Raw genomic sequence first — 107,500 nt, 5'->3', positions numbered from 1 at the left:
CTCCCGCAGGTGAGAGCCCTGCTGACGGAGGGTTCCACTAGACGTTCCCAGCAGACCCTCACAACAAGTTTGGGTCTGCCAAATCTGTCCGGTTTCCTCCTCCGCCAGCGAATCCAACTCACCACCAGGTGGTGATCGGTCGACAGCTCTGTCCCTCTCTTCACCTGAGTGTCCAAGACATGCAGCCGGAGGTCAGATGACACGACAACAAAGTTGATCATTGACCTCCAACCTAGGGTGTCCTGGTGCCAAGTGCGCTTATGGACACCCCTGTGCTCGAACATGGTGTTCGTTATGGACAAACTGTGGCAAGCACAGAAGTCCAATAACAGACCACCACTCTGGTTCAGATCAGGGAGGCCATGTGTCCCAATCACTCCCCTTCAGGTCTCACTGTTGCTGCCCACATGGGTGTTGAAGTCCCCCAGTAGAACAATAGAGTCCCCAGTTTGAGCACTGTCCAGCACCCCTCCCAGGGACTCCAAGAAGGCTGGGTACTCTGCACTGCTGTTCGATCCCTAAGCCGAAACAACAGTGAGGCACCTGTCCCAGACCCGAAGGAGCAGAGATGAGATCTTCTCGTTCACTGGAGTGAACTAAAACACATGGTGGCTGAGCAGTGGGGCTATAAGCAAACCCACACCAGCAACACAAGAGAAGTGGAGAGTCCAGCCCTTCTCGAGATTTTGGGTTCCAGAGCCCAGGCTGTGTGTTGGGGTTAGCCCAACTATAGCTAGCCGGTATCTTTCAACCTCCCTCACAAGCTCAGACTCCTTCCCCTCCAATGAGGTGACATTCCATGTCCCGAGAGCTAGTCTCTGTGTCTGAGGATCGGGTCGCTGGGCACCCTGCATTTGGCTGCCATCCAATGCACAATGCACCTGACCCCTGCGGTTCCCTCGGCGGGTGGTAGGTCCGCTGGAGGGTGGGCCCACATCGGGCCAACCTTCAGCCAGTCCCTGTGGTAAAAAGGTCCGGCCGCAGACAGAGGATAGTGCAACTTTCTGAGGCCATACTAAACAGTTCTGCTGCACATGCTCAGTAGTTGGACAATAACAACATTTCCGTCCAGGGTGTCATGACTCCCAGTCCGATGCTTGTTCTGTGTGTGTGTGTGTGTGTGTGTGTGTGTGTGTGTGTGGAGATATATGAAATACAAGGACTCATCCATGCTGTCGGTTCAACCTGAATCACCCAACAACCCAGCTTCACAACCCTGAACCTAGACACAACACTTCCAGATGTTTTGCTCTTAACACACACAGGACTGAGGGCTGAATCCTTGGCCTGACCAATAGCTAGCAGGTATATGCTATATGTGGGGATCGCACAAAGAGGAGACGGACACAGGAATAGAGTCGAGTGGGGTTTATTATCCACACACAAGTGACAGCTGTCATTCCAGGAAGCAACCCCCTGACAAACCGCTTCCGCCCTTTTAACCCCCGCCATCAGCGTGCCACACCTAGCCACGTGACTAAACCCCGCCTCTTCTAATATGAGGCAAAATACTCTCCCAGCAGACACCACAAGTACATATATTTAATTATAATAACCAGTGCATATACGAGAGGGGACCGAAAAGAAACCAGACTGCAGTTATAAAAAAAAAAACAAGAATGATTTCAGACTTTTGGCCATTATATGTCACTATAGCATAGCCTTAAGCATAACTGTGAAAAATTTCACCTCCCAAAGACACACAGGCAGCTCACACGCAGTGTTTATGTTATTACAGTCCCGCTCCCTTCTTCAAAAAATCCCAAAATGGTCCTGCGCCTTTTAACCACGGAGCAGAAACAGACTCGCGTGGACATGTGCCAGGAGCTGAAAAGGCAGCTGGAGGACAATGGAGGGCTGTTTGGGAAGATCATCACTGCTGGGGCGGTTCCGGGAGGCGGTCAGGCTGAAGCGGCCGGCGCTGCCTCCCCAAAGTGCATGAATAGGAGGAGAAGGAGAGCGCGTCCACCAAGCGGCAGTTTGTTTGTTTCTTTTGTTTTCGTTGGCTCCATCGATCTCGAGAGATCATGGGGGGAGGTTTGTGCCGTGGGTTTTCAGTCAGGGAGCTGCAGCGCCGGGCGTGACTGTAGAGGCCAATACGGGATCCGCAAATCCTGCCACAGCCACTGCAGATGAACTCTTCGCAGTGTGGTTGAGATGTCAATGGTTTCCGTTGTCTGCTGAGTCTCTTCTCCCCCCAGCAGGTGTCTCTTCTCTCTTCTGCTTTTCTGATGACATCCTGGGTGGTGGTCCGCCAATCAGAGCGTTCGGACGCGGCTGACTCCAGGTCAGAGGGGTTGAAGCCTCCAGCTTTGAGGTCACGTTTGCAGACGTCCTTGAACCTGAGAGCTGGGCGTCCCTTTGACCTGTTTCCAGTAGCCAGTTCCCCGTACAATAGGTCTTTTGGGATGTGGCCTTTTTTTATTCGGGTGACGTGGCCAAGCCATCGCAAGCGTCTCTGGGTCAGGATGGCAAACATACTGGGAACTTCTGCTCTGGCCAGGACGTCAATATTGGAGACACGGTCTTGCCAGCTGATGCCCAGTAGCCTGCAAAGGCAGCGTTGGTGGAAAGCATTCAGCCAACGTTCCCGACAGGAGTAGAGGGTCCATGTTTCACTGCCGTATAGGAGGGTGCTCAGTACGCAGGCCTGGTAGACTCTTATCTTGGTGTTGGTGGTTAGCATGGAGTTGTCCCAGACACGCTTCGCCAGGCGGGCCATCACTGTCGATGCCTTGCCGATGCGCGTGTTCAGTTCGGCATCAAGGGAAAGGTTGCTAGAGATGATCGAACCGAGGTAGGTAAACTTGTCCACTATCTTAAGGGTGTGGTCACCGATGTTAATGCTGGGAGCACTGCTGACATCCTGGCCCATGACCTTGGTCTTTTTAAGGCTGATGGTGAGGCCAAACTCAGAGCAGGCATCAGCAAAGCAATTTATGAGACGCTGGAGCGCTTCCTCAGTGTGGGCGGCAAGACCAGCATCATCAGCGAAGAGCAGCTCCCTGATGAGAACGCTCCGTACCTTGGTCTTTGCTTTGAGGCGTGCCAGGTTAAAGAGGCCTCCGTCGCTCCTGGTGTGGAGAAAGACGCCGTCTTCAAAGTCCTTGAAGGCGTAGCACAGGAGCATGGAGAAAAAGATGCCAAAAAGGGTTGGAGCAAGGACACAGCCCTGCTTCACACCATTCTTGATCGGAAAAGGGTCTGAGGATGATCCCCCGAATTGGACGACGCCATTCATGTCCTGATGGAATGACTTGATCATGCGCAAAAGCTTGGGGGGGCATCCGGTTTGCTGGAGGAGAGCAAACAGTCCATCCCTGCTGACCAAGTCAAAAGCCTTGGTCAGGTCGATGAAGGCCAGATATAGGGATTGTCTCTGCTCCCGGCACTTCTCTTGCAACTGTCTCATAGAGAACACCATATCTACAGTTGACCTGGCTTCTCTGAATCCACACAGTGCCTCTGGGTATACGTGTTCAGCCAGTAGTTGTAATCTGTTGAAAACAACGCGGGCAAAGGCTTTGCTAACTGTGCTTAGGAGTGAGATGCCACGGTAGTTGTTACAATAGTTGGCGGTTTGTAATGTCCACTAATAATCCATGTGCACATAGGAAATCAGCCCCAAGGATTGAAACAGCTACATCAGCCATCACAAAGTCCCAGCCGAAGTGCCGACCGTCAAAACACACAGTCACATACCAGGTGCCGAATGTACGGATAGCAGTCCCGTTTGCGGCATCCAGCTGCGGACCATGTTCACCGCTGGCTCTATCAGTGCTGGAGGCCAGTAGAATGCTCTGTTGTGCACCCATGTCCACTAGAAAACGCCTCCTGGACACAGTGTCTTTAATAAACAGCAGTTTGTTGGTATCCTCAGCGCTCACAGCTGCCACCGAGCATGAGGCAGCATGCAGCACTTCCCCCGGGACCCGAAACGCCAGTGGAAAAAACACCGCGTCCTTATGCCACTTCCTCGCTGCAGCGACTGCAGCATGTATGTCCCCCTCCTGCTGGTGTTGCGGCTCCGGCGGGCAGGTAGCATGGACTCCAAGTGGTCGTGACGCGAGCAAGATCCTGTCAGCTTCCTCCGCCAGACCCCGGTAGTCCATAGTCCGCGCCAGCGACGAGGTAGCCAAGGCCGTGCGGACCAGAGGCGACATCTGGTGCAGGAACAGCTGTGTGAAGAGGAAGGACGCATCCCCGGATCCCAGCAGTGCCAGCATGTTCTCCATCAATTCTATGGGCGTGCTGTCTCCCAAGCCATGAAGGGACAGCAGCCGCTCTGCAAGCTCCGCGTCCGACAACTGAAAGAGCCGGAGGAGCTGCGCCATCAGGGGAGTGTGCCTGTCCTGCGTCAGCGGGTCACGCAGGAAACCCATGACACAGTGGGTGGTCGCTGAATCCAGAGCTGCCACCACATAGTAATACCGTGTCTCGTCCACCGTGATGCCTCTGAGCCGAAACTGCGCCTCGACGTGCTGGAACCAAGGCTCCGGATCCTTTTGCCAAAAGTCTGGCAGCTTGATCGCCGTGGCGTAAACAGCGAGGGCGCCCTGCGCTCCTACACCGTTGCTTGACTCCACAGACATGTAGTGTCAGGGTCACCAATGTGGCGGTCGCACAAGGAGGAGACGGACGAGAGAGTAGAGCTGGGTGTCGTTTATTAGCAGCACACAGGTGACGGCAGCCATTCCAGGAAGCAACAACCTGGCAGATCATTCCTGCCCTTTTAACCCCACCAACAGTGAACCACACCTCCTCAGGTGGCTAAACCCTGCCCCTTCTAATGTGAGGAAACACCCTCTCCCAGCAGACACCACAGCAGTAATATATTTTTTTTATCTTAAATCATGTGAAATATTATCTCTGTTGTGAGTTTTTGAGTTTAAATAAATGTACAATAAAAAGTTCTCTTATGAGTAACTTTATTGTCTTCAACATATCAGAGTCGTCTTATATTCGGGCCAACACTGTAATAATTAGATTATTAACAATTACCAAATTTTAACAGTAAAACCTGAAGGATTCTGGAGTTCTTGGACAGAAGAGATCGACATTCCACTCATAACTGTGAAATATTAACGACACAAATTATTCAAAAAATTATATTAAAGCTAGGGTTGGCGATCTTGGAAAACTAGCATGTAGCACGAATGTAGCATCTCCCAAGGCTCCGCCCAGCTCCCACCCCATTGGAGGAGCTCCGTTGGGAGCGGAGACGCAGAGACGTTCCGCGCGTGCGGTGCGCGCAGCACTTCCGCGTCCAGTGCGTTCCTGGCGTAACCTGTCCTCAGCGCTTCGTTTCTTCGTTTTTCTTTATTTGCACTATGCCAAGTATGGCGCACTCACCGGTAAGTAAAGCCCCAAACATTCTTCTCCGCCATTCTGCAACGACGTTCCGTCCTTCTACGCGCGCACTGAATCAGGGTCAGTGCACGCCATTGACATGTACGCGCAGGGGGCAGGTCGAACGGCGAAGGGATTTGATTGGTTTAAAAGAAGGTGTCCCGTCAAGACGATTGGTTGCTGTTTTTCCCGTTTTACTCCTGCTGTAGATAGCGGATATTTTCCAAACTACTTTAAGAACACGCTATGAATTGTTTCCCATCGGGTCATAAAGATCATTTTAACCAGTATTTAAAAAAATGTATCTCATTCAAATCGCCAACCCTAGCTTTAATTATACAGTACTTATTAACAATGAAGCAAAACCAAACACAATTCTATCAAGGGGTTTATACAACTCGTGTTTGTATGAGTGTGCGTGTGCATGCGTGTGTGTGTGTGTGTGTGTGTGTGTGTGTGTGTGTGTGTGTGTGTGTGTGTGTGTGTGTTTCACGGAGTTGGCGGGTGAATGTGTGAGTATCTGGATGGCGGAGTTAATCGCTCTCTGCCGAGTGAGAAGAGGAGCTATCTTGGGAGCATCACAACAGGAAGTGTCAGGTGTCTGTGGGAGTATCCGCATGTTTCCACGAGTGAGTCTGATCACCTGCACACACAGCCCTGCCTCCCCGACTCATGTATGTGCCGCACAACACGGCTAACGGGGGGATCGTCCTGTCGCGTGACATATAGCTTAAGGTCACTGTGATCAGAGTTAACAGGGACAGCCTGGTTAATTATGAAGCAGTCGCATCAATATCTAATGAATTCAAGGCAAAGCTGCCACATGTCCCTCAGACATTCAGATCACAGATTATAACTTCCTGCAACCCGACAGACTGAACCTACGGGTGGGATTACAAGAAATATGAAGTCCAGAGAACAGTGAAAAAATTAGTGTCGGATTCTGCTGGTGACCGTCTCTAGTCTATTCCAGTATATATGGGTGTGTGTGTGTTTCTCAAGTGAAAATTTGAATGAATGAAAGAATGAATAAATTAATGAATGAATGAAATCAAACTTTTCTGAAACAGAAACTTAAAAATGATGCGTCTTCTCTTAAAATGTGTAATCAGGGTCTCATAAGTTTGAGCTCAAAAGGTTTCTGTTGTCCGATAAACTCTGGATTGTTTTGTTGCTCTGGGAGAAACATGAAGAGAAAGTGTCTCAGTCTCAGTAATGTTTTATACAATAGGTTCAGAAATATAGAATTTCACATCGAAAGGAGATTAAATCATTTCACCACATAAAAGCCATACATTAATATGATGTTAGTTATTTCAAGCTTATTTCAATTCTCTTGATTAAAATCACAGCAAATCACTGAGTTTAGTAATCAACAAACTTCCGTAATACTTTAAAGAATTTTAAAGAAATGTGCTCAGTCACAGTTCGGCTGTGTGGGAGGGTGGATGACATTTTTGTTGCCTCATAATGACCCATCTTTGACATCTGCAGGAACTGATGTCTTCTCATTTTGCTTCTGTCTCCAGCCGTCACCGTGAAGCTCTTTCCCGTGCGTCAGGCCTCCGCTATCTCTTTACAGGCCTGCTGAATTATTCAGGGGTCTGGTCACGTTTCCGTGGGTGTTCCCCTCGTCTCGTGCCAGCATGGTGACCTATATCCAGCTCCCGGCCTCGATGTACAGACCCCTCTGAAAAGAAATCTGTCCGCATTGTTCGCATGCAGCACCGCGGCCGTATGTCTCAGATGGCAACAGCACACACACACGAACAAAGCAAATCGCAGTGCTTCGTCGTCACACTGACGTGTACACACATACCTACTTAGGCCACCTCTGGGGTCGCATGACAGAACACCCTACTTTAGGGAGCACCACTTTCTGAATGGGTTAGAGAGAAGCTGAAAACATTTTCAAAGGGTGGAGGATGTCCACGTTACCAGGATCACTTGATATTTTCAATTAAAGCTTATTTTGTCCACTGTGATTTTAAACCTGGACTCTGGGGACAAATATTATTTATGTTATAATTGGGGTTAGGTTATACACAAAGTCTGACGGAGATCACCTTTGGGATCCTATTTCAAACAAGAATGGTTTCAGCAACTTAAGAATCTTCTACCCCTTCTTCTGTTCCATATATGAAGTGTTTGCAGTTTGGGTTACCAAAAAGTATGTTCTGTTTAAACTTTCCCTGGGATATCCTAATAAAGAGATTAATAAACTCTTGAGTCTCCATTCATTACTTATCTTAAAAGTTACAAATTGCCAGTGGCATCTCAAGCACAGGAAGTCTGGTGGGGCACAATGCACACTAACATGCAAAGATTTCATCAGTGAATCTTAACTCAAAGTACCTCATTAATCAGATCATCAGCACACGTTAATGCAACAAGGGCATTAACGTAAGTTTAAGTTGCATTACCAGTGACAGCGTTTTAGTTCTCAGAAGTGGCTTATAACCCTGTTTTACCGCAACCAATTACAAATCCAAACCATCAAGCTGCAAGTTATACCGCCACTGCGACACAAAGCAAAATTTCAGAGCAGGAAACTGCTTTATGCTCTTTAAATCACAGTCAAGACAACCTCGCAAAAGTGTAAAATATGCTCACCAGTGACGTTTACAACTTGAAACGTCGATTATGATCTTTGATCTGGGCTAACGAGTCAATCATTTCTCTGTCTAAATCACACCAAGCTGTGAATAAACTGTTTTTATCGATAAGAGTTCTGTACCGCTCTAGACTGAAGAACTGGTTTCTGTACTATCCCACCTCAGTGATATTCAAATCTTCTGGCTTGTGAGCTCCCAATTATTTAACTTGAGCAATTCACACAATCACACAGCACAGGGAGCAAAGTTTGAAGAAAATGCAATGTATTACTGACTTTTGTTTGGCAAAAGGAACGATTACATTCTGGAAAAAGGAGCACAACATCACAACACCTCCAGTAAACAATTATTTGATGCATAATTGCTCTCAAAAAAAAAAAATCTTTTCAAGCTTGCTTTTCTATTATTTCAAGTCATCTCAGTTGAACTCTTTTCAAAATTTTTTGCTGTTCACTTTATAACATTTGAACTCTTTTCAAATTGCTTTGCTGTCTAATCAATTTAAACCATTTTTTATGTTTGACTCTGTCAAACTTTTAGCCGACAGGCATCGAGGACAAAAAAAAAAGTCTCTCTAGATGCTTGTCTGTCTCTTCAAAGCTGTGATTCTATTTCGCACATAATTTTTGACATCTGTCCATGTCCGGTTTTTTAAGGCCAGTGGTTCACTTTTCAAACAGATCATGCAGTTGTGTTTTGCTGGAACAGTGAAAGTTTCAATGAACTTCATCAGGTGTCTCTCAACCGCGTTCACTTCTTCTGCTTCCCATTTGCGTCTGGATTTTCTTGCTGGTTCTGAGAAGAAAGGAAGAAAATGCAGCCTTATATGTCAGTAGTTTGTGAGCCATGTGCACATAAGAAGGTATCATCCATATTATAAGACTCTAGTGCTTGATTTGCAACTTTTAGCAATTCAAGCTTTGTGCAAAAAACACCTACATTTGACTGGACAACACAAGGTGTTATGATCAATAAATACTGTTAAAGGTGTAATATAGGATGTTCTATTTGCTTTCAGTTCCGGGTGGATCATCAAAATAACTGGTGGGTCTGTTTGTCAGTCATTCTGACGAGCTGGTTTCGTAAGGCCGTTCTACGTGCTCGCTCCCAATAAGCTTCTCCCTTTTGCGCATTCAGAGTGTTTATGCAGCCGTGAGCTTCTGTTCCAGCCAGTACTTACCGATGGCGAGTCTGACATAATGAAACTGTAACTGTTTTGGAAAATAAGCTTTATGAACGAGGCCGATCGCAGAAACTGTAAACAGAGCCGTGCACGCCCAGAGAAGAGGAGATCGCGCTCGCACGCTTCTGCCATTATAGCCAACACTGTGACAGGCTCTTAAGAATTTTAAAAACAAAATCATTAAACATTCTAAAGATAAGAACGAACTATGTCTAATATATGCTAATCTTGGCTAGTGTATGGAGGTTAGCTTTGTAAGGTCATTCAGGACCTGGCCCAACCTCCATGGCTAATCAAGAACAAGTACAATATTTTGGACAGAAACAACACCATGAATTATTGTGTTTTGATGGCTGTGTGATGTAACTGTTCACCTTGTGTGGGAGGAGTAGCAGGTGCTGGTTCTGAAGATGATACATCGAAGCCAGGAGTTATGTGCTCCATGTCAGTGCTACTAAGCCCCTCTTCATCACTTGAATCATCCTCTTCTTCATGCGAGTGTGGTACTTTCTCTGAGGAAGCACAAGACCAATGGAAAAAAAGAAAAGCTAAATTAAATGGGCAGAATAACTGAATCTTAAAGGAAAAATTCAGTTTTACAAGCGCAGCAACATGATCGAGTTTTCATAAAGCAGGGCTTCTCAACTCTGGTACTCAAGGGCCAAAATCCTGCTTGTTTCAGGTCTCTCCCAATTGCAACGCTCCTGATTAAAATAAAGTTTTGATTCTGGGCTTCTTTGCAAGGTTAATGAAAACATCAACTTTAGCTTGAGGTGTGCTGAAGCAGGGAAAGAGCTAAAACATGCTGTTCACCAGATCCTGAGGACCAGAGTTGAGTAACCCTAGAGTGTAAGAGGCAATGTTTCAAAAGATAAACATATTTTGGCAATTGCCACCAACTCCTATATTAAAACCAAAGTATTAACCAACCTTCAGGGTCGATTTCAATGTCGTCCAGCTTCATCCCTTTGTACTGTGATACAGTGCCCTTCTCCATAGCCAGCAGCACTTTGCTCATCCGAGCGAGCTGCAGAGTTCCTTGAGGCAGACGGTAGTACTGTCTGTGTATCCGAATGTCATGGCCTAAGAAGTCAGCAAGTTGGTCACACTCATTTTCATCAAGGTTCAAGATCTGTGACATTGTTGCAATATGTTTTCTGAGCTTCGTTGAGGTCAGTGCTTCAGGATGTTTGGCACCACAGAGTTTGGCATATTTCTGAAGACATTCTCCCCCTCTGTAGGCTGACAAAGCTTCTGGTCTCCCAAACATGAATAAATTCTCACGGAGTACTCCACAGCTCTCCCTTTTCTCAGCAAGCAGCTCCATTGCAGATACCATTGATGGTTTCAGAAGGACAGGGACCATTCTCCCACGTTTCCCTCGGATCTCTACCCTCGCGAAAAAGTCACACATCTTCCTCTCAAATGTTGTCAGACATTCAGCCACGTCTTCATGCAACACTGATTTGTTCCGGGACCCAAAAGCAGCCAGTGACATGCGAGATACCTCTCCTGCTCTTCTCCTGTTGAATGTGATGGCTAAAGCAAGCGTTACTTTAGCCAGGGCGGCATAGTTTTGTGGAGTAGGGGAGATCCTTAGCATCCTCTCCAAAAGACATTGGTCATTTTCCATGTGAAAATTCAGTTGTTTCACATCTTCAGTGAATGGTAACACCGGTGGCACATTCCACTTGGCCTCTTTAAGAGTATTCAGTGCTCCTGAGGAGATGAACTCTTCCCATCTGGTGTCGTGTATAGCCCTGTAACTTTTAGCATGGTCTGCAGTGGTGTGATCATCAAGCATCATAGCATTGCTCTCAACAATACTAGAAATTTTCTTGAGACTGTGGCCAAGCTTGAGGGCTAAGGATGGAGTGCAATATGTATTGGTTTCAGCATTGTATCCCGCTGCCTCTTTCACTGCACGAATCACATGAGGAAAGTTTTTGGGGATGAAGAACTCTTCCATCTTCTTCAGAGGGGTAATCTTTTGAGCTACAAAGAGCAGTCTTCCTACTTCTCTCATCTTTTGCCTGATGTAGTCATCATTGTTGTTTCCTTTGTTCTTTAGTTTGTTGAACATGTATTGTCCCAGTTGGAGGATACATTTGTCATTCTGGACAACTTGTGACACGTCATCATAGTTCATGTGAGTGAGAATTTTCTGGAGTCCATCACTAACCTCAAGACTGACGGGTGTGGTAAGAGCACATAGGGATCGGACTCTCTTTCTTCCAACTTGGGGTGCATCCTCTCTGGTCTTCTCAGGACACACTTTGACATGTTTCCACAATGTTTTTTTTGAGTAAAGACCTTGGCAGTGAGCACAATGAATAAAATCTGTACCATTTCTTTTCTTCTGCGTACGGTAACGTGCAGCAAGATATCCAGTTCCATTTCTAACCACATTTATATTATGTGCAAAGTTTCCTCTGTTGCGTAGAATGGTTAGCCGAACTTGTCTTTCTTTGGATTGTTTTGGGTAGTAAAATGCTTTTGCAACGTCTGCTTTGTCAGCATGGACAGTCTGAAGATGTCGAGCAATTTTTGATGTTGCCTTGGAGCAATAAATGCAATAGTTCCTTTTGTCATACACTCTACGTCTTCCAGTATTTGAGGTAGACGCCACATGAATCGACCTTTCCTTCACTGGGCTGACTGCTGAGCTGCTTTCCGTTTCTGAGCTGAAGGTTGAGCTGCTATGTTTCGACGGACTGAATATTGATCGTCTCTTCTTCTTCTTTGAGCTGAATGTCGAGCTGCTTTCCTTCTCTGGGCTGAATGTCGAGTTGCTTTCCTTCTCTGGGATGAATCGCCTCTTCTTTTTTGAACTGATTTTCAAGCTGCTTTCCTTCTCTGGGCTGAATCGCCTCTTCTTCTTCTTTGAGCTGAATGTCGAGCTGCTTTCCTTCTCTGGGATGAATCGCCTCTTCTTTTTTGAACTGATTTGCGAGCTGCTTTCCTTCTCTGGGCTGAATGTCGAGCTGCTGTCCTTCTCTGGGCTGAATGTCGAGCTGCTTTCCTTCTCTGGGCTGAATGTCGAGCTGCTGTCCTTCTCTGGGCTGAATGTCGAGTTGCTTTCCTTCTCTGGGCTGAATGTCGAGCTGCTGTCCTTCTCTGGGCTGAATGTCGAGCTGCTGTCCTTCTCTGGGCTGAATGTCGAGCTGCTGTCCTTTTCTGGGCTGAATATCAAGTTGCTTTCCTTCTCTAGGCTGAATCGCCTCTTCTTCTTCCTTGAACTGATTTTCGAGCTGCTTTCTTTCTCTGGGCTAACTGTGCATCGCTTTTTCACATGTCGAATGGTCGTACTCTTTTTCCTTAGACTGTCCCATATTGTTGACGATAACAGAGGAATTTTTGAATTCAATGGTGTGCTTTGGGTGGACAAAGGAATGCTGTCATTGGAATCAGAGCCAGTTCCCTCAGTGTCAGGTATATAATCAACATCACTGCCATCTGTGTGACTGCTGTGATCAGTTGATTCACTTGAGCCAACTTGTTGGTCCTAAAGAAAGCGGAAAGTGGAGGTATAAAGGATTACTTGGAAGTTTTACAATCATACCTCATTTCAGCATGTTCACTGCTACTATCCAACAATCGCTAAAAACTTCATGCATTACTGCATCACTTTCCATCGCAAACTTGGTTCAGATCCAGAAAACCTCAATCACCACCAGCCCATTCCCAACCTCCCATTCATCTGTTAAATATGAGAAAGGACAACTGCAAACTCAGTTCTACACTGATTCACAAAACCTCTTCAAGTTATTGTAGTCTCTACTCAAAAAAGTACAGAAACAGCCCTTGTCAAAATCGCAAATGATCTCCTCATGGGAGCAGCATCTGACCTTTACACCATAGCACTGCACTGGCTAGCAGTTCAGATACGTTCACAATATAAAATTCTTCTGCTGACATCCAGATGACCAGTACCTCAGGTACAGAATGTTATCATTTGCATTGAATAACATAAAATGACCAATCCAAGTGTTGAGACATAACATTTGATCACTATGAATTATACTCACATTATCCAACTGTTGGAGCTGCTTATCAAGATGTGCACACTGATGCAAGAGGAGAGTACGCTGACTTTCAATTGCACCGCGTTTTTCCTCTGAAGACATGTAACGTTTCAAACATTGGTCATGGTGCAGTTTCAGTTTAGCAATCCTGGATTCGAATGCCTGAGAAAGATAAAAATTAAAAGAAAAAAGAGTTACTTTAACATGGAAATTTGAATCTACACTGGTTTAAATGGTATGTTCTGGTTTATAAAATTTATCTTACATAAACATGTATTATTTTGATATAGGCAAGCTCACAATGTCAACCAAATTGAGGATATCAGTAGATACACCTGAAATATTGTCCTTACAACTATACAAACTGGAAAATAACAATTGAACAACCAACGGGTTACAGATGTCTATAATAAGAAACTAGAATTTGGCACTCAGAGAGCACAGACCTCCGACACAGCTCAAATCAGTCACCAACAACAATAAGAACAACATATGTAAGGGATTGCCACATGGCGGCCCGCGGGCCGGATCCGGCCCACCGAACCGTCCAATCCAGCCCGCGAGAGGATTCCAACACACGCACGTGCACGCACAGACACGCATGCACGAACACAGGTACGCACGCATTACCCCGGGCCCTCGAGCAGATGCACCCACCCCGAACTGACGGTTCTCTCCCCTGGTGTGCGGGCGCATGCCTCCGTCGCCGCAGCCCCCCTTGCCCCGCGGCGCGTGCGTGCCGCATAGGCCCCCTGTCGGCGGGCCTGGCCAGCCAACTATGTGAAAGGTCTCGTTATCTCTCAATGATAAAGAATCCTTTAAAAAATTCTTGGAACCAGACAGTGATCCGGATCATCACCAAAACAATGGATTCCAAGTTAGCCCAAGACCCACCTTTCCACAAAGTTTCATTGCAATCTGTCCATTACTTTTTCCTTAATGTTGCTAAAAAACCAACCAACCAACAAACCAACAAACCGACGTGATTCCATAACCTCCTGGCGGAGGTAATAATAAAGAAAAGAATAGTCATTGAAGACCACAGCTGCGTGGGCATGACACAAGATGTCATCTTTGAAACAAGCTTTGTGCTGTGGGAAGACACTTTTAAAGTCAAAACTAAAACATGGTATCACAGTACCGAATATAAATATTACTTGAACTGTCTCGTTTGTAGAGTCACATACCTTGTTAACCCAGGAAGAGGATGTCTCCACATGCTCGACAGGAACCGATGACCTATGTTTGCTGATCATGCAGTCATCCATGACTGACGTTGCCACAGGAGAGGGGGGTATCTGAAGCTGAAAAAAAAAAAAATCCACAAAGTAAGTTGTGTTAAGCAGACACAAAGACAAGACATGCAGCACAGGGACTCTCCAGAAACAGGGTTTGGCACCTCTGGGATGTACAGTGTTGGAAGATGCATGCTGTTGTGTTTTCTAACAATTGTAACAGATTCCATTACAGCTAAATTGAAGACCGCTCACCAACTGTGGACACACAAAACCTGAACCTAAAATGGGGGACATTGCTAGTTTTGTCTCTCTTTCAACCTCAATATAAAACCATCCACATGATTGGGGACACTTGACACACAAAACCTGAACCTAAAATGGGGGACATTGCTAGTTTTTTCTCTCTTTCAACCTCAATACAAAACCATCCACATGATTGGGGACACTTGACACACAAAACCTGAACCTAAAATGGGGGACAATGCTAGTTTTGTCTCTCTTTCAACCTTAATACAAAACCATCCACATGATTGGGGACACTTGACACACAAAACCTGAACCTAAAATGGGGGACATTGCTCGGTTCGTCTGTATTTCAACCTCAATACTAAACCATCCATATGATTGGGGACACTTGACACACAAAACCTGAACCTAAAATGGGGGACAATGCTAGTTTTGTCTCTCTTTCAACCTTAATACAAAACCATCCACATGATTGGGGACACTTGACACACAAAACCTGAACCTAAAATGGGGGACATTGCTCGGTTCGTCTGTATTTCAACCTCAATACAAAACCATCCACATGATTGGGGACACTTGACACACAAAACCTGAACCTAAAATGGGGGACATTGCTAGTTTTGTCTCTCTTTCAACCTCAATACAAAACCATCCACATGATTGGCGACACTTGACACACAAAACCTGAACCAAAATCTAGGGAAACTATCGTAAAAGTTGACGTTTTACCACCAATATGCAAGTCTATCATGAATACTGTCTCATCAACAAACATACACAGATTATAGAAAGCACACTGAAGACTTACAGACAAGATACATTACAGTTACAGACCACTGCTATGTGAAGGGAAAAGAGAAGTAGACTAGATTACAGTCTGTACTCACACCTATTGATCAGATAGTGAGTTGAGTGTGTCAATGGATTATCTCTGTTATGAAATGCAGCTGTATGAGTTTGCGGCAAAGACTGCAGAAAGGTGATTGTGGGTATTTTGGCCACCTGTGTTGAGGTATGCTAAAGCATTACATCTTGTGTGTGCGCTGTCTGTCCAAGTTTAAGCACTGTGGGATGAGACTCTTAAAGCCAAAAATGATGAATCGGTGTTTTAAGAGATGGTATCACAGTACTACATACTGTATTAATATGACTTGAATTCTGTGATTGTCTGTAGAGTCACATACCATGTTAGCACAGGAAGAGGATGTCTCCACATGCTCAACAGGAGCCGCTGACAAATGTTTGCTGGTCATGTCGTCATCCATGAACGCCGTGGCCACAGAAGAAGGGGGTATCTGAATCTGAAATAAAAAAATCCACAAAGTAAGTTGTGTTAAGCAGGCACAAAGACAAGACATGCAGGACAGGGACTCTCCAGAAACAGGGTTTGGCACCTCTGGGATGTACAGTGTTGGAAGATGCATGCTGTTGTGTTTTCTAACAATTGTAACAGATTCCATTACAGCTAAATTGAAGACCGCTCACCAACTGTGGACACACAAAACCTGAACCTAAAATGGGGGACATTGCTAGTTTTGTCTCTCTTTCAACCTCAATACAAAACTATCCACATGATTGGGGACACTTGACACACAAAACCTGAACCTAAAATGGGGGACATTGCTCGGTTCGTCTGTATTTCAACCTAAAAAAAAACCATCCACATGATTGGGGACACTTGACACACAAAACCTGAACCTAAAATGGGGGACAATGCCAGGTTCGTCTGTATTTCAACCTCAATACAAAATCATCCACATGATTGGGGACACTTGCCACACAAAACCTGAACCTAAAATGGGGGACATTGCTAGGTTCGTCTGTATTTCAACCTCAATACTAAACCATCCATATGATTGGCGACACTTGACACACACAAACTGAACCAAAATCTAGGGAAACTATCGTAAAAGTTGACGTTTTACCACCAATATGCAAGTCTATCATGAGTACTGTCTCATCAACAAACATACACAGATTATAGAAAGCACACTGAAGAATTACAGACAAGATACATTACAGTTACAGACCACTGCTATGTGAAGGGAAAAGAGAAGTAGACTAGATTACAGTCTGTACTCACACCTATTGATCAGATAGTGAGTTGAATGTGTCAATGGATTATCTCTGTTATGAAATGCAGCTGTATGAGTTTGAGGCAAAGACTGCAGAAAGGTGATTGTGGGTATTTTGGCTCCCTGTGTTGAGGTATGCTGAAGCATTACATCTTGTGTGTGCGCTGTCTGTCCAAGTTTAAGCACTGTGGGATGAGACTCTTAAAGCCAAAAATGATGAATCGGTGTTTTAAGAGATGGTATCACAGTACTACATACTGTATTAATATGACTTGAATTCTGTGATTGTCTGTAGAGTCACATACCATGTTAGCACAGGAAGAGGATGTCTCCACATGCTCAACAGGAGCCGCTGACAAATGTTTGCTGGTCATGTCGTCATCCATGAACGCCGTGGCCACAGAAGAAGGGGGTATCTGAATCTGAAATAAAAAAATCCACAAAGTAAGTTGTGTTAAGCAGGCACAAAGACAAGACATGCAGGACAGGGACTCTCCAGAAACAGGGTTTGGCACCTCTGGGATGTACAGTGTTGGAAGATGCATGCTGTTGTGTTTTCTAACAATTGTAACAGATTCCATTACAGCTAAATTGAAGACCGCTCACCAACTGTGGACACACAAAACCTGAACCTAAAATGGGGGACATTGCTAGTTTTGTCTCTCTTTCAACCTCAATACAAAACTATCCACATGATTGGGGACACTTGACACACAAAACCTGAACCTAAAATGGGGGACATTGCTCGGTTCGTCTGTATTTCAACCTAAAAAAAAACCATCCACATGATTGGGGACACTTGACACACAAAACCTGAACCTAAAATGGGGGACAATGCCAGGTTCGTCTGTATTTCAACCTCAATACAAAATCATCCACATGATTGGGGACACTTGCCACACAAAACCTGAACCTAAAATGGGGGACATTGCTAGGTTCGTCTGTATTTCAACCTCAATACTAAACCATCCATATGACTGGCGACACTTGACACACACAAACTGAACCAAAATCTAGGGAAACTATCGTAAAAGTTGACGTTTTACCACCAATATGCAAGTCTATCATGAGTACTGTCTCATCAACAAACATACACAGATTATAGAAAGCACACTGAAGAATTACAGACAAGATACATTACAGTTACAGACCACTGCTACGTGAAGGGAAAAGAGAAGTAGACTAGATTACAGTCTGTACTCACACCTATTGATCAGATAGTGAGTTGAGTGTGTCAATGGATTATCTCTTATGAAATGCAGCTGTATGAGTTTGAGGCAAAGACTGCAGAAAGGTGATTGTGGGTATTTTGGCCACCTGTGTTGAGGTATGCTAAAGCATTACATCTCGTGTGTGCGCTGTCTGTCCAAGTTTAAGCACTGTGGGATGAGACTCTTAAAGCCAAAAATGATGAATCGGTGTTTTAAGAGATGGTATCACAGTACTACATACTGTATTAATATGACTTGAATTCTGTGATTGTCTGTAGAGTCACATACCATGTTAGCACAGGAAGAGGATGTCTCCACATGCTCAACAGAATCCGCTGACAAATGTTTGCTGGTCAAGTCTTCATCCACTGATGACGTGGCCACAGGAGAGGGGGGTATCTGAAGTTTCAATAAAACATAGAATTAATACACCACTTCCATCAAATACATTGTGGTGATTAAAGCCCTTTTATCTGTTTGCAACGCCAGAAGTTGTAATCAGATTAAATGAAGCTGTCGTGTGAAAAATGTATTTTCTAAGATTTCGATATCAAGGAAAGAATGGTGCATCATGATTTCAGCATCATGAGAGCTTTTTGTTCAACATTAGTCATGGCTGACTTGTTCTATTCCTCTTCATATTACACAAGATCATAGTAATGTGATGAGATGTCATACCTGTCTGCGCCAAGGCCAATCTGAATCACCATAATCATATGCAAGTTCTTCCCCTGGTACAATATCTCTGTTTGCAAATAGGCAGAGGTGAGGTATCCCATCCGCTTGGACTGTCCGCATTTTGCAGTTTGGATTCTTGTGCTCATCATTGACTAGTCTCCCAAGTGAGTGGTCCTCCAGAGATGCATCAAGGCTATTGAAAGGACAAAAATTAAAATGATCAGATCGTGGTGACACCTTTTGCTTGGATCAAAATTAGCTGTATATGTAATTAAATAGGAAAAACTGAAACACAAATAAACTATTTTGTCACTTTTAGAGCCTGGGGTACAAAATATAAATGAAAAACACAATAGAACAGCTTAGGTGCAGGGAATAATATCTTAATGTACTGTTAGAACTATTCAACTGCTGTGCATGTGCAGTGTTCAACTGTATTTGCTGGAAAAATAGAAGTTTTGGGCCAGGACTCGGCATCAGCAGATATTCAACAATAAGTGACTTGGATCAGGATCAGGAAAAAAGTTGATTGGGACAGTCCAATATTTAATGATTCCTTCGTGTAAACTATAGCTGCAACAATGTCATACTTAACATTACTTACCACCACATTTTCCCATTCCATTGAAAATCAAAGAGGTATGCTGCTTGGGTCTCACTGTAGGTCTCAATGACTGAAAGACTGTCTTGACTAAGAAGTTTCCCTCTGTACTCCACGATGAAATCTCCTTTGCTAAAAGGTTTTGAAGCAAAAACACCTCGCCCTTTAAGAGGAAATAAATGCATACATGTTAAAAAAGTTTGTATCTGCCAGATCAGTCTACCACATTTCACGTTAGAGATAATTCATATGCAAGCTTGTAGGTGAGACCTGTTGAAACATTCACACTGCTGCAGAATATACCAGCACATTAAGTTAACTTTATTGTATTTATCACTTATTTTATATAGCATTTTTCACCACTACACTAGTATGAAGTACATAACTTCCTGTTGCTCCACTGTAGTTATCCTTATGATCCTTTTGACACTGAAAATGCTGGCAAAATAATTTGGATTCAAGCCGAAGGAGAGGACTGGGAAGGTGACAGTTTTGATTAAATGTGAAAATAAAAAAATAAAAAGTTATAACCACAGTCCAGTTTCTTTTGGGTCCCCCCTCGTATAACATGTTCCCTACATTGAAGCTGCTGTGACAACCCTTTTTTGTGTAAAAAGAAAAAGTTAAGATTTTACCATCTGAGGTTGAGAGATGTCCACATATGGGCATGCAGCCATCAGAATAAGAATTTATAATGTCAAACTTAGAAAGTTCCAACACACTATGTGTTGAAAAAGCAATGATGCCTTAATATTTAGGTGAAGCTCACAAAAAGACAGTCCATGCAGCTTCCCAATCAGAGGATTATTTGAAATGGAGACAAAGTGCTCAAAGCCAGGCTTTTCATTTGTATTATTTACTTTGAAAACCAAATTTTATACAGTATGTGTATGAAAAACATTTGAGGCAGGTAAAGACTGACCTTTGTGAGAGTTCACAAATGCCTCTCTGAGACCAGGCTTGTCAGCTTGAAGTTGTATATATTTCTCTGCATCATGTTGGGGAATGATTCGCAGCTTCCTTCTGGATGACTCCTTTGAGCAGCAGCCACCATCAGCCATCTCTGAATCTGTTTAGCTGAGAAGAATATATGCATCATTAACATCTATTTGAAACCAAACTTAAAATGTTATTTCACCAATATAGAACATTATTATATTGCTTAATCACAATACTGCATAAGCATGATTCTATGGGCAGGAAACCTCTGAGCAGAGCTGCTCACCTCTTTTGCATACTGTATTGTGTCAACAGAACAAGAAAGTAATTCAAAATAAAAGCTATCATTGTATACTTCTCACTCCAGCTGAACCTGAATATTCAGCATGCCTGTTGCAGGGTTACTTCTTAATTGTAGCCCATCATGCACTTGTCTGCAGTAGTGCACATGTACATTGTGCACCTCTGCAGACAGCTCCACCCCAGTAACTCCTAGTACTAACAGTATAAAACTACATAAAAGCCCTGCATTGAAACGCCTTTAGTACGAAGTCAAAGTGAAGCTGACTTATCCATGTTTAAAGTGCTAACTGTGCAGTAATATGGTCCTTGGCTGTGTTTTATGCTACCTTATCTATAAAAACATGTTTTTAAGTTAATATCACTTCCTAATATAATGTGAAAACATGTTGTATTGATATTCTGCAATCACCATGTTTGCACCACTGCTGTCACAGACACACACATGACCAGCAGGCCAATATTGCTCCTCACAGCATGACAATATTAAAAGAGGTAGCAGGTTCAGTCCAGTTGCAAACTTAAAGATGGTCAGAATCAAATACTGGTTTCCGCCAGACCTTTTCAGTCCGGGCACCCCGCCCACACTAAATTCTGCAGCACCCGGACAACGGACAAGAAAAAAAAAATAGCGTTGTGTTAGAGTCAGCAATTAGCAGTGCAGTGCGGAGCAGCAGCCGCACTCTGCGCCGCTTCGACGCTCCATGTGAGCAGCAGGCACTGCTCGGCTTCGCTCCGCCCCAGCAACTCTCGTGGATTTCACTCCCACCCCCCCACCCCCCCACCCCAGCCAAACTTTAATCCTGCAGGAAACACTGAGTTTGCTGCAGTGACTTGCTTAGCTAATAAAAGTTCCAGTCAGCCCTCCATGAACAAGCTGTCCTCTCAGAAAAACTGAAATAGTGGACAACGAGCCACCTTCCCTCCCCCGCCTCAATTGCAAGCTTAGCTTCTGGAAGTTAGCATACTGTTTGCTAGCTGAGTTCAGCTCATCAGTCACAGCCACAGATCCTTAGTTCCATGATTTACTCTTATCCTCTTGCCCTCAAACCACATGCCTGACACAGTGTCATTTATCAAGCAAAGTAGAAAGCTAATCATGTTACTTACCATCAGCCATGTACTCCTTGCCTGGGTCCTGTCTGACTGTGTCGTCCGACTGTGGCAGGATTCCCGCGAGTAATGGAGATGTGGGCGGGGCAATGTTAAAGTTTCGCGCGCTGCTGTGAAAAAAAAATCTACAAGATCTTTAAAGTGGAGGCCGACAGAATGGCTGAAAATAAAATGGAGAAAAACACTAATCGACTAATATAAGCCTAATGACCAGATATTACATGGAGGATATAGATATTTGAGAAAGAAGAAAAATAACATTAAAAAAGAGATTATTTTTTTTTAAGTATAATTATTACATATTAACAAAAAAAAACCTGGAATAATTTGAAAATTAAATTGACAATAATAAATATAGTAAAACTGAACTAAGGTTCTGCATTGAGAAGCTTACAATATAAAGGCAAAGTAACACTTAAATTATCCAAGTTAAAAGTATTCACTGGCTGCATTTTACATAATTTTGCTGATACATAATGTTTTTAATTTTTTTTTTTTTTTCATAATATTACCTGGTAGTTAAATCTACATGAATACTTCATATTTATATTCTATGAGATCTCCATATGTTTCTACCATCGCTGTCATGTGTAACCTATGTATGCCCTCATGCCTCCCCAAAAACTCCACCAATGAGGGCTAATGCTTTTTTTTTTAAACAAATTTCTTCAGTTCAAAAATCACAAAACAACATCTTCAGAGGTCAGACGACAACGCTGTCAGACACATCCCACTCAGGGAGAGATAAACTATAAAATCACCCAGCCAGGACCCATGGCCTCACCGTGGAGGTGTTCTGATGAGGTTGACCTTTGACCTGTGACCTCAGCATCACTCTGGGGTGTCCTGGGGAGCTGAAATTTCACACGGAGGATGTACCAGCAGCCCCGAAACATAATCTAGAGTTTTATCTTTGTATCTCAAAGCGTGGAGGAATTCTCCTGTGATCAGACTGCAGCATCAACAGGGGTCCCTCAGGGGTCCGTGCTTGGTCCCTTACTCTTCTCTCTGTACACCACCTCACTTGGTGCAATGATTCGCTCCCATGGCTTCTCCTACCACTGTTATGCTGACGACACTCAGCTCTTCCTCTCTTTTCCACCTGACGACACAACAGTCTCAGCTCGGATATCAGCATGTCTGGCTGATATCTCCACCTGGATGAAGGAATGCCACCTTCAGCTAAATCTGTCTAAAACTGAACTCATGGTCTGTCCAGCTTGTCCATCTGTCCAGCCTCAGATCAGTGTCCAGCTTCATTCGAGCCTACTTTTCCCCCCACCTCAACCAGAAACCTGGGTGTCATGATTGATGACCAGCTGACCTTTAAGGTTCATGTGGCCTCAGTTTCTCGGTCTTGTCGTTATGCCCTCGACAACATCAGGAAGATCAGACCCTTCCTGACCCAACAGGCCACACAGCTTCTGGTTCAGGGTCTCGTGATATCACGCACTGACTACTGCAACTCTCTCCTGGCGGGTCTCCCTGCATGTACAGTCAAACTTCTTCAGATGATCCAGAATACAGCAGCACGTCTGGTCTTCAACCAGCCCAAAAGAGCTCATGTCACTCCCCTGTTCATCTCCCTTCATTGGCTTCCAGTTGCAGGCAGGGCTTTCCAGCGAGCAGCCCCTCTCGGCAGTGCGTCGCTCCATCTCCGAGTTAGCCCGGGACGGTTGACGCGACCCCGCAGCGCCCTTGGGGTTCCCGTTCAGAGAGTTTTAGCGCATGCCAGTGGTGGGGTCGGGTGGGGCATGCCCCTGCGATGAACCCGTCCTGGTTCGAGCCCTCTAAGTCAATTGCTTGACGAAATGCGGGTAAAAAGCCACTGTTAGCCAAGAAACCCCGATACCCAGGATTAGGGTTGAGGTTGGGGTCTCTCCAGGTCTGAGAGCTCTGAAATGGCTCACTGGGGTTCGTAACGTCACCACAAACAACCCCTTAAGTTTTGAGCCCGTCAGTTACCCCCGTTTTAGCACCATTCACTGTCAAAAGTGGGCATTAGCAGCTAACGGCTAATAAAAGCACCCTTTCACTGTTTGAAGTATTTCTACAAGTTGGTGAGGGCTGACCCTATCCCGAAGGTGTGTAAGGTCATGACAAACAAGGTGTGAAAGTTTGAGATGGATAGCTATCACCGTTTGGGTGCTATGAATGTAAACAGCTGATTTTAGCTTTTTGTTTAGCCTAAAATGGTACATTTAGCCCCATTTACATATTTCTACAGATGCTGGAGAGCTGAAAGCTGGCACGCTGGTGTATGAGGTCACTACAAACAAGCTGTGAGAGTTTGAGCCAGCCAGCTCTCACCGTTTTGGATTTATTAATAAAATTATGAAAATGGAAAATGAAGAAATTTGCATTTTTTCGCTATTTCCTTTTGTCCTACAGCCACCACACCTTACACACACAAATAGGGTGTAGAGATGGTTATTTCCATTCTACTTTGAGCTCGTTTGGTGCAGTATTTCAAAAGTTGTGAGCAAAAGATGCTCCGTTAAGCGATTTTTGGAATTTCCTGTGAGAACGGGCTCACAAGACCCCCTGAAACAGTTCCGCTGGGGCTAGAGGGAGGAAATCTTACAGGCACGCCAGGGATCCCCTAGGAGAGATATATTGAAGCCTCATCCTCCTAGCTCCAATTGTTTCAGAGTTATTCAGTGAAACGTGTGCTTGACCTCTTGACCTCTCGAACTCTGCCCCGACAGTTGGCCATTCCCTCCCGTGCCGAATTCTCCCCAACCTCTCCGGACAGCCCGGACCAAGATGAAGCGGAAAATGTGGGCCGGGGTGTTCAGCAACCCCGGCAAGGCCAGGAGAGCGACTTCGGCAAAAAAAAAAAAAACACATCTCGATTTTCTCCTCACGCATAGGAGTCAAAGGTCAGACGACAATGCCGTCAGACACATCCCGCCCAGGAAGAATGTCAACTATAATATCACCAAGCTGGGACCAACGACCTCAGCGTGGGGGAGTCTTGTTGAGGTTGACCTTTGACCCATGGCCTTGGCATGACTGTGTTGGAGAGGTAGGGAGTGGAAAGGTGTGTGGAGTGTTCTCAGTTGTGGCAACACTACAGTTTGCAACATTATACAGAAATATGAGAACAAGTTTCAAATTGACAGAGACACCACTGTGAGCACACAGATGTGCTTAAAAAAAGCAGGAAAATGCTTTGGAGCCACTTCTGTTTATAACTTTGTCCAAATAGTCAACGCAAGTAACTCTGATGTTTACTCCAACATCAGCAAGGTGCTGAAACTGTCTCTCACTGGCTTTTAAGCAGTGCAAGTTGAGAGAGGGGATTCTCACATCTCAACATCATCAAAACCAAGTACAGAGCTCATCTGTGTCATTCATCTCTCAGCCCTGGTAAACATTCACATATCAGAGAAGACCACGGAAACATCTGAACCGAAGCAAGCTGAATGCTCAACCAGGGACATCCAGATGCATATGCAGCATCCTCATCATCGACCATGCAGGAAGCTGAACTAAAGGACAGTTAGAGGAACACTGAGGAGAACCATGAGGAAGACTGCACTTACAAAGACCATGTTACATGTAGGATGAGTACCACACTCCATCTCCTCTTATCACCTGAGTAATTTACTGAAAAAAGCTACATACATCCTTGCCATTCCACATGAGTAAAGTGGAATATTGGATCCAAACTCCTCAATTTAAATTCATTAAAATATTATAGCAATATTTGGAGGTCTGGGCACTGGGCCCAGCAGAGCTGTCAGCTGACCTGAATCTGGACATCAACCTGATAAATAGTCAACCACAAATTTTTAATTATTTTCACTTTTTAAGATATTTTCCGATGAGTGGTCTTCGGAAATAGCTTCGGCTGGATGATTATGACATATCTCTATTTTGCTCAACAGTTAGCATGGTATTTACAGTATCTTTGCTTTGATTCAAATATGCTGCACTCTTGACAGTAAAATGCACAATGGAATTCATGTACACAATCATAACATTGTAAAACATCAACTTAATCTCTACCTAAAAACTACTGTTCCATCAGTGGTATTGATCTATATTCCTAATGCAAATTTTAAAAACACTTCCTGTTTGTGCCTCTCGTTCTGTATGGCCCTAATATGTAGCTGTCATCGTGTCCGATTCTACTTCTTTGCATACTGTCTTCTGTGAGGAAGTGTCTGCAGCTTTTGAAGAGTAAAAGATGTCTGAATGATGTTTTGATTTCCTCGTTGCCGTTTCGCAGCTCATCGTGGCCTCATAGGTTTTGTTTTGCCTCAATTACCAAAGTTTGGAATGTACCATCCATGACTTCGATTAACTTCATTCTGCACTGATCAGCTCCTTCATTTTTAAATAACTGAAATCCTCAAAATGATGGGAAAAAAAGGTATCTGACCAGAAGAAGGTTTCCCTTCCTAAGTTTTGGCACCGAAGGCCCTGAAAAAAAAAGGCTTTTTAGCTGGGCCAATTTTTTTGTTTTTGTTTGTTTGTTTGTTTGTTTGTTTGTTTTTTGGTAAAAAATCAGTAATCCTAGGGTAATTCTGGTAGTTGTTAGGAAATGTATTCAATAAAAAATGTCTACTGGCAAAAATTAATAGGAGTGACATCAACAACCATAGATCTGTAATGAAACTAAAATGGCATTTTGCTTGGTTGACAAGTTAAAAGACATCATAGTTATTTACTAAACCAGCTAGCACTTCTTTTTCCCTCCAGGAGTTTACACTTTCTGGTGTTCGCCATCAAAATGGGGACATACGTATTATGTAGTTCCTTACACTTCCACCAGGGGCAGATCCAAATTATACACAGATTGAGTGGGTGGTGGTGGGGGGGGCACACACACTCATACACAAAATCAAAGAAAACACATTTTTGGGGTCAGTGATGATTTTAAGATAGAAATGCATGTTGGAGTCTGTAGAATACAAATATAATGAAATCTAATTGGGGACGGTAAATTTTGTCCCCAATTGCAAAGCCGACCCCAAACAACTGGTGTGTATTCTGAAAATTGTCCCCAATTTTAACTTAAGTCAACGCATACACACACACACACACACACACACACACACACACACACACACACACACACACACACACACACAGATGCACCTGAGGCCTTTTCATGAGGATGGTGGTGTTTTTCAGTGGGGAAGTCTCAGACTGACAGTTGGCGTTGAAGCTTTTTGTTTCTCAAATTGTTTCTCTAAATGTCAGCAAAGAAAGCCAGGATTGGAGAAGACGCCTCCATCTTTCTGGATTAACTCCGAGGCGCTGCGGTTTGTGTGCAGCAGAAAAAAAGTCAGGAATGTTAAAGATTGAGAGCTTCGGTTAGCGGATGAGAATGGAAATGCTTGTTTTGACTATAGTTTGCATTTATTTGTAAAGTCTAACTTCTTGAGGGAAAAAAAAGAGATTGTGTTAAATAAACCACAAATTGCACAGTCAGATCTTCCTCAGATTATTTGCAAGAAATGAGTATAAAAAGGTTTGCCCCATAGAAATTTGTATTTCAGAGTCAGAAACTCATTGCACAAAATCACCATCAAATTTAGACCTAGTAAAGTGATCTGTGCAGAACTGACCGGGTGTCAAACTTCAGGTAAACACGATGAACTGAGACTTTGATCATATCACAATGAGAGTCCATGCTTTATTGAGCAACTGTTCTAACTCCAGAAATATCAAACACGAGTCTGGTTTTTCCTCTATTTCAGTTTCTCCTCATGCACTGATGGAATGTGGAGCTCGCTGTAGTCTCCACTGAGCTTTAAGCTTTAACAATGGAAACTGACAGCACTGACTGAAAGGTCCTTTTAAACAAGACGCAGATGTTGTTACTCTGTAACCGAACAGAATGGCGGAAAAAAGGCCGATTGGAGGTTTTGTTCACTGCCTTCAGATTTTGGAGAGTGAAGGATCCATTTGATGACATTTGAATGAAATAAATCCAAACAGACACAGCTGCTGCGGAGACAGTTCACAGCTTGATGAGCGCACACAGGATCCAATGACTCACAGAGGAAACATGAAATAAACGTTGATTTTACATGGTGAGCATCACATCGCCACAATTATTTTCTAATCAGTGATAATCAGCTTGATTCAATAAATCGTAGATCCAGATCTCTTCAGTCAAACACAGACAGACAGGGGCATGTGGTTGCCATTGACTGAGAGGGAAAATCAACTGCTTTTTCTTCATTTCTAGGATGAATCATGGCATAAAAATCATTTTTTAAACATCCCAGAAATCAGGATGACCCAAATGCCAGGCGCCACTGCAGTTAAAGTCAAAACTCAGACTATCCATTGGAACTGATAAAGCTCAACAGTTCACAAAAGGAGCAAAGTCCACAAAGAAAACCTGCAGAACGGGGAGCAGGGAATCACAACAGATGCTGCAGCACCGAACGACAGAGACACAAGTGACTTAGACACACAGTAAATGTAGACAGATCGGCAACCAGAACACACAGGCACAGAACATTATAAACTCAACGCACCAGGCAGCGACGATCACACACTGAGACACGGATGAAAGAGATCAGGACAGGGAGCAGCAATCAGACATGAGGAGGGGAACCCAGGGAGTCAGAGTTCAAATAAAACACAAAACTCAAACCCTGACAACAAAAGAAGGAAGGTTCAGGCATGTTTGAGGTTAGAGGGAAGGCTGAAACAACAACTTGGCAAATACAGACATTATCCTGTGGTGTCTGGCAGAGATGACACCAATTACATGTAATTTGCAGTATTTTAATGAACATCTTCGTGCTGCAGGAACACAGAGACATTAGCATTTTTTTGTAAGACTCCTCCTGAGTATTAGCAGTGGTTAACTAAAGTCGTGTTTTTATGTAACAACTTGACACTGGCAGTCCAATAAAGAAAAGAGAGAATCACCAACATAAAGTTGTCCTATCAGTGAGAGAGGAGGTGATCTGGTGATCTGATATGTTCCCACCTGCTGACTCTTCTTATCCTCATGTTTACAGGTAACTCTGGTCTCTCTCTCTCTCATCATGTAGAATGTTTTTGCAGGTTAGTGAAGAATCGAAACTGGCTTCAATTCCTACCAACAGTTTATGGAATTGACATTTTTTCATTCTTTTAACAACAGTTAGACAAGCAGACGACAAACTCTGCACTCAGATCTACCAGGCTCCTCTTATGGAGGCAGTTCAGTCGGACTCAGGCTTCGTTGGAGTGTTTTCTGAGTTGAGCTGCTGCAGGTTTAAACCTCTGACAGACCTCATTCTATCCAATGGGCTTCTCTTCTCTCACAGTTCATGTGAGAGCTTTGCACAGACATAATGGGTCCCATTGAAAAACTGTGTCATGTGCATTGGTGGTTGTACATTACTTTTGGTTTCAGAAGTCAGTTCATTACTGACGTTCAGCTGTGAGCAACTGCAATCTCAGTCTAAACCCAGACGTTCTGGGAAGACCTCGGATGCTCACCAGGAGGTCTAGACAATCTGGGTTCAGACCGAGGACAGGACCAAGGGTCACACTGATCAGTCAGGGAGAGGGCTGTGCAGAAGTTTAAAAGCAGGACCAAGTTATTAAAAAAAATTAAATCTGAGGGAGCGCCTTGTAATCCAGCATCCAAAAAAATGGAAAGAGAACAACACAACTGCAAACCAACCACGACACGGCAAGTCCACTAATCAGAGACACAGCCCAGAGGATCATGGGAACTCTGAAGAAGCTGCAGAGAAGCACATTTTCCTCTCTTCTTCCTCTGCTCACCCTCTCATCGCCCTTCTCCAACCTTAACGTTTGTTTCTAAACTCTGCTTGTTGGTCTGTTGCTCTCTGTCGTGTCCAAAATCACAGCAGTGCTCCAGATGTTTTCCTCCTCTCATCCCAGCTCCGCTTTATTCCCATCACTGCTTCTGTCTTTATAGAATTTGTCATGTTGTACCCTGCTGTAATCATCCCCATCACAATGGAACTAAACTGAAATGAACTTCTTTCTAATTTGAAGCACTTGCGTTTAAGTTTTTTGTGCATTTTTCCATTCGATGCTCTCCTTTACCCCCACATTCAAGAAGGATCATGTCTTTCCTGGGGGTAGAACTGCAGAATGTTTTCTTCAGCCCACACACAGAAGAAGTTAATTTTCACACAGGGAAACATTTCTAACATTTCCAACATGAAATATCTTGTCCAGGCGCTCTGACGGGTGACACAGTTCATGGTGGGACGATTCAGTTCATCAAGCTGTTCTGGGATAACATCTCAAACACATCTGTTCACTGGGGCTTATTTCCATCCATCTTGGCAGGAGTACGATCAGAAGGAGGAACCAGCACAGCAGCTGACAGAGAGAAGTCACCACCAGGGAAAAAAACCGAGGAAAGACTTCATTTGAAAAGATTTAGGATATCATCACAAAGGAAGGGAAATTTATTTGCATAGGAGGTTTTAACAACAATCCCAAGTATTTTTTCATGACATAAGAGGAAACAAAGCCAAGAAATAAATACGTAAAACATCATTTCAAAGACTGTGGGCCCCCTGATGATAAATCAGAGACTGATTTAACTTCAACAGCAGATTGGACAAATTACTGAATCTAAATGTCACATAAATCAATTTAAAAGTAAAAGTAATGTGAGAACCTCAGCTCACACATATTCTGGCCCTGTTTATATATTTTCAAGAGAAAATATATACATTAAATGGGCGTTTGGAGTCCATGAATGAAATTAATTGAAGTCACTTTTTCTGTAATGCTGGTGAAATTCTAGACTTCTTGTGAAGCTTTACATTGAAACTGAATAATTACTGTGGAGATTTGCAGTTTTTGAATTAGCTGATGAGCTATGAAAAGTACGGAGGGTCTTTCCATCCACACACTTTAACTTTGCATTAGTATTTAAGGAAAGCTGATTCTTTTAACTCCTTTCAGACTCCACTTCCTGCTCCATCTTGTGGTTCTTCCTTTATTTTTGATGAACAGGGAGGTGGATAAACAGCGGGGTCTCTGGTTTGAGTGCGAGTTGGTTTTAACTTGTCTTTCTGTGTTGGAATTTAAAGAAATGTGACTTTAGTTGGTGTGTGTGTGACAGATTTCTTCTGGTATATAACACTGAATTTTAAAAGAAACTTTAGAAATCAGGCTTTCGGGTTCACTTTCTGCTCCTTCTTGTCATTTGAGGCACCGGACACAGTTGTTTTCTCTACACTTTTGACTCCTCCGTAAACCCAAACCGCCTCTCTAATTGCAGGCAAGCAGACAGTTTGTCGACATTGTCAACAAAGCCAGAGCTGACAGGCACCGGGTCAGGACACATGAGACGCTGGAGTTTACTGTCTGTCTTCATTTGATGGAAAACAGGGATTTTTTTTTTTATTGTTCTGAAATCAAAGGCAAGTTCTCAGCTGAGTGTGTCTCCACAGCGGGACGGCTGTCGTGATCTGATCGCATTCAGGTTTCATTTCATGTTGCTGTTTGTTGTGGTGTGTTTACACCCTGAGTGAACTTGGATTTTCTTCTACTGAAAAAGGAAAAAAAAGGTGATTTATATCACTTTAGACTGACAACGCGAAGATAAGAATCATTTCAAAAGGGGGAATGCAGCTGATTTTATCCGTGAGGATGGTTTTCCTGTCATTGGGAGCTTTTTTCAGCCTCTGGCAACAAGAATCTACAGCTCTTAGAAAATAAGTTCTAATGAGCGAGGGGGTGTCTGTGTTTCATCTTTGAACTTAAAGACATATTTTAATAAAAATCCTGAGTGAAGAGAGGTTCACCTGGACAGGTCAACTCTTCATGAACCAAAGACAAATTCAGAACTTTAGTCATTTTATCTCAGACGTGTGTGTTTGGACTTCACCCATGATACAGACTTAAGATCCTCCCTGAAGACCTTTTTACTTTCAGTTGCATCTCTTCCATGTTTGTTTACACACCATGGAGCGAGAGGATCCTGAGTACCTGTGAGGCATTAACATGGAGTTGGACGTGTTGGTGGAGAAAGTTGCTAAATCGATCGGGAACGGTAAAACAAACAAATCTGAAATGAGAAGAAAAAAAAAACAATATTGGAGATGATGTCCCAGAACACATGTTGAGATTCTGTATCTGGTTCCAGAATCCTTGACTTCTCCTCATGTCATCGCTGCTTATTGAAATGTTTCACCGTTAAGAGTGTGATCCACTTCACCTGGTGGTTGGTTCTGTGTTTCTTTCTAGTGTCTCAGTGTTCGATTCTGTGATCTGCAAGATTTTTTTTTTATTGTTTATTTTTTTAATATATGAATTAAATGTGCTTCTGTTTCACCCTCTACTTCAAATGATCCATCCATACAAAAAACTCTTCTTTTTTTGAACATCTTTTTATTCCAAAATCCAAATTATATACAACTTTTTCTATACTTAACTTATGTATGTATATATAACGCGCCTTCCGCCACATGTTTGAACATTTCAAGCAAAGTAGTGGGTCTGGAATAAAAATAAAACAAAGAACACGGTCCAAGATTTTACACAGAAACCAGATCGCAGCATCATCGACTCCCGCAGGTACAGCAGACATTAAAATAGGACACTAAAAGTTGTGAAATGCACCCTATACACCTCAATATTTCTTTTTACTTAATTTGCTTAAATTAAAATTGAAAAGAGGAAAAAAAAAATCCTTCAATTTTCATCATGTCAGTTTGAAATATGATGATGAAATAATGAATAATGAAATAATCATAATGCCGTGGATCAATGACTAAATCAAGCCCCTGAATTGCTCTTATTTCTGCTTGAATTCCCTCCCAGAATGTTTGTGTGTGTGGTCCACAGTTCCTCCAACACAAACTGGTGTTTTTCTCATCATGTGTTGATTCCACGGAAGTTGTTTTAAAGTATCTCATCTCAAAAACTCTTTTCGAACAAAATTCACACACAAAAGTTCTGGAGAGCCAGGTGATGAAATGTCTTTCATTAATTAGCAGCAGCTGAAGACTGAGCTGGTTTGAACCTTTAATCTAACCGTTAATCTGGTGGACGAGGCTGATGTGGCGTCAAAAGAATTCTGCTTCACCGTTTCAGCATTAAAGTGAAGCCAAACACTGGCAAACAAATACAGAAGCATTTCAGATATGTAAGTTCATCTGGCAGGTTTTCAGGTCGGCTCCACAGAAAGATTTTCTTTGTCGTGTGCAAATCAGATTTTAACAGCTGGACGAGTCACAGCCTGGAGCCATACCTGAGATCTGTGATCTACTTCTTTTTTTGGACCAATTTCAGACTGTGGAGACTCTGATGTTTCATGTTAATCAGCATCTTTATTCAGTGATTTTTTTCCTCTTCTTTCATTCAGTTTAATGCTGCATTCTTCCTGATAATGTTTGTGCGCAGTCAGCCGTGCTTGTGGAACATGGATGTGAGCAGAATGGGTTTTTAGAATTGGCCTAATATACTGTAAAACATGAAATAACATAAATTACACAACATCAACATCATCTGGAATCACTGTCAAAAAATACCTCAAAACAGGACATGAATAAACATGTGCTGCTTTCACACACACACACACACACACACACACACACACACACAAAAGTCTTTATTGACGACTGTGTTTGTGTTCCTTCAGTTTTCACCTGGATTTCATTTTGTCTTCTTCCATAAAGAAGTTCCTCCAGAGAGTTTTCTTACCATCTCACTGTGCTGAGCTCTCTTTAATCCCCACCCAAATATGTGTCCAAACACAGCAGCCGAGAGTCTCACTGCTTTTCTGCGTTTGCTCTCTCTCTCTCTCTCACACACACACACACACACACACACACACACACACACACACACTGCACCTCTGAGTGCTCCTGGTCTGTAAAAACACAAAGACACCGAGGTGAATTTATGAAGTTTTCTAGTGAAAGCCGTGAAATCCAAACAAGCCGAGACAGACGGCGTGTTTATCTTCATCTTTCTTGTCATGTTCCAGCGGTTCACTTCACGTCACTGAAGAGTAAGCTGTGCGTAACGTTCCCTCAAACTCAGGACTGTATAAGGAAGGAGGAGAGGCGACACACAAGCATCACCTCAAGCAGAAGCTTTGTTGAATAAATGATGTCAAGTCTCACCGTGCCGGAAGATTATAGAAGGTATTTACTGTCGATGCTTCTCAGAGACATTGTGTACAATTGAGTGGTTCATGTAAGGTGAAAAACACTGATAACTCACTGTAAATGGGCACATTAAATATCTCATTTTCTCCTCATCAAACTAGATCTTCAAAGTGTTTAAATCTATGAGGATTGTTGATAACTACAGTAATGAGATCAATGCTCAGAATATTAAATAAATGAATATCAAGCCTTCCTGTTTCTAGTTAAAAAAGAAAACTATTCCTATAATTAATGTGTCAAAGTCATTTTAGTTCCCATGTGGCCCGGTTCCATCTTGAGTGAGCTCGACTGGTAAAACTGTGCCATAATAACCTTTAAATCTAAATTTTAGAGTTTTTCTTTGTTGCGACACAAAGTACAGGTGATGAAAATGACTAAAATCTCAGCCTATAGTCAGTTTTAACTGAACTTTCTGTTGCAAAATACAGTGTAATGTCAAAAAATGTCTTCTAGCTACTGTGTTATTCAAGTACGAGAGCGCCAACACGTATTAAAAATCAGCTTCACTCTTCAAAACATCTACTTTCTTTACTCTCAGTAAAAAAGTTTATCAGGACTTTGTTGTAGTGCACACCTGAGAGCAAGCTGGCATCTTCTCCTTGTGCGTGTGTGTGTGTGTGTGTGTGCCATTTTGCCCGTGAACTCTTGTATTCCCGCTGCTGTGTGCAAAATGCTTGCATCTCTCCGTGTTTGTCCTGTCGACCTTTGACCTCTGTCTCGTCAGCTGGAGCCATCCCTTTGAACTAAGTGGTGGAGAAGACGACAGGCAGATGATTCCAAAGGTTTTACGGGAGATATTTGGTTTGGAAAAGGCGGCGAGGAGCCGAGCGTCTAACCTCCAGTCACCCCCTCGCTGTCGTTTCTGTTTATCCTGCCAGCTGAAAAATAATGTGATGTGAACATGACAGCTTCAACAAGCAATTACACCTCTGCCCGAGGCGGCGAGCCTCACCCTTCGCCCCGCCGCCGTCACCTGGGAGGAATTATCCTCTCACACCTGCCCGACACATGCCTGCACTAATGTTTTTCTGCCTGTCCCCACACACACTCCACACACACACACACACACACACACATTTCACTGCCCACAGAATCAACACGGCTAATCTGAGCACACAGGAAAATGCTGCTTTCGCTCATTTATTCACGGATTTGCAAACAATCTGCTGGGGAAACAGTAAAACACTGTTTAGCGTCCCGTCATTACCAGTGATTGCTAACCCGCTGTGTGTATGCACATGTGTTACAGAATACGCAGCGATCATTATGGTGAGAGTGGTTTGTACTGTCACCTCACAAGAGAAGGTGACGTCTCTCCTGTCCAGGTGGAATCTGCCTTGGATCCTTGAAACCTCAAGTAAAATATGTGAAATATGAAAACAAAAAATGCAATTTTTAAATACTTTCATTAAAATTTTGTGCAATTTGAACCTGAGAATGACTAAGCCAAACTTTTTAAAAACACACTCAAATATGATTTCATGCATAAATTTGAAAAAAGCTTGTTCGCTCATTAAATGTAGTTTTTAAATGTCTTCAGGTTTTGATGACTCTGTGTCTTCTCGAGCCGCCATCCCACCAGACAAACACATGTTTTCATCATCTATAGGTTTTCTTCTGCAGGGAGAGATGTTATTATCACCGGGAGTGTTATTAGACGAGGCTACGTTGTTTTTATTTTTTAATTTGAACTTGTTTTATGGCTCATGACTCACTGACAATGTTCCGGTGGCCCCATTTTTTTCTCACCAGTTGAAAATCAGCAGTACAGATGTTTGTCTTTGACACAGAATTTTGAAGAGAATTTCCATTTTTTCCTAAATGGATTTCAGTCATTTGGTCTGGATACAGGAAAGCAGGTGCTTTTATTCACATTTCCCAGCAGTTTGGGATTTCTGCATTGCGTGTGGAAGGCAGTGAGGAGAAATGTGGGAAACGTGGGACAGGTTTCCTCCAGAGGTGGAAGAGCTCGGGGTGTGTAGTTAAACCGTCTAAAGTGTGTGTTTTCTCAGCTGTGATCAGCTCACACTCATTTTTACACCATCAGACTGTCTCTGGTTTTCTGGCAGGTGCAGCACCAACATATATAATCAAGCTGGAAGGTTTCCTGTGTGTTTTAGTTACAGACTATATTTAAACAATGAGACGGTCAGTCTGGCTACTAACACACAAACACACACACTCTCTCTCTCTCTCTCTATCTTCAACCCTTCTTCTGCCACGTTTGACTTTAAACACAAACTGATGTTTTTTTTGTCTGTCTGACGGTTCTTTGATCACTCTGAGGATTTATTTTTTAAGTAGATTATCAACTCAAGTCAACACTTGTTTGGTGAATTATTTGGTGAAGTTGCAGAGATGCAGTGGTTGAGGACAAACAGACGTCCAGCTGATTCTCTGTCACCGCGGCTCGGATTAGACTGGATTAGACAGTTCACCGGCGTCTTTCATCCTGCGATCAAACGGGCGCGTCCTGAATGGGACACGCACGTTCTGCAGTCCACCACAGTCCTGAGAGAACAATCGACGCTTCATGTCGGAGGAAGAGGCGGCGAAAAGGTCGTTTCAGGTAAAATCATTGTTCATTGACACACTGTTCAGTCTGTGTACACGTATAATTTCACTACACACACACACACACACACACACACACACACACACACACACAGGAGGCTTGTAGACAGACGGACGTCTCAGGGCCGCAGCTTTGAATGATGACAGGAGCTGGTTGCATCAGTGTTTGAGGCACACACACACACACACACACACACACACACACACACACACACACACACACACACACACACGCACACACGCACGCACACACACAGAGCGATGATGAATGCTGTTTAATCCAGAGCGTCCCCGGTGGGGGGGGTCGGACCCTCTTCTCAGGGCTATCTCTTACAGGCCAAAGGTTCATCCTGACACAATGACGCCATTTATTCATAAGCAGCGGATGGAGGAGGGCTTCAAGTGCATTTTCATCACGCCGCGGTTGACTTTAAATGATCCGAATGTAAGTGGCGGACAATCAAATGAGAGCAGTGACAGTGGAGCTGAAACTGCTGGACTTCACTCAGTAAATAAATGACTGAATCTTTATTCATTCTGTTGCTGTGTTGGAAAATTAACCAGGTGAATTTACAAGCTGGTTACTTTTAAAGCTAAGCTTCGCCTTTTGCTGATTCATGAAGTGACGAACAAGAACAATAGTCTCTATACTAAATGTTCCCGGCACTGAATGTACTGCATAAAATGCTCATATCGTCACTATTTAACTGTTTCTGCTGGAAATTCCTTTGCTGTAATAGGGTTAGGGTTATGTGGATCAACAGTAATGTTTTCCTCCGAAATACCATGACTTCCAGTCCAGATCCTCCTGGGCTTGGTAGTTTTGGAGTTGACAGTCACCGTAATAACAGTCCAACTTGTCGTCTGTCCATACGAATGTCTGTTCTCCCGTTGTCAATATTAGGCTGGATTGTTCTTCGCTGGTTTCATTACAGAAACAGCCAACAGCACCCACTAGTGGCCCAAAATGCTGAACACTTCGTTTTCATTATTTCTAAAATTTTGCGTAAACGATGTTGTTTTGAAAAGTTAAGTGTAAACGCAAAGTTTTCCTGAAACAAAAACTCCAAAATGATGTGTTTTCATTTGAAACATCTGGTAAATGGAGTCTTAATCTGCTCAGGTCTCTAAGGAATTACTCACTGACCGCACCAAGCAAGCAGATGTTGAAGAAAACACGTTCATGTTTTAACTGCGGAACAGAGATAATTCCAGAGAGAGGACAGCCTTCAGGTTTATTTTTTATTTATTATATTTATTCTTATTTCATTTATTAAAAAAAAACTCCAATTAATGCACAATTAGAATGTTAAATTACTTTCTTAAACTAAGTCAGATTTCATCTCATATCTATTTGAGGGCAAAGGGTTTCTCTCTTTTTTTTTTTCTTGCGCTTTTTGTCCATATGCTCCAAATGCTTCTGCAGACGTCTTCCCGCCTTGGTCTTGGTGCGCAGTGTGAGTGTTTAGTGGTTTTCCCCTTCCTCCCTCTCTGACCGTGTTGTCCACTTCTCCCTCACAGGCCACAAGTGTTTGATTCGCTGTCTGGACACGAATATTAATGAGAAGGGCAAGGAAAAAAGAAAAGAGGAGAGAGAGAGAGAGAGAGAGAGAGAGGAGAGAGAGAGAGAGAGAGAGAGAGAGAGAGAGAGAGAGAGAGAGAGAGAGAGAGAGAGAGAGAGAGAGAGAGAGAGAGAGAGGGAGAGAGAGAGAGAGAGAGAGAGAGAGGCTGATCAGACCGAGTTGCACAATCAGCGCTCCAAAAAGCAGAAAACACTCTGCGCTCCTTCATTTCTGCCATCCTTCAGCCTGACAGCCAGCTGGATACTATCTCCACGCCTACAAGACGTTTCCTTGATTATTATTTTTTTCTCCTTCCGAATTGACCTGAACACTTTGACTTGGGAGGTTTTCTTATTTTATTTGAAAGGACTTCTTTTGAGCCAAACATCTCTCTCTTTTTTTTTCTTCTTTTTACTTTTAAAACATGCAGCGGTGCACAGCGGTGGCTCTCGTCTTATTGGTGGCCTTTTTCTTCCTGAGCGCAGAAGGTAAACACATTTTTCTTTTGATCTGTCAAGTTATTTTTAAAATCAGCGGTTTTGCACGTAAGCTGTGGTGATGTAACTCAAAAACAATAGATGGAGGATAAAGAGGGGGTTCCTCGTTTGCTTCCTTTTGTGTGCCTAAAGAAAAAGATGATGGAATTAAAAAAAAAAAACATGTAATCATTAATTCTACTTTAATTAATTGGGTGAAGTTAGTTTCCAAGGTCGCTACATCTTCATCGAGAGTGTGTTTGTTTGCATGTCTGCTGAAGGATTTTGTTTACACCACCTGCTGCACGCATCTTACTTCCAATGTGATCACAGAAGATCACGTCCAGTACTCTGCTGTTCTGTGAATAAATACTGACAATATCCAATATGTAACGGTGAAAGCAGTTTAGGTTCCAAGCCTGGAGAACTCAGTGGACTCAGCATGTTTTCAAGAGAAGCTGCCATATGTAACTTTTCTTTTTGAACATAGTTGCTGGTTGAAGCTCATCTACAGGACACATTTTATTCAATATGTTACATGAGGACTGAAATAAAGGGAAACATGGAACCTTGAATGATTTTGATACACTATTGCAGCATGCCAAAAGAAAACGGATTTTCTTTACTCGCCTCAAACAAAAAATTGCAGAGTTTTACCATCATTTTCATGTCCTTTCTTAACATATGTATACTCACACAGCATCATATTTGTTAGCAGAGCAACAGGAAGCTTAGAATGATCAACTCATGAGCCATGAAGCTTTTGTATATCTTAACCTAGTTTTCAAGGTTTGGTATTCTGCACACCATCACATAAATGCCACCTGTATAAGAGCGGAGAAGCGTTTAATCCCTGGATGAAAAGTCAACAGGCCGCTTGTGTTCAGCCGGGACGTCTCTCCTGTTTTATTGGCCTTTGTTGTGCAGGGTGAGTCTCTGCTGGGCGGCTGCTGACAGCTTTAGTGGCCGCTGCTCCGGACAAACGGCAGGTGATGGATGAGGGGAACCTTGGGCCGAGCATGTTGTCTCTTCATCATGTCACCGATGTACAGCCCCGGCAAAAAAACTCATTTCCGTTTATTCAGCCGGCTCAGAAGCAACAACAGCTGGAAAATCTGCAACCGGAGGAAATGATTGACAGAAATGAAGGGATTAGTGGACACTGAGACAGACCTGAAGTCTCTGCAGTGCATTGTAATGGAATTAAGATGGAGTTGGATCTGTTGAATCCACATGTTCTACTATCTCAACTGGAACTTCTTCAACCTTTATTCATCCATACAAGCCAAGTTAAACCTGCTCAAAGTTTCTCTAAGCTTTGACGTCTGACAGTGTGTGAGCAAATGTACAGATGAGGATAGATTCATGAAACTATGAGAAGATCGATGAGAAAAACAGAGCGTAACACGTGTGACATCTCTGTCTGCAGCCTACAAGTGCAGGTGCACCAGAAAAGGACCGAAAATCAGGTACAAGGACGTCCAGAAGCTGGAGATCAAGCCCAAGCACCCCTACTGCCAAGAGAAAATGATATTGTGAGTCACTTTCATTGTCTCTGTGTTTCATTCCTTGTCTTATTTCAGCTGCTGATCCTTCATTTCTCCTCCAGTTTTCTCTCCTCGTCTCCTCCCCGCTGCCTTTATCCGAGCAGCATGCTGTATGTACTCAGTGCATGCGCCGAATACCAGTCATACCATCATCGGCCGATGATCTACAGATTTACAGCTGTTCCTTCATCGCAACTGTCCTCCAAACAGCCATAAAAATGCTCAGCAGCTGTTTGGGTATTATCAAAACACTCCATCGCCTGTGCTCTTTCAAGGATTTACAGAGTGGCAATAAACCAGTGATTTAATTACTCCCAGCAGCCTCCGGGCGGGATGATTTATTAGCTGGAAAAGTGGGGAAGGAAGGAGTTGTCCTGAATTTTTCCAAAATATGAAGTCCATCACATGAGAAGTCCCTTTACAGACTCTTATCTAACTCAGTTTGATGGAATGAAGCTGCATTATTCCACGTGTGAAGCGTGACAGACGTGAGAAAACCTGAGCAAACTGACGTTTGTCCAGCATGAGGAATGTGTGTGTAGATAATGTGGGTTCATGCAACTTCTCCACAGCTCATTTCTCCTGTTCCTCGGGAGAGCCCAGCTCTGGACTTCTCTCACAGATCTCTGTGGTTCTTCCACTGCCTCTAACCTCCAACACATTCAGTCACACCTCCGACTCGCAGCCGTGTTTGATCCACCGTGATGAGGAGGCCTCCTGTTTGCAAAAGACGTCCAAACAGTCTGGAGGTAGCCTGTGGTGCTCCGAGACTGTCCAAACTTCAATAAACACACTTACGTAATGAGGCACGCGACCGCGGTGTGTGCCGTGTGTGCCGTGTATTTCTCGTCGTTTTTGGATTCAAGTGTTGCAGATAAAATCTGACTTGTAACCAGAAATGTGGGCTGTGAATTGGGAGTGGGATTTATTTGAAGAGTCATGTCAGAGCTGCAGCATGAAGGCACAACAGATGGAGATGTTATGTCAGCCTCCTGGGAGAGGCTCCTGCCCCAGAGTCAGGCTCTGCTGCCCCCTGCCGGCCAGATGGGATATCACAGAGAGCCACAGTGTGTGTGTGCGTGTGTGTGTGTGTGTGTGTGTGTGTGTGTGTGTGTGTGTGTGTGTGTGTGTGTGTGTGTGTGTGTGTGTATTTACTCAATTACTGTCAAACCACGTGACTTGATAGGAAGAAACAGGTTATGTGGATTCTGTGACGTAAAAGATTAAAGTTAGAAAACGAAGAAGAAAACATTGGAGAAATCTATTTTAATAATATACATTAAAATTTGATCCACAAAAATGTGTGTGATGGTCTAGAAAGTTGGTGCAGAACAGCGATGACTGACGTGGTATCATGGGGTGTGTTGGCTGTTTTTGGTAGAGCAGTCGTCTTACAGTTGGGTGGTTGTTGGTTTGATTTGTCTTCTTCCCCATCTATATGCTGATGTGTCCTTGGGCCAGACACTGAACCCCTAACTGCTCCCAGTGGACGGATTGAGCGCCTTGCATAGCAGTGTGAATGGGTGAATGCGATAAAGTAGTGTAAAGCGCTTTGGGCTGTGTTCACGCAGTGTTTAAACCTCGATATAAGTGTTATTTACCATTTCATCGGCGGGTGTTTGCTGTATTGACTGGGTGTGTGTGAGATGTGTTGATCGTGTGTGCGTTTGGTGTGTTGCTCTGCTGTTTGGGAGTTTTTCCTCTGGGAATCTGTAACTGACGGTCGTCTGTGCAGACCAGACCACACGGTGAGGTCAGAGGTCACGCCCATAACGCTCCACCCACCCATCCATCCATCTTCTGCACCTCTTCATCCTGGTCAGGTCTCCTCATTGAACCGGAGCTGATCCCAGGGAACAACGGCTGAAGGTCGAGAGGTCAAAGTTCACCACAGAGCCAAATGACACAAAGCAACACATCTATTGGCGTCGTTCATTTTCATTTCCTGATGGAAATATCTATTATTAATTAAAAAAATAGAGTTAATGAAATCTCAGGATTTATATTTACAGTTTTAGTTTGTTTATAACAGCTACTCCAGTGTGCAAATTCAGTTTTACCTTTAGTGATATTCTTCAATGAAAGGGGTTTTGTGTAGTTTTTTAAATGTTTTTCAAAGCATTAATCTAAACATTCCTATCAGGAAATGACTTTCATTAATCAAACCATGAAAAAAACAACTTTTCATTAAGATTAAAATTGCTTAATTTACAGACTAAATGTTTGATCATTTTATAAAAGCTCAGCAAAGCTGATCTGAATTTTTAAGCAATCTCTGTCAAAACTCCAGTTTACCGATACTCACTATTTGAGGAGTTAATCATTCAAGATTCCAATAAAGTTTGTTATCTCTTACTTTGCATGGGACCAAGCGAGGATTTATGGGGGCTCCCGAGTGTGTGTGTGTGTGTGTGTGTGTGTGTGTGTGTGTGTGTGTGTGTTAGCGCAGTCATCACTCAGGGCAGCTTTATTAGCATGAGATGGGGGCCACCAGCCGTTGGTGCCCTGTGAAAAATGAGTCTCAGCAGGCTCCGGAAAGCCACAGAAAGAGAGTGAGGGGGGAGAAATCTCTCTCTGCTGGTTTGGCTCACAGCTCCCGCTTTGGCATTCGGAACGGCCGCAAACACACACACACACACACACACAAGCTGGGAGCCCCAAATGTCCCTGTTTCTCCTCATCTCTGCCTGTTCCCTCCTTTTGTCTTCCCCCTGTCTTCATATCAATCTCTCCCACTTTATTCTCTTTGTGCGAGCGAGATTTCCCCTCCGTCCTCGGCCATTATGGCTCAGGAACGCCTTTTCAGAGCGAGCCGCTCTGCCCTCGGCCGAGCAGGTGAATGACAATGAGCAGCAGCCAGAGCTCACATGAACGCAGTAAAATTAGGTTGACTTTCACTCCTGCTGAGCGGCTTCACAGATAGGAGACTGTGGGCATGCAAAGACACACACACACGCTTATTTATTCTCCAACAAAGCTCCTTCTAATCTGGAACTTCAGTCGCCAAACAAGCTGACAACTGAATGGGCGGGCAAATCAATGCATAGCTCCATAATCTAATCTTCATCACTCCTCAATGCTGCGTTTTCGTCAAACGCCGGGTCCTTTCTGCTGCAGCCGGGTCATTTAGCATTCATGGCTGGGTGAGACTTTGAGTGTGTCGGTGGAAAGAGGCCCCCGTGGCGCTGGGGGTGTTTTCTTCCTCCTGCGGTGTCTTGTGTGGCCTGAATGTGCCACATGCGGGCAGACTGTCTCTGCCGCCGCCCTGAAAGCCAAGCGGCTCGGGCACAGCCGCCGATTCAATGAGCCTGGATGTCACATTTCTAAGTGGCAGCTCCATAATATTGCTCCGGAGCCAGGAAGCCAGGCCGAGCTGTGCCAGCTGATCTTATGAACTGGGAAGGCGATGAAGTGTGGAAGCGGGAGAAATTCAGGGCGAAAACATGTCAGCCATGAAACAACTTGACCAGTGTCTATTCACGAAGCTCAGCCCAACTTTTAGATGCTTTGAAATCGTGTTTTTTACACCATTCAGCCCCACTGGAGGCAAAATCCAGGAACACATCATGCTGCTGGCTTTTTCTTCTACCAAACACTCTACAGAAGTGTCGAATTAAGCATCATTTATGACCAATTTAATAATCAGAAACTCGATAGAACTGTGATAAAAATGACCAAGATTGACCAAGATTTTTCCTGATTTCTGGATTCACAGTATGTCTAAAGGAAAATTACGTGTGAAATGGTTTATCTCGTGTTCTGTCTGTGTGTGGAAAATGGAGGATTTACATGCGGTTTCCTGTCTGCTGCCTCCCACAGTGTGACGATGGAGAACGTGTCTCGGTTCAAGGGGCAGGAGTACTGCCTGCACCCCAAACTGCAGAGCACCAAGAACCTGGTCAAATGGTTCCGCATCTGGAAGGACAAACACAGGTACTGGACAAAAAGAGCGAAGCCGCACTTTAATATGTGGTCTGTAAAAACTTTACAGTGAAGACAAACACAGAACGATCAGAGTTAAAAATCACTGGTGAATTAACCGAGTGTTTTCTGCTTTCCCTGCAGGGTGTACGAAGCTTAAACCTTCAGCTGGATCCACTGAAACGTGAAAAAGAAGACGATAACACCACCAACAGGACTGTTTTGTATGAAGTACACAATGTAATCTGTACTTCTCTCTCTTCTGCCTGAGATCAGTCAATCAAGCACATTTAAAAAAGAAAAGATATATATATAGTTTGTATATAAGCTGGTGGGCTCGTTTTAGTCGACCGTCACTCTAGTTCCGCTCACTCACCGCTCCAGACTTCACGAGTCCAGTTCCATTTGTCAAAAAGAGGACGAGACGCCTCTTTTCCCGAGGAAGCTGTAAGGACAGGCCAATCAATAGAAACAGGAGAAACTTTCATTTCATTTATGTCGGTCTTTCAGTTTTCACCCCTGGTGTTTACAGACAGTACTGGTTACACAGGAGGCGGAGTTCTGCTATGGGTCCAGGATTATCCCTGCGTCTGTGCGTACATCATATGTGTCAAACACAACTTTAATTCTGATCAAAGTTGATTTTAGAGACATCTGTGGTAATAAAAGTGTAATTACAGTTGGATGAATACCTGAAAGTCAAGTTTAACGTTAATCTACTGTACTGTCATTCACCCCTGAAGTGTGGGACCCTGATTCAAATCTTGACTGCAGCTGGAAGGGGATGAAATCATGAAAAGCCACTGAAATATTTGCAAAAAAACAAAACGATTTTCCTGACCTGCTCATAAAAAGTACACAACAGCCATGAGGAGCAACTGTGACAGCGTGTCTTTCTTTTTCTATAGCGCCCTGACTATTTTATGCCTGTTAAAGACATCAGGAACAGACACTTTGCCATTTTAAAGGCCTTAAAATTTCATTTCTGTAACTGTAAATTGTGCATTAGCTGGAGATGATTTAGCTGCAGATCGATGTAATTGGAGCTGTACTAAATATTCAAGACATCATGGACATGCCTCACAGTACTGTGACGGTCATGCAACGCCATCACGTGCCCCGCTCATGTCTTCTTAGCAACAAAGTGGTGTGAATAAAGAAAAAAATCCTCTAATATAGGCTTAGGCTACAAAGGAAATATGTAGGGTTGGGTTTAAATATTAAATATTGTCTGAATTATCTGTGGCAATGGGGTGAGTTTTAGCAAAATGAGCTTTTAACTGGAGCTCAATAAAGGACGTGATTTGTCTTGTTGTTTCTTCTTTATTTTTACAATTAAAAGAGAATAACTTTGCAGTGAATTCCAACAGTTTATATCTAAATCAAAACCCAAAATGAATAGTGGTCGATCATTTCACTGTCTCAATGATCTCTCCTTGAGTAAAACAATACTGTCACCTCTGTTATTTGTATGATTTCTCTACATTTCAAATCATTGACTGTTGGGTGTGGATTTGTTAGCGCCACATCGGACTCATAAAACTCATTTATACGAGACCTTCACATTTTCTTTACCTTCTCAAGAATGTGCATTACTCTTGTTTTATATAAATAAATATATATGATAAAGCATTTTGTAAATTGGCCAGTGTAGCCTATATGTTATTAGATGTTTATTGTATTTACTGCAGCATAGTTGTTGGGGGGTTTTTTTTGTTTCGTTTTTTTTTTTTTTTTTTTTTTTTGCTTCTTTTATTTTTGCTATTTAAATTTTGGGTTGGTAACAGATTTTTTTGAGGATGCGTGTGTGTGCGTGCGTGTGTGTGCGAGTGTGTTTGTTAGGAGGGGTGTACACCATACACACAGACATTTAATTGAGTGTATGACAATAAACACAGCAATAAAGTGTCTATAGAGCAGCTTCTGTGTGTACTCCCATCATTACCAACAGCAAGATGCAAACCGCACAGATACTGAGGAGAGTCGAACAAGGAAACATTCTCACTGTGAGGAAAGAGTGCTAACCACTGCACCGCCATGGGGCCGAACGTACACTTAAATCAATAGAAAATTATTTTAAAAAGTGTAAAAAAGAAAAAAATGTAAAAAAAAAATGGCATCTGGCTTCAAACTGTAGTGCAATGACACACAGTATCCACCAGGTGGCACCAGCTAGCTTCATAAGGACTTTAAATACAAAGTAATCCATTACAAATGCTCGGAATAGTTGTAGTTATCAGTAGTGGGTTTAACTGATTACAAATGCTCAAATGACAGTTATCAAGTCCAATTTTCTTTTGCTTTTATTGCTTTTATGAAAACATATTTAGAAAATAGTACTCAAGTACTCAACATGCCCGGTAATACTCCTTTATTACAGTGATATGTTTGTAATAAATCACTCTAACCCATTCTGGTTGCGCTTGTACTTTTATGAGTATTATTTCAAACATGTAATTTCACTCAGTAATCCTGAATGATTCTAAACTATAGCAATGAAGTGATAAAAAAAAAATAGAATGTTTATTTGTTGTGTTAATGTTTCGGTCCATAGAATTCTTTAATCATAAACATTTTGAACATAAAGCATTTAATTTAATGCCTGCTGCTAACAATTTAATGTAATGCAATACATTATTAAACCGCACAGTTCACTCTAATTTTTATATATGAAAAATAATTCAATTAAAAAAAAATTCTAATGTAATTTGTAATTCTGTAGATGGTCCCATACATATCCCGAAACTTAATAATTAAAATTGATCTGAATATAAAAGAGGATCAAATGAGTATTAAAAAGAAGTATAATTGACTTAAAATAATCTCCATTAGTGCTTTTTAAATCATCAGTAACTACCACCGTTTATAATTTATATTCAAAACCAAAGTATTTTGAACCCATTGCCGATATTTCACAAAGAAATGAAACATGGCTGAAGACTTTTCCTAAATTATTTCTGTGTAAGATTGTATGTGTATGTGTGCGTGCGTGATTTTTCGCTAGTGCGTGTGTGCACGGAGAGAGAGAGAGAGAGAGAGAGAGAGAGAGAGAGAGAGAGAGAGAGAGAGAGAGAGAGAGAGAGAGAGAGAGAGAGAGAGAGAGCAATGTATGCGTGTACGCGCGCGCGTGAAGTTCCTCTGCTGCTGTCTGAAAGGCGGAGTCAGTATTTGGCAGCTGTCTCCCGCTGTGTCTCACAGTGAGAGAGGCGGGGTCAGTATTTGGCAGGTTCGTCCCTGGAGGGTGTGTGCGAGTGTGTGTGTATTAGTGTGCGTTTGTGTGTATGTGTGTGTGAACGTGAGTCTCGCTCTCTAAGCAACGAACGACTGCAATCCGAAAAAGACACCAGGAGCCACATTAGTTTTTTTTTCTTTGCAATGCTCCGGCCGCTGTGTTCCCGCTGCGTGCTTTGATCCGGTGGAAGTTGTCGCCTGTCCGGGCGACCTCCTCAAATCGAGCCGGAAATTGATGCCTGTGGCGCGGCGTCGCTGCGTGTTTTGACCGGGTAAGGTACCGGAGCGGCTCGTTAGCTCCCCGGCTAACAGCATCTCAGACGCTAAGAAATGCTAGCCCGCTATGCTAACTCTGTCTGACGCTTTTTATTGTGTGTTTTCATTGTTTTCGCTTCACGGGTACTCCGTCAGTATGTTTACCGAGCTCACACACTTGTTTTTCCACTGATTTTGACACGCTTGCTGGTTCAAATCCGTCTCTGAAGCCCGTTTGTGTTCACTGCGAGCTAGCGGCTAACAGTTAGCATCGGAGGCAGTTTTATCACATCTGTGGCTCCTCTGCAGGCGCAGCGATGCAACTCGGAGACAGAAATAGATGAAAACTGCAATAAATTATTCACATTTAGAGGGAAAATGACTCACAACAAGCAAATCTACCCGATGACATTTGTTTCAGGTTGTGTTGACGTTATATGTCATAATAAAGTCTTAACAGCGGGTTTATTATCGATTATCTTGAATGTGGGACGATTGACCTGGCTCTGATACTCATTGTGCAGCAATAATCAGACACACTAATGAACACATCATCAATAATGTGCGTTATCTTCTAGTTGGACTTGTTCAGTTGATCTGTGAGCCAGTAGTTTCGTTTTCTGTCCAGTTTGTGTTTGAAAGCTTCCTCTCTGGACTGCAGGAATGTTCTGGTATGTCTGTCTGCTGCCTTCAGCCTTTGACATTAATCTGTTGTGTCTGCACTGAGTCACACTCAGGTTATGTTACCCGAAGCCTTGTTTCATCAAAGTAAAAGGCTGATTTTCATTTCTGTGTGAATGGGAATCTTTTTGCATATTGCATAATCATGTCCGGCCATTGCCCTGAATTAGTCTCAGCCTCTTATGATGCTCAGTCTGCACGAATAGGGGGATGTGTCATAATTGTGATGTGCACCTCTGAAACCATCATTCTACCAGGATTAGTTCAGTATATTTTAGTAAATTTACTATTTTAATAGCTTGCATCTTGAAGGTTTTTAACAAAAAGTTCTTTCTCTTCAGTTTCTTTGTGCTCCATTCATACAGCAATTGGGAAAATCCCATTTACCAGTTAATAATGATAACAATCAAGCAAGAGGCTGTAGCAGTGCTGCTTTATTTTACTGTAGGAGGAAACAGTCAGTTACATTTATGTTCACGCTGCTTTCATGCACATTAACTGCACAGCCGTTTTTTTTTTTTTTAATTGCTATAGAGAGAAGCTAGCTTCACTGTAGTGGGGAGAGATGTGAGTCATGCTCATGAGTATATATAATTCAATGAAAATAATTACGCACAGACTGGCTACTTTTATTTAACTGCCCAAAATCACTACCATATTGAGTGACCCAGTTCTAATAGCTCTCTGAAACAGTTTCCCAGTGGGAAATTCCCAGTTCGCATTTTTTTTTCTAGGTATTGGGAACTTCTCTTTTGGAAAAGCCCAGTTGTTTAAAATATAGCTAAAGAGGAACAAAACTGAGACAGTTGTCCTCATTTTCAACTGGGAAAAGATGAATTAGACAATGGTAATTGCATGTAACTGCAGTGGGTGACGTGTTCATCACTGTCACCTCACGACTTCAAAGTCTTGAGTTAAGAAGCTGTGGTCTTTGCGGACTATTCCAGGTTCCCAGAGTGCCTGTGTGACTCTGAACCTAGGATGAGCATGGAGGATTACTTGTGTTAGCCCTGTTTACATCTGCGTAACTGAACCGTTGTGATCATGTGTTTGAGTGTCTTAAGCTCTTACTTCACTGGTCTTTGTTCTGAAGTTTAGTTCCTGACAGCACAGTTGTAATACGTAAGCAGTTCGCACTCTCTCTTAGGGTCATGTACGGCTCAGTAATGTTCAGCTCACCACCTAAACAAGACTGCTGAGTCATAAAGCCAAAGCAAGTCTATAGACAGCGAGAGTAAAGGTCAACTGTGCAGGTCTGCTGATGGTACGAGAACTTTTTAAACAGTCGGCCTCTGTATCATGCTTTGGCTCGAAGCTAAGATTTTTGTGGAACTCTGAGTCTCTGACCCTCTTTGCACCCACACACAGTAAATTGATATATTTCCAACCAGTTGTGAAGGTTTTAAAGTTTAGTGTTTGAGTCTTGGTTCAACTTCTTCAAGCGTCAGTTTGGATTGCTCTCAAAATGACCAAAAAACAAAGAATTTACTTCGGCGCAATGATCATTTCACCTCTAATAGGTGACAAATTTCAAACACGTCCTTTTGATTGGTTCTCTCATCCAGGTCTAAAACCTTGAAATATTGTGGTAGACTATAAAGAGCTGTGATTGCTGCTGTCAATAAACTTCAGTGATGGTATGAAGAAAATGCAAAGTTGCTGAAACATTGCAATGATTAACATTCATGCCAGTTCATTGTGTCAGAGCTCTTTGTGGGGGCTCCGGTAAGTGAACCATGTCACGTATGCACATACCGACAGCGTTGGCGCTCTCCAGCCTCCTGCGGTGTGAGATAAGACACGCACGTAAGATGACCCATAGTTTTTATATGGAAGGAAAACGGCCGCCTGCAGTGTGGGGCGGTTTGTTGCCAGGTCACCCAGTGGTTGTTTTAGACTTTGTGGGATGGGGGCCAAGCTAAGCCCAACGTGGTCTAAATCTCTTAAAGCTGAACCCACGCTGCCAAAAACTCACCAGATTTAATCCTGGTCTCCTCAGGTTCACATCTGTCTGGGAAATGTATTCATAACTTCAGCTCAACTGGTTCAAACAAATGACTTCACGATTAAACATGTAACAGTTGCTTGCAGGTTAAAAGCGATGAGCTGATACTCCTCTGATAATCATTACAAGGTGGATTCAGGATTAGAGGGACCACGGTGTGAACTTCTGAGGGACGGAGGTATCACAGTACCAAGACTGTGTGAAAACCCACAGCTCTCTCCTGCTGTATGTTAAGCCAAAGCTGGCCGAAGGCGGTTTCCCGCAGCGTGGCACCACCCGGGCCCAAAGGCTCTGTAAATGGAGACGGTCCGTTAGGCGGCTGGAATAACAAAGGCGTCTACGGGAAAAAGCGTCTTAAGAATATCAGGGAAGAGCCCTTTGGGATCATTTTACTCAGAAACATTGAAAATTAACAGTTAAAAAACAAAAACATTTTGAACTCAGTCTGTCCTGTGATTTTTTTTTTTTTTTAAACGTGCATCTTAGTATTTTGACAGCAGAGTAATTTGTACAAAAATTTGCATTATTTATGTTTCACACACATGAAAGATTGGGGGGGAAAACTTTTGAGTTACTGATAATAAGAATGAAATTTTTTGTCCATCTTGAATGCACCATTATCTGTGTGGAAATAAATACCATGATTTGAAGTATCCCTGTCCTGCTTGTGTTGGATGTCTTCTGAATCTAATGAGGGTCTCATCGCCAAGCTCCTAAAAGCCCAATAATGAGCCCCTCGCTGTAACCAGGTGTGTCTCAGCCTCAAGCAGAACCATGAGAAACCACGGTATGAAATCTTTGTTGCTGGTGTTTTCAGGGTTTAAGAGTTCACAATTTGTCATCGGTCTAATCCTGGATAAGTCGGGTATTTATTCCAGCGGATTCCCCCAAAACAGACATTAACATCTAGCTATTTTTCTTGCCTCTCTCTCACTTGTGAAAAGCAATAATACAGCTGATCAGACGGTTAAATAACAGCGGACATTTCTTTATCACTGTATTATAAATATATTGGGCAGCATGGGAACATTTTGTCCTTGAAGTTGATGGAAAAGCGGCGAAGCAGTGACGGAGGCTTCATGTTGGGAGTGGAGGCTGGAACATGTGGTTCGAGCCAATAGATGTCTGATTGAAACTCACACTGCAGCAGAAGTCCATGCAGATTGTGGTACAAACACAGTGCATATACAGGACGAAGCTTCACAACGTCTGACAGACGCACACCTGAAGTACGCCGGTGAGCAGATGGCTGGGTTGAAGTAATCTGTGGGTGACAACATGTTCTCAGCGCGTTTTAGAGCAGCGTCTCTGTACTGCATCTGCTGAGCGCCTCGGGCCTCAAGAGAGACTGTACAGCCACCAAGGTCACATGACTGGAAGTACAGGATCCCTAACGGAGATGCTTCATTTTGTTAAACAGTTTCAACTCTACTTTTTTTTTTTTTTATTACCACTATGTTGCAGGGACATTGTATTGCATTACAGCTGTGGTTTACTGTTTCCAGGTAATTCAAAAGCCCCAGGTGCCAAATGTCTCATAGCACACTGATCTAAACATATTTATTTTAGGGTTTGGTACATTTTGGTGTGTTTTTTTTTGTTGTTGTTCACTGCCTTTCTGTGCAGAGCCCAGTAGCCACTTTGTCCAGGCAGATATCAGTGGATTAATGTCTGTTAATCCCCGGTCAGCCTGTGTTGGTAGGTTTGCTGCATTATTTCGACCCGTTCTTCCTGTGAGAGGAGCTTCCCTGGCAGGTGTACAGCTTGGCTACCGTTCCACTTTAACGTAACGGAGTGTGTTTTCTGGCGGCAGACTCGCTGATCAAAGCAGCCAGGGCTGCCGTGGAGCCATTTAGGTCAGGTCATCCCTCACCTGTCCTTACCTGTGACACTGTTTTAGCAGAATGCTAGTTTAGTGAATAGTGTGCAATCAATTTAAAAACAGTATGCTGCTCAAATAATTATATTGCTTTTGCCCAAAAAGATGTAGAGCAGCTCTGTCAAACCCATTTCAGATCCGAGGCCACATTCAACCCAATTTCACATCCTGAGTGGGCTGGGTTTCCAAAGTAGTGTCATAATAACCTTTAATTCAAAATTGAAGTTTTCTTTGTTTCACAGAATGTAATTGAAAGAAAAGTCTATTTTCACAAAGCCAATCAATTACCAAGAAAATATGGTAAAATCTCAATATAAAGTCAAAATACAGTGAAATGTTCTAAAGACTTGTGACTGGACCTGAACATCTGGTTGTTGTGATGGCATCCAGATATTAATTTGGATATCTGAATAACGCCCCCTTCTGAAAGCTCCAAAAAGCCTCTGGTGATGTGTGACTTCCTGTATCCTGTGCGAGGAAGTTCTTTGAAATGTGATGTAATTTTGCTCGGTCACTGTTGTCATGATTTTCTGTCTGCTCATGTGTCACATCACACACACAGCTGGTGTTTTCATCTATTGTTTACACACACACACACAGATGGGAATGAGGAGAATTGGACTATCCTGCGTGAGCCATTACCTCCGTGTTCTCCGAGTCTCATTCTGTCCTCATACATCAACCCAAATGCTGTTTGTACAGGGATATTGCATTAAGTTGAGTTGGGGGATTTCTCTCTGAGGTTTCACATCCTCATTTCTCTGTTCCCGCTTGCGCAGAGCTGCCAGGTACATAAAGAAAACAGATGAGGAGCGATGCAGTCAAAGCAAAATATTGTCTGCCGCTAGTTCCAATCAATATGAGAAGAAGCAGAAGAGGGAGGCGATTCACATCGATGCTAAATCTATGAGGCTCGGCGTCTTCGTCTGGCGGGCCTGGAAAACCCGACTGCACCTGCTCTGAATCACTGATGCACCCATCTATCTCTAACACTTTTCTAACCTTTACTACCCCAAGAAAAGAAACTATATAACCACAGACATCAAGTCTGGCTCAATAATAATGATTTACTAGGTGAATACAGATGCTTTCATTCAGGAATCTTTATCTGCACTCGTTCTGCAGCTTTAAATACTTTGTGCCCTTTTCCTCTACAACCTTGATTTTCTTTTTTTGTTTGTTTATGTTTTTACCAAAGAGCCAAATTCTGATCTTAAAGATTTTCTCAGTAGCGTACTTCATCGCTACGTGTATGAAAACCTTAAAAGCTTCATCATTTGACATAATCTAAGACGGAAATGACACTGGAGAGCGTATTTCTTATTTCCACACCAAATTTATGCAGTGATTTTGTATCCGACACATTCAGTGTGAATCGAGCCCGAGTGTTAATGAAAACCACAGTTTCTCCCCAACAGCAGGAGGCATAATACCCAACATTCAGTAATTAGACGGACTGGCAAGACCGTCAAACTCACAGTATTTCTGTTGGAAAAAGAAGTGCTTTAAAAACAAAAATCATCTAACAAGTTAATTTCTATAGCACCATTCAGGCATGGAGTAATTTAAAATGATTTATGAGAACCGTGGAAACGCATTAAAATGAAACATTGAGGCAACTGCGCCAGTTGAAGGAAACATTCCAGAAGTACATTGAAAAATCAAACAGAAGGTAAAAACAATAAAATAAATAGTTGCATATATAAAGTTCAACGGCATTTCTGACCTGGCAGAAATGTGGACACGGACCCACAGTGCAGTTTTTAAACAGACTGTGCAGTGTTAAAAAAGGTTGTCTGTCTAAAAAAGTGTCTTGTCAGGAATGATTAACCTGGGTGATCATTCAATATTCACCCAGATGGTAACCAGGCAAAGTTTATGCAAATGTTCTGGAGAAATGCAGCTTTCCTTCACTCCCACAGCTCGGGCACAGAGACGCTCTTGTGTTTCCACTGTAGGCGGTGCAGCCGTTTTTTGTTTTTTTTCTCTCTCTCTCTCTCTCTCTCTCTCTCTCATGGTCTCAAACCCCTGAGGAGGAGAAGAATAGATGGTATTTTACTGTTTCCTGATTTGGCACCGATCTGCTCCTTTGTGACATTAGGTGACGTGACTCGGATTAAAAATATTTTTACCTTGAATGTTCAGGGAAACTCCTTCCTCTGCTCACCTTTAACATGTAAAGCACAAGTTGTGTTGGTGTACTGAAGCTTTAATCAACATTATGTTGCTTTTTTCTTTAACAGGGTGATAAAGTTTAAAAAAAAAAATCCCCTGGCAACGTTAATAGAAGTGCACAATGACAATTTATGTGGTAATTAATCTCAGATTATAATTTCTTTGTATCCAGATGTAATCTGAAGAAAATTCATGAGGTTTTTTTTTTTTTTAATTATTATTTGTTTTATGCCAAAATAGACAAAGCCTCTTAAATTAAAAACCAATATTAAAAAACAGTTATCCATTAGGTGACTCAGTTCTGATTGAAACAAGCCAGGGAAAGATGGCGCTTGTTTGGAGATGGGAGCGATAGCAGGGCTAGAAAAAGCAGATGTCCCCTAAAGACATGTGCTTATTAATTTATCACTGACAGTGCTGGTCTGGGACCAGCAGCTAAACTAGGCTAAAGCTGATTCAAGGGCAAACACTCCCTTCACCGACTTCCTCCTCATCTTTTCTTTCTTTCTTTTTTTTTTTTTTACGTTGCTCTCCTTTATGTATGACACCTCTTTCTATTTCCTCATTCTTCTGATGCCTCCTGTAACAAATAAAGCTACAACTTTCACCCTCAAAGTTAATATCTTACCTGGTCCTTCTGCGAAAAAGACATTTTAAATGACAATTGTTCCATATTTATTGACGGTCCTCTGTTGTAAGCTATAAGCTCTAATCCATTGTAACCTATAAAAAGGTCAGTTACATTTATCTTCAGGAAGGTGGAGTTGTCATTCTCACAGACTGAAGCAGGTTTATGTACACCCTTTTTTTGTTTGCATGACATTTTCAAGTGAAAGCGGAAAACCTCTGTTCGGTTTTGGAGGTTGCTTTACATGAGAACATTGCTCAGACTCACTGGAAACGCAACTTGTCGCAAACCAAAATGCAAAAACAACCCCTTTTTCATGAAAAACTTCGTTTTAACGCGCCATAATTTTCTTAATGCTATTCACTTATTGTGACAGACTTCAATGATGGAGGACATTTTAAGTTTCCTTATATGAAATTTTGGCCTTTAGGGCCGTGTGGACACATGGATGTTGTCAGAAATGGAGTCAAACCACCACCAGCTGAGCCACAGCCGTCCCGAATATTCATATAGACGGAATAGTTTGAACATTAAACCATCAGCAGGTGAATTCAGTCAACTGCCAACAAAACAGAATGTACAGGTTGGCTCTCAAAGCGTCTTATTTATAATTTTACTTAGCAGACGCTTTTGTCCAAAGCGATGTACAACACTGGGGGCAATTTAGGGTTCAGTGTCTTCCCCAAGGACCCTTCGACATGCAGACAGTGGGAGACAGGGATCGAACTCACAACCTCCAGATTGTGGGACGACTGCTCTCCCCACTGAGCCACCGCCGGCTTATACTGAGCTTTGTTTGGTTTGAGGGTTTTGATCTTCCTGATGAGAAACTTTACACTCACTGCAGTTTCTTTTGAACTCTTATCTGCTGTGTGTTTAGTCAGAGCCTGGCTGGAATAACGGTAACCTGTAGCTCACTCTTAACTTTGGTTTTGTGTTTGAATTCCGTCCTGTTATACAGGTTCTTGTGATACCGTGAACATCCTGGAAAAAGCCATAATTATAATAGTGTGACACCCTGGAGGTCCACATGACTGAATCAGCAGAATTAGCATTGTGAGTTTGTGCAGAATAACTTATTCTTTTACATATTTCAACAATAAGTTTTTATTAATAGTGTTATAATGCCACAGACTGTCACACTTGTCCATCTGGAGAAGTTTCCCTGCCATATGTTTTGTGTTCGATGAGTGATACTTGAATTAATTCCACTGAGGCTGAAATAAATCCTGCTCTGATGCTTGCTCATCATTTGCCGGTGCTCTCTGAGCATCTTTTTCTGGAGTGGCTTTCATTTCTGCCTGCTTGGTCCACACTACAGTCCGTCTCAGCAGAAGTCATTTACAGTCATTGTGAATTTATTCCCTTTGGTGGCAGGAAAACACATCACCCACAGTTTGAGGAGCTCCTGCAGGTTTCTGGAGCTAACAGAGCACTTTGAGGATCATTAACTTTAAAATGCTTTCGGTACCGCACACAGCATTTAGGCTACAGACACGAGGAGGTGGTATTTCACTCACTTTATCCATTTAAAGGCGCCATCTGTTGCATTAACCTGCTTTTGTCACATTTCCAAACTTACGAAGAGACATATTTTCAGGCCAGTAAGATATTTGCCAGATTTTCTTGAAGTCTGACAGGTACAGAGACGGTAGGAATCCTCTTCAGAGTTTACACATCAGAATGAAAACGGCTAAAACTAAATCCAATAACACTGTTTTAAATTTATCTGTGCTAATCTATGCTAATCCTGAGATGGTGTCATGACTTAAGTTCACAAAAGGTGATACACCCCCTCAGATCCAATAAACTCCCCGGGCCAGTCTTCATTATTGAACCATCAGGACTACAATGACTCGGGCGTGCTCGCCATTCTTTCACAGACGCTTGTGCTAACTGTGATGCGGCGCCTAACTTCCTTTTCTTTTGCTGTGTAAGCATGACTTTTCACATCCAAGCAGGCTCACACCCAACACGGACAAACAGTACACATAAATGCAAATCTCCACAATCAGTCACGACTTTCTGACTGTTGTCCTTTGATTGTGTTTAATAAGAGTAATGGGTTAATGGTCTAACTTTCAATAGTGGCGTTTTACAAGACATTCTTTTCAAGTGAAAATGTAGAACTTTAATTGCGTTTTTTTTTTTTGGCGCGTGCTCAGAGCCATTGAAACACAACTTTTTGATAAACTTTTCGAAAATGCCCTGTCTCCGTCGCCGTATCAAGAAATGTAAACAACACTTTGTGAAAACGCTCGGGCTCAGTCTCCACGTAGACGGCAGAGATGTTACTATGACTGCCTCCTCACTGAAAGGGCTTCACGCTGTTTGGCTTACTCCTGGTTTCTCTCTCGTGTGCATTACCTTCATCAGTCAGCTGGCTGCTCTCCGTCCTGCGCCTGGTGGCTCCTTTATTCTCTTACCTCTCAGGATCTGCTCTAACTCTCGCGGTTTTCTTTCAACAGTGTCCCTCATTGTGGAGCTAGAAGTTGTGGAGCATGATATCTGGGACGAGGAGACACACACACACACACTCACACACACAGCAGCTCTTCATTATGGACTCAGGCCTGGCCGTGGAGGCCTTTTAGGGTCAGTTTTCACGGCAGACGCGGTCCCGATGTGCGAACACCGAGTTCTTTAAGCTGTGAGTGTCATTGTCCTCACCTGTGTGTACTTCCTGCCTGATAAAGCTGGAGTGTGTTGAGCCTGTTAGTGCCAGGCTCTGGTCCCGCGCTATTCAGGCCCTCAGCCCGTGGAGAATGGGGATCATTACACAGCACTCAACAATACGCGCTAGTTACGCTTTTTAAATCGACTTAGTTTGCTAAGAACAAAAGCATCTGGCTTGTGGTACCGCTTTTGGTTTCAATAGTACCGGCTTTGACCCAGTACAAGAATTTCAGCTGTAACGCTGGGATTTCCTCTAGCTTTTTAAGAAGCTTCCAGCCCAGCAGTGCCAGCGCAGTTGGTTTTGGAAAGAATGGAAGCCGAAGAATGTCTTCAACTGAGCTATAATTATGAGCTGATGTAATTGCCCCCCAAACCTCCCTTCAGTACGCTTAATTTAAAACAATCGGCCACTCAAAACTCAAGTCTCCATGTTGGATTCCATCCCTTTTTTCCAACTCCTGGTGACTGTTGAAGAATTCATGGTCAGTGGCCTTTTTCTGTCCTGTGGCTCCCTGAGAGGGAGATGCAAAATAATTTAAAATGAGTTCCTGGACGAAAGAACAAGTTTTTTCTGACCTGGTTCTGAAGCGTTAGAGACATTAAAACATTAGTGGAAGTGGAAAACTGTACGTTGTAGCTCATCTTAGTATGTTACATAAAGCTCTTAAAAACAGTCTGAATCGGTCCAATAAAACCTAATGAAAACGCTTCACGTAGGTTATGACATAGAGTTGGATTTCATATTAGCCGGCTTGTTTCAGGACAGGTTTGAGTCGGTCCATCTGTTCTCACCGTCTTCATTTCATCGCTTTTAATCTTCCGTCTGTCCCCAACGATCACACCAACTCCAGTTCCATCTTTCTGGATTGTGGCATGTGCTCATTTCCAAAAGTCGGGATCGGATTGTTATTTTTTACTTTTGTACCATCTTTTACTTGGTTATGATATCGACGAACTTGGGGAACTTTTCTATTTTTGCAATAGTGGATTAAAAATATTTTTTTCTCTGCTTTCTGTCTTTTGAATCCGTCTGTCTTAAGGCCAAGAAGAAAAATGGCAGATTGAACAGTAAACAGACTGGAGATCTTGGTTAAAAAAAATAATAATAAAATAAAAAAAACTTCAGTGACTCTTTCTGCCAAGTAATTTGTACTTCTGTCATGAGTTACATCTGATATACTGTACCTCAATTTATACTTTTATATACAGCTCAACATTTCACGGCATCTCTCACTGCTAAATGTGGACATGAAATTATTCTGCCAAAGATGGAACTTACAGTTTTTATAGTATGAGCAGACACGGACACACACACACACACACACACACACACTCTGACAGTTTGTGGGTTTGGACTTGCAGAGACATGTCGGACTCTGGCTCTGCCTCCTCGCTCGCTGTGCATGCATTTGTCCTCTGAGCTGCCCGACAGCCTGACAGGTCAAATCTGAGCAGATGAAATACGAAGTGAAGGAGGAACTAAAACTTTATAGAAATGAAGAACGGTGAGAACCAGGGAAACGTTAAAGAGTTTTGGGAACAGGTGGGTTAGAAACACAGGTTTGAGACTCTTTAAATCCCGGGTTTAAAAAAAAAAAACGTCATGATGCTCGAATTTTACTTGTCAAATGTCAAGCATTTCGATTGATTTCTACCTGCGATGAATCGGGTCCATGAGGAAGTAAATACCAGAATAATTATTCTGGTATTGTCTCTGTTTTCATCAGAGTGTGTTTCATAAGTGAAGTGAACTTACAGGTGCTTCAAGGTGTGTGTTCCACACAACTGGTTTTCTATTGAATGTTTGAGCTCTTCTCACGAACTGGATTCAAAGGTGCTCTGTGGGAATTCTCAACATGCTTAAGGTATTTCTCCTTTGTCTCCCTCCCTGTCTTTTCTGTTGTCCCTCCATCCTCCGTCCTGTCCTCTGTCCCTCTGTCTCTCCTCAGTGTAGCTAGAAAGGAATCCTGCAAGAGGGATTAGCGGTCCGTCAATGAGGAACTACCGGCTCATCTTCTGCCACAACCTGAAGCAGCCATAGATGGTTCAGTGGTTTACTGGCCAGGGGAGGAGAGGATAGGACACACTTTCACTGCTACACGGTGAGTTGTCTCACACACACACACACACACACACACACACCGGTCAAAGTACACTCACCCCAACACACTGCACAACGTGGTAACAGCAGCGGGTGTCAGGTACAGACTGAGGATCTACAAACGTGCAAATTTACAGATGATAAAACCCCTTCTCCATTGTTTTCAAGTGAAATCCCCCTCCTGTTATATCATGTGATATCCCACTTAGATTGGGAGCTGAAATTTGAACTGTTTCTAGAATTTAGTCATCAATAAAAAGACACGAGTTACTCAAAACACTTTGAACAAGTCTTGTGTCTTTGGTCACGTTTGGTTGCGTTTTCCTGTCAGTTGTTAGGAGCCGCCGCTGCTGACAACAGTCAGTTTCACGCCGTGCACGCCGATCTGTAAACCCGTCTCACTGTAGCACAGAAGATCAAAGTTTTCACTGTTATTGTCTTCCCTCTAAAATGACACGGTGTAAAGCCGCCTAAAAGGCTGTGATTAACTGCTGCTGTTCAACAATCACAGCTTAGGAACCTGTTGTGGTGAGCCGTCTCCCTGAGAAAGTAACTTCCTGTGTCTCACCTCCATCATCAGCAGCCTCACTACTCTTGACTGTAAGAGCTCATAATTGGTAGTTCTACCAAAAAACACCATTTTCACTTCCATCGAGGCTTATATTAAAGTGTGTGTGTGTTTTATCCAAATTGTATGGAAGTGGCTCATTGATATATATTTTTTTTAATTTAAAGCCAGTGTGATTCAGTTGCATTCAAGAGCCACTGAGTTAGCTGCTAATTAACAGTGTGAAGGTTATGCAATGCAATTAGCTGGAGTGTTTACTGGGAAACATATTCTTTCACTGGTGGCCTTTCTTTAAAAACAAACAGCCATTTTCTGAATGATGCCTCGTGTTCATGGCTTCACGTCTGATGTGGAGTTTTGTTTTCTTTAATGATCTTCAGCAGTCGAAATGTTAAAAAAATGAGTGCATGGGAGATTTTACTGATAAAGTAGAGGCAGATAAAGGTGGTACCTGTACATCTTTAATGATCACCTTTGTAATTTGGACTTCATGACCCTCTGTTTTAAAGAGTGGATCCTCACGGTGAACCCTTTGTTCATGACTCGAGTTATGTCTGTGCTGCTTAATTTCACAGAGCAGCCTCATTTGATGCTGTGAGATTAAGTGATTTGGAACAAACTGAGATTACTTTTCTGATAAGCATTTGGTGATGTTCTTCCTCCTGCGATGAGTGGTCCGGACACCATCTGCCACTGTTTGCATTAAGATTACTCACCAGCCGACCATCGTCAGAGTCGGCCTGTGAAAACGAAGCCACTCCTGCTGTAACTTCCCCCTCTCTGGCATGTTCTCCTTTCTTTTCCAGTCTCTTCTCCACTGCATCCACTTTGCAGGGGAACAAAGAAGCGCTGTGAGCAGGACTGAACAAACAATGGGAGATATTGCATGTTCTTTATTTTCATGTCATTTTTAACACCACTCTGGGTCACAAATCCTTCTCATATCAGTGCCCACAGAGTGGAATTAAACAGTTAGTTTAGCCACAGGAAGGAGGGACTCTAATAAATTCCTCTGGTCTGCATTGCAGCCACATACTTTAAATATTCAGTTTAACTGGCGACTTTAAAGGTGTGTGTTGGATGTTGATTTGGTTACTGCCTGTCAGGAAAAGCACAGCTGCTGGGTTTGAAGTTCAGGAACACCTCAGGTTCCTGCTCCCTTTCTCCAAACGAGCGAATTGTGATGCTTCATCCGCTATTAAAGCCTTTCGGCTCACTTGTTGTGTCATCTCCCTCTTTTCCCTTCTTCTGGAAGACGTGAGGTCTTGGCGGGGTTGTGGTGAGGAGGAGGAGGAGGAGGAGGAGGCGGCCATGAGGAAGAGCGTGTCTCCGTTGCCAGGCAATGAGGGCGGGAGCTCGGCCGGCACCACACGAGTTTTTGGCGTTCCTCTGGAGGAAGTGACACGCACTCACACCATCAGCGGCCATGAGGTTCCTGCGCTGGTGAAGCACATTGTGGAGTACATCGAGGAGCACGGTGAGTGACGACGGCCTCGGAAACCGGCTCCCGGTGACCGACGCAGGCTCACATGAACATTTCTATGGCTCACATCGGGACTTTGGTTGCTCTGACTGCATGAGTTTTTTCTTTCTTTGTTTTTTGGAAGAGATGCAAGATAATTTGGAAGAAAAACTGTTGGATTGAGCAGAACTGACCAAAATGATGCCATATTACACAACTTGTAGTTTAAAGAAAAACTGTCCCGGTGTGCTCAAAAAGCTCCTGAATTACCACTGTGATTCAGAAAATGGCATTTTATTAAAAATTCTTCTGTATGTGACACTCCAGGAACAAATGTCAATGTGACTCTTCCAGTGATAGAGATTTTCTTTTTACCAGAGTAGCTGTGCTTCCACTTGGATGAAGATAACAACAGCTCTTCTTTTCTCTGACCAAACAGTCACTAGGGAAGAATCATATAGCACATAAAACATCAGTTTATTCACACTGTTATGCATATGACGCATTATTTAGCTTTCAACTAAGTATTTTTATATTAAATGGACCCTTTCCAATGGAAATGAAGTGGCGATACTCTGAAGAGAAAAGCTAAAATCATCCAAGTGCATAAACTCTAAATCTCCTTTGTAAATCGTTTGTGATTAGATTTTATATCCTGCCTTCAGGCCTGCAGATTTCTCTCTTTGCATGGGACTAAAGCAGCTCTTTCACCTCTCTTGATTGCTTTTTTTTTTTTTTTTGGTTTGTACTCACTACTTGTTCATCAGATGCACCGACATTCATTCACTCAGGACTGCACAGAAAACTGAAACCCTCTGCTGTCCATCAGAAAGCATCAAAGACATTCTCACCGTCACACCTACAAGGTGTTTTGCATCACAGATCTTACAAACATGGAATAATATTTGGGGAAGAAAGCCGAAATACCAGAAAAAAGGCGTCTCACGGGTGCTGAAATAATGCAGATTGACTCAGATTGGACTGGGCTCTGCAGACTGTGGATTTGTTATACAACGCCTCATTCTGGATTTAATTAGAAATGCCTCTCTGGGCATCCCACTGTGTAATATTCTCATTTCAGCTGATAATAGAAGATACCGTGTTAACACAGTATCTTAAGGCTTTCATGTGTAAATGTACTTATTTGATGAAATATGCAGTGTTAGAGTAGAGTCCACTGAAGCTGAAATTCCTCTTCCAATACATCTGATTGGTTTGCGTGAGACTCGATGTTTGGGCTGCAGCTGGCCTGCAGTGGTTTTTCCTTACTTGAAGTGTGAAGGCTTCCCGCTGACAGCTCCCTCCCCGGCTTTCGCCTCCGTTACGTAACGGCTCTGTCAGAGGAGAGAGACCCACCCAAGCCTTTCCCTTCAAGCTTCACAGAGCACAGACTGAAGTCAGGAACATTCTTTTAAGAACAGGTTGACAAGTCTGACATCTTCCTCTGAAAGATAACAGGGATAAGATGTGTGACAGAATGAGAGCTTCGGCAGAGAACAGGAAGATATGGTCTAAAACCCAGGTGACAGAGAGACATGATGGTCTTTATTAAATGACAGAAAATACAGCATAAAGCTGTATTTAAGGTAGTAAAACAACACTTTACACACACTTCACACCTTTCAGAATTATGAAGCTAAAGCAGAGTTCACAAAGCCTCATAAATTAAAGTAGTAATCTGAAAAATATTTTTAGGTAATAATGTGTGATGACTGATGAGTCGATGTGATCTTGTGACAGCAGTCCAGAGACCAAGAAGAGACTTTTCCTGGATGTTTTTTGTTTTAACTGCAGTTCTGAATCGTTTAATTATTTCATGAGTTTTATTACATAAAAGCTTTAAACTTTGTAATTTGGATATTTTGAATTCTAGACATTTCTTAAACAAGCAGCCTTTTTTAATTTATTTTGAAGAAGTCAGTAAAAACTGCTTATGGTGTGATTTACCCCCTAGTTTACACACCAAGCTCTGTTTTCATGTAAATTGACCCTCAGAATGCAATTTGAAGGCATTGTTGTGTAAACGTGGCTGTGTACAGAAGATGTGACGTTCGTTTTTGTTCAACCTGTCGACCCAACCCTCGACATATCTGTGTTTTGAAGAAAAGAAACATTAGGTGTGAGTTATATTTGGATTTGACATTTTCAAGCCTAATCTGCACATCTATGAAGAATGCCAAACACAGAGCAGCGGGGAGAAACTGAACAATAGAAGAAGCTTCCTTTTCTAATTTCCCCGCTGGACCTCACATTCGGTGAGTCGGTTCAAAACAAGGGATGATTCTGGTGAGCTCCGTCAGGTTGATGGTTGTCTCACCTCGTCTCACCCCCAGCGTGGAGCGAGGCGGGCTGCTCGGTGACCCGGAGGGGGGCGTCCAACCACAGGAGGTTATGTAACGGCGGTAATCCTCCAGGGTCTCTGCTGGAGCATTAATTAGAGCGGAGGCAGGAAGTTATTCCTGAAAGACAGCTTAATCCCTCTCAGTTCATGGGCAGTGTGAAGCTTTTTGTAGATACTGGTTGTTCTTGGAAGGCACGCCAGCCCCGAACAGGAAGAGGAACCAGCAGCCTTTGTAGATCCTCAGATTAGATGTTTGTGTCAGCTTCAGCAGCACGAGGGAGGCGGCTTCTTCATTTCATCTTCAAGCCACAGTCGGCTTGATTGTAACCATTTAACCATTTCACTCCTAACCATGCCTGGAAAATGTAGAAAACCACCAGAATCAGTGCGACCGTTCGCTCAATGTCACACATTCACAACCATCAAAAACGCGGTAATACTGAACAACTGCCGCATATCAAAGGTCGAACTCTTCATGGAAGAAGCAGTAGAGACTAATAAATCACAGTAGATCCAGTCTTGCAGTGCAGGGTTGATCATCTGTTTCTTCTTTGTGGTGTTCTGCATGTAGATTTGTAACTGAAGCTTTAAAAGAGGAACAGGTCCCACAGGATGTTCGCCAAACATTTGGATTTTATTGGTGTTCAGTTGGCTTGTTAAACGTGACAACCAGGGAGTATTCAGGAATTAGCCGCAGCGTCTTCCAGTCACCAGTCTTTAGGCAAATTCAAGGTTGCTTGCATCGGCGGCAAAACGGTCTTACGTGCAAACCGTCGGCGTGAGAGCGCGCCTGACTGGCTGAATGTTTGAACCAACCAGCACTGCTGAACGTGCTGCGAGCTGAATCCATTTACCATCTCCAGTCAGATCAGCCGTCTCATAATCCACAAGTTGCACCACTTAGACGTCTTGAAGCAACGCTGCTGTAACTGAAACCTTAGTAACAGAGGATAAAGTCACTCTGAAGAGTCAAGCTTGCCTCTGATGTTCTGACGCTGTGTTTTTTAAGACGAGTTAATGATCTGGTGACGTCGGTGGTTTATTTGCATAAAGCACACAAGTGGTTGGTACAGTGGCAACAAATGGCAGCAGCTCCAAGTACACAAAAATCAAGATGTGTGACGGCGACGCAGCAGCGACCTGATAATGATGCCACGTCATGCGGAGCAGGAGAATAGAGGCTTTAATGACGCAGTGAGGAGCCTGGTAATGGTTCCCATCACACTCGATGCTGTCACAGAGGAATGATAGCAGTCAGTGTGGTCGTTGACACACACACACACACACACACACGCGCAAACACTCGTATCTTTGTACTCCTGTTCTCATGGTGATCTTACATAAGCCGTTTGGCAGCACGGAATCCGGATCTTTGTATTTCTACTGTTGAAGACGGAATTATTTGAGAGGAGTAGCGGAACTGATTCGTCCAACTGATATTTATCCACTCCTAAGATAAATTTTTATCTGATCAAGATTTTATTTAAAATCTTTATGCACTCTATCAGGACCTGAACAGGTCACCAGTCTGTCACTGGAAAGACACTCAAATTTACACCTATGAACATGTTTGTCTTCAGACAAACCTGGACTCGGAGTGCTCTCCACTGCTCCACTGTTTGGCCCGTGAGGTGTGGGCACCTGGCGATGGATCCGTTTCTCGCTCCTCTTTGAAGGCTCTGTTCTTGTGGGTGGCATCCTGGAGTTGATCCCCCTTCAGCTTCTGAATACGGTTATTACCAACGTTTACTGGCACTGGGATGAATCCAGACAAGAGACCGCAGCCTGTAATTTAGTGGTTCTCGGTGTCTTAGCGGCTCAGGACTCTTTACACCACAAAAGATTAATTGCAGAGCAGCGAGTTTCTGCCCGTTACCGCTCAGCGGGCTGCAGATAACGGCCTGTTTCAGGAGAATCTTCTGAAGCATCACATTTTTAAAGTCCACTGACCGCTGCAGGATTAAAGAGTGCGATGATTGTAAGGAGGTCAAATGCAGTAAAGACCAACTTCCATTCATTCATAAGTTCAGGTGACTGGCATAGGTTTTGAGCTACGGTGAGCTTTCCACTTCACTGAGCTTCAGCTGGTTTAAAGACAAACCTCCGATGAGGCTGCGCTTTCTATTTGGAGCTGGCAGCATGTAAGCAGCTGGTTTCTGAGCTGAATGGCTGCGCTGCGAGGTTATCTCAGTGATTATGTAAATACGAAGTCCTGTTTGTTTGTTGACTCAGACGAGCAGAGTTAAGACAAGTGTTCTCCTTTTAAAGACTTTGTTCCAAGTGGATGATTCAGGAGCTTCAGCAAATAAACTCAAATTCACTCCTCCTCAAACATGCAAGGATAAAATCGTGTCCACAACGAATGAGGTTGGAAATGTACTGAAATACAGAAAACCCGTTAAATATATGGGATTTTTGTTTTCCCCTCAGAATCAGACTGATTTTAAATTGTTAGTTAAGACTGACGGTGTTTACAGGACCTGTTTTGAACTGGATTTGGTGGGTTTTTCAGACAGACCTGGTCAGTAACCCCTCCGGTCTGCACCCTCAGGTCATCTGGACTTGGAGGGGCTCTTCCTGGTGAACGGCAACGCGGAGCGCGTGGATTGGCTGCGTCAGCGCTATGACAGCGGCGAGGAGGTGGAGCTGGAGAAGGAGGCCGACCTGGCGTCGGCGGTCAGCTTGCTGCGGCTCTTCCTGCAGGAGCTTCCCGAGCCCGTCATCCCCACGGCAATTCAAGGACACATCCTGCAGCTTCATCAAGGTGTGTGACGGCGCCCGCTTCTCCCTCTGGTCTCGCCTACCTGAAGACCAGAAGCATGAGAATGAGTCTGAATGGGAGTTTTCTGAGGAGAGGGCTCCCTGCATTACCTGAAACATGCAGAATGTTCCTCATCGTCACAGCCTTGGTTGAAAGAAAAGGCTGCTTTTTAACATAAAACATACAACAAAATAAATATGGTTGTGAGTCAGAATCCAAATTTTCCATTTAGTGAAAAACATTACATAAAAAATTACATTAAAATGTGTCGGTAAATGTTCCTCTCAGCTGCTTTTCTTCTTCCACTCTTCCTCTGATTTGTCCTCATAGGGGTTAAAATAAAAGACAAGATGGTTTTAAGACAGATATCCCAACAGCTCACTACCTCTTTTAATGACTTCCACTAATCTCCCATGTCCACATTTGCCCTGTTTCCATTTTTGCCTCACCTCTTCGCCCCGTCGTCTCTCCCCTCTGTTTCCCTCTCTGATAATCTCTTCTAATCCCCCTGTCGTGATGATGGTTGCTCTGGTTGCTTTCATACAGATTACAGAATAAAGCTGTTGGGGGGGGGGGGTTAATGTGTGCTCACTGTGTACGCTCATGTCATTCCTTCCTTATCTTTTCTCATTTTATGTGACCCCTCAGTCCCAATAGGTATTATCTGTTTTGAACATTTTCCTCCCTCATGAATTCTCCTGTCTGACCACATTTCACTCCTCCCACAAGAATGTGTGTAGTTTTATCTCCGTGCATATTTTCCTGATAAGAAATGTTGAGTGAAAAAGGCGATAAGCTCTAATTCCCTCCACAGTATCTCAATAGTATCTCAGCTTTGAGTCAATACTGAATGAGGCATTTATTAGAATTTCTAATGGAGATTTTCTAGTAAAGGCAATTAAACCTCCAAAGCATTGATTCATGTAACAATACTAACCTCCTCTCTGCTCCTGAATGTTTCCAGATTACAGCAATGAAGAGGATGTGTGCAGAAATCTGAAGTACCTGCTGCAGCAGCTTCCCGCACTGAACTACGGCCTGCTGCGTTTCCTCTGCCGCTTCCTGTCCAGCGTGGCGTCCCTTCAGCAGGAGAGCTGGAACATCGGGGCGCTGGCCGCCGTCTTCGGACCCGACATCTTCCAGTGAGCCTTCAGCTTCTACCATCCACCATCCGTCCGTCCACTCACACACTGAAATCCTCACCACTGACTGCTCTGTCCTCGCCTCGCCTGCCGGCAGTCTGTCCACAGAGGGAGAGGACCTCCGGGACCAGGAGTCGGTCAGCAGGGTCCTGGCAGAGCTGCTGGACAACCAGGACGGCCTGTTCGACTCGGAGGACGACGACGTCTCCACCACCAACGACTACAGCTCCATCAACGAACAGGTAGAGCTCGCCGCCTGACTTCGCACGTCTCAATGTCTTCGCTTTGATCATCAAATATTTGAGGAAAAGAGTTCGTTCAAAGCTTCATTTGTGACAGGAGATGGATTACACCAGTACTGAAGTCAGCTGTTTTTCCCTTTAATGTTTACACAATCGTGGTGAACACATGATCACCTGTGATTTATAATCTGACAGGCTTGATAAACACATTGCAAGACAACAATCCACACATTGTTGTCATGTTGTCTGCCAGAAGAATTCTCTGTCAACATTCTCCACATAACGAAGACGGACGATTACAAAAGCCATCAAAATCCTCTTTGTCTTTCCCACGGTTCCCTTTGTTGGCCTGTTTAGTGGCGCTCGGTAGGCAGAATGTGGCATTTAACTCTGCCAAGGGGTGATGGGTCGAATGCTTTCGTGGCACACACACACACACACACACACACACACACACACACACACACACACACACACACACACGACCGCAAACAAATGCCTCTTTGAAATCTGACAGATCACGATCTTTAAATGCCTCCAAAATCTTTTTAGGAAACAAAACACCAGGCCGTGTGGACTATGTGGTGCAAATTGCTTAGAATGCTAAGAATGACTCTTTATAAAATGTTTTTCATTCACAGTGTTAACACTCAAATTTTGTTCTTTTTGGAGAATTTATTTCAGCCTAATATAATAAATTGAGATGAACTTTATTGCAGCCCATGAATTATTGGCACCACAACCAGGGTTAAGTAGTTCTAATCATCCACTGAAGCAGTCCTGCTTCTCCAGGACCTCCTGCTCCGAATAATTAACATTGAAAACTGTTTTAAGGCCATTTTAATCTGGAAAGACATAAAATACTCCCAGAAAAATGTCAAGAATCAAAATGGGAATAATATCAAATACAGTGCAAAAAGCTGCAACAAACAGTTTTTAAACTCCAGCCAGGGTAGAGAGAGCTCAGAGGCACGAGTTAACCGGGAGAGAAGATGCAAACTCCTCACACACCAGCCTGGAACCAAACTGGAATCATCTTGCTGTGAGGTGACAGTCCATGCCGCTATTTGTCTTGGATATCCAGCCGTGGATTTTTTTTTTTTGCATGATTTTGAGGATCTTGAAGTTCTTCTGGTGTTGGATGCTTCTCTTCTCAAACATCCTGCTGTAACGTTTTTATTCCAATAAGTGTGATGGAGCTGACAGACAGGAGAAACAAACAGGACGTTTGACTCATTGGATGAGTGGTTTGTTGTCCACCTGTGTCCACACAAAATAGTCTGACAGGCTTCAGACGATTCTTTTTTTTTTTTTTTTCAGTTCTCACACCAAGAAGACGCCGGTTAACGTTTAACTTGACAGTGGCCTGTTTATTTTGCGTTTATCGGGGAATAAAACTGAGATTATCATCCTGCACCTGATGGCCGCCTCACACGCTACGCCACATTCCACGGTGCGTTGTACAACACAGCAGGAGGCTGTAAAGATAACAGAACGGACAGCGTGGCCGAAAGAGAAGAGAGGCTGCTCCATCGATCTGCCCACTGTAGGTCACTCCGTCAGTTTTCTGGAGAGCCTTCAGCTGCACAAAACATTTGCAGCGTTGTAAGATTTAGTCCTTGAAGGTGTTATCTGACACATCCTGCTTTTATTCAAGAGAATCAGTCTACTGAAATCTACAAACTTTTACAATATAAAGAAAAAATGTATTACAAAAACACAAACGTATAGAAAAAAGGTTCAAATAACAAAGGAGAGATTAAACCGGTGTTTGACGTGCAGGATAAACCACGAGGACGAGGCAGAGAGACACCGAGACAAATCGGCGATGACATATCTTCTGCGCACCGATGCGTGTGTGTTATGTAAGAGAGGGCAAAAAAAAAAAAAGTGGGTGGTTTCAGAAGGAGGGGAGAGAGGAAGCAGCCACAGGAAGATCGGGGCGAAAAGCAAGAGAGCAGATGAAGAGATGGTGTTCGAGGTGGAAGCGAGAAGAAGCAGGTGGTGATGTAACCGCCAAACCCACATCTCCAGCCCCTGCACCACGCTGGGGATGTCTGCGAACACACACACACACACACACACACACACACACACACACACAGAAGCCTCAATGAGGTTACTAACGGCTCAAATAAACATTTTCAGAAAAAGCGAGGGAAGCTGTTAAAAAAAAAAAAAAAGAAACATTTGCATAACTGAGAAGAAGATCATGTTTGTTGTGTCAGGCTCGGTAGAGCCGGTGTGGGTCTGACGATGAGAGGTGTGCAGCTTGATTCGAGCTTGTCAGTTGGCCCAAATGGGTGTGAGTGTCTTCATTGTTCAGGTGAGAGTCAGACTGCGTTCAGGCTTGTCGATATGATGAAACCTCGGCTGTGTTTGTTTTGATCCGTCACTTAGAAAAGGATTTCTGTGCCGATTATAGACGCAGAACACAAATCCAGTCATTTATTACATAAGAGTTCTGTTGCCTAACCTGCGTGTTGAATACCAATGAAATGATTTCACCTTTTTAAAGTGAAGTTCCAATCGTCTGTAAAGGAAACTCATCCAAGCCGTGACATTTGAACCCACAGCGCATGATTAGAAATACTGAGGCATTGTGTAATTATTCAGCTAAATGATTAACTGTGGCTTTCCTTGCTAATCATCACCAGAAATATTAGTAGGTTAATGTTTACTTGGAGGATTAGGTTGCTTAGCTGTTATGCAGCTGCTTTCCTTTAGTTGGAGCTACAGAGCTTCTGCAGGTCTGAGCAGTTCACCGAGACAACAGCGTTTAAAGATCTGCTTCTGCTTCATGTTGAGGAAGTGAAGACATCAGAGTGGCTCAGTCTGAATACACAGCTCTACATTGTGACTGTTTTTGCTGCTCGTCCTCTTTTAAAACTAATTGGCTCGTATTAATGAAAATTTGAACTCTTGTTTTCAGTTGTCCCCTGACAAGTATCACGTTAATCATGGCTGTATAATATAAATGTAATACAACAGTATTTTCACCAGAATTTGTCCTGAAATGCATCTTTTAGAAATAAACACATCTGATGGATGCATCTCAGATTGCCTGTGATCACAGCAAAAAAGGAGGAAAATTATGAAGCTTTTTTGAGGCTTCTGTGATCATGGACCTACAGATCCAACGATTTTGTATCATAAAAATGAAATACAGTTGGGTCTTGTATTTTAGCAACTGTTGATGGATTTGGGTGTGTGAATGTGAATGTGAGTGTGAATGGGTGAATGTGATGTTGCAGTGTAAAGCGCTTTGGGCTCTGTCAGTACATTGTAAAAACCGCTATATAAGTGTAGTCCATTTACCATTTGGGGGTCGGTAGTGGGCGGGCACATGGCCCCAACTCCTCGCGCTACTTCTCCTCCTAATCCTCCTTCCACCTCGTCCTCCTCCATCTCCTGGTCTGACTCCATGTTGGGGAGTCCATAAACCTCACAGCAGCTCACTGCGCTGCATGAGACGTGCAAATAGCCGACATCAGACCACAGATTCAGCATTGGATGAAAGAGCTCCTCAGCATCGATAGTACGAAAGCTGTTGAAGCCCCCATCCACAGAGACGAAACTTTGATGCTGAAGTTGCTGCGCTTGGTTATCATGGAGAGCAAGGCGCTCCAGGTGTTGGTCCATGGATCATGGATCTCAGCACTGCACAGACCGTCGTCGCCATCAAAGCCATCAGCCCTCTGAAAGATGAAGGAATAATGTATTTGAAAAAGTTTTAATTATCTAAATAAATGGATATTTTTTTTAAATAATTGTTTTTCTTCATCTGTGGTCAGGATAAATCATATTACTGACTCAGATTCAAACTCCAGCTCATCCAGAGTTTCACGCTTTCTATGAGTGACTTACAAGTTTCCTGAGTACTTACCTGAATGTCAGCCCGGTTTGGTAAACTTGCATCATGTCATTGTTGAGCTCCAGTGTCATGGTAATCATTGATAGTATTCTAAACAAGCCAAAATAAAACAAAAAAATGAAGAAGTTAGTTATTTTGCCACTAGAGGTCGCTATAAATCTCATCTCCTGTCAGGTACAAATAGACACGGTCAAACTTTCAATTCAGTTCTGCTCTTTGGAGTCACTCTTCTGCTCATGGAGGACAGTGCAACTTGCGTTACTCTTCCTTTCATGCATTGGCGCTATGAGGGTCCACTGGTGGTTCGTGACAGGATTAAATCTCCGCACACGGTTGAAAATGTTGCGTTGTCCGCTGTAGCCTCCATTAGCCAGCAGAATTTCATTTGGTAGGCGCAGTAGGCACATTATAACAAAGCTGATGCAGGGGGGGAGCATTACGTGGGTGAAAGTACATGAGGCAGAAAGCAGCATAGTGCTAACAAACCCAGTGCAGCGCTACATATTGTCTCAGACCTCTCTGAAATGAAGTAACGATTCAGTAGCACCACCAGAGCTGGAGCAGTGCGCACATTGTCCCCACTTAATAAGCTTGTATTGCCGCGTTGCCCTGAGCCACTGCCGGAGAAAGTGGAGTTCCTCGGCATGATTTAATTTGACCTCTGAATCCGTGACCCTGTGCTTTTTTTTTTTTCCTTGTTACGTAAATGTTGGTGCCTGTGTCCTTTCTGAATGCTTAAACCATATCCTTTGTGAAAGGCGTCAGTTAAGCGGCCTGTGACTAAAACAATAATCAGAAGTAATTTAATCAACCCTCGACTCAATGTTTTGTTGTCAGGTGGCACCGGATCTGGCACTGGCCAGATACTGCCATAGTTGTCTTCCATAGTTGATAGATGTCTGCTATCCAATAGGATGGAATCCATATTTAAATGCAGATATATTAAAACATCAAGTGTGGCATTTGTCACCCCAAACTGCATGACAGTAGCCTCTTTTAAAGATGGAATACTTTGCCAGGAATGAGGAATAACTTGTAGTTTTGGAGCATTAATCAGCAGTAAGCCGTCGGTATAGATTGCAGCATATACCCTTACATCTCTTACGACACAAGTGATAAGCTGTTGAGTAATAACCTATTTTACTTGGAACATGGAGTTATTTAGGGAGGAGGTGGTGGCCTAGTTGGACAGCACAGGAGGTGTAAAATATCTTCAGCATGGATTCATGCAGTGGGAACACACAAACACTTCAACAGATTTTCTCATTAACTGGTCGCACGCCACCCCACCACTGATTTATTTCCCAAACTGCCTCTGCGAGCAGACTGAGGGAGAGAAACAAATGTTTTTAAATCAGCTCCCACCACGTTCGGAGGTGGCGATGCTTTCCACCGCACAGCTCACTGGCTGCAGGGACGTTAGGCCAGAGGTCGTTTTTCAGAGGAGGTGGAAGTGGAATTCTCATCACTCAAACTGAGCCACTCTGCACAGGCATGCACTGCTTCTTCCATCCTGAACTGGGTAGCATGCTCTTTCTGTGTATGTGCGGCCTTCCTTTTGCACTCAGTGTCTGGGAGGTGGTGTTTGTGTGACAGTGCACATGGAGGCAGCAGCTCTTTGCTCCCTCAGGTTGCAGAAAGCCCGCAGACGAGCCCGGAGTTGCCCTCAGACTGCGGCCCGCGCCGTCACTCAGTCATTCAGCGCCGTGTTCTTGGCCCACGGACAGTCCAGCAGCTCAGCTCATGTCAACAGGACTGAGTGTTTTCTCGGTTTTTGTTCCCGAAAGTTGGGAGCAGACTGCTAAACCAGGGCCAGAGTCGAGGCCTTTTGTTCCAGTGTTTTCTCAAATGGAACTCTCACCCACTCTCACCCGCTTCACACAGAGATTCGTTTGTCTCGTTCATGCACAGCAACTCCGATACGTGATCTCGGTCCACAATGCAAACAGCAGATTCTTTCTTTAAACTCTGCTTTGAGAGCTAACGTGATTAACATTTTCCACAGTCCAAAATAAGGGGATAATATCTCCCGGCCTGTGAATGACCATGCAAGGTCGTCCTCACGGGGGATTTAACTGCTCTTATCCTCTAATGTTGTTACGTCACCTCAAAGGCTTCCTGATGCCTTACTCAGCACAACCACGGTCATATTCATAGCTCTGTTTATGCCACATGAATGAACACAATCGAGCTTTAGCGTTGATTATGTCAGCTGCTGCACGTTGATGTCTCTAAGTCACTCACCACGCTGCCTCTGAATGCTGAACAATCCAAGGTCATCATCGTACTGCTCTCTGTTACAGCTCGATGACTTTGAATGAGTTTACGCCACTATGGAGTAGACACAGTCGATCAGCCTTTCAGATCTAGTCAGGTTCGAGAGTGTAAAACCGTCGTGTGTGTCGACAGCAGGATTCTGTTTGCTGAAGGACTGATTTTGGATTTATTGTGTTTGATGGAGAGACTCCTGCCCCAGCTGTTTGCGGGGAACATTTTAATGCCTTTTCATTTATTTCAGCATTGTAGCAGTGGCATTGTTGTTATATGAAACTGGTTTATCTGCAGTTGCACGCCATTATAACTCACTTATGATCTTTTTTTATTTTTTTTTTAATAATTCATCTCCCATTTCTCACACCTGCGGTCCTGTATCACATCCAACATGTTCCCTCTGTTTGTGAGCCACCTGTAAGACTGTGATGCAAAGCTCAGCATAGCAGGAGCTGGATGTTAGACCCTGTAAGGAAGAGGACACTTTCACACCTATTCCCAGCAACAACAAGCTTTTATTCAGACCAATACGGTAGAAATCCAACCAAGAGAAAACCTGTGTGTATATACACACACACACACACACACACACACACACACACACACACACACACACACTTGTGAGTCATCCTTTCAGCTCTGCACATGTGACTTTGCAAAAAAAAAAATCCTGGACAGCCAATCAGGGCCTTCTAAAGGGAGGAGTTTCCATGGCGACGGCAGGGTGACAGCAGCAGATGGTTTCTGCTGAGACGAGTTGAAGGAGAGAGGAGACGGATGAGAGGGCGATCCCTGCAGAAGCACCAAGATGACAAATCTAGCTTTATCTGTTTAAACCCGATGAGGGTAAAGTAAGGCAGGCGATGCACAGAACAGCTGAGAAAAATGCACACGTCACTATTGAACCCTTTTTTTCTGCAGCATTTCTAGCCTAAAGAATGAATTAGATTCATTTCCAGCTGGTAGAAAGACAAATGCTTTGGTTTTGTTTTTTTTTTCCAAGTAAAAAACTGCCCTGCTAATAAAATATTTGGCTTGTGCTCAGGATCTCACAAGTTTTCAGGTTTTCTGCTTTGTCAGCGTAACAATCTAATCTTGAGTTTCATTGCCATTAAAGTATAACTGTTAGTTTGAAAGCAATGTGAAGAAAATAAGAAGTGAGATCAATGTGACCACTTAACCAATAAAGAGTTAAAGTCACGTAACGGAATTTGGCTGAAAACCAAGAAATCTGAGCTGAATATCAAGCTCCAGGGTTTCTTGTTCACATGCTATCGGCTGTCTGTACGACCATCAGTTATTTCTGTCAGCATGTTTACTCCTCTTTCTCCTTCTCGCTCCCCCCCTTCTTATTTAACAGACGATTCATTCTCACTTCCTGCTTTTAACTCCCTCAACCTTTACTCAACATGTTCACGTTATCACCTAAAACTCTGCCTGCAAACTCATTCGTTTTGAAGCGAATTGTCCTCATTTCACCAGATAAATCCAGCGTGTCTCACCCTCGCAGGGACTGTCTACCATGGTAGTGATTGTGAATGAAGTGTGACAAAATGATATTAGGCCAAATCTGATTTGATATCGCACAGCAGGAAGGTTTCTGTGGTGTCTCTAATTTTCCCCTTTTAGTAATCTGTAATGTGGCTATCACTGCGGGGACATTGCGAAGTCAACATGAAAACGATATATCGCCATCTCCCCCCACTCTCTGCTCGGACCACTGCACAACACCACTTGTCCATCTGTCCTTCTCAGAAATGGAAAAAAGAAATTAATGAAGACTATATCTGTGATGACAGCAAGCGCCGAAGCTCGATATCTTCAGGAACAACCTGTACCCCGAGTCCGTCCAAACATTTCTGTATTTGAATTTGTCTGACCTGAAATGTTTTCTTTTCTGATTATTTATATGGATCACAACTTATTCCAAAAGAAGAAAGTGGGGAGAAGTATTGATGCCAAATGAACAGGTGCATGATTTGAAGTGAAGTTGAGGCTGCTTTGGTGCATCACTTGTGTCTCTGTGACAGCCTTCTGTGTTTCTGTTGGACGTTAGCAGCCTTGTAGCTGCTGTGCAGTGAGATTTTCTGAAGCTGTCAGAAGATGATCTGTGGTCACACAACCGTGACAGCAGCCATCTGTGAAGGACTCCCGCCGTCAGACTCCAGACCTGGGATTTTTCATCATGATGCCCAGTTTTGTTTTGGTTTGGTTTATTTTAACTGCATCTCAAAGGACAATTATGAACAAACACAAACATAACGTGCGTTTTTATGGTTTTACATTGTTCCTTTTTAAGCATTGTATACATCATATAAGTGCAGATGCTGCTATTTTTACTTCAGTGTTTCTGTCAGTTAATTGTGAAGCACTGAAGAGTCTCATGCTGTTAAGCACTTAATCCTTTACAGTCTCATTTGCTCAAAACAAGTCCAGCTTTTTATTGGCTCCACCTTTTGTTTTTTTATCCCAGAAGATGACAGTATTCAATATTTTGTGTGCTTCTGTCTTTCAGATCACTGAGCTGCTGGATGATGAGAAGTGTGAGGCGGAGTGCGAGGAGCTGCCTCAGGACGGGGAGGAAGGTCCCGCCTCCTCCGAATCACCCCAACACACACACAGTGAAGACGAAACCACAGCCAGGTGAGACAGACCTCAATCCATACCATGGATGTTAAAATAACCACACCATCCACTGGTTATTACCAGCTGACCTGGCAGATGAAGAAAACCACCTTCAGGATGTTTTCACACCTGTCACTGCAAAACGAAATGTGAATTTCATACATTATTTTATTTATGTTCGCACATTTTTGCATTTACATGGAAACCTCGTGTTTCTACGACGACTGAGTGTAATGATACGAGGGGTGTCTTGTTTCTATGACGACAGGAAGAGTCCAGTGTCATGTTTCCATGACTACATCCCAACTACAGCTGATCTATGTTTACTGAATGTGAGGACGTGAGCATCATGTTTCCATGAATCCGTGAGCGTCATGTTTTCATCACATGAGGAGCCTCTCAGAGTGTCTCTGTGATGACTGAACCTGACAACATGAGGAGTATCATGTCTCCATGACGACATAGCAAATACAACTACTCTGCATGCTGAGTGTGAAAACATGAGCGTCATGTTTCCATGACAGTTAATAATGATAGCAGTGTATTGTCAAATGAAGATAATTAATTATAAATTATTTATATCACTTCACCACACTTTAACACAGGACTATTACATCATTTTCAAGTTTTCCTAAGACATCTTCTGAACCCATTTCTGAAACTTATGGTGGCTATTTTATTGAATATCTTGAATTTTTAGTTTTTTAGTTTTGAGCTTGAAATAAACTCAGTAATCTAGAAAATTGAAGCTTGGTTGCATCAGTTGATGCTTGCTTCAGATTGTGCAGAAAATGTTTTAATATCTGAGTGTTTAAGGTTTTATTTTCACCTGATTCAGTTCTTTAGTGATCTTTGAATGTTTTTGCATGCACTCGTGCACACACGCTGAGTTCAGCCCTCCTGCTGGAACACGCAGATCTTCTCAGGTTCCACTGATCTATTGATCTCCTTTAAGTTGATTATTGGCTGCCGCATTCACACGACTGCACGGCGACGCCTACACATTTCACACCGTGTACTTTTGTTACGTTGTAGTACTTTGTCGTGCGCAGTGTTCATGTTGGTGAGAAAGCACACATTTTTATTACCTACGTTTATTAGGAAAGCACAAACTCTTCTTTGTGAGGAAATCAGCTCCTATTCTGATAATTATTTTACACTTCCTGCTAGTTAATCAAACCTTCTCTTAGTTTTATGTTTTCCATTTCTCTGTTTTCTCTTCACTTTCTACATATCAGGCAAGGTGTTATAGTGAGGAAAGTACACCACCCAAAGACACCTTTTGTTTTGAATGAAGTAAAAAATACAGCATTTGTTTTTGTCGGCAAATTGATCAACAGTATTCCTCCAATTACAGTTTTATTTTCAATGTTTTACTCATTACTGTAGATTTCCAGTTTGTCATCTGAATGAGTATCGAAAGTTTTCTCCACATCCCACATTTTATTTATTTATTTATTACTCGTTTATTAGAGATTGGATCCCCATTACTTGTCACCAGGGTGACAGCTAGTCTTCCTGGGGTCTGTGACTACTTAAACAATCATAAAATGTAAAATTACACCAGAATGAAATACAAGATTGATCTGCTCCTTTTTTCTGCTGGGCTGCTGCGCTCCTTTACCGTCCCGTTATTGCCAGTTTTGCCTGAAATGAGACAGTTTGATGTGATTGATGTGACTCAGACCGACGTTCTTGTGACTTTGGACTCATTGGCTGCTTTTAGTCACAGTTCCTTTATGCACTGCCCGTCTGGTTCGGATTACGTTCAAAAGTAATGTTGGACAATATAGCATTGAGCCGTAATTTGATGTAACACTGCCGAAGCTGTGTGTCTGTGGGTCAGGCTCAAGGTGCAAGTCATGCTCTACTGGCCTCCAACATGACCGCAGTAATCCTTAAGCCATAATCCATGGGGTTTACTAAACTACTCGCATTCTTTCCAGTAGCAGTGCAGATACTTGTGTGAAGAAACTGGTAAAAGTTTTAGTTCAATAAGTTTTTCTGAAGACATCGTGACCCTTGTGTGGCTGTGTTGTGCACACACCACAGAGTTTCAATTCAGGACCGACGCCTGTGTGTTTCATTTCTGCCAACTGTGCCTGGTTCAGTTCATCCGGCTACAGCAGGCTGTGTCTTTGGTATTTTTGTGGTGGAAACACAAAAGGATTCCTCCGTATGCTTTTGGACACATTTCAGTGAGAACGGCTGGAGCTGGACGCATCTTCTGATTTTAACATTCCTCGCTCATCACTGATGAGGATTAATCCCGTAAACTATTTAAGTGAAAGAAGAAGAAGAAGAGAAAAAAGCAGGCCGAACGAACAGTTCTCATCTTTAAATCTCATGTGATTGTTTTAGTTGGTATTAATTGCGCATTTGGAGATTTGAGCCTGCGGCCGTTATCCCTCTGACCCCGTGGAACCTTTTGTCTGGTCTGGGGGATTATGGTGGTATTTGTAGGCCCTTGATTCTACATCCTGCACCACAAAGTCTTTTAAATAACGCAGATTTAGAGAATGTGTGTGTTAATACTGCTGAGGATATTCAGTGCCAACTCATTTACCCCCTTTGTTCTTCCTCACATGTAACAGCTACAGGAGTGTGAAGTTCACTGCTTCCAGCAGCTGCAGAGACACACAGTTACTGAACACATGAAGCAAACCTGAGCATGAAAAAAATACCTGATGTCAAATTTCAGAGTTATCCTAATATTGCTCTTTCAGTTTGACGCAGTACGAGTTTTTTTTGAGAGTATATTTTTGTGTCTGTTCAGACTCTGCACTAGCAGGTCATCGTTGCTGGGTCAGTCTGATTGAGGTGGGTCACTGGGGTTTTTCCATTCAGGAATTAATTTGAGAAGTAGGATGGAAGAGTGCATCCAGCGGCAGGCTCTACTCAAACATACACTGGAAATCCAGTGAAGTTAATTAATTTTAAATAGATCTCAGTCTATTCTAAATGCAGAAAGAAGAGAAATTCTCAACTTTGTGTGAAAAACACTTTAACAGTAACAGTTTTATTGTAGCGTGCCTAAAGCAGAAATTTCACTACATGCATATTTTTAAAATGGATCATATCAAAACTTTAAAGTGAGTTTTTTTTTTTTGTCCTCACTGCTTCATGTGTCGATTCAGAACTCGCAGTATACAGTAGAGTCTCTGTGACTCAACATTTATTACAGCAGCTCAGCTGTTTGTCTCACATATGATAGACAGAGAAGACTGCCCCCCCCCCCCCCCCCCCCCACACACACACACACACACACACACACACACACACACACACACACACAGCCTCTGCTCATTTCCAATCTATATATAATCCCTGGTATTTTCTCCCCTGATGTCTCTCTTCACCTCCTCATGGCTCATACTCTGCTTCTATGTGTGGAAAGTATTCTCCATCAGGCCAGTGAAATGCCCTGGCAGCCCGAGGAGCGGGGCTCTCGGGGGGCTTTCGGGGGAGCACTGGCAGTTCCACTGAGGAGGAGGGGGAGGGGAGGGGATTAGATTAATGGGGGGGAGCCGGCAGCGGTGTGGGAGAAGTGGAAAGTGTCCCTACTTGTGAGCGATTATTGATCTGCACTGTGTGTGAAAATGCAGCAGCAGACCTGCAGAGAGAGGAGGTCAACTCAGACAAGAGAATCTAAACATATTACCAAGCATTCGTCTTCAGCTTCTCCTTGAAAAGGAGTCGTCCGGTCTCCATCCTCACTTCTCCTTCTGCAGTAGCCAACCGTCCCTCCAGCCTGGCTGTATATTTATATCTTCTGTGGCTGCTCGGCATGCTGGAGGCTTCTGTTTCTCACTTTGTGTCTGTGCACTCACCTTTTTATGGAAACTGAATCATGATAACTCCACATCCTCGTGAACTTTGGAAATGAGTCGTCTGCAGTTACTGTATGCCGTGCTGTGTCACTGTGGCCTGATTAAAAAACAACCTCACAGTGTGTAGCAAATCCGAATGACGTTAATAAAAAATAGGATAGAGAAAAATCAAAGTGAAACAAGAGGTACATTTGCGTTACAGTTGCGCGAGCAACAGGTTGATGAAAACCTTCATAAGTCAGTGGATTTCACATGAGAGGTGGTTATAATGTTGTGGCTGGTTGTTTTGTTTGTGTATACAAATGGACTCATGTATGAAAATGTATTTTGCGTTCTTAATTTTAAAGCGCATTAGGTCTGATGAGCAGGTTTTCTTCCTCACTGGGCTCTGAGTAAAGCAGCTTCGGGGCTCCTCGCACTTCATCAGCTCAATAGAAAGCTTATTTTTATCTCCTCATTACAGCCGCCGTGCACGCCTTTGACCTTGCTCGTGTGAGGCAGCAAAGTCAAACCTGTCGCACAACTTTGTTCAGGAAATTCTGCCCCTAAAGCTGAAATGAGATTCTCGATTTACGTCTTCAGTCTTATTACAACTTCCTCCTCGTCGCTGATTACCTTGGGTGAAAGTGTTGAGTGTTATTTAAACTTACCTTAAGGTTTCTGTGTTTGACAACATTCGTCTTCTAACAGACTTTGCTCATCGCTGTCTTCTGCTTGTGTGTTGGTTGTGGCTCTGTCCGTGAAGGAGAAAGTTACAGGTTTGATTCCCATCTCACCCACTCATGTGTGGAAGTGTTCATGTGGCTAACACGGTTCTGCGTTGTGCACATCCATTACTTGTGTTGGATTTGATGTGCGTCTTTGAGCAGGACGTGGTCATAAATCCAGTGAAACGGACGCTTCTGATGGTCTGACCCACTTCAGGCTTCTGACTCTGTGATTGACACTAACGGAAACAACTAGTTTTGCGTTCGTGCTTTCTTGTTCTGCGTACGAAAGTCTTGGCGAATGGACTTAGAAGTAATTAAAGTCACTGGATCTTTTCCTCCGCTTCACTTCTGGGCCGTGTCGCGGCCGTAGCAGCGACACTGGCCGCAGTGTGTAACAGGATACCGTAGCTGACCTAGATAGCGCCACTTGTCAGGCCCTATCAGTTCTCACCCACAGTCCTGGTACATCCGATTTCTGGAGAGCACTCACGTTCTCCGGAGGAGGAAAACAAGCGTGCTGATTGCTGCTGAAGCCTCCGATTTTATCAGTGTCAGCGACACCAGATAAAATTAAAGTTCTAGCGGTTGAGCAATAACGCCTGATAATAGAACTGTCAATGATTCGTGAACCGAGCTGGTTTCACTCAGTCCCCCCCCCCCCCCCCCCCCCCCCCCCCCCCCGTCGTCCTCTTTCCAGAGGAATTCCTGGAAAGCTGACAAGTTCAGGCGGGTGTGTCTCATGTGGGTGTGTCTGAGGTGGGTGTCTCTCGAGAAGATGTGTATCTCAGATGGGTGTGTGTCTGGGAAAGGTGTGTCTCGAGCAGGTGTGTATCTGAGGAGTGTGTGTGTCTGAGATGGGTAGATCCTGGACAAACGGGTGTATCAGGCAGGTGCAGTGTGGCCGGTGTGTGTGGAGTTTCCCACGTGGGATTGGTGGATTTGTCTCTGTGAAAGTAACATTACATTTTACTGTTACTTTTTAAACTCAGAATTAGTTCTGCCAATTGATTAAAAGTTTTTAACTCATTAACTGCAACTCTGACCACAATTAATCGCATCATTCTTCAACTTGAAATCAACACGCAAATTCACCAGTTTAATGCACAAAAATGGCTTTATATGAATCTTTTGACTGAAGTGGAGCAGTTTCACACCAGAAACCATTCACAAATGTGGAATTTTAACCATCCAACATCTTAAAGTTGTTGAGATGCTGAAGGGAAGGCCAGTCCCATTTTCTCTTTCGGTGTTGAACAGTCCAAATCATTCACGGCCACAGGAAGATAACTGGAACATTTTCAAGCTTCAAATGAAGAATCTAATCCTCATAATGCAGCTGTACTGCACAGGGATGAAAAAAACAACGTCCCAATAAGAGTAAAATAAGTTTTCTCTCCCATTTCTTTTCTCTGAGCCAGTTGCTAACCCTAACCCTGCAATTAATCACAATTAAAATAATAATGAAAATAATTGTTGACAGCCTTTTTATTAATTAATCACGATTAATGTGATTAAAACTGACAGCACTACTCTGAATATCTTTTTCCAGCTGTGATCTGGTTTGTGCCCTCTGTGTTTTATTGTTATACTGTAACTTCTCAAGGAAACATCGGAGTGGTGAAGGCTAAAGTTTCACACAAACATCGTGTTGCTTTCACTGACTGATCTAAAGTCTCATCTCGTCAGAGACACTCAGGCCGATGTGGAGGATTGTCCAAAACAGCCGACCTCGTTTGAGTGTTGGGATTGTTATTGTGAGCGCTCAACGCAAGAACTGTTGAGTTTATTGTCTCTGCTGCGTGGACAAAATTAAAAAAAATGCCCCATTCCCAAGTTCTGCCCCAGGTTTGTCCGCATGTGACTTGTTGCATCCTTTCTATTGGCTCCCCCCTCCTGCTCCTCCCGTCCCATTGGCTCCCCCCTCCTGCTCCTCGCGTCCTATTGGCTCCCCCCTCTTGCTCCTCCCGTCCCATTGGCTCCCCCCTCCTGCTCCTCCCGTCCCATTGGCTCCCCCCTCCCGCTCCTCGCGTCCCATTGGCTCCCCCCTCCCGCTCCTCCCGTCCCATTGGCTCCCCCCTCCTGCTCCTCGCGTCCTATTGGCTCTCACAGGGTTGTTGCCTGGTTACATCAGAAGCTGGTATATTTGAGCAGAGCTGTGGATGTTTACTGCAGCACTTTCTCAGACAGTGCAGAGTGAGACAGCCTCACTCATACACACACGCACGCACACACACACACACAAACACACACACACATGCACTCTCTCACACATATGCACACACACACACAGCAGTTTAGAGGACTCCACAGTATGCACCATAGCGATAAAACGGCTCTGCTGCTCGACCTGCTCGTCCTGACTCTCCCGCCTCAGAGCGCTCAGCTGGGGTAACTTGCCCCCTGAATACAAGGCTGACACACACACACACACACACGCACGCACACATACTCAAACACACACTCACACAGAGGATCCGGCTCCTCCAGGAGATGTGTCAAGGAGTTAACAAGAAGAGAAGGACAGAATCTGTGCGGAGTTCGACTAAAAGTCAAACTCTCTCCGTTCCCGGACGTTCACAAAACCCAGACGGCTTCAGTAACCTCGCGCTCGCTCACTGAAGAGGAAGAAGATCCGCCGCAGAGCAAACAGCCCTCCAGAGATCCTCCGTCAGGATAAAACCACCAGACAAAAGAAAGAGGACCATCGCAGCTGGAAAAATGAGAATGGCTTGTGACATTCTGCTGCAGAGGTAAACATCAGGGTTATGTAACTTCTGTGGTCCGACTGCAAGTCATCACTTCATGAGTGAATGAATGGATGAATCAGTGATATGGTTTATTGTAAGATTTTTAAAACTGACTGAGAAAATGCATGAAGAAATGAGAAATGGTCAAAAAGAAATGAAAGCATTACAGGGATAATTGAATCAGGTGGTGAAATGAATCAATGTGGGGAGTGAAATCTCATTATGTGGAGATTAATGGAGGGAAATGAGCTTGCATCGTGTTTGCTGTGGCGTTGAGTTATGAGCGATGGTGAAAGTGAAGAGAAAGCCGATGTTATACAATCTGAGTCAGCAGGAGACCTGAACACGTCAGCCACATGGTGACCAGAGAGAATCCACATGTGGTCCGGTGGTCCGCAGCTCCTCGTTCCACTGTGATGAAGTTGATATGACCTTTTACTGAATATGCAGTGATATTCCCAAATTCTGTGGCAGAGTTTCTCCATGAGTGTGTGTGTGTATACACGTTCAGTGACTGCTTTGAAAACAGTGTTTCATATGCAGAAGATGCTGAACCCTGTCCCAGCTCCCCTCACTCTGCACGAGCAGCGACAGCCTCCAGGGGAGCCGATCAGGACTCTCCCGGTCAGGCTGACGCAGATGGCTTTGGGTTCATTTAGACAAAATGAATCCAGCAGAGCTCCAGCAGCCTTTCATCATTTCAAGTACATTACAACAGATGAAACAAGCAAATGAGCAGCAATCCAAATAGATCTTAAATCTCTGACTGGGTTTGAGCCCTCCGGCTCTTCAGTACGGGAGCGTGCTGCCGGCGGCGGTGACAGCCTCTTGGCCCTGACCAGCAGGACCATAAATGTTTACCGTTCAGAGGCGCACAGCCAGCTGTTAATGGAACACAAGATGATGCTTCTGATTGAGTGTGTGTGTGTGGCGGGGGGGAAGGGTTAAATGGTCAAACCTTATTTGTCTGAAGGAGTAATAACCCTGAGAAATATATCTGTGCGCCCGTGTGTGTGTGTGTGTACTGCTGCAGTCTGTATTTCCTCCGAGCAGAGCTGAATTAAGTTTGCTGACAACAGTAGCTCAGCAGAGTCGCAACTCACCTCCGAGTCTCGCACACACACATACACACACCCGGTCTTACAGTGTCTTTCCTCTCAGGATGCATTTCTTCTTCTGGACTAAGTACTTCAGTGCCAGGCGCTGTGATATGGGTTGTGGTGGTTACTTTTTTTATAAATGCTTTTTGACCACTGTCTGTGACTTCATGTAAATTAATATTGTTTAGGCTGGAACAAGTCTGCCAATCAATATCCACTAAAGATCATTTTCAATCCCTTTTTCTTAGCATCACATGCCAAAGGGGGGAAAAAAAACACATTTAAATGGTGTTTTAGTTTAATATTCATTCTGTTGACATTTCCTTCACTGAGACGGTGAAGTCAGTTGATGTTGGGTGTTATCTGAGGAGTTTATCAGTACCTCTGAATATTTGTAAATCGTGTTGAATCTGCTGAGCAAAGTTCATTCAGTCTGGCTCAGAGAGTTGTTTTTGTTGTTCAGTCTGAAGTCAGCTGACGCTCGGCTCCGCACTATGAGAAACTGACACCACTGGCCTATAAATGTGATATACATAGAGGGACCGTATGCTCAGCTCATGGAATTACATAACTGCTTAAAGCAAGTAACAGATCCAACCTAAATTGACCCAAATGGAGCACAATGGAAAAGCTGCGGCAGGACAACACGGCCGAAGCGTTTCTCATCTGAAAAAATAAACTCACAGATAAAGGTTTAATTTTCTCCTCCAGTTGTTTTTGAATGTGAGATTCTGCAGATCCCATCTTGGGAGCCGTTCCCTAAAGCGTGTGTTTCCAGTGACTCCATGCACGGTTGTTGTGTAAATGGCGAGTTTTGAATGTTCGCTTGAAAAGGTTGTCTCGTAAACGGGCCCCGAGCTGTTTGAGGCAGCGCTGTCAAACTTGTGGTCCACAGACTGTAAAAACACAATACTTAACATAAAGACCAGCACCTAAAACTAAACAGGCCGCTGGGGACAGAACTGAATTTAATTTAATTAATTCATGTCTTAATTTTTGTGAAAAAGTGCATAAAATGTGAGCATTTTCAGATTATAGTTACACCTTTTTCCTTTGACGCAAATCATAAAACCACGATCCAGAATTATTTAAGCTGAAATTAGGTGGCACCTCTGCTTCAGAGCAGAGGGAATGATATCACGTTTAATCTAAATTGAATGGTAGCACCATCAGATCAGTAACATCCAGGATGAGATCTTATCAATAAGCTGCTCAGGTCATGTCCGGAGCTTCGCGGTGTGGCTGCCAGCAGACGCTCCGCTGACGGCCTGACTCCCGAAGAGATCTCCAGCTTTAATCTGTGTCTGCGGCCGTGGCTGGAGGAGTTAATCTAATCTGATTACTTGGCGCACCTTTGAAATGGGCCAGCTGGTGCGACCTGAGCACACTTGGCACTCGGTGAAAACACTCTGCCTCTCTCTGTTTTTCTCAGGTTTGTCACTGAACATCGACATCGGTGCATATTTTACATGTCATCTGACCTGCATGCCAACGCAAGTCATTCTCATTCCACCGTCTGAAATCACAGGTTTTGATTTCTAGTTACATGTAAGAGGTGTGAATGTTTCTCTGAAGTCGCTGAACTTCTCAGTCCTTCTCATTTCTCATTCTGTCAGAGAGAAATGCAACCTCAGCATAATCTGGTGGAGGGTTTCTTTCTTTGTGAGGATCCCGGTTTTTCCACCGCTCCGCAGCAGCAGTAACTTCCTCAGTTTTACAAACTTTTACACTCTAATTGTTTGATGTATGTTTTTTTAAATCATAAGGGAAAGAGGGATGAATCGACTCACAACACCACCTAGTGGTACAACCTGGTGTTACAAGACTGATCTGCTTCGATCTGTTTGTTTTAACTTGAGTAGGTTTTTTTCACGATACTTGGAAATGTCCCTCTAACCATGATTAAATACACCCAGATGGGTGTAGCTGGAGTTTTTAAGTTTGTGGAAACAATGTTAGATTGGGTTTAAATTAGTCGTAATCTTTCTACTTTGTTCTTCACGGCTCCGTCTCTGACCTTCATGGTTCTGTTCTCTGCCCTTCGTGGCGTCGTGGCTCTGGTAGAACGGCCCTGAAGGGTCCGATAAGGGCCTCCTGTTTGGCTCTGATAGAAAAGTGTTTTCAGCTCGAGGAGGTTCAGGAAGCCTGTTCACATTAGGCTTCAATCTTCAGGGTGAAATCATCTAGATTAGATATAATCTATGCTCTCGGGGCCGTTATGCAACGCCCTGAAGGATCTATTGTTAGAGATTCACCCTGCGGCCCCGGAGGTTTAATCAGAGGGGGCTCTGCAGGGGGCTTCTCCTGCTGAAAGGAAGCATGTGGAGACCTGAAGTGGGTCCACAAATAAAGAACAACTGTTAAACAACTGTTTAATGCGTTAAATCACTGAGGCGGGAGAGGAGGAGGCAAACGGTTTCTCATCTTATTCCTCCCTGTGCCTCTTCTCTCACTTCAGTGTTAGACGCTCCACTCTTTCTATTTCGCCTCTTCATGAAGGTTGCAGTGTCACAAAGGGAATACCTGATGAGCGGCGCACTGGAGGGAGGTGCAGGACGAAAGATTAATGAAAGATGAGCAGAGAGAGGCAGATTCTTAGAGTAGAGCGCGACGCTCCAGAGTGAACAATGAGCTGAGGAGGAACTCAAGTGTGAGAAGAAAGCAGGATAGAAGAGGGGAGAGTGAACGCTTGGTCTTCAATTAATAATTCAGCTCATATCGATCTGCCAGAGCATGTGTGTGTGTGTGTGTGTGTGTGTGTGAGAGAGAGAGAGAGCGAGAGAGAGAGAGAGGTTGTGTTACAGGACAAATGGGCAGAAATGCTTGCATAACATCAGCTGTTGTTTTTTTGATAAGCTGACTTTGACCGCCTGATACACTCACACACACACACACACACACACACACACACACACACACACACACAGTGTATATGAGACACACATGCGGCTGGACATAATTTGAATGACCTTGACCTTGTGCTTGTGTATTATATAAATCTGCCTCTCAGTGAGTGTGTGTGTCAAAATGTCAGGACACATCTCAGGCAGCTTCTTGTTACACTTAGACACACACACACACACACACACACACACACACACACACACACACACACATACATGTCCTTGCTTAAGCAGGAATTGGAATGTCATGACACACACTCTGATCAGCAGCTTTTCGCAGCCTAAGCAATCCGCAACGCCACTCAGACTGTGTGATGGTGTGTTTTTCTACAGACCCACGCAGAAAACAGTGAAATATTAAATACATTTAAACACACACGCACACACACAAACATGTCAAGGTCATCTCATGTGAGCATGGTGGAGGACATGATTTTCTAACCTTGTTGTCTTTTTTCCCTTACAGCTCACACCTCTCCCCCATATCCATCCTGCCTGCTGACTCCGCTGCGTAAGTACACACACACACACACACACACACACACACACACACACACACACTTTACAACTCCATAAATTATCGTTTTGAATCGTGATGCATCACAAAAATCACATTTATCTGTGATAAATTGAGCTAAAGTGTAGAAAGTGTCGGCTTTAGTCGGTTTATGTGTGACTAATTGTCAGGAATCTCAAACGAAGCTGTTAAATGTCGAAGTTTTACATTAATAGAATTTACTGATGGGAGGAACTGCAGATAATGAGAGAGGAAGAGATGAAGCTGAAGTGTGTGGAGGCAGAAAAAGACCATCTGCTGGCATAAATGAGGAGACACGTGAAATGAGGAAGAGATTAGAGATGAAGAGGAGAGCTGGCCTGCTGTTTTGATGACGAAGCTAAACTGAAGCATTTTGCATGGATTGCTTCCTCCTCCGCCTTGAGGGAACTCATCACATGACAGTCAGGCCTCTTCTAGCTCTCAGCACCACATGGATTTCATGCTGCGGTGAGTCAGTGAGGAGGTCAGAGGTCACAGAGTCAGAAACCTCAGTAACAATTCCAGTTAAATCACATGGTGAGTGTCTGTGGACATTAAAATGTTCCTGCTTCTCTTTGAATGTAGATCAGACTCTGAGGGTAGCAGTCATCCTTCTGGTCTGCTCACGGAAAATCTGTCTGATTTCTAAACCTGAGAGAACTCCTCCTCCTCCTCCTCCTTCCTCCTCCTCGACCTCGACTCTGTGACTGTTTCGTGTACTTTCATTTTCAGGTTTAGGTTTGTGGTCGCTGAGGGAAAATCCTTCGGTTCTCTTTTTTTTTTTTCTTTCCCATCATGAATTCTGCTCTTTGTTCTTTTAGAAAAAAATAAATTCATAAATTAAAGCTGAGTTTTCTCTCATCTGGCTGTTTTAATGAGATGATAGTGAAGGAGAGTCGGTTATCCAGTATACGTCACAGGTTCTCCTCAGGAGCGCATGGAAAATGAATTAAAATCACACAGATGAGTCGTGAAGCTGCTGTTTCGGAGCCGATCAGGAGGTGAACACGGAGGTCAGAGAGCAGCTTACCTTTTATAGGCCTGTTCACTCCTCCGCCTCCTCACTGACTCCTGCTGAAATGTGATTAATCCTCGCTGAATCAGACCAGCTCGCTGACTTTATAAGGAGTTCACTCAGAATAGAAAAGGCTTTGTTTGAATTACTACCTTCAAGGTGAAGTCTCTTCCTGTGTCATAAAGAGTGGTCATTTAGCTTTGAAATAATATTGATTGATGCACATTTTATGTAACGGAGAAGTGATATAACCAGGAATAGCTTCCGTATTAATTCAGGAGTGAAAATGTTTCTTCGTTGGAGTAACGGCGCTGAAAATAAAAAAAGATGGAACAGTAAACTTTGTTCTCTACTCAGATGGTCCGATAAACAAAGCTGTCACACTTGACTCTCATTGCAGATGGATTTTCCTCAGTTTCTCAGTGAGAATTTTAAAAACAGACCTGGTTAAAGCTGTGCTGTAAAAACGTTGAGTCATCGGCATAGAATGAGAGATTTCACCACCGGACGTCCACGTTGAATCCTCACGTCATTTCAGATCGATACACATAAAAACACTTCTGATCGAACACTACCGACAGCCCACAGAGGAAGAACAAAAACTGAAGAAGAAAAGCTGACTTTGACCTCTGACGTTGGTTCTTCTTTTTGTGTTTCTGCAGAATAATTCAGCGAACCATCAGAGCCGCAGTGGAGCAACATTTCTACGAGCTCAAAACATCCATCGACCAAGAACTCAACCAGGGGTGAGACCCACACACACACACACACACACACACACACACACACACACACACACACACACACACACACACAATACACACAAAAAAATGCACACACAAAAAAAAACACTACAAACAAAATGTAGATCAGTAAATGCTTCGGGTGGGGCTGACTGCAGCTTGAACTTCAGGAGTAAATTCATTTATTGTTTTATCGATAACCAAGCAGACGGGTGGAAATGTGGAACCTGCACCCTGTGTGCACACAGCGCTCATGTTACCCTGAATGCAGGTGTGAACGCTGCGCAGACTCACCTGCTGCTGCGCAGGCGCTGGGAGGGGAAAGTGATCCCAGCGACTGTAAAGACACATATCTGGAATAGCGAACGCCGTGTACAGATGCACAGAGCAGGCCAGACGCCTCGGGTTACCAGAGAGCAGCAGCTGCTCCCCGGCTAGCCGCCTCTGAGGGAAAACAAGACGTCAGGTCATGAGAGCGAGACGTCCAGCACACGCACACACACACACACCTGCAGTTCACACACACTGGCATCAGCAGGTTTACTCTGCGTAGCAACAGAGCTCCTTAATCTGTGATTTAACTGTTTTCTGAATGTTTGTGCTCCAGGGTGAGTCCCAGTGAGCCTGCAGACCATGAAGAGGAGGAGAGGCAACCTGAGGAGGAGGAGGAGGAAGAGGACAGCCTCACACAGGAGCACCTCATGAAAGACTCACAGGTCACACACACAAACACACACATGCATTGTTCCTCCAGTGTGTACCTGAGTTTTGGACATGGTCAGCGGGACGTGTGTTGATCAAATGAACGCTTGCTTCTCACAGGACTCACTGGACTCTGTCGCCGCCCTGGAGGAGAGCTCAGGAATGGAGCTGGACGCCGAAGCTGCTGTGGACGCTGAGAACAACCTGAACACTGCCAGGTGAGCTCCAGCTCCGTCTCTCCTCCTCCCCTCAGCAAGTGAATGAGGAGGGGCGTTTCTCAGCCGTCTTACCGGCTGACAAGTAGATCTGCTGAAAGACGTGGTGAAAACATTGAGAATTTGAAGTGTTGATGGTGTGTGTGTGTGTGTGTGTGTGTGTGTGTGTGTGTGTGTGTGTGTGTGTGTGTGTGTGTGTGTGTGTGTGTGTGTGTGTGTGTGTGTGTGTGTTCAGGCAGGAGGATCAGCCCTGTGAGCACTCCGTCACCATCACCTGTGTAAGTTCCTGACAATCAATCACAGCAGTGTCCTTCTAGCGGTCAGGTCATTTTGGTGAAGTTCTATCACCTTCCGCACCTTGCTTTCCCTCCTTCCCCTCCTCTATCATCCTTCCCTGTTTCCTCTGCACATTTTTCTTCGCCACCTTCAGGACTCCAGTTCATGCTGCTGCGACCAGAACGCCAACACCAGCGAGACCAACAGGAACCATCTGACGCCATGCCCGCCCGCCTCCGGCCACAACCCCCACCTGCAGCTCTTCCCGGACAGCCCGTGGGAAGGTACGCCTCCCGCAGCTCTGAAATCCCTCCTCCTCCTCCTCCTCCTCCTCCTCCTCCTCCTCCTCCTCCTCCCCTGAGTGGAACTCTGGATTGACTGAGTGAATGTCAGTGAATGATTGACGCTAGTCTTCATCTTCTCCTCTGAGCAGCATCATCAACCCCCTTCCATCTCCATCTCCCTCCCATCGACTTCTCATGTATGCATCTGCAGAAAGAAGGCCAAGGTAAGTTCTTCACATCCGTCTGTCCATCCTCCCCTTCTCTCTCTCTCTCTCTCTCTCTCTCTCTCTCTGTCCGGTGGTCTCTTACTGTGTGGAACTGTGTGACTCTGACCGTGTTAAATCCGCATGTGAAGAACGTTCCTCCTCATTAGCATCGTGCCAGCGTCGGCTCAAACCGACGGAGGAACGTCCACCGTGTCCGTGTGAAGACAACACTCCGAGTTCCTCAGCTAACAGGAAGTGCTTCCTCTCCCTCCGTCTCCCTCCCCCAGACCCCGTCCCGGCGTTTAAATCCTGGCAGGACGATAACGACAGCGGCGAAGCGCAGCTCTCCCCGCTGGCCGGCCGCATGGTCCCCCTGCCGCCGCTGCCCCTGGAGGAGGACGGCGAGCAGGACGAGGGGGAGGGCGGGCGGTGCGACTCCCCCTCCTCCTCCCGCTCGCACCCCCACCTCCTGGCGCGCCGCTTTCTGGATTTCGGCGCCCACGGCGCCCAGCGGTTCCTCCAGCAGGACGCGGACGCCACCTCACCCACCAAAGCACAGAGGTACCAGAGTTCCAGGAGTGTGTGAGGAGTGTGTTTGTGTGTGTGTGTGTGTGGGGCGTCCGCTCACGCTGCTGTGTCCGCAGGCCGAGGAGGGCGTCGTTCGGCTCCAAAGAGGCGATGAGAGGCGGAGACTCGGTGACTCACCAGCTCACCAAGAAGCTTCAGCATCTCAAGAAGAAGATCAAACAGTTTGAAGAGCAGTTCGAGAAGGAGAGGAACTACAAGGTCAGTTCAGATAACCGCTTCATCCTTTCAGCCGACAGTCAGCTGTCGTTTCAGTTGTTTTCAGGGATTTTTCTGCTTTTCTTCTACTGAGGAAACATTAATGAAGTCTGTGTACAGACGCGGCTGTAAACCTCCGAGGTCTCGGTCTCGCCGTTGATGGGTTTGTTTCAGGTAGCTGAAGGATAACGTTGGCTTGCCAGTGTTTTTAAGACGTTAGTGAGCAGCGGCTCGGTGACCGAGCTGCGTCAGACGCCGTGACTCGACTTGACAGTGAACTCACCGCAGCTCTCCGTCCACAGCCGTCTCACGGAGACAAAGCCGCCAACCCCAAGGTCCTCAAGTGGATGACCGACCTAACCAAGATCCGCAGGCAGATCAAAGGTAGAGCCGTGTGTGTGTCTCTGTGTATCTGTCTTTGTGTGTGGTGTGTGTGTGTGTGTGTGTGTGTGCGTGTGTGTGTGTCCCTGGTGGAGTGAACCGTCCTCTGCTAACCCTCTGAAGCGCTGCATGCGTGCTGATCTAACAGACAAAAGCATTGACACACGCACATGTTGGACTGTTTGGACTCTGTTGTGGTGCGAGTGTGTGTGAGTGTGAGTGTGTGTGTGTGTGTGTCTTCCACCCTCCGACGTGCTGCTGCGTCCTTGTGAACCCTCGTGATTGACCTGCAGGTGACTTCAGTAAGGTGAAGCAGAAGAAAAAGCCAAACGCTGAAGCAATCAGCTGTTTGATCGGTTCAAATCAGAGGTGTGTGTGTTTGTCGGTGTGTGTGTGTGTGTGTATGTGTGTGTGTTGTTTCACCGTACTGAAGGAACCTCAGAGAGGGGACGGCTTCTCCTCCTCGGAGAACCAAGTGTTTCTAAACAGAACTCAAACCTGAAAAGCAATAACCTGGAGCCCCCGCTCTCCACTTTCCTCCCTCGCTCCTCGACCCATTGATTGATTGATTGACCGATCGGCCAACCAGGACGCCAGCACCACCTTTTACCCAGAAGCACGCTGAGGCACCAGGCTTTGCTCCATTCACACAGACGCCACCACGCCCCCTCCTCCTCCTCCTCCTCCTCCTCCTCTGTCTGCTCACCCCCCCATCACACACTCACCCTCCCCCTCCTCCCCTACTCAAGCCTGAGCTCTAGGCCGTTTCACCTCAGTAAGTACAAAGTCCTCAGTAAGTAGACAAACTCTGAAGCCTCCGTGTTTCCGCTGTTTCCTGTTCACCACGACGCGCCGGCAGGAAGCAGGGACAGATTTCACTGGTTCAGACGGCAGCAGATGATTTGAGAAGACGTTTACTGTAACGCCCGTGTTTTATAGATCAGTCAAACCTGTGAACAGACGTCATTTTCCGAAAACCTGAAATATAATCAGGTGAAGTTTGTTGAATGTAATTTAATTTACAGCCATTTGGATTGATACTTAAGCTCCTGTTCGATCAGACTTCCTCACATTCCTGCGTTTGAGGATTAAATCCAGAGATCTTCCCGTGTCTTCTGCTGAGGCGGGGCTTCGGATACGTTGAGGAAAAGCTTGCAGTTTCCACCCGGCTCGGTGTCTGTTGTGTTGGTGTCGTGGAAGCATGTCCTCCCGGGTTGTTTCTGGCTCAGACTAACAGACGCAGCTTTCTAATAGAACCTGCATGTGTGACGTTCGTCCCGCCGCCTGGTCCTGTCCCCGTCCCGGCTCCCCCGCCCCTCCCCCCTCCCCCCACGCCGTCCCGTCCCGCTGAACCCGCGGCTCCTCCTCTTCCAGACGCCAAACACCGTGCAGAGATCGAGCTCGGCCCCCAGACTCGCCCTCGCAGCAACACCCTGCCCAAAAGCTTCGGCTCCACGCTGGACCAGAGCGCCTTCGACGCGGCGGCAGAGGTCAAAGGTCCCCGTCCCACCAGGGAGGAGACCCTGGAGCTGATCCAGCGGAGGGTCAAAGGCAAGAGGGCGGAGGACGGCTGGCCGGACGACATCAAGGTGAGCCGCGCGGCGACGCCGCCTCTCACCAGCAGAGGGAGCAGCGAGCCCAACCCGGAGTTCTCTGTGTCCCTGCAGAAGATGACGAAGGAGCAGCTGTCCTGCGAGAAGACGGTCCTCCAGAAGAACCTGCTGCACTACGAGGGCCTCCACGGCCGGCCGGTACGTTGGCGCGCTCCCCGTCGGTCCCGCCGGGCCCGGCCCGGCCGGACGGCGACGCGTTTGACCCCCTGCGCTCCGTGCAGGTGACCAGAGAGGAGCGCCTGGTGGTGAAGCCGCTGTACGACCGCTACCGGCTGGTCAAGCAGATGCTCACCAGAGTCAGCATCACTCCCGTCACGGTGAGTCCGACACGCCGCCCGGCGCCGACACGCCGCGCCCCCCCGCCGCCCCCGGCCCGCCGCTGACCCGCCCTCTCCTGCAGGTGTCGCCCTCCAGCAAGAGGCGGAGTCAGACCCTGCAGCCCATCATCGAGGGGGAGACGGCTCACTTCTGGGAGGAGATCAAGGAGGAAGAGGAGGAGGAGGAGGAGGAGGAGGAGGAGGAGGAGCGCCGGGGCGGCGGAGGAGCAGAGGAGGAGGAGGAGCGAGCGGAGGAAGAGCGGGAGGAGGAGGAGGAAGAGGAGGAGGAGGCGGAGAGCAGCGGCGGCGAGATGCAGAGTCCGGAGGTCATCATGGCCGTCGACCTCATGAGTCCCACCGACGGGCCGCTCAAGACCCAGACCCAGACCCAGACCCCGGACCGGGACCCGGCAATGAGGGACAAGGTGGAGGAGGGCTCAGGGAGGCTGGCCCTGGACCTGAGGCTGTCCAGCTCCAACGCCTCGTCCATGTGAGAGCGCACACACACACACACACACGATCCTCCTCCACAGTTCACTTCCTGTTCCAGATCCAAACTCTTGTTTTGTCTGTGCGGTGTGTGTGTGTGTGTGTGTGTGTGTGTGTGTGTGTGTGTCCTGGCTCCTCCAGGCCCGAGCTGCTGGAACAGCTGTGGAAGGCCCGAGCAGAGAAGAAGAAGCTGAGGAAGACCATCAGAGAGTTCGAGGAAGATTTCTATCAGCATAACGGGAGGTAGGAGCAGAGATTCCCCCCCCCCCCCCCCGAGTCTCACACCAGTGACTACGTTTTTATAAAACACTGCTCTTCCTCCTCCTCCTCTTCCTCCTCCAGAAACGTCCAGAAGGAGGACCGGGTGCCCATGCTGGAGGAGTACAGGGAGTACAAGAGGATCAAGGCCAAGCTCCGCCTCCTGGAGGTCCTCATCAGCAAGCAGGACTCCTCCAAGTCCATCTGAGTCCCCATCATCATCATCATCATCATCATCATCAGGAGGCCACGCCCACATCACCTCTGGCCTCCTGGGCTGCGTCACGTCGGGGGAGGAGCTGAAAGAAAACCCCGAAGCTTTTAAAACCTTTTATCGGTCTGAAGTCAGAGAGGCTCTCCCAAATGTTTTATCCAATCATTTTAAAATAGTTATGGTTTCCCCCACTTCGTTAACGCAGCACACATACACACACACACACACACACACACACACACTTTTTCACTCAGACTGTGTGTTATGTTTTTGTTTCCTGGAGGTCTTCACCGTCTGAACGTGCTTCAGTGTGTTTGTGTTGAGCGACACGGATTCACAGGTTTATCAGTTTCCTTTGAGTTTCCTGGTGAGAGCAGATCCATCGGAGGCGGCTGTGTTTTCGTTACTGCCGCGCGGCGGCGTGGCGTGGCGTGGCGTGGCGTGGCGGGGTGGGGGGTGGGGGAGGGGTTAAATACGAAGAGACGAGGAGCCAGTATCTGGTCCGCGCTGCTTCTTCTTCACTGAACCCAAAAAGAGTGGAAAGCAATGTGCAGGTCGTCTGAGCAGGTTTCCACGAGCGACGGAGTCTGTGAGGTGCCAACACTGCCAGCACTGATTTATTTTTTTAAAACAAAGGCAGCGAGAGAGAGAGAGCGTCCAGTGTGAGGAACCTGGGTTCGATTCCCTGCTGGCAGGTCGAATGAGGGTTTGTGGAGGGTGCGAGCAGCAGACGTGGCGTGGGAAGCTTTCGGGCGGTTTGTGTGTTCACAGGTTTGATGTACAAAGATGTTATTTGCACAGCATTCACCGAATGCAGCCCTTCTGTGTGTGTTTTCCTTTGTATTTCTAGAAACGAGGCACTACTTCTATACAAATATAAATATATACTGTACAGAAAATTAAAAAAAGAGAAAAAAAACACCCGAAGGAATGAATGTCAGAAATGTTTAAATTATTTCAAACGTCCTGTTTGGCCCCTTTTTTTTTTCTGGTTCATTACATTTGTGATGCCCTGAGAATGTGTTTTGTTTGTTTGTTTGTTTTTTCTTCCTTTTTTCTTTTTTAAAATGCTGAATATTGCTAAAAGCTATCATAAAGCGTTCATTTGTGTGATCCTGACAGTAATGACTAATCCTTTTGTATCTACTCACTAACTGTAAAACCAGCCTGTTCTCTCATCTCCTGTAATATAAGCTAATAGAAGCAGTACTGTAGTGAGCTTGCATGGCGAAAACACAACATAATCGTACGAGAAAAAGAAAAAAACATGATGTATTGTTTCCATTGTTTGTGCCATGAAGAAGAAGAAGAAGAAGAAGAAGCAGCAATAATAGAAGTTTTCTTTGTGTGGAGGTTTTTGAAAACAAAATAAAAAAGGCTTCAGGTCATAACAGAGGTGAAGGGGCAGCACCATGGGCTGAGGGACAGGTGTGTGTGGAGCTATGGGTGGAGTTTTGCCCTCAGTGTTGACTGGCAGGCTCGCGTCTCCCTGACTGCCAGTCCTTTTTCGGGGATTAAAATCCCAAATTACAGATAATTCTACAGGTGCATCTCCAAAAGCAGACCTTTCCGTTCTCCAGAGAGTGAAACTTTTACATTTTTTACATTTAACACGCAAACTGAAATCATTCAAACCTGTTTTACTGTTATTATTCATTTTTCACTTCAGAGTAAAGATCACCTACAACACGAGGGTCAAGTGTTGTTGATCAGGTGTTTTTCACTGATATTGTCATTTTTGGAGATTCACATGTAAACACACACACAGTGTGTGTGTCTGCGGCCCATGGTGTGTGATCATCTGCAGTACAGTATCTCTTGTCTTCTTGTTTTTGTTTTTATTTTATCGGGATGTCTCATTCTGTCCCACTCTGCCGACTCGGTGGGTTTTCACCACTGCTGCACGGCTGAAAAACCAGGATCTGTGTGTGAAGAGGCGACGACGGCCTGGAAACTTTCCGAACCTTCTGAGGGGCTTCCTCCCTCCTCGTCTCCTCTTCCTCAGCTCTCTGTTCTTTTTCACTGTGTCGGCAGCACACAGGTAGAGCTCACCTGTCCTGTCTGTGTACAGTAAGCTTCATGTGACGGTCCATCCTCATCCTCTGTTTTAATCCCATCGATATATGGTATGTATCTATATAAATGTCTTTTCTTACTTTGTGAATGCTTCTGTTGTTTCTTCATTGACTTGAAAAAAATGGATGAGAAAATACAATCAGTAACAAAACATTTGACACATGGAAATAAACTTTACAAGCTTGCCACAACCACAGCTGTCCTGCTTCCTGACTCCGATCCATCAATCTGACGCCTGTCACACCTCAATGGTGATGCTTACACATTTTAACAAAACTACTAATAAATTCAGATTTTTTTTTTTCTAATGATCTGAAATTAATTTCCAACGAACTTCATTAAGGACTTCTCACACTTGTCCCTTAAACCTCATTAATTTCACTGATTTAGAAACATGTTTGCTGGAAATTTTAAAGAAAATGATCAAATATTTAAAGTGGTTTGGCTTTTTTATTTTTAAAATTTAATTATTGTGTTTCAGTGAATGAAATCTAAAGAATGTGGTTGTGCTTGTTAAAATCAGTCTGAAGTGTTTGTTATTGGACACGGGTTGGTAGGTGGCGCCCTCTGGTGGAGATACTGCAGAATGACAGGGACACAGCACTTTTTTAATGTGCGCTAACTTAAAACAGTTAAAAAGAAATCAGTAGCAGCGTCAGAACCGTGAAGATTCAGTCACATCTGGATGCGTTCTCTGTTTGAAAATACATTTTTATTTAAATATTCAAGCGCGTCAAATGTGGCTGTGTTGCGTTCACGTAACGTTCACAGAGTCGGTCACACCCCGGAGAGCGAGGGGGAATTGTCCTCGCCTGGAAATGTTTGTGTATCATAGCTCATAAAATAGTCATCTCGTAAGTCTCTATCACGTAATTCACACCGGGTTTTTTTTTTCAGAGAAACTTGAGATTCCATAACATCTGAGTTATGATTATGTCATATGAATGTAACTCCCAAAGGACTCATAAAGAGAAAGAAAAAATATCTATCAGTGACATACATGACAGTGGTGTGCGCAATTACGCACTGTCCAGATGAAATAACGGTCCTCTGAGTGATCCAGAGCCCATTTTCAATCGTCGAAACAACAAATAAAGTCAGAGGGGTGAAGTATCTTACCACGTTTTACTCTTTGATACACCACGTGATGATACAAGCTGTACAATTGGCTATTGTCCTATCACGTGACAGTGTAAGCCTCGATGATTGGACGCTCACTTAGCCAACGAGCTGAAGCTCTTCCCTGAACCGGAAGATCGTGTGAGAAAACGTTAGCATTTCCACAGCAACATTTTGAAAAGGTTAACTGTTTATGCGGCAATAGCAGAAATAGTGTGCAGGAGAAGTATTTACTCCGGCTGCTGTGCGCAGCAGCGTTCCCCCGTCGTGTTTTCCTAGTTTCCAAAAGTTCCACCTCGGGTGCTGTTTTCACAAAGTTGTGTTTTCAGTGGTTCCGAGCACCGCTGGATCAAGCAGCTGTCGTGATTTTTTTTTTAAATAAAAGCTCCTTGTCAGAGGAAAGCAATTTGTGCAAAAAGCAGTGACACAATGAATAGCTGGACATTCAAAAGGTTAGAGGTCACATTACATTCACCTTTAAAGGTTATGGAGCCTTTTTAGGTTCAGCCAGAAAATTCACCTACACCTACTAAGATTACTTATTCGACTTTTAAAACCCTTAAATTTCCTTCAGTAGAGGTGAAGTTTGACTGTTGGTCTGTGAAGAGCTGCAGATGTGAAAAGTACAAACAACTGCAGTGCAGAAGAAAAATGTCTGTGTTTAAAAGGAAAATCTATCCAGTGATAGAAATAAAACTCCGTTATTTGAAGACTTTGGGTTTTTTTTTTTTTTAGTTGAGGAGAAACAGAGCAGAACTGGAATCATGTCAGTGAGTGAAGAGTGTCCCTGTAGCTCCACCTAGTGGGAGAAGACAGCAAAAACAAAGCTGAAGGAATGAAAATCTGATTCAACAAATGAAATGGAGCAAGAAAAACGTCATTTTCACCTCCATCAACATAAAAAACTGTTTCCCAGGCTGCCTGTACTGAACTGTATCATGTATTTTGCAATTTTTGGGGCGTTTTATTCTTCATGGGAGAATTTTTCGATGTATATTTCTATTTTCTACTGTATCTTTTTCTATACTCTTTTACGTTTGAGTGAAATACATATTTACACAGGGGCAGACCAAGTGTGTCTTCAATGTGCAGTAGCAGTTGGCAGTGAAGCCTATTTTCACACACATTACATTATATATTGCACTTTTCTGTTTTAGAAATTATGTTTCAAAATCTTACTACTCTGTTTTTCTTTCCTAATTTTCTCTCTTTTTCACTGTTATTTGATTTTAGGTGATATATTGAGTCTGTTTCTGTTATCAGAGATGTATGTGAAGTTTCCATTCCACTGTGTGTCTGTATGTACAGCAGAATTGACAAGGCAGCTGTCTTTTTCTTTGATCATGACAAAATGATAATCATGATTGTAGGAACGTTACCTGATCAGCATCAGGTCAGTTGATCTCTCCCTGATAGTAGGAAAACTGCTACAATGAGGAAGAAGTTCACCCTTTTGGGAGTGCTTACAACCACACAGCTATATTTTAGCAAGTCTTGAGCAGATGGAACCTGCTCAAACTGAGATTCTCCAACGGGATTGCCATTTAAAAAAGAAAAAAAAAAAAGCTTCAAAAGCAAACACAGTCACCTAATTATGAAGGCCATAAGAGCTGCTGGGAGAGAGAAATAGGGGAGGAGATACGAATATGTAAAAATGTGAAGCCCTTCTCCCGAGATAACTTTAAATGTTTGACTTACACCCTTACTGTACCAATGCTATATTTTTCAAGGTGTCAAGTGTAGTTTAAGGTCTGCTGCTTTGTTCAGTATGAAGTGATGCATTACTGAATATTGCAAATATATTGTTTAGAGTATATATTTAGTATGTACATTTTCATAAAGTTCATATGGACACTTGTATGATGAATGTACAAACAGACCTCATGATATGATGCTCTGTTGCTGCTGCACCTCCATTGTGTTTTGTTCTATGTAGAGAACACTGTGCCATCCTATTGGTTATGTTTGGATGTATGTGTGCTTGTTTTTTTTAAGATAAACGTAATAAAAAAAGAGGAGTTAATGTTCCAGTCTATTCAGTCAGTCCGTAATATTTAGGTTAAAGTTATAAAAAAAAAATCACCTCCAGGAACGGGCAATAACCTGCAGTCCCCCCTGTGTCCAGTAGGTGTCAGTATGAAGTGGCAGCTGTTTGTGATCCTCCAAGAAACAATAAAGGGAGAGAAGAAGAAGCGTTCCCACATTTCAAATAGGACCGCTGCGTTTTCTGCTCCACGAGGGAAACATGTCTTCTTCTTCAGCGACAATGACTCCAGTCCAGGATTTGAGACGTTTTATTGAGGAGCGACTGAGAGCTGCTGTTGGAGAAATCTTTACCGTGTTTGGAGAAATGGTCTGTCAGTGTGAGGCAGAGATTGGGCGTCAAAGCAGATTTTTGGAAATCAGCAAGAACCTTCAACTCAAGGTCTCAATAGCAGGTATGAAAAAGTGTGAATGAACACATGAATCTATGTGACTGCTGGAGGATCACTACATTTCTTTAACAGGAGTGATTTTAAAGCAGTTTTTGCTGTTTAACAAAAGGAAGAAGTCTGAGCTAACATGCAATCCTTTCTATTATGTGTGCCGCTTTAATGGTAGTGGGGCAACGTACATGTGTGCACAAGTGTTGCTGGGAAAAAAATGTCCGAACTACATCAAACTGGAACTTCAGCTAATGTTTCAGGGCTCTTTTAAGAGAATGAGGAGAACTGGTGTTTTGGATTAACTGGTTCCCATGTTAAGGAGTGGCGGATTTCTGTGTAAACTCATGCTGGTAACAGCAGATGTTAAAATAAGACACACAAAAGACTCTGAACTTATATATTTACTGAAACTGTAGAAATCGACGTTCGCTAGAACGTCCACGAGTTTCAGTCGTGTTTTTGCATCTGTTGGTCACAAGTTAACAGGGAAACAAGTTAATCCGAAACACCGGTTCACAGCTACGGTCTTTGTCAGTCACATGTCCTAGCAGGCAGACACGCCCCCAGGCGCCATTTTGGATGTATCGCGGGATTAAACCTTGTGTTTACAATCTATGATTTAAACAAACAGCAGTTAGCAAAGAAGCATATGGCGCGTTTCCAGCTATTCTACTCGACTCGACTCCACCCCACAGTACTCAACTCCGTCATTTTTATGCTTCCACCGGCCTTTTGTGTCTCCATGGATACCATTCTCAGTGGGCGGGGAAACCAGGAGGCGGTGAAAAGTTTGCTGCTCAGTGAAAGAAGACTGGGACGCGAACCAGCAACAATGGAGGACGCGGAGGCTGTCGTCTGTCTTTTTCTTTGTTTTTCGTTTTTTATTGCGAGATGGTGGAAGGAAGAGAGTCAGAAAAGGCTTCAAGCAGCAAGAGATAAGACGAACGAAAAGTACCGAAGAGTCTGGGAGGCTCTGCAGCGGTATGAAGCTGAAGATGAGGCGTTCAGAGCCTTGAGGAGACGACGGCTCCGGGTGAGTTACCACTCTGTAACTGCAGTTATTTAGACAAGTTTGTGCTTTAAATTGCTGTATTTGCGTCTTTTTAACGATCAGCTCGGGATCTGCGAAGAGTAGTACTTTTTCGGTGATTAAAAGTGGCTACGGTAATTAAAAAAAGCGCATTTCTGTTCTCTCAGCAACGGCCAGAGGAGTTTTAAATGGCGAGATCAAAATTCAGATCCTTGTTGAACATCCATTTAATTCACACAATAATCACGGGAAAGGTAATAGACCATCAGTCTCATTTTTAATGTCTTTCTAGTAACATTTTTAGGTGCTAAGGAGATTATCATTTTAGATTTAATTATTTTAGGTATTATTTTTGGGAGTTAGTTGTGGTATCTACAGTAGTAGTAGTCATGATGTCTCATTCCAAGATTTATTAAGGAAGTCGGCGTGACGTCACAAACCTGGTGACCAAGGGCGCCATTTTGAACAAGGGGGAAACGGTAAAACACGCCAGAACTCTGTTGGACCGCTGGCACACAATAATCTCTAAATGTGAGTAATTTTAATACTCAAACTTTGATAAAACAGGCCTATATATAAAGAGGAGACCGTTCTGATTCTGTAGAATTTTAAATTTCGAAAGTCGGTTCAAAATTCACAGATAAAGCTAAAGGCAAAAATGTGTCTATCTCAGCCATTTCTCTACCGATTTTCAAAATTCAAAGTTCTACAGAATCAAGGAAATCGGATAAAAATTGTTATTTAAATGTTATTAATGATCAGATTCTCAACTGGATTCTTAAAATTGTATTATCATGATTTTGCTTATTATTGTGCTGTTGATAGGGTGCTGGTCATTCCGCTACTGAAATGTAAATAAACTCTAAAGCTGAGCAAATAATTTATTTAATCAGTGATGTGATGCCAATAGCCCAGAAATAACATATGAAATACAGACAGGGCGTGTAGTCAAACATTTTATTTAGACTTCTATAAATTGTCTTTAATGTAAGCAGCACTGGGAGCGGGTGGCACGCGCCGCCCTCGAGGCCTGAGTCCCGGGTCCGCTTGGTCCTGTGTCCTGCTCGGTCTGGGGTCCTGCTCGGCACCAGGTCTGAACCCGGTACTGGGTGTGTTTGTCTCAGTGGAACCGTCAGCGCTGTGGGGAGGAGACCGGGCCGCGGTGCCGCTGCTGTCTGACTCTGAGACGTAATTAAATGAAGCAATAAAAATCTGAGCTGTATAACATAACTCAGCCTCATTATTTATAATATCAGGGACCTATAAGCGGACCTATAATCTCTTCAGACCTCAGCCAGTGTCCGTTGGTCCAGGCCACGCGTTTCATCGCCGCAGTGATCGTCCGCCAGACAGCGTTTTTCTATTCTCTTTTAATTCCACTTTTTATTTTCTCAAAGAGCTCCTCCTAATTTACCTCCACCTCAGACCTGAGAGGATCCATTTCCAGCTCCCAAAAAGTTGTCTTTTCGCCAAAATCGCCCCTTTTCCGTGTTTGACCTCAATGGGCGTGGCTTCAGAACTGAATATTTCAGGGCGTAACATGTTAATGACCAAGTAATCAAGATGAAACTCACCACTCGTCCTAATATACAAGATGTGCCCTCCTTTATCACACAAGGTCAGTAGTCTATTAAATATCACAGAATCGTAGGTAGATGGTAATGTTGCGAAGGTGTTGTTTTCCCCTTGTTCAGAATGGCAGCGTTGGTTGCTAGGTAGACCACGTGACTTTGTCACTTCCGTCCGACTTCACCAATTGAAAAGTCCAAATTAGATTTTTATTTTCATGTGATCACGTTGCATGTGCTCTGTCTCTTTCAGAGGGCTCTCCTATCGGGAGCGGCTCAACGACGCAGGCCTGTCGTCTGGTCCCACATCCGAACTGCGCAGTGGTGGGATGAAATCGTTCCCAGCTTCTCCACCGAGCAATGGATGCAGAACTTCCGCCTATCAGAGGACACCTTCAACTCCCTCTGCCATAAGATGCGCCCATTTATGGAGCGACAAGACACTGCCTTTCGTCTCTGTGTGCCCCTGAGGAAGAGACTGGCAATAGCGCTATGGAAGCTTGCTACCGGCTCAGAGTACAGATGTATTGAGCATCTATTTGGAGTGAGCAAAAGTGTTGTGTGTCAATGTGTGCAGGAGTTCTGTGGAACAGCAGAAAAAGTGCTGGTGCCAGAACTTGTGTGTGTTCTGGATGAGGACAAATTTGGGGAATTGGCTGTGAACTTTGAGAGCAGGTGGGGGCTCCCCCACTGTGTTGGTGCCATAGACAGCTGTCATATACCCATCATTGCTCCCAGGGATTTCCAGTTTGATTATTTGAACAGTGAAGGCTGGCATTCCATCATTCTGCAGGCAGTTGTGGATGGGAAGGGTCAGTTTTGGAATGTCTACGCTGGGCAACCTGGGAGCATGCACGATGCCAAAGTTTTGAGACTGTCCCCTCTGTGGGAGCAGGCCAGCCAAGGAACCCTTTTCCCTGACCACACCAGGGAGATTGGGGGTGTCAGTGTTGGGCACTACATTCTGGGAGACTCGGCCTGTCCCCTTCAGAGATGGCTCCTGAAGCCCTTCCACGACACAGGCCGACTGACAGAGGAGCAACACACGTTCAACAACAAGTTGAGTCACGCAAGGGTGGTGGTTGAAAACGCCTTCAGGAGGCTAAAGGGCAGGTGGCGATGCCTCTCGAAGAGGAATCACTGTGACATCCGCCTTGTCAAGTCCATGGTGTTGACATGCTGTGCTCTCCACAACCTGTGTGAGACACACGGAGCAGTTTATGAAGCAGCATGGGATGCACCGGGTGCAGCAGCGCCTGAGCCCACAGGTGGAGTGTTGCCAGATGCAGAAGAAGCAGGAAATGAGGTGCGAGATGGCCTCATGCGCCATCTGATGAATAACTGATGTAAAAGGAGTTTGAGCTGTTTTATGCTGCAGCATTAAAGTATGAGGAAAATAATGACTGCTGATGTTTTGAGTTCACTCAGTATTGCCCTTTGTATTTTCTCCATCCTGACTTTCAATAAATGTGTTTTGCTTTGGTAGATTTCTTGTTTTTATACATGATCCAAAATGTTTTATTTAACAATTTGGTAGTATTTTTTACAACAGCAGAGAGTAAACCAAGCTTTGATAAGAACTCTCTTAAAAACAGCAAAAACTATTTCAATGCACTTTCTGGTTAATAAAGGTTGGGGAAAATGGTAATAGTATTTGTCCAGTCAGGGTCCCCAGAAAGGCCTGATTGAAAGCAGCACTGTGGCGCTTTCTTCCCTTCATCATGTGGCCTCCTGCTCCCTGGCTTCTCGAGCATTGTCGGCCATGTTTACATGGGCCCAAAAGTCCTCCGTATAATGGGATTATATGGTGAAGCAGATTGTAAATGTGTCACATAAACACCCGAGTGGATCTGCTTCACTCAGAGCTGATTGTATTTTGGATCCGATTGTATGAGCTAGTCTCTGATCGATAATCCACTCCATGTCTCATATATACGGTGCTTGATAGCGCAGCGGATTAAATAGATTATTTGTTCTGCGCATGCGTTCCTTCATGTAGTGACGTGATGACGAGCGCAGGAAGCAGGAAAATCAAAAATGAGCAGAAGAAACTCGACTGTGGTTGAGAAACACTTCAGTAAAAACCCCGGGAGAATAAACACTGGAGAGGAGATGGCCGCAAATCACTTCAAGGAATACAATAAAGATTTTGGACCCACGCCCTATCCCTATCATTTACAAAGTGAGATAAGCTCATAAATACCTTTTTTTTTTGTCTGTGCATCTAGTGGCTGGCTCCCAGCTGTTAGCATCGCAGTTAGCTTAGCTCAACTGCTGGAGGTAAAGAGGAAACAGAGCCGGACTGACGAAAGTGGACAAAATACTCCTTCCAGTGGTCCAGGGGATGGCGTATTAGCACGTGAAGTAAATCCGAATGGTTATAAAACGTTGTAAAAAACATGTTTTCTTTTCAATCTGTTAAAATAACGTTTTGATACACACAGACCTGCGCATGCGCAGTGCTCCGCGGAAGGATATACCGGAGCACAGCAGTAGAAGCCGTAGACTCAGCAGCTGTGTGCCGGCATATCCTTCCGCGGAGCACTATGCTTGTTCTTGCCCTTTTCTAGCGTTTGATCAGCACTCTTAAAAATGGACGTGTTTTGGGTTTCGCTCAAGCCACAGCTGGTCGCTGATTGTTCAAAATTACTAACATTGTAGCCATAAATGTAGCCTGTCCTGTCTCATCCTTCCTTCTCTGTAAAACATTCACATCCATCACATCATGACTTTGTCTTGTTTCCCTCCAGAGCGTCCCCAGCGCCACAGTGGTGACCAGAAGACGACTTCCAGTCTGGAGCAGGAGAAACATGAAACTCCACGCATTAAAGAGGAGGAGGATCCTGTGGAGGTGACTGCGACTGATGGTGGTGGTGACGGTGACAAATCCCACCACTCTGAGAGAGACTTGACCACCCGGCAGCTAACTGCTGCTGCAGTGCAAATCTTCAGCGAGCTCGAACACACCATGGCCCGATATGAAGAGGAAATTGGTCGTCAGCGCAGACAACTGGAAATCATCTGGAACCCTCAAGTCAAGTTACACAGAACAGGTGAGGAGAAAGTGAATGAACACATGAATTGACTGCTTGAGGATCTCCGTCATTACGGCTAAACATTTGGTTTTTCCACCGCAGACACAAACAGGATTTTATGTCTGTTGTGTTTTCAATATTTTAATCGGCTTTATTCAGCGGCAGTGGTGGCTCTGGACCAATTTCGCAGGGGGGGCAACTGTTCTGATGATGACTAAGGT

At 44.1% G+C, this 107,500-nt stretch overlaps 2 protein-coding genes and 1 long non-coding RNA gene across 6 annotated transcripts; 2 read left to right on the top strand and 1 right to left on the bottom strand.

Moving 5' to 3' along the window:
• Positions 1 to 18,724: 18,724 nt before the first annotated feature.
• LOC115400961 (uncharacterized) lies at positions 18,725 to 20,353 on the bottom strand. The gene is made up of 3 exons (XR_003932841.1): positions 20,144 to 20,353; positions 19,225 to 19,384; positions 18,725 to 18,813 (listed from the first exon to the last, which is right to left on the bottom strand). It is a non-coding gene; the product is annotated as an uncharacterized LOC115400961 (long non-coding RNA).
• A 17,682-nt stretch (positions 20,354 to 38,035) lies between these two features.
• cxcl14 (chemokine (C-X-C motif) ligand 14) lies at positions 38,036 to 45,920 on the top strand. Its single transcript, XM_030114004.1, has 4 exons — positions 38,036 to 38,328; positions 39,746 to 39,851; positions 43,683 to 43,796; positions 43,929 to 45,920. Exons 1-4 carry the CDS (start codon positions 38,265 to 38,267, stop codon positions 43,942 to 43,944), a joined length of 300 nt encoding a protein of 99 aa, XP_029969864.1. The 5' UTR covers positions 38,036 to 38,264; the 3' UTR covers positions 43,945 to 45,920.
• A 1,068-nt stretch (positions 45,921 to 46,988) lies between these two features.
• On the top strand, positions 46,989 to 98,292 carry fam13b (family with sequence similarity 13 member B). Of its 4 annotated transcripts, none has more exons than XM_030105203.1 (24): positions 46,990 to 47,287; positions 59,269 to 59,416; positions 61,239 to 61,460; positions 66,338 to 66,550; positions 67,512 to 67,689; positions 67,787 to 67,931; positions 76,592 to 76,719; positions 88,458 to 88,502; positions 90,207 to 90,290; positions 90,895 to 91,003; positions 91,110 to 91,207; positions 91,440 to 91,482; positions 91,635 to 91,764; positions 91,914 to 91,988; positions 92,258 to 92,531; positions 92,615 to 92,756; positions 93,056 to 93,137; positions 93,724 to 93,909; positions 94,509 to 94,723; positions 94,802 to 94,885; positions 94,969 to 95,064; positions 95,148 to 95,554; positions 95,695 to 95,796; positions 95,896 to 98,292. In XM_030105203.1, the coding sequence occupies exons 3-24, from the start codon at positions 61,295 to 61,297 to the stop codon at positions 96,017 to 96,019; spliced, it is 3,126 nt and encodes a 1,041-aa protein (XP_029961063.1). In that variant the 5' UTR covers positions 46,990 to 47,287; positions 59,269 to 59,416; positions 61,239 to 61,294; the 3' UTR covers positions 96,020 to 98,292. The 4 variants fall into 4 exon arrangements, with proteins under 4 accessions (XP_029961071.1, XP_029961063.1, XP_029961057.1 ...); XM_030105197.1 differs by having other exon boundaries at positions 59,264 to 59,416; XM_030105211.1 differs by lacking the exon at positions 91,914 to 91,988 and having other exon boundaries at positions 46,989 to 47,287; positions 59,264 to 59,416.
• Positions 98,293 to 107,500: the final 9,208 nt, after the last annotated feature.

Source organism: Salarias fasciatus, chromosome 2, assembly GCF_902148845.1.
Source record: "Salarias fasciatus chromosome 2, fSalaFa1.1, whole genome shotgun sequence".
NCBI lineage: Eukaryota > Metazoa > Chordata > Actinopteri > Blenniiformes > Blenniidae > Salarias > Salarias fasciatus.
The sequence above is the reverse complement of the archived record's forward strand: the minus strand, read 5'-3'. Positions and strand labels throughout refer to the sequence as shown.

Bases quoted from the DNA above. Each gene is read 5' to 3' on its own strand.
- cxcl14 (XM_030114004.1), top strand. From the start codon at position 38,265: ATGCAGCGGTGCACAGCGGTGGCTCTCGTCTTATTGGTGGCCTTTTTC. The intron at 38,329-39,745 runs GTAAACACATTT...CTCTGTCTGCAG, and splicing joins TTTCTTCCTGAGCGCAGAAG to CCTACAAGTGCAGGTGCACC. The intron at 39,852-43,682 runs GTGAGTCACTTT...TGCCTCCCACAG, and splicing joins TGCCAAGAGAAAATGATATT to TGTGACGATGGAGAACGTGT.
- fam13b (XM_030105203.1), top strand. From the start codon at position 61,295: ATGAGGAAGAGCGTGTCTCCGTTGCCAGGCAATGAGGGCGGGAGCTCG. The intron at 67,932-76,591 runs GTAGAGCTCGCC...TCTGTCTTTCAG, and splicing joins ACAGCTCCATCAACGAACAG to ATCACTGAGCTGCTGGATGA. The intron at 93,138-93,723 runs GTAGAGCCGTGT...TCGGCCAACCAG, and splicing joins GATCCGCAGGCAGATCAAAG to GACGCCAGCACCACCTTTTA.